At 38.4% G+C, this 103,351-nt stretch overlaps 5 protein-coding genes and 2 long non-coding RNA genes across 11 annotated transcripts; 3 read left to right on the top strand and 4 right to left on the bottom strand.

Moving 5' to 3' along the window:
- The first annotated feature begins 39,219 nt into the window (after positions 1–39,219).
- Positions 39,220–54,446, top strand: LOC105397515. The gene is made up of 10 exons (XM_048633206.1): positions 39,220–40,726; positions 41,940–41,961; positions 42,746–42,893; positions 49,971–50,129; positions 50,401–51,084; positions 51,469–51,711; positions 51,979–52,210; positions 52,625–52,845; positions 53,113–53,387; positions 53,972–54,446. Exons 1-10 carry the CDS (start codon positions 40,104–40,106, stop codon positions 54,158–54,160), a joined length of 2,796 nt encoding a protein of 931 aa, XP_048489163.1. The 5' UTR covers positions 39,220–40,103; the 3' UTR covers positions 54,161–54,446.
- A 1,878-nt stretch (positions 54,447–56,324) lies between these two features.
- LOC125491333 lies at positions 56,325–58,786 on the bottom strand. Its single transcript, XR_007268239.1, has 2 exons — positions 58,664–58,786; positions 56,325–56,580 (listed from the first exon to the last, which is right to left on the bottom strand). It is a non-coding gene; the product is annotated as an uncharacterized LOC125491333 (long non-coding RNA).
- A 5-nt stretch (positions 58,787–58,791) lies between these two features.
- LOC105396836 (tyrosine-protein kinase HTK16) lies at positions 58,792–75,402 on the top strand. 2 transcript variants are annotated; one of them, XM_048632975.1, is made up of 16 exons: positions 58,792–59,032; positions 59,541–59,637; positions 59,728–59,804; positions 59,963–60,171; positions 62,616–62,817; positions 63,179–63,319; positions 63,443–63,548; positions 63,827–64,056; positions 70,619–70,624; positions 71,148–71,282; positions 72,025–72,328; positions 72,573–72,679; positions 73,121–73,243; positions 73,637–73,827; positions 74,438–74,663; positions 75,107–75,402. In XM_048632975.1, the coding sequence occupies exons 1-16, from the start codon at positions 58,997–58,999 to the stop codon at positions 75,308–75,310; spliced, it is 2,394 nt and encodes a 797-aa protein (XP_048488932.1). In that variant the 5' UTR covers positions 58,792–58,996; the 3' UTR covers positions 75,311–75,402. The 2 variants fall into 2 exon arrangements, with proteins under 2 accessions (XP_048488932.1, XP_048488942.1); XM_048632985.1 differs by lacking the exon at positions 71,148–71,282 and having other exon boundaries at positions 70,619–70,759.
- On the bottom strand, positions 68,921–70,436 carry LOC125491330. Of its 3 annotated transcripts, none has more exons than XR_007268238.1 (3): positions 69,985–70,436; positions 69,709–69,873; positions 68,921–69,529 (listed from the first exon to the last, which is right to left on the bottom strand). It is a non-coding gene; the product is annotated as an uncharacterized LOC125491330 (long non-coding RNA). The 3 variants fall into 3 exon arrangements; XR_007268237.1 differs by having other exon boundaries at positions 68,921–69,405; XR_007268235.1 differs by having other exon boundaries at positions 68,921–69,873.
- A 575-nt stretch (positions 75,403–75,977) lies between the features above and the next one.
- On the bottom strand, positions 75,978–78,299 carry LOC105396846 (leucine-rich repeat transmembrane neuronal protein 2). Its single transcript, XM_011568856.3, has 3 exons — positions 77,909–78,299; positions 77,580–77,819; positions 75,978–77,161 (listed from the first exon to the last, which is right to left on the bottom strand). Exons 1-3 carry the CDS (start codon positions 78,134–78,136, stop codon positions 76,373–76,375), a joined length of 1,257 nt encoding a protein of 418 aa, XP_011567158.3. The 5' UTR covers positions 78,137–78,299; the 3' UTR covers positions 75,978–76,372.
- A 102-nt stretch (positions 78,300–78,401) lies between these two features.
- LOC105396857 lies at positions 78,402–81,507 on the bottom strand. Of its 2 annotated transcripts, none has more exons than XM_011568875.3 (6): positions 81,210–81,507; positions 80,850–81,035; positions 80,498–80,633; positions 80,100–80,257; positions 79,665–79,769; positions 78,402–79,393 (listed from the first exon to the last, which is right to left on the bottom strand). In XM_011568875.3, the coding sequence occupies exons 1-6, from the start codon at positions 81,252–81,254 to the stop codon at positions 79,268–79,270; spliced, it is 756 nt and encodes a 251-aa protein (XP_011567177.3). In that variant the 5' UTR covers positions 81,255–81,507; the 3' UTR covers positions 78,402–79,267. The 2 variants fall into 2 exon arrangements, with proteins under 2 accessions (XP_011567177.3, XP_011567168.3); XM_011568866.3 differs by having other exon boundaries at positions 81,201–81,505.
- Positions 81,508–82,170: 663 nt separating this feature from the next.
- LOC105397526 (ubiquitin-protein ligase E3C) lies at positions 82,171–98,206 on the top strand. Its single transcript, XM_048632956.1, has 21 exons — positions 82,171–82,369; positions 82,461–82,588; positions 82,691–82,894; positions 83,201–83,320; positions 83,557–83,683; positions 84,124–84,277; positions 85,260–85,483; positions 85,714–86,098; positions 86,296–86,570; positions 86,735–86,916; positions 87,844–88,072; positions 88,506–88,620; positions 88,815–88,933; positions 89,271–89,382; positions 89,706–89,838; positions 90,287–90,499; positions 94,459–94,553; positions 94,837–94,997; positions 95,481–95,611; positions 95,983–96,151; positions 96,970–98,206. The coding sequence occupies exons 2-20, from the start codon at positions 82,463–82,465 to the stop codon at positions 96,148–96,150; spliced, it is 3,273 nt and encodes a 1,090-aa protein (XP_048488913.1). The 5' UTR covers positions 82,171–82,369; positions 82,461–82,462; the 3' UTR covers position 96,151; positions 96,970–98,206.
- The last annotated feature ends 5,145 nt before the right edge of the window (positions 98,207–103,351 follow it).

Genomic DNA, 103,351 nt, shown 5'->3' with positions numbered 1-103,351 from the left:
ATCAAGTTCTACTCCATAGTGATAGCTACATAATGCTGCTACGGTCTAATTCAAATAAATAAAGGGTTGGAACCACGTGTCGGTTTGTGTAGTGAGTAGTAGTGACCTATATGGGAGGTCCTGTCCTAACGTAGTAGAAGTATGTCTTTGGAGATGGATAGATATATAAATTATTTATTTACTTAACACAATACATATGTACCTGCTCAGGTTACATATATATATTGGCCGTTTCGAAAATAAATTGGGTAAAGACAATAAAACACAATGCATGCCTTCTTACATAAAATCAAACAACAACCCTTTGTCCACTAATTGTTACAATTTGGACATGGCACTAATACAGCTGTAGGGGCTTTGAGACTGTTATTAATGAATAATGACACACAATAGTGACTGGTTTATTTATCCACGGGGGTCCTCGTTTGCGCGGCCAGACACAGACCTCCTATTCTAGACATCAAAGCGTTTCCGACGCAATCTAGTAATTACCGGCCCTCCGGATTAGGATTAGGATAAGACTCACTTTCGAAATCCATCTTGAGTGAACATCCAATAATATAAACATGAATGTGCATTTTAGAGGTTTACAATATATCTACTATGTCTACTATTGCTGGCGGATATTTGAAAAAAATATAATAGATAGATAATGCGTTTTTATTATTTTTTAGGTAGGTGCTTACTATAACTGCTAACAATCTCTTAGACTTGTTACTTGAATTGGATTTAATTATTATTATAACAGAAAATTGAGCAAAACACATATAGGTATGTAATGGACGTAGTGATGTTAAAATATAAAACTTGATCGCACTACCCCGTGTATATAGATCGTGTGTATATACAGCCTATATATAGATCGGCATCTGCAGACCGGCGCGCGGCGCCGGACATTGCGACACGGCATTATTGTAACATCTTCTCTGCATCACGTAACGTTGGTAATCCTAATACTACCGATCTGTGATGTACTGAGTTACTTCGCTATTTGTGATTACCGGGGATTTCGTTGCTTGAGAGAATGTGAAATGAGGGTTATTATTAATATGAACCTAGCGTGGAACGCTCTCATGCGCCCCTCAGCAGACTATGACTGGACGCTATTCGATAAATATTTCTATGAAAACGAAAAAAATATATTTTGACAATAAGATAAGCAGGTATTTCATGAAAATTAGGCTCCTAACTATTCATATTAAAATTTTATTCAGATATCAAATAGAATAACACAAACTTTAACTCGATATAATCTGTCTATTGATTACGTTGAAAACTCACTTTTTTTGTTCAATTCATGCAATATAGCTTTTGCATATTAATTAGTATTTTCAATTGGGAAATCATGAATCGATACTCCTGTGGTACTTATACCGTGGGAGTCACAATGGGTACTTCGCTACACATGCTGTCACAGTGAATGTGCAACGTAATTAGACTGAAATAATCGAGAACTTAATCACTACGTTTAGTAATCGCAAATGATTAGTTGGTTCTTGATCAGATAATTGCATACGATTGCGCTTGTTGTGTTTATAAAGTTGCTTGTATGTGTATAGAGTTATCTAGTCAAATTTATGAGGTAAACAATATAGGCTCCCATTTTGTTTAAATCGATGCCCGCAAAAGATTTTCTTCCCACTAATATTTCTGTGTTAATTACTGTTGACACGTCTATTAATTTCTTGTCTATAATAGACACAGTTTTTTTTAGATTAAGTAGTTAACACGTAGTTATACCTACTAAGTTATTGCGTACGGGGACACCCAAATTCTGAAATTAATCGGAAGATTCGGCAGCCCAACGATTCGTTTAGTCATCGTGTGACAGGCTGACAGCACACACGGTCAGTCCGATAATAATCGTCTGCCGACCTCGGCCCCTGCGGCGGCTGTCAACCGACTCAATAAACCACAAAAACGAACCGACCTTCAATAACAATACATACTGTATATATGCATTATGTATCGATGTTATCAAATTTATCAACTGTAGCGTGGAAATCGTAAATGTAGTTTATAAACAAATCTATAGAGAATATTAGGGTTTTTATTCACACAAAATTTAATAGTGGATGAAAAAAAAAACGTACTGGTTGTACCTAACCTACTATATTTTGTCGTATTTGTGGGATTTATAAGTAAATTAAAAGATACATGTGTAATGTAGTTAGGTACCTAACTAAGCTAGACCTTTGAAAAGGCACTCGTAGAGTTCTCATATCTTTTAGCGGGTACCCTTTTTACAAATAGCGCGTAGTAGATATTGTACCTAAAAATAATAATCATGGTACATATCCGCATTTATATTTAAATAATAAGATGGGTTTTATTATTTACAGAATCAACTGTCTACAAGATGGAGAAGACGAAAAATTTAGAAACGGAGAAGATAGTCTTTAAGGTAAGTAAAATGATACGATATTGATTATTTCATATTTGAGTTTTGTGACGCACACGCGAGTACCTGCGCCTTATCAGGGTTGTCAACCTAGAGTTACACATACTTTTAACAAGGTATGGGATATTGTATGACGTAATAGCAGTCCTTGTCCTCACAAACCAGATCATTATGAATAACTACTGCATCAGTTTATCTACCTATTTAATTTAATTTAATTTATTTTATTCAACAGACAACTAAATGTCTAGGTATATTAGTTACAATGTACTTAACCTATGTTAGTATCTATATTCTATAAAAACTAAAAATAGTGTATAAATGCGTACGGGAAAATGCGCAATTGTTTTTTTTTTACTTAAGTTCTGGCACTGTATTTTGTTCGTAACATAATGTTGTCTATATTTGTACAAAACAATAAGGAATCAGTCTTCTAGACTGGGTACCGATCCAACATATTGTATTTGCAATTCAATTGATTTCGTATGTGTCGGGTGTGGTGGATGCCGTAATGTCTAAGTAAGTTAGTAAGTACTGTAGTACTATCCACGTTAATAAATGTATGTACATAGATATAAGTTTGTAATTCATTAACTTTATAGGGTCATTCGTGAGTGTGTCGCATTCTTCTCATGCTTAAGCCAAGGTTTTTCAGCTATTGTCTTGTAGGTTTTATTTATCTAAATAGTCACCTTCGACTCTTATCGAATTCATTAATTTAAAACCAACTCTTTCTTTTGACTTATCAAGAACTTGGCCTAGGTAAGTTGGATCACCTAACAAGCCTATCACCAGCTACTTTCTCATAAATGGCAAATAGTGTTTTATTTTAATCAACCTACAGAAGCTAATAAAATAGGCCTAGGGTGGGTACTAACGAACACCGTCAGTGTTGAATACGTTTGGTACGATTCCAAATGGAATAATTTATCTGCAGCACTTTTATTTTTTTTAATACTTAAAATATTAAGAAATCAATATATATTTACTTTAATTGATTAATTAGCAATTATAAAATCTAAGTGCTAAGTAAAAACTTTTGTATCTAACTACTTGAATAAGTAATTTGAAATGTAATTATGTCATATTTATGCACTAGGAACAGATATTATGTAATTGAAAATTTATGTAACTACGACCATTTTAAATCTAAAGTACTTAAAATAAGACAGACCCTGTGCGTTGAGTGATTGAGTCTTTATTTAACATAATTACATGTAAATAATGCATGACTTGTACCAATTCAATGATGGGCAATTAATCATTTCATCAGTTTTGTAATGTAATGACCACCTTCCTACTACTTATTGATTTTCCGATACTCCATAAATGGGTAAGTATCAGTATCATAAATCATACAATCATCAATTAACGTTACTTAAGTTAGTTACAATTCTTTATAATAATATTAACGTTTTAAAAAATGCTTAGGGATTATGAGATGCTACACCTGTTGCCCGAGCACAGGATTCGAAACCTCCGTTTACGTTGCGTATCGTCAAATGTCACTGTCAAAAATGTAAGGCAAATTTGTTAGTTCCAAAAGTGGCACTTGTTTTTTCCATGTAAGGTGGAATTTCACCAAACGCTAAATGTATTTAGTAGACTGTCATAAGTCTGTCAGTTAGTACAAAATGTATTTAAAATTTGACTTAAATACGTTTAGCGTTTGGATAAAGCGCCCCTTCGTGTAGATTTGAAAATAGTATCGAATCCTATGCTCGCGCCTCTGTACGCGGGAAGAGCTCATAACCGCTACCAGCGGTGCAGTATCAATGGCCCAGTTCTGAGCATGTATTATTTAGCGACTTGAGGATGGTGATTTCTAATTCTATATATTACAACCTGTTTTCTTTATGCTTCGTTAACCTAACCGACTGTATTACCGTATACGTATTTCCGTTTATGAACTCTAAATTGGCACAAATTCTTATGAAAAGGGTACAGGTCATCAATATCTAGGCTAGGCTAGGTCTGCCTCTCCGTTGGAGTTCAAATTTGAGTCTGAATCCGGTCGACCTAAAAGCGGCTCATGTCCAAACTGTATCGGCCCGCGCATCAGAAAATGCGACTCACAACCACAACTCACAAAATTACGCTCGTTTGGCTTCACCCTTAGCGAGTCCCGCACATTACAACAATTTTAACTGCGTCTCGACATGAGAATAACACGTCTGTTTGTCCAAACTAATGCAGTCGTGACCAATAAAGTATATTTATGCCGGATGATGTTTTAATTTAAATGCTAAATCTGATAGTACGAAACTTCGAATAGTCACGCCTCACTGGTCACCGATCCTTCCTCAATATTGTACTAGAGTTATGTAGGATAGTTGAGGAAATATATATTATGTAGAGGTACATATGCTTATAGGTAGGTATTGCTGAAAAACTTACGATAACTAGGTACTAACTCTTACAGTCACGGAATCTAAAATTTATTACCGATGCACTAGAAAAGTGTTTACTTAGGGTAAATTCGTATTCTTAGCGATTCGGTGACAAAAATCGAATTCAATCAATCCAGACTATGGTGTCACTGACAAAAAAATCCGAGTACATTAGTTTATTATAAAAATCCCATTAATATAATTTCTATCATTGAATAGCTGGTTGAGCCAGGAAATTAAAACCGACATATTCAGGCACTGGAATGTCGGTTAAACGCTTTAATAAATTAATATATGCTACACATGAGTATATAGACATATGTATGATCCAAGTTACGCATATTAATTGTCAAGTGTTTTGGTCTATTGTATTCCAATTCGCTGATGTCAGTAAGATATACGAAGGCTGGGCTTGTCACGACATCCATTTCTTACATAGCTATGTGCCTACTAACATATTTCCTTTGAGTAACATATAAATATACACGTATGTATTTATAGATTACCTAATATTATAACTAACATTAGGAATATACGAAAAACTGTAAAACAAAATCGGAGTTCTTTATTTAGAAGCATACCATTTTTTGTGTCAAAATGCGCTTTCTTTTTCGAGGCACCCCGTTGATGTCTTTTGTATGAAGCATCTATACGTATTTTTTTTCACTCATAGCCGCTTAATAAACGTGGATGTTATAACTTTGTCAACTGCATGTCTTTCTGTGTCCACATAGTTTTTGTTAAACGATACTACACGTAAGAAATATGTAGGTACATAAATTATAAATAACTGAAATATTCGTAGTAGATCTAACCGATTATGCATAATACGAGTAATGTAAACAATATCATAATACTTATAGGTAAATACGTTTTTAACCTGTGTCAACAAAGACCTGGTTGACCCTGCTACTAGTAGTCATCACGATTGGATTATTAATTCCAGCTGTTTACACTGCTACTACATTATTTTTGCCCATGAAACAGGCAGTTTATGTTCCTTTTTTTTATCATAACAAGGCATCAAGAATACAAGTAAACATTAAAGCCTGCACTATGCTTAGGTACACTAATTTAAGGGGACGGGGTAGGCAGAAATGCTGTATTGTATCTATGTAACCTATGAGCCATCCAGTCGTGGTGATTATGAGACTCTTGAGTATTTGTTATAAGTATAAACTTTCGAACTAACATATATCATACTTCCTATATTTTTTTCTACTATGGGTGAATTTGTTGTAAGTAAGTAGACAACGCGTCTGTCGGATTTTCTACCAGGTGTATGCTTATTCATTTGCCCGTGACATTTTTATGAACTTTGCGCATTTTGGACAAAACATTGGCCTTTGCGAGCATTTGTTACAATTTCAAATTAACATTTGGATGCGATAGTGTTGTAATGCGCATTGTTCTTGTCTTATTGTTGATGACATTTGTTTACGCAATGAAGTTAGTTATTTATAGCTTCTGTTTTAAAAAGCGTAGCAAGTAGTTGTGTGGCGGTGTGAGCAGATGAATACATCTTCCATATTTAATTAAGGGCAGATTTTTCAATGGTCAGATAAAAGTTATATAGGGAATAATTTTGATGCTGTCGCATCAGAATGTTTATATGACAGTGACAGCAACAAATTTTATTCCTCAGATAGCCTTTCACATTGAAAAATTGGCCCTAAGATGTATACTTTGGAACGGCAGGACTAATATGACATAGATTAAATACTCCAGATTACATCCACTGTAAAATATTTAGCTAAAAACAGTTTATCTATTTTGAATGCGCATGCACGTCAGACTTCCAAGACCCATATTTTTTTTTATGTAGCCTGGGTAGTGTCCCACTGTTGGGCAAAGGCCTCCTTATAAATTGACCACCTTCTTTTTCTTCTTGTCGTGTCGATGGCAACTGTCACACCGTTCCCGACCACCGTTCCCGATCCTGTGCTTCTTTCGGCCATTATGGAAAAAACCTGTCGAGGTCGTCCTGCCATCTCCGCCTGGGTCTTCCGCGACGCCAATATATATATTTTTAATATTTAACATTCCAATTTATGCCGCTTTGCTTTGTAGATCTGTCATTTTACATAAAAGCCGCATTTAAGATTTATAAGGTCGCCGACTGTTACTGTTGAAGGGAGATAGCGGAATAGTTGTTGTAATTTATAAACTTCCTCATTCTGCATTTGAAGCATCATTGCCACGATATGCTGTATGTTATACCTAGAGAAGGTAAACGCTTTGTGAGTTCCTGTTTAGTTTGTATAAGATTGATAATTAAATTCCTCGTAGTGGACCTAGCTCATTGATAAATGCCTTGTATTTTCTATTCAAATTCAAAGTCAAGAGATTCTAGATCAAGGCTGTAGATGTAGATGCTAGAGTATTTTTATTGAATCCCGGTATGTAAAAATTTTCTACTATTAAATTATTCTTACCTACTTACATACTTACTGTTTAGTCACAGAATCTTGATAAGACTTTACTTCGTAGAAGAACATTCTATTTAACCAATGCATGGCTGGTATCGGAAAATTTGAGATTTTTCGTTTAAATACATAATTTTAAACACAAATATTGGCAAAGGTCATAGCAAGTAGCAAGGTGACCGTCGTAGATGATAGCAGAATTAGCAAGTTGCTGAGTGCCAACAGACAGGTTCCACTTCTCAACGGAATCTATTTAGTTTATTTGTGGAGACATTTTTATTTATATGTTGCATAATACTGAGCATTGCAGGCCGGTGACAAGCAACTGAGATCGCCTTTGGGTATAATTCTTACTAATAAATCGATACACAGTTAGAATACCTAAAAGTCATTGAATCATTAAAAATATTTGGTTTAGGTATACTTACTTAGATATAGCTACTACTATTTGTGATCTCAGGAGGGTTACTCTATAATCACGAAAAACGAACCATAGACAGTTTGTCGTGCAATTGCCACGTTACAACAAGATACAAGAACAGTCGTGGCTCGCGCGGCAGAGCTCCAAAGCATAGTTTTCATAATATACCTCTAGAGTGACCCCTCTGATCACTAACAAAGACATTTTTGTTGCGTTTATGCTTTCCTAATAAGTAATTGTGCCGATACTCCAGTGTCCGGGTCACACGCGTAATTCGCTTGTTCCCGCGTATCTCAGTCACGCGGCCTACTTTCCTTCAGCCAGACGTACTTATCATCTTTTGTTTTCATGATACTTCGTTTATTTGTTCATGTCTGTTTTGAGACTTTGTTGTAATTTGAGTTATCACTAGGCGCGCTGTAAGACGATAACTAGGTATACTTACCTAAATTATTATAAATCTAGAGTAAATATTTTTGACACGTAGGTACCTAGAACTTATATCCTGTTTTGTCTGCTACAAATTTGCAATTAGTTACAACGTTTTTTTAAAATGCATAATTAATTAATGTTTTTTTTTAACTTGTATCTTACTTACATATTATACCACATGTAAAATATATGTAGGTACAATAGGTACATATTAGGGAATGTTGGGTGTGACAGAGCCAGACACAGCCGTGACAAAACGAAAATTCAAGCCACGATTTAGCAGCAGATTTATTTGTCACAGTTGACTACACCACTGTCATTTTGTTCATTATTTGTAGTATTTTGTTTAACTGCATTCAAAATGACACAAACTCACGATTGAGGTATAGCTGAACACAAAAGAGTAGGGATTAATGTTTTTGGAACTAAACAGATTTAAACCTGGCAATAAAAAAAAACTTGTGATTTGTGGTCTGTTTCTATGGTTTGAATGTCAAGCTCGCCCTGTTCCTGTATAAACAAATCGAATTTTGCTTAATTTTGGAGTTTTGTGGATTGTTGAGTTTGTTCACGAAGTGAAAATGAATAAAACCATTCGCAGCGAAGCTAGACAGATGATTTACAGCGTTTACCTACGATGTTTGGCGGCGAATGAGGCTGGAGAAGTATTAGTCAATATATACGATGTTTATGAAAGAGCAGCGTTTAATACTGGTGAGTAGGTACTTAATTTCTAACCATTAACATACATTGCTTATATTTCTTGTAAAAAAGTGCTATTTTGATGTAATAGAATGCCTTTCAATGTGTACAAGGCGGGCGAAATAAGTTAAGTTTAATGACATTTGTCTTTAGTACTGAGTGCAAAAAAGGTAATATCGATATTACCAAAAATATTTCTTTTCTTCCTCTTTGCTATCGATATTTTACCCGACTGCCGAAGGAGGAGGGTAATGTTTTTCGATTGCATGTTTGTATGTATGTATGATATGTATGTATGTTTGTCTGTTTCTTTGTTCCCTCCTGTAGCCTAAACGGCTTGATAGATTTTAATGTATGAGATATCAAATGTACATAGCACCCTCTAGAGGACAATAAAGTGATGATCGAAAAAATAATATTTTTCCAACTATGCCGTGTGGGGTATCAAATGAAAGGGCTTGATTAGCACATTACAAAAATATGCATATTGTAGGTAAGTATTTAAATCACAATACCAAAATTATTGAAATAAAAAATGTTCATAAACTATAACTACTGACATAAAATTTCATAATTTTTTTATTTAAAATTGTTGCGGGAACGTAAACATAACGGCCCACTCTACGTCTGCGGATGCATCTTCAGACGTACGCGAATGCATCTGCAGACAAATCTCTACAAGCGACCACACGTCTGTTGATCGGTCAGTCTGAGTTCAATATCGGCAGACACTACTCACAAAAAATGGACATCGAAACCGCTGCCGTCGCAGCTATTTATGTGTTTAGTACTGTTAACTACTACTTGAGTTTGCATCGCAGTCGAGTTATCAAGAAGAAGTGGAAAAGAAACGATGCTGGACTCTCCGCGTCCGCGGACGTGTGGTGGCTATGCCGGACGCTCGCGCTTGAACCCTTTGATCTGTGCCACAAAAACCGACAACAAACGGATCGGTGGCAGATGTATCTGCGGACGTCAAATACCTACCACAGATGCCCAAATAACCCCCTCTACAGTCTCTACACGTCTGCAGATGTCATCTCCGGATGCATCTGCGGACGCATCCGCGGACGTGTAGTGGCGCCATAATATACATGTCGGTCCGATAATTGAAATTATTCTGGTTATCTAAAAACCCGCCTGCGAAAAACATACTTACCTGACTTTTGTTATATTGTAATAAAATGTATAAATATTTGTTTATATAAGTATTCAAGTTGATACCTACTTGTTAAAGTAGTAACAAAAAAGTATACTTACGATAAACAATATTTATTTTTTATCGTCTGATAATTCTTCGATAAAATTGCGACGGACTTATGCTAACGCTACAAAAGACGAGAGCGGGGCCTCGCGCGGGGAAGCGGGGGAGGGGTAGATTTTTGAGCCAGGTGTCTAGAAACTTTGCGCGGGTTGTATTTGTTATTCTTATAGAGGTTAGAAAATACTAGTGTCAAACGTTACATGACATCAGGGTCTGGATGCTAATGTTGTTTAAACATCAGGTCTAGATACTTTTTTACTAACCCCCGACTCAAAAAGGGTATCGATAAGTTTTACAGCTGTAGGTGTCTATGTGTGTCGGTCTCTCCGTGTTAGAGTACCTATTGTAAAAATATGTGTAAGAATATGTAATGCCGAGTTGCAGAAAGGGACTTTAAGCTAATGTGGACATTAAATCTATGTCTGTCTCTTTCTGTCCGTATACTGTCAAAGCAAGGCAACAATACATGTAATGCCGACATTAACTTAAAGATCCTTTTTGCAACTCAGTGTAAAAGTCGGTATAAATTCCCCAGACATAATAATTTGCAAGTCACTGCTTTTCTGACCAATTAAATAATTTGTTGCAGGAAAATCGGTAAACACAGTTTTAGAAGAATTGCCGGGGCACATTTGAACTTTTTCCTGAGCAAGAAAAAACTGTAATAAAGTATCGATGTGTGATACTATCACTTTTCTCCTATAGTAATTACATAATGGGATAACCAACACGTGTTTCAGTGCAAAGAAACATTATGAAATACACAATTAAATAAAAGTTACAGTTGATTTGATTTAATGAAATTCATTCAAGACTGCCCCCCTCTCCCCTACTAATTTCTTCTCTTAACATAAACCTCCCCAAAAAGTGGCATTTTATAATTAGTAACTATTTGAAACATTTCTCGTTTTAATTTTTTCTGCTAAAGTATCGTGATACTTTTGTCCGTTTTCTATACTATAATAGTGTGGCCACTTTCTTAGATTGCCACGCCCTCAATTATTCTCTACTCTTTTATGTTCAGCTATAAGAAGAACAGTAAAACTATATGAGTAATATAATATAAATATCCCATTATGTCCTTGCTTAAGTAATTATTACATACATGCTGTAAATCGTATAGTTAAACGGATGCCATTGTTCATACGAGATATTGTCATACAAGCTGATATAGCATAAACTTATGGTTATGTCAATTAAAAGGTAGTAAGTATTACCTTTAATCTTAACAACTTTCTATTATTATAAAACGGTCGTAAACAATATTGCGTGTGCGTACAGACCGAGCAGTACCTGGGTTGCGCCACGGGCACAAGGGCCCTACTCCGACTTTGCGACATCGACTATTACGATCAACCATAGAGTCCGTAAGGTTTTAAGGGCCACTTGCAGAAACATATTAAATCTAGATTTAGTGTTAAATCTCGATTTAGTGTTAAATCTCGATTTAGTGTCAAATTTTATATGGACTGACATTTCTTAAATCGAGATTTGACACTAAATCTAGATTTAATATGTTTCTGCAAGTGGCCCTTATTCACTTAATTGCTTAATTGAATCCTAAGTTAAGCAACATCACTCCCAACATTAGAGAATCTGGACTAGCTATAAACATTCAAGGCATTAAAGTTTGTAAAAATATTTAAATTAGTTGCATGCATCTTTCAATTTCAAGGTAATACCTACTTCGATTCTGCGTCAGTTGGTGATATGATATCCTTAATGTAGCATTTCGTCGTATTCGTAAAAAATTACGGCGGAAAATGGTGTAGTGGTAAGTGTCGCTGACTGCTAACCCCAAACTCCCGGGTTCGATTCCTAGTGTTTTGACATTCGTATAGCCAGAGTACCCTCCGACCGGGCAGGGCGCGAGAGACACGCAGCATGTGGAGAAATGGTCCGAGATATGACTCGACATCGGCTATTAGTAATCTTTTATCTCCATCGAATAAGGGCTGGTACGTGGTACTTAATTTTATTCATGTTTTGTTTAGAGCGTATTGAAAAAGAGATAGATAGTTATGGTAAACGAAAAGCCCATCATTCTAAACAATGTTATACTTCCAAATTATCCATAGTCACGTAGGACCAACGAAAACACAACGACATAAGTCCAAATTGTCACTTCGCCCTCACAAAATGATTTCAAAATCAGCTGTGGGTCCAATTCCCACGTCCCCCATCGCATTTCATATGGAAACTGAGAATTGGAACCGTGATTTGTAAGAGGTACTTGTCACAGAATGGTTGGAACTATTAGGAGACAGATTGTGGCCCTTTAGTCGCCTCACCGGTGACAGGCAAACCAGTTAGTCGACTGCACTTTCTTCTAACTAATCCCATCGTAATCGTACACTTTAGTAAACTTTGGCAGCTGACACTGTCGTGTCGAGATCCTGTCACGGTATTTAAATTTTAATTGGATCGTCTTTAAGGTGCCCATTGGCTGCTGACGGCATGAGGTTGCAGACACGGAGTGTCGTAATGTCACTACTGGATGCGTTTCTATGAGTGTGTCGCTTAGCGTTATGTCGTGTCGCCTGTAGTCAAATGAAACCTTTATTCTTAATCTTAAGATTCTGAAGGCAAATCGAAACGATTACTTAATTGACTTCGTTTTAGAATAGATGTGTTATTTATGTATTCACAGTGTTTGTATTAAAGTAGCTTAATAAACTTTTACGTAAATTCTTGCTACTTACATTATTACTTATGTAAAACGGCTATCAAAATTGTTATTCTACTTAAAGTTAAAATAAGTCCAATTGATTAAATTATCATTATTTTTTTATTTAAGTACAATTAAATACAGCGAAAATGCTACTGTTTACAATAGTATGGCCTTAAAATTAATCGCTATGCCAACTTAAATAAGGCTGAAAGGTCATCAACAATATAAACAATAAAGAAATATTATTTAAATCCTCAGGAATCCTTGGTATGTTGCCCGGCATATCAACTGTTATCTTTATTTAAAGTAGGTGAGGCAAAATTTTCCTTCTGCATCATGACATGAGATTTGTGTAGTCGTAGGACAATCACTGCTAAAATAGGTATAACAATGACCAAATTCCGGTATTAAGTTTTTTTTTTAATTTGTAATAAATTGTAGGTTCGTACTTTCTAAGTTAATTATTATCACGTTACTATGATAGTGAATCTTCTTTCCTTCAGAGCATCAGCAAGCAAAACAGTGGCAGGCCATTTTTACTAGTTTATACAAAAATACCTATATCAAATACTATACAACTTACTTTATATACCAATAATGCCCGGGAGGCCACCTCCCGAAAGGGTTATCGCGACTAAGTTGGAGTTCAGTCTTATCACTCGCAGAGATAAAGACACGCCGCACTAACACTTGTACCAACACTGGGGGCACTGCGTCCACATTCAGTACCTACTGGATGGATACGTCAGTTCAGCTGGAGATTATGGTTACTTCATGCAGCATCAACGTGATATGAATCCATACAGTTGGAGATAACTCCAACAATACAAGCATAGGTCACTGCTGCGTTTAGCGGATTAATTTTTATTGTAGAACGGGCAAGGGCGGTTTCAAAATAATAAGTGAGAATATTTCCGCGACGGACATCTCCTCTGGGTATCCGCTTATCGTCGCGGGTATCTTAAGACTCCTTTGACATCAAGTAAAACTACCTTTTGAACAGGAACCATTATTACAAAAACTTAGATTTTATGGAAACAATTCACTCGGGAATAAAATATCAATATTAATAAATTACTTAAGTTGTACTTACGGTCGTCGGACGGTCATACAGGTTTATAGACCATACGATATTACGATGCGAAATCTCTGCAATACTATTGAATGTAATTTAATAGGTAGTAAAGGAAAATGGTAAAAGTGATATCCATACATATTTACGTATAAATATTGTTTCTACCTACCAAACAGGTAAAAACTGCAATAAAGCCGCAATTTGTATTCATCGTTTGTGCAATTTGTTTTTATGTTCACACTACTTTTATTGTTTTAAATGTTAATGGAGTGTTGGTAGAATCTTCGTATAGTAAATCAGATTGTTGCACCATCTTGGCTCAATATGCTCGGATTGTTGCCTCCGGCCATTTCTTAGCGATACAAAGATGTGAACGTGCTCTATGGTTTTCGATTCTGTATCAGTTACCTTTAAAGTTGAGCCACAGGCATCTATGCTAATATAAGGGTTTTAGTTATTTCGTATTTCAACACAGAATTCCTTTTAAGAATACCTTGATTATGATTATATTCCATTTTAAGTTTATACCTGTACTATTCAGTGCGTATATAATGTTTCGCTAGTTCGAAAACTTTAATTTGAATTCTCCTAAGTAATTTATTATTAGTAAATAGTAGTAGCAAGTGATATATCACAATCATCAATTGACCCATGAACATATTATGAATTTCCATGCTTACTTACCTAACGGCAAGCTGTCACACCGTCGTCATCATCAGTCTTTAGTTTTCATAACCACAGTCGCGACGTCTCCGGAGTAACATGATGATTATCGCAATTACACGGCAGACGCAACTTAGTATTCAAAAAATGCTAAAAATGATTGATGATCTCCTGGGGTCGTCTAACCCGTAAATTTGTTGCTAAAGAATCAAGAAATCGATTTCAGAACTTAAAATGCACAAATTAAAAAAAAAATATGTGTTGGTATGATGACTAAAAGGTTACTAGAACGTCTACAGACGTTGCAGAAATAAAGTTTTCTTATAAGAGCTTATGACTTTAGTTTATGCAAATTGTATGGTTTGTCTTCTGGCATCCCATCTATTTATTTATGCTTTTAGAGCATAATTGACAAAATATTTATTTAACAGTTTGCTTCTAGTTAGTACATAGGTACCTTGGCTACTTACTTAGACTGATAGGTCAGACTCATTTAATTAAGATCTTGCAATAATTAAAGATGGATGAAGATTATTTGATATAAGTATATTTAATATTAAATAAAGATCATTTAAATAAGTCCATAAGTGCTTATAGGTAAGGGCATAGATCCGATATTCCATTTCAAAATTAAAATAATGAAATATGCCAGTCATCTAAGTCACGTTGTTCTGGATTGAGCAATTGCTACTTATCCTAAGTCTACAGGGCTATGCCATCTTTTTTAGGTTAGGTACTCTAAAATCTCCAAATTGTTTTGTGTGCACTACCGTATAGCTTATAAAATGAATGTATGTCCAACATTTCTATTGTATGTACACATTTGAAATATTTTTTTTTACCTGTATATTTGTGTCACGATAAAAACTTCAAAAACAATATTTCAGTGACTATTAGGTATCTATAAAAATTTAGATTTTTTAAATGTTTAATTTGTAAGGTGGTAGGTACTACCCAAGTATGCTATAAATATTTATAATAGGTTGATACAGAGTTTCTAATTAAATGCTTAGTGACATTCGTTGTTATTTCTTATTTTACAACGATTATAATTTCAAACAAGTATGTGTGTCAGATGACATAAATAAGCGAAATGTCATCGACACTGAAAGTTATGAATAATTATGACTACCTAGTTACCAAGCCGTTGTTATCGGTCAACAACCATTGTTCTCTAAATAACTATTTAATCTCACAACTACGATAGACGGGTTATAATTAAGTTTAATAATAACAAACAAACGTCTCTAGGTACCTACTATGTGGAAACCACACACATTCCAGATCCTTCCGATCGAAATAAAGTTGAGTACTTAAAGTTTTATTCAAACTGGTACAATGTTGATCTGAAAATGATCCATCACATGGTGGACTCTCCCTCTACACTCTATGTACATCTACAGTATTTTCTGTCCTAAATTTATTTCATGAAATAACTAACATTAGTATGTAAACCGTCATACCATAATTTCAGTGTAGTTATACTATTGGCTGTGTGACTGTGAACACTAGATGTCGCAAGAAGTCATCAGCTCGCACGGAGCAGGAACTTACTCTAAATTAACAAAAAACATACGAACGAGAGCTATAATGCAATCGGTACGTTTAATGAAACGAGATAGAGTCGTGGTTTACTGCACTTTGCTCCGAAACTTCCTTTTTGTAAGCTAGAGCGACCCCGCAGTGACCTTCTTTGAACTTTGTCTAACCTGCGCGCGCACCGCTATTGAATCATGTCACTATTCATTAGGATCTTCAGTTTCCATAATATCTATTGTGCTAGTATTGAGATTGTTTTCTTAAAGATTTTTATACAAATGCTCATTATAGGCATTAATCTAGTTGGCATTGTAAACCCTAGGTTCACCTGTCAGAAATGACTATTTGCTCAGTAACAAGCGTTAAATAGGTAGTCTATAAACTAGAACTTGTAACTATACTAAGCAGTTAGGCACTATTGTCTGAGATTTAGTGCTGCCATTGGTTTTAATAGCCTAATTACTTAGCTAAAGATAATGTGATGATCTGAATTATGTAACTGGTGCTTGTTATTAGCATTGTTGTTTTGTTTGTTCTGTTCAACTTTTCGCAAGATCAAATTAGTCAAATTAGTCCTGTTATTCAGATTGACGATATTGTTGAACAATTATCTTTTCGCCCTCATAGTATCAATGTGATTACATATTTTTGCCACTGCAGAAAGCTCACATTTTTAAGTTGTTACCAGCATGAGTCGTGTATTTATGCTCGCAAAACCATTTTAACAAACACCTTTTTTATACTTATAAGAGGGCAGAATTTTGCATTGAAGTGTCGTCCTAAGTACTAGCAGAAACCCGTTCGTAGTATTTAGGCCGCAGTGGATGAGGCTGCAGAAGTGACAATAAATCCTTGGAAGGTGACAATGATTTTCGCAAGCCGCAGGTATTTAAAGGTCTTAATGAGGTGTCGCCACGAGCGTGACCAGATCTGCGCCGGGCCTGATTCGTCATGGGGATTATCAACAATGTTAATGCCCCAAGAGTCCCAAAAGAAACTTTACACCGAGAACAAAAGTCGCTGTCACTATTATATCGGAGAATAACTCTATCTTCTTAATTATTAACACTAGAGCTGGTCATGGTAGTGAAAAGATTAGCCAGTAACATGACTTTCAGTCGCTGATAGGCCAGTGGGCCCAGGATGCGCCGGACTATATGAGACTATATTACTCAACTGATTTTTATGCGTTTACGTAATACGTTTATAATCAAGAAGTTTTATATAGGTACTTTTTTCCCCGGGATTCCCACACTTTTTAGGGCTAAGCGAAGATCGCGGGAATTGAAAAAAAAAATTTGAAAATTGAATATATCAGTCTTCACATACTACCATCTAAACTACACTACCTATCAATACACTGTTAGCAGTAGGTATACTTACATAAGATAAGATGGCCTGACATGGTACAAACTTGCTGGTGAATTGCTGATAAAGTGTTCACGGTTCATTAGCCAGGGCAGCGGGGAAATGTCTGATGCCAGATAGAATTTTCCACGCTTACCCTTTCAGGCTGTTATCTCGTTACTAGCAGCTCGTTACTGACGCAGTTACATTGAGCACGCGCACATTGTATGGATCATAAATTTAAATTTACCTACCTATATATATATATATATATATACATTTTATTTTGATAAGCTATTGATCACACATTATAAGCTACTACAATTAATTGGCAGGTATGGTAAAGAATATGTATAATTTCCTTACTGGATGTGTTTTTACTACCTATTTCGTCATCCTTTTGAAGTTACATGTACCATGTACTTGCCATATAATTTTCCGTGGATGTACCGACAATTTCAGAAAGGCTTGGATCATAAGTAAATATCGGTAGTTAGTATGTAGAACATTGATACTGAACTAATACTTCGTGTAACCTTTCTTCTTATGGCTCCTATGGCATATTATTATTTTGGTTTTATCTGGATATATTTCTACCTTAGATATAGGAACCTAATGTAAAGAAACATACTAAAGATAACGTTGAATATGTTCCAGATAAAATAATTGTTGGTAACACAAGAATATTCCTACAAATTGTCTTACGCATCCCATAGTACTCCGTGGCTTTATCTCTACAATCTCAGTATTAAACAAGCACCTAGCCTGACATTTATAGCTTCGGCTTATCTGCACACATATCGAAAGTCCCATTGTCTTCCGTATTATTGTCATTAGAGCTTAAATTTTGACTTAGTTACAGTGTTAATCAGAACATAAGTTTAGCATAACGTTCACTGGACACCCTAAATGCAACGATGAAACAAATAATTATTCGACGCTTGGCTTAAAATAATAAGAAGAAAATTATTTTGTTTTTTTTGGTCTGCTCTCCAAAGTTTTAAGTACCTACGACGAAGTTCGTCGTTTTGTCTCAACGGAATACAAAAAGTACATTTCCAAGTTTGAGCTTCTTGTGGAAAGTTATCAGTGTGACTGGATCAACATGATATTTTTTTAAAGTACTCAAGTATATTAGGGTATTTACAATATTTCGTATAAATAAAAAAAAACAGTTTTCCGTCATTAAAACTTCTATCGTCACTGACACCTCTGCACTGTAACGCAAAGCATCCGAGAAAGCGCTCGAAGAACAATAGATACAGGTTAGTTTGATCCTCTACCAAATGAATTATTGCGTGTCACAGAGACAAAGAAGATCGCCGATCTAGCCTCTATCCGGGGATATTAATGCTCCTATTATTATTCTACTTAATAGCTACCATTTAAAGCGCCTGCGCAATTTTTAAATCAGGTTTTTTCATGTCTGATCTAAAAAATGAATACTTTTTTAAATTGCATAAGTAAATATGTAGATATTACATTAGATAAATAGATTAGCAGGGAATTTAATTTTGACGAGAGTTAAAATTTTGTATGTAATGGCGGGTCTGTAATGTTAAAGTTAATACATCAGTACAGTACCTACCTAATTATTTTAACTGACCATCAGCCGCCAAGCATGAAGCCGAAACAACAAATCGCTTTTATAGAAGCTCTTAGCACTAAAAGCCTGGCAGACGCCCTTGCAAGCAATGCGAACGTCATGACATTTAGCACGAAAACCTGCGACCTCCTTCAGAGAGCTTCGTGATATGTCTACCACCGAGACCGATGTCGAATCAAAAATCATGTTATTGAACAATTGGGTTAAAGTTAAATGATTCACAAAATTATAACTTGTGAAAGACTGTTTGGTGTTTGAATGCACTTAAGAACATAGCTTCTACATACTTACAGTATGTATTAACCTCGCGTCTTTAATACAAATTAGATAAACGTTTTACTCGCTATTAATATAAGTTTATATTATTCTACTGCAAGAAAACCTGCGGGTTTCTCATGTTTGTTTTTGTTACAAAATGTTTACGAAAAACTGGCTTAGTCAGTAAGTTAATAAAAAAATAAAGTAATTTTCTTCTTTAGTTGCGAGATATCAACCGTTCATTTATATGATAGTGGCCAAAGTCTAGGCAAATACGCAAATGAAATAGCTATTTCTGTGTATTCTTAGACGGAAAGTTACACAGGGGTCACTCTATATGACGAAAAAAGAAGTTTCGGAGCGCTACTGCGCGAGCCACAACTCTATCTCGTGCATTAAACGGGCCGATTGCACGACAGCATTCGTTCGTTCGTTTTTCGTCAGTGTAGAGTAACCCTCCAGATCAGTGAGTACTTCGGTGAGATAGTACGAGTGCACTGCGCAATAACTGCACGCGTCATTTATATACTGGCTTTCTGGTGCTGTTTAAGGGTGAGGCCACACGAGCGTAATTTTGTGAGTTGTGCGCGGCAGAAAAGTGTGCGCGGGGCGAGGGGGGCGGGGAAGTTACTCGCACAACTCACAAAAAACGCTCGTGACGCCTCACCCTCACTCGCAGCTTAAACGTAATCATCATTATCATCAGTGCGTAATCGTCCATAGCAGGCTCTTCGATGACTTCTTCATCCTGCTACTACCGTCTACGTCTAGGGCGATCGGTGGTAGCGGGCCGGAGGGCGTCCCACAACTCGCTTGCGTGTTCGAAGCCACCCCTTAATTTTTACAGTAGTTAGTTGGGAATATTAGAAACTACTCTCTAGTCTAGTATGTACGAAGCTACAAACTGATAAATCATAGTCATTGTTAGGTATTTAATTATATACTAAAGATAAGAAACATTGTATCTAAATACCTACCTACATTGGAACAAAATGCCACACACACTCCGAATGGTATCACGTTGTAGTGGTTCAATATTTGCGTTATAGTGACTTCAATGATTTTGTTTAGATTTAAATTGCTTTGTTTTGCTATCAGTTGTTTCTACGAGGATGTTGCTTTTATTAATAACTAGCTGATCCCGCGCGCTTCGCTTCGCCTTAAAAAGTTTTCCCGTGGGAATTCCGGGATAAAAAGTAGCCTATGTTCTTTCCCAGGGTCTAGACCGTATGTATACCAAATTTCATTGAAATCCGTTCAGTAGTTTTGGCGTGAAAGAGTAACAGACAGACAGACAGACAGACACAGTTACTTTCGCATTTATAATATTAGTTAGGATTATTAAGTTTAACAGAACATTACACTTAGTACCTAATCTTATCTGTGCTAGAGCATTAACGTGTTGAAACTGAGAAGTCATTATCAGCCGGTTCGATCGTCCAGTGCAGTGGTGGTCGTTCCTTTCGGCTCGTTAGAAACTTATTTCAAATTATTAAAATATCACAAAAGCAGCCTCCCTGAGTGACGTATGAATCCTTCAAATACACACGAGTCCACGTTGTCCTATGCCTTTAAATTAATTTTATTATTTGACACGTTTGGTACTCAAGTGTCCAGTTTAGTGTCATACCACTGGATAAAGCTTGGTTCAGCTCTAGTATGTTGTCATCGACACGCTAAGAAAGAAAAGATAATACTACTACTACTAATCTTGCATATCTACAACCTTTTAGTTACTTTGTAACGAAACTTAAAATCCTCACGAAAAAGAGACACGATCGTCATTTGTCAAGATGAAGTTTAATTATTTTTAATTACAACCTCACCATGTTTTCTGGGGAAACTACGAAAGTTTTGCAACGTTTTACACTAAGCAACTTTTCTGCAATTTACCTAAATTTATCATGAAGACTTACTTATACTAAGTACTATCACCACGTAGGTACTTTTATTGGCCCTACACCAATACCAAATTATAATTATCTTTTCCCCATCCAGCTTATCCACATACTTTCACATCCTCAAGCAACCGCTGCCTGCTTTGTAGTTATTGAAGCAATCGCTATATTTTAAACCAATTGATTTGTTCCAGCGTTACTCAAAACAATACGAAATAGAAATAGCTTTCAAAGTTTCGTAACAACAAAAATTAGTAAAAATGAAATTACAATATAACTTATAACGTTATTCTTTTTATTGGATTGTTACCGATAAAACAAACTATAATCGTTATCATTTATTACTAACGTTTTAAAAACAAATAAAATATTACTTTGGAGAAAGCATAACAAAAATCATTGATTTGAAATTGAGAATTAGAAGTTTATGCAATACAAATATTGTATTGAATCTCGGGAAGTATATTTAAGTTACTTATTACGGGATTAAAATATAACTCATATATCTCATGTATGTAAAATTACCCATTTGTACACACCTTCATGATATTAAATTATGATTATTTCAAAGCACCTAGTTATCCATGTCAATTGCGTCATAGGTATTCGGCTGACATGACCTGACCTGCGGATGGCGCACTTGCAAGGTTTTCAGAGAAGCTTAAAGTCTATCTAATAGACCATGACCTTACATGTGATAAGTAATTATACTAATATGATGAGTATATGCAACTTACCAGTGCAGTCTATACTGATTCCTTTGCATTTGGTAGTCATCACAACTTTAATGATAGAGTTATTCCAATATTTTCTCTACGAGGAGCGTAGGGCTTCACAGTTCTTCTCCAGACGTTCCTGTCCCTTTCCTTGGCTTCGTCTGAGGAGATTCCAACGGAATTGAGGTCGCTGAAAATGGATCTCCTGCAACTTATTGCAGGTCACACTTTGTTCCTCCACCCTGCGGCGTTTACCAATCTAACGCTCCTTTGTCGATATTCCCCTATATTTTTGACGTGCTCAAAATATACGTCTATTTACAGAGATCATTCACGCTTCATTAAGGATGATAGATTCACAATGTGACCTCTCGAGGGTCCATCGACTGTCTAATAACTCAACCTTGAACGATCTCACGTCATTAGCTCCAACTATTATACAATTATTGTATAATCTTCACGTCTTGTATGTCGAGGATAACATCGTGGAGGTTATGTATTTTATATGCCTAATTTTGCGACCAAAATACCTGCGTTTATACCGCTGTAGGTGATATGTGCATACATATATCTACGGTCTGCACATTTATATTATACTATTCTCAGTTATTGCTAGGTTAAAATGGGTATACTGTTATTATCGCATTAAAAACATTTATTATCAGTCCAACCGCCCATAGTAAATAGGTACAAAGTTTCATATTTTACTCTTCACTACCTATACCTACTATCATTAATCATTTTTATGTCGGTATTTATTTGTATTTATCACTTGTGTCCAAAATATTATGGTTAATTACGATGATTACCGTTGTTTTTATTTAAATTGACATTGAAATTTAATTAAGTTGACGTAAGTACTTGCGATAGTTAACGTTAGTTTTCTATTTACTTATATTTTAAGAAGTGATTATTAATTAGTGTCACAAAGTTTCCACATTGTCAAAGTGGAAAACTTTCATATATGTATTAGGGTCCGATTATTGTTGTTAAAATATAGTTTTGCGATACTTACCAGTCCTGTATTTAATAATGAGATCGTGATAGCTAGGGCGAGAGCCTGAGGGGAAAATCAATCAAGACTCCTCACTTGGGATTCCAGCCACTCAACATAACTAGTTAGTATAACGTAGATCTAGGTGCATATAATATAGATCCCAGTAGGGTCACTTTAGCTTACGAAATGTTACCATGTTTTGGAGATCTGTTTACTAAACATGACTAAAACTTACCGATTGTATGAAAGATCTTGTTCGCTTATTGTAAGCTAGAGTAAACCTCCAGAAATAATATGCGCGTACGCATGAGAAATGCGTGCCCGCGGTACAGTCGCCTACACTTTGGCTTTGAGCGAACTTAATCCCCAGAGCTGCCAACACGGAGCCATTAGTATAATGAGCCAGATAATAAACAATTAACATAAAATAATGGAGCGGATAATACTCTCTGTTTAGGCGTTTTACATATCTGGTCATAGATTATAGTGCCAGTTATTCTAAATCTCTCCCAATATAGCATCGAAACACATTCGATGATAAAATAACGTTTTTGGAGGCATGTTGCACATTGTTTTAAGAGTCTAATTTATCACTTGTGTCGGGTTCTAAGCTGACTAACGTTTTATGTGTTTATATTTTATAAAAAATGTGGGTTTTGATTGGTCAGAAGTAGAAAATACAGTGGCAATATTATTATAATATAACTACGACTCAGTAAAAACTGTAATATGAAAAGCAGGCCCTCAGAACAATAACAAATTGTTATTCGATAACAGCTCACCGCTTTACATTCGCATTACGACACCCCATTGTGTCAGCGAGGTGGCGGCCGCGGGTGACGACTCCGCCCCAAATATGTTCTCAATTCTGATCCTATTCTAAACGCCACCAACCTTGACATATACACCCTTAGGAATGCATAACAAACCTCTAACAAGTCTAACACAATGGAATACGATTAGTTTTCGCTTGGATCACGCGCGATCTTTGGTACAGGGTTGACCTAGCTGACTGTTTAGATGACTTGCTGAATGCCACAGTGATGGCTGGTGGCTGACAGATGCACAGGTCCTTGGCATTCACAGCTGCTGATCTAGTTTTTATTGAAATGTGATTTAGATTGACGCGCGGCATTGAAGATGTTTTTATTGAATATTAACATTTAATTTAACCCTGCATTCTGGTCTTATCCTAACTAATCCTAATTAATATTATAAATGCGATAGTAACATGTGTCTGTCAGTCTGTCTGTTACTCTTTCACGCCAAAACTACTGAACGGATTTGAATGAAATTTGGTATACTTACATATGGTCTAGACTTCTAGACCCTGAGAAAGAACATAGGCTATCTTTTATCCCGGAATACCCACGGGAAAACATTTTAAGGCGAAGCGAAGCTTGCGGGAACAGCTAGTTCTGGTAGGTACATTTAATTGATGATCGCCCTTTACAATAACTTCACATTCGATCTGAAATTGTTATTGAAACTTCATTACGACACCTAGGTATAGTTTTACAACACGCACTAACTTTTTTCACCAATAGCAATTGCGTGTATTTAATTGGTAACTTACCGTACAAATAGTCGTTTAGTTTCTATAGAGTAGAGTATCATACCCATATTGTGTTTAGATGAAAAGCATACAATATAGACCGGCTGTGAAATTATAATGATACTGCTTGTTCTTGTTCACATGAAGGGAACTTTGTTGCGTAACTATATACAGACGTGTGTACTAGAGTTAGATACGCATACCAAGAAAATTTTATACATTCGCTAATGCTTGAAAATAAATATGTAAGATATAATAGACTTTATACTCATAAATATTTTCTACAGCTATTTAAAGTAATCACGATTGGCTATCGTGCTGAACTCGTATTTAAGTTGTACATACATAGTTCAGTTTTCTTATCACGCTACTCTCACGCATAAAAACATTCTAGAGTAAATAGGTAGATAAAAATAACAGTTTTGGCGAGGAAAGTTTGCGTACATTTGCACTGGACTTAAAATAATATATTTTGTAGGTAGGTAGTTCTTATCTGTGTATATTAATCCCGAGCTTGACTTCAGAATTTAAAAATAGCAGACAATTGTCCTAATTAAGATAAAAGTATTTACGCGAGCGCGCTGAGTGTCGAGATAAAAATTGTTGTCATACCGACTCCGCTGGGGACTATATTAAATTGATCTTTGATCTTCTCTTTGCAAATAAATAGGAAAATTCCGTTGTAATTGTATAACATTACTTCAATTAATTCCCGTATGTATGCGTATATGGTACATAAATTGACTGAAAACATGAACTGGTAACTATGTTTAAGATAAAGAGAGTGCAATAGAGGAAATTTACATTGTGACGTTGGTTTTGATGTAACTATGTGGGTAGATAGATCACGCCAGCAGAGATGTACGGAGTGACAAATGTTACAGTTTTTGCGGCTGTCTCGTTACATTGTAACTGTTATGCATGCGCATGCAACGCGCCTGCAGGGCTGCGGTCGTCCGAAGTCGATCAGTATTCAATAGCTATTAGGCATTTGTGCCGACACAGATTTCTAGATATATTGCAATAGGGCTCAAGATGGTAATTCCTAGCGTTGCCCGCAGAATGGGCGTCACTAACGCACTGCGATGCATTCACTCGCAAACAATGAGTATTGCACAATCTCTATAATAGTTGGATGATCAAAAATTTTAATTGTTATGTTACCTCTATCGATCTAAACAAAGCATGATATAACATGAGATCAGCCGAGTTGTTTAGTTTAGTAACACACCTCGCCTCGATCCAACAACATCTCCTTTTTACTTAACAGTTATTTTAGGACAATTATTTAATATTTTGCATGTGCAATTAGTCATAACACCAACACTTTAGTAGATGGTGCCAAGGTGAAGTGTGAAGCTGTTCATTTGTTTAGTGAATCATCAGTACCCGCCGATTGTTGGGTTGACGAAGGAGCATCAAGCTTCTATTGATAATTAATAACGGTGTCAAATCATAATGGGAAAGCAGGTGTTGTGCCACAATCCTATGACAGGATTTCTGAACAGCAAAATATGTGTAAGTACAATATTTCAGACATTTCAAACATTTGTATTATAACTTGGGAATCTTAACCTTAGCATTTAGAAGCTAGGAGCAGCATCTCGTGAGCATCTGATATTTACGAACATTCCACGTGAAGAATATTGAACAAGAGATCTCGGGCCCTATATGGATATTAAGTGAAGCCTAAGTGCCTGTACTAGTAACTCTCAGGGTCCTGAGCTACACCTTAAAGTTGAAACGAGTTTCAGTACAGTATATTCCTCTAGAATCTAATTAAGCATAAATATATATATTTAAAATACCTGCCTAAAACATAGATTAGTTTAGTTTTAATAAACCGATGAACTTTTTTACTATCTACGTACAATGGCGATGGAAAACAAATTCACCGGTACTTTTCAATCAAAGCAAAATAAAGCCCAAATTATGATAGCTTTATTTTAGATTTTATGTTGCTTTAAACACAAATGTATCAGTACCAAAATTGCAAATCTTAACAGGCTCAGTCGCCGGCGCGACAACCTATAGTAGCATGTGCGTTTAGTACATCAACACTTTCATGACATAATTGAATTTTACTACTACTGACTACGCCCGCCTCTTCCACGTACTTACACTTCAATTAGTACAGTAGCGAGTTAACTTATCTCATAGTTAAATTAACAAGTTGCCATGCTCCTTGCTATTCTAACAGTCACACAACTAAACTCGCTACTGTACTTATTGAAGCTTCGATTAACAATATAATTACAAACAAGATGGAGTGTCAGTGCAAAAGAAACATCTCGTCAAATAACGCCCAACTTCTACCGCTGCGGTTTGACAGTAAACAAAATGCGGATATTTTTTTCGGCTGATATTCCAGCTTTCGTGCTTCGGACGGCACGTTAAGCCGTGGGTGACTAGGGTTTCTGATTTCTCGACCTGTTTTCGATCTCGAGCTTCGAGAATTCTCGAGGCCAAATTCTCGAGTCTTCTCGAGTCTCGAGCCTTTCTATGAAAACCTTTAGAAAAAAGCCTTAATTTAAAAAAAATACACTAAATCTCCTTTTTTTACTTTGTCAACTTAATCACAAAGAAAATACTTTACTAATACCTACTCATAATTAGCTGTCTAGCTAGCTACTAATTACTAGTAGGTACAAGGTGGCCAAAAGTAATCACCCTATTGGAAGTTGCTCTCATTTGTGCCGCCAATTTCAAATCACTTTTGATATTGGTGGACTAGACAAATGCAGAATACAAGTTCAGAAGCCGTGGAGTGATATACTCCCCAAGAACGCGGAATAATTGTGTTTATTCAGTTTTGGAGGCGTCTTTTTTTCGTTTTATCTGTAATTTTTCCCTGCAATATCGCCCGATTTAACCGTTTCAGACAGTTTTTGTGTGGTTTTTTGAAGTCCCGTGTTTATGTGAATAAACCCGTGTCTCTGGAAGCCCTTAAGGACAAAATTCGACACGAGTGCGAGAATCTCTCGCCCGAAGTTTTCGCTGAAGTGATGAGAAATGTCATAAAACGAGCCCGTATGGCAATCAATTGTGACGGTGGCGCCCATTTAGCCGCTATCATCTTCTCGACATTACCAATAAAATTCTAAAAGTTCAAATAAACATAATATTAAAAAACAGAATCAAAGTTTTTCATTTAGAAAAAAAATGAGAGCCAAACAACATCGGATGACTTCTTTTGGTCCACCTGAACTAAGAAACAGTACGTAACTAACTATTACTACGTTATCTTTTAATCATTCATTGGTATTATCAGTTCAGCACTTGCTTAAATGGAGATGAAACATAATAAATCATAATACACGCGCATCGTATGCGTGTGTGTTGTTAAGCGGCGCAGGAAAATTCGAATTGAATATTTTTAATTTTTATCTCAAGGCTCGAGAAATTCTCGAGTCTTCAGATTTTTTTCTCGTCTCGAACCAAGCCAAATTTCTCGAATCTTCTCGAGCTCGAGAATTCTCGAGCAGAAACCCTACGTGGGTCCCAGTTGCTGCTTCGGCAGCTGTCGTTAAGCCTTGTCAGAGGCCTTCGGGCAGCTTGAAAACTTCTGACAGTCGGGTTGCCTCAGCACAAGATTGCTTGTGTTGGGGTCCACCAACCCGCACTAGGCCAGCGTGGTGGACTAGGCCTAAACCCTTCCTTCATTGGAAGGAGACCCGTGTCCTAGCAGTGGGGACGTGATGAGTCGTGATGATGACTCCATCTTATTCGTACACATATTGTTAATCTCAGTATTTAATAGTAAATACGGCTTCAGTGTCGAGTTAGGAAGAGCCCCGCGAGCGTGCTCGCCGAGCAAGGCGCGACACCTGACCCGGGGTCACGACGCAGCCACGCTCATTTTATAACTATTGTATAAATACGAGCCCCAAATAATTGTGCTATTCAACGGAACATACCTTCACGTATGTCGCTGAGGATATATTGCCTATGTCAATCTTTGCTTAGAATTCACGAGTTTACAATTTAGCCCATGTTCATAGTCATTCTCAACTCAATAGATAAAGTAATTCATAAGGTTAAATATAGAAAATATAATAATGCAAAATCTGTACATAAGTATTTTCTGTGTTCATATTTTTCCGACGATTACACCTTCATCTTAGCGACTGTCTTTTTCATCTTCTTATTAGACTAGGGTAAAAGGATTGTCCAGTCGGGTAGGGAAGAATAAGGAAATATGCTTTATGTTAGAGGTATAAGCCGAATCCACACGAGAAGATTCGATCGCGCGTAGAAGATTTTTTATTTGGTAAAAGTTCTTTGGTAGAGATTGCTATACGCAATAAGGCAGTCTTTATGTTATGTTTTACTTTTAATAGGGGAATTTTAGTTTATTTTCCTTACTTTCTACTGGAATACTCTACGTATACCTACTTCCATAAAGGAAAATTTAACATACAAATAAATTTTCTATTATTGCTCTCTATGGTATATGTGTACATAAAACCTGGTCCTGTAATAATAATGTACGTATATGGACATGTACAAATATATATATCATCCTTTGCACGCTTATAAATCACGCAAGTACATTTTCATGAATTATTCGCATTTCAACTGCAATTTATATGCAAACTTCACCATATATTTCATTGCAGAAAGATTTAAATATTTGTCATTACGTTATTTATGTAATTGTTTGTTATTTCTTGAAACTTGTAAGACAGTTGATTAGTAATTGTATAATACGGCCAATTTGACTTTAAATAATTACTTTAACCATCACTTAGTTATTATTTTCCAAATAGTCCTTGTATTTTATTGGTAACTAAACCCACGGTGTGTCTCGTTAAAGACAACGGATAAATGAAGAATTTACTCTTGAACTTTGCTTTGTCTATATATTATTTGCTGGGTAATTGATTTATTACCAAGGCGCAGTAACATACGTTTAGTCTAATAGCCAAGATAATATGGAGTAGGCTTAATTATCTAATCTGTCTTATCCATTGTTCTGTTGTTCTAATGCGGTCTATTGACGGTCAAGGTTTGCTTAATTAATTAGTATATTTGAATAAATAGAATGTTACAGATTAGGTATTTACACTCGCGAGCAATGAAAAATTTCCAGTGACATAAGGAACGACAATGGTTTGTGGAACTTTTTCATTGCTCGTCTATTTTGCTTTAGTTACCGTTTACCAAATAGGTAACAATTTATATAAACTGATCGTAAAATTAAAATTATTTAATTTTATATTTAGAAGTAATAATATAGCTCTTAAAAATTATTCAACGCGTAAAATTATTTATATTTTTTATATATGCATGTATCTGTAGTGGCTCTAACCGGATTCATACCCACCAGTTGACCTCAAGAACCATCGGTCGATCTCATTTAGATCTGCGATGCAAATACATCGGCCAGTCGTGACCCGACCGACTGTATCAATGAAATCGATTCTTTGATCGATATCTGCAAGCGCTAGTAGGTAGGCAAAGAAGTTATGTAGCTAGATTTCTGTGTAATAAATAAGGACTTGTGCTTAGTAGATTAATTAAACTAGTACAATGGCCAGTTTAATTACTAATTACAGAAATAACTTGAACTATGTTACATTTTGTTTTATAGTGCATTTTACAGATAGCAATGTAATTAAGATACAGGCACATTATGTATAATCGTAAATTGTATTAAATATATCATGAACTTAACGTTGTTTTTAGAACAAACTAACTCGTCCTGGATGTGATACAAAAAGGTAAAATAGGTACTATATTCTCAGATATACTCCCCGAGCAAACAGAAAATACTTATAAGAGTCTGCTAAACGAATATCAGATTTAATAAGGTATCTGCTTTGAAAATAATATGAAATAAAATACTTGAACATGATAATTTTATATATACTTAACTACTTGTCAAATAAGAACTACGTTATGTAATATTCAATATATACTTGTCTATAGTCACAGTAGCATCATTCTAACTTCAATACTTACCTACTATAGTTTAGATGCCTCAAAGTTCAACCTTAAAGTATTTCGTTTCGTGTGTTATATTACAGAGTGCTGAAATGTCAGACAAAGGTCACCGATGGCGGGATGCCTAGGATGCTTTTGTTGTAACATATTATTATTTATATTTTAAACTTTACCTTTATTAGCAAAGTCGTGACTTTTGATTTCATCGAGACCAGTCATCTCTTTAAATTATAGTTGTTAGTGTCATAGTCATGAGTTCATAATGTGTAGAAAAAAAAAGTAGTTGAAATTATTGTTTCTCAAGTGCTGCATTTCCTACATTGATATTTTTTATGAAATAAATTATATGCTTATTTTTTTTTGCTTAAAAATATGTATTTCGCTATAAATTCAAGCACCTAAGATACAAAAGCTTCTAATCCTAACCTAACTTCGGTGTGGCTCAGGCTCTCCAAAGAGACTCCTCGTACTAACATCGCCGCGCGTCTTATTACACTTTTACAAAAATCAAATACACTAGTAAACAAGTAAACATTTGTATCTCAAGCTGGCAAAGTAGCACAAGTCAGTAGAACAACAAAACACCTGCATTTGTAATTTAGCGTGCGAATATTTGAAGCATTTCGTACTTCTCACGTGAACATCGCGTTAAATGTAGTTTCCTGGTTGAAAGCGATGACAAATTCACCTAATCGTCCGTGCAATCCACAAATATAACCACATTCGCAACCACTTAGTCTCTCACACCTCAGTAATAAATGTAATTTTGGCTTGCGCTCGGCGTAATTAGTTTGCACGTAAACGGAAGCCGGTGTCACCAGAGATAAGATAAACTCGTTGAAGTAGGCTCGGGCGCCTTCATTACATAATATTTTTAATTCTAGGGAAATTGCTCGTTAAGGTGTAAGTGCTAACATCAATCAGGATTTTGTCATTAAAAACTAGAAATAAGGCGATCTGCAAGTAAATTATGTTTTCGTAATGATTACAAAGTACCCAAAGATACTGAGGCAAACAGTGGCGGATGTTATTATACACAAAACCAAAATTAGGGTCAGATATAAGTTTCTGTTGTAAGATATCTCATATTAAGATAATGTAGGTAAACCCACCGATTACTTGTCCGTTTACCAAATAATATGAGAATTTTCTGTTTTGTGAGTAAAATATGTCTCATGGTTTGGTTTGGTTTCATAACATACTTAAGTTACAGATTTTGTATTCATAAATTATCTACAGCTACTTTGATTTATTCAGTAGTTATACAATTTAACGCTAGTAAAATGTCAAGTTAGGTTAATAAATATACTTAATCAAGTTTAATGGTGAGTATCTTATATTTTTAGGGGTTACCGTCATCGGAAACACCACTTGCAAATCTATAATAAAAAGATTTAATCATATTTCACATTAAAATGGTGTTCACAACGCACTTGACACATTTGTAAGTCGTTTGACAGCTATTTGACAGCGTTTTGCCATTATCTACGTTTTTATGGTAAGGTAAGCCCCGATATTTTGGGCCCTTCAGAAAAGTTTCAGTGATGTAATGGCACAGGCATCACTATAATTACTCTACAAATCTAAAATAACATTGTTCACAAGTTACTTAAAACATAGATAAAATCTTAATTTTTTTTCTCCCAGAAATTTTTGCAATATTACTTATTAAAGATTTCAAGACGCTCTCACTCTGCTACTTTATATAAAAATATATATTAAAATTATAAAAGCGAGTAATAATAGTAATATAAGTGATAGACCGGATCAAATAAAACTCTAAGGCCCTGTTTCACAATGTCTGGTTAGTTGCTACCTGTGAGATAAAATACATGCTGTCACTCTCTGTAATTATTTTTTAGACAGTGACAGCATGTATTTTATCTCACAGGTAGCCACTAACCATACATTGTGAAACAAGCCCTATGTATAAGTATGTACGATTAATCATTTTGTATTAGAAAACAATAATATATTCATACAATAATAATAATACATACAACTTATAACTGACACTCCGAAACCAATCAATTACTTAAATGATATGAATTTTGTGTTATCGTTTTTTTTCGTTCAGGAGTAATGTAAAACTTTTTAAATGCTTGTGAGTGTATTTGATAAATTATTGTGTAATAAAATGAAGTATGACGTTTTATATTTCAATATTGTACATAAGCAATCACCATACAACCTGCCTACATAACAATCAAAATAAATATAAAAAAGACAAAATGTTATCTTCGCTAATTCTAACTACCAATATACGTGACCAATAAAGAGTATAAATATTTGTTTAGTTAGTTCAATAGGAATTTAAAGATAACTTCCGTGATGAGTGATCCTCAAGATACAATACAAAGGTGCTACGAGCGCGGAGCTACGCCTGTCTCCGCCGCGCCATACAAAAGACATCAACGCGCGCACGAATTATGTAAGTTCTGCCGCCTGTATGTGTCCATCATACATAGCGTCTCTAATTTAAAGCTTTTTTAGTGGGCTCATCGATTCAAGTGGTATTTCATCTGTCTCTTATATTATGATGTTAATTCAATATACACACTAATATGCATATGCCTGACAATGTAGTGGTTCAATTAGTATTTCACAATAACTCGTTATTTTCTATTATTATATAATTCGTTTGAGGATTTTGATGTTGATACCGACGGCGTAATGAATAACAAGATGTTTTAAATGAAAAAGTATATAATTTTTGCACACATATTAATTCTAAATCACTATATACAAAATTTATTCCAGGATAAAATTTAGAACCTTTGTACATATGCCTTAAGCTTGGCCCATTTCCAACTGCACTGCCACACTGTGGTTTGAGAAGCGGGCGCTTAATGACCGAGCCACCACTACTCGGCTTGCTAAATATTATTTTATAAGACTTAAATATTGTTATGTGATAACAATTAACCTTGCTCTTCAAAATATGGCAATGGGTCAGTTGGTTTACAATTTAATAACTATAATTATGAGCAGACATATTTATTGTTAACGATTTTGAAGTTTAATTAAACGCTAGGCAATAGTGTTAGCATTATTTCATAATAACTAGTAAGAGAAGATCAAACTAACTGACATTAAAATGAAATCAAATGGTGTGGTCGTAAATATACGTATACTATCGTCACAAAACAGACAAACATAAATGATAATTAAGTGTAACTGTTCGAATTATAATGATTTACGAATAATTTAGTATCAAAAAGATAATAAAACCCCAAATGAGGTCACAACGACGCCGCCGGTGCTATAGTAAAGTTACAAAAAACATTGTATTTCATAAGTTTTCTGTCGAGTGTTACCTTAATTAAAACGGATGAGAAAATGTACACAACACTGAATTTAGAAAACAATGAGGCTTGAACTTCAGTGGGTTGCGTATACTTGAAAAATGTAGTTAAGAGTGAACTCAGTTAAGTATTCTGCGTTTTTAACATTGCTATCGTAAACACAGTTAGAATTTTAAAAGCGATTGATTTGGCAATTTATGAGATATATTTAAAAAAAACTGTAAAAACATGTGTCTGTCAAGCAAGTAGAATTATTTAAAAAAAGTGCATATCACATAACTTTACTGTATATAATGAAAATATTGAGCGCTTTGCAATGTGGGTTAAACATTTCTATGTTTTATTTACCAGTACAAAAAAACTGTGGAGCAGAACCCTAAAATCTAAAACTAAATCTAAATGGAAGTTCAAAAATAAAGATCTGAGCAAAATAAAACAACAGTTGCATTGCGTAAAAAAAATATGTAAAGTTTCCACGGTGCAGGCTGACAATGGGTCTAGTGGTGCAAGAGTGGTGCTGTTCACAGGTGTACACCAGCCGGGGAGTGACGCTAGTCGCACGCGTGATCTGAGCCTGTCAAGTGCTTCTGCAATTGTTCATGCATTATTTGCGGTATTGCGGAGTGCATCGAACCATTATTCGCGAGTCGTGATCGGAAAACGCGCGGTTGTTCCCGAACGCTAGTTCCGCGCGTCTGTGAACGTGTTGGTTTTACTCTGTGATCGTGGCCTGTTTGTTGGATTGTTGCAGATAGTATTGCAGTTTGGGTATTTTGAGATAGATTTAAATTTTACGTATGTCATTAACGTACAGTCTGGCGCAAAGAAAACTGTTCCCTCCCAGAGTGACAATGCTATCTGAGAGGGGTCAGGTTTCTTCAACTACAGAACAGGATATTTACACAACAACATATTGTTATTAAACTCTCCGTTTATGCTACTCGTAAAGGATACGAACATAAAGCGTAATTTATCAGCTTTCCAAATCTTTTCGCATCCACTATCTTAGCATCTTATTGTTTGTATCCGGTGAGGCCGTGGGCGGCCCGTGGGCGGACAAGGATGTCTGTGCGGACAGGAATGTAAAGATTACACCCAGACTATTAACTTCACAGTAGGAATAAGCACTTATTGCGTAAAGAAATCTTGCCAAAATAAAGATTGCGCGTAATATTTTAGTATTATTCTGAAAACCTTGATTATATTATGTACTTAAAATATATTGGATGAGCTGAATCCATATGCCATCAATAAAAAAAACAAGTAAAATATCACATTTCTCAATATAAAAATACTGAAATGTTAAAATGACTAAGCTATGTACCTTTTAACGTTGAATCTGAATGCAAGTGTAACATTTATCTTGTAGTATACAATTATTTGAAAATAATTAACACCAGTTATCAGGTATATGTACTCTAGGTTATTTTACGACTTCTTCAATCAAACAAGTGCCTAGCGTGCCACCTCTCCTACTCACATCGATTTTTGTACCCCTGTAACATCGTCCGTACCTTAACACAATGTCCTTAATTTCATTGTAAACGTTGCATTTATAATAACTGTTTACTAATTAGCATATAACATATTGTTCATAACAGTGATCTGCAGTAAACGGTAATTAGTTCCTATCGCACCAGGATGCGGTCACACTCGGGGGAGTAAATAAAACAACGAAGCATTGACCTGTGGTTTCTCCACCAATCAGCTTTTAGAAACAGTTAGTATGCTAATTGTCGTGTGTCACAGTTCACTGCTTCAGTGCTCCTTCATCAGCAATCATATTCAAATTGGCACATTTGGTCATTCATTGCGTTTCCATTCAATTGTAACTGGTGCACTGTTATAACTACATACTTATAACGGTCTTAGAAATTAATGCGCGGTTGTTGGAATTTGTTAAATGCATCGTCGTTGCTTCCTCATGTTTTCGAAAGATTTTCTGCAAATAATTATTGTTGTTATGATACCCATTACATTATATTATGTTTCTATAGATTAAAGCAGATTATGTTTAGTTTTTACTACAATCTCGGTGATTAGATTTGATGTATTTTATCAAACATACGAGTTACTTGTAGTATCTTTAAGCTTATTTTTTATGTATTAATTCATACCTATAATTCAATAAATAAATAAAATAAAATACTAGGTATTATCATCCCACAACAAACCAACATTTAGAAACACATACAGAAATGGGTTAGCATATTACTATTTTATTTAAATGAAGTCGTTGCGAATGAAACTGAAAGCTATTCTATAACAGTCACACATATCCCGTCAGTAACCTTGCCGCTTTGCTCGACTGGTCTCGAGCAATCCCGTTCAATGAGCGAACTAGACCTCGTGAGTGAATGAAGGAGCTAACTTTATGAAAACGATAAACAGTGCTCCACTGTTGCGGAAACCACGGATTTGTACTAATGCATTAACTGTACCATCATGGCAAGTCAGCTGTACGATAGAAAATTTTCTTGAAGCTAGAGCTAGAGAAGCTAGAGTGACCCTACCACCTCCCCTATCATAAAACAAATGATTAGAAAAATAATCAATTATTGGTATTCAGAAAGCTGCATACGAACTATCAATAAAATCGTGAAGTTCGGGGTACCCTATATCCCAACCTCTTTGTCATCGTTTAAATTAAAAGCCCTTTGATTTTTAAAGTACGTAAGTAATAATATCATTAAGCAGAGGCCTAAAACTTTACAAAGATTAAGCACATGTTAACGAGTATAATCCTCCGCTATTGATAAGATTGAAGAGCAGTCGGTACTTGGCACACCACGGAGTACATACTTTTATTGTAATACAAACACTTCGATGATCATGTGTGCTGTGCGCAATGCATGTCCACCGTTGAATGGGGAAGACATGGTACAGCAAATCCCAGGGTTTTCCCATAGTTGTTTTTATTTTTCTACCAGAAAAAGGGAATTTCATTAATTATAAATATTTTTGTCCGCTATTGTCAATGTACCTTTCAAAAAGTAGATAAGTACCTAATATACTGTAAAAAAATAAAAAACCAAATAAGATATCAGCAAAAGAAGAGGCAGAGAAATGTGTTATTTCTAAAGCAAAAGAGATAATTTTTATTCAGAAATCATTTACCACGTTCCGTTTTAAGTAAAAGCAGAATACTTGATTATTTCTCAGTGAGTCGGTTACTGACAATCGAACCTATGTAGTATATAGCTATTGGTTATTATAGTTTTTATCTATAAAGAACAATACATTAGCCCATTGTTAAAGGCAGTAAGTCAAACCTTTACTTGAATTCAACTAGAAGCAAAAAGTCTAAGATCGAACTTTATGTGGAATCACAATAGAATACATATCAATTGTACGATACCAGATATGGTACTGACAACTTTTTTATCCCATCTCGTTCATTCTGAGAAACGGTGATATAATGAACCTATGTATAACATGATAACAATATGATGTTAATAGTTTTTTTTTAATAAAATATAAAATTGCAGGTCTATGCACCTAGCTACCTACATCATATACTTAACCTATACCTTGAGTATGTACGGTGGCCTGCGCCTAAAAGTATACAGGCGGAGATTTTAAAATAGCGATCTCAAGCTCACATGCTGCTCAAGCACATCCACATAAACACCACTGCTACACACATCACTCACAACACGTCCCCGGATTTATAACAGATGTAGCAGGTCCCTTCATCATCAGGGATCGCTATTTTAAAAACTCCGCCTGTATACTTTTAGGCGCAGGCCACCGTACATGTTGGAGATTATTGAGGTACTTATATTTTATTAAGTAGAGGCATCTACCTAAATAGATTTCGTGCAGCAAAATTAAGTATAGGACAAGATTATTATTCGTTAAATTGTAGGTTCTCAACACATGATGGGTGCTTATGTAAACTGTTCGGGCATCTAGTTAACTTAACCACAAATTAAGATTAAACAGCTATGGTATCATGATTAACCGTTATTTAGAAGTAGTTCTGCATCTTTATCGAGGTAATAATTTAAATTCACACTAATATTACATTTTGTTATACTATATTTTTAAAGTGTATACATTTCTCATGAATAGGTACTTTGGAGACCCATCGAAACTCCAAATATAGTGGGAGTGTCTTGTGATCTGTAGGTTACCCAAAAAAATATATAAATATATGTACATTGTGTAGGTATGTACTACGTGCACCTATGTGTAAAACAGATTATCACCATCTTCATACATTATTTATTTATAGTTAATAGTTCCATTACAATCCATAGTTACCTACTGTTCCTTCGATTTAGGGCATTCATAAATGTATTAAACATCTATATGGCATAGCTAATTTCCTCCAAAATCAGGTCAAACATTCCGTGATCTTTATCAAGATGATCCATTGAACTTTAACTCTAACACAGTGAGGCAGAAGGTGCATTATAAATAATAACAAGTTGCGAAATACTTGACTGCGTACTCATAGATCAAGGACGAGATGTGATGGTACAATGGTGGCTGTAATTAGGGGAATAGGTGGTTTTATGTTTCAAAATGTTGGCAAGATTATTCAAAATTGAACTTAATTGTGCATCCGGCTATGCGACAGAAATAATGTTCAATGGCAGTTATTTTCCTGCCTGTAAGTATCATAAATGGTTAACTGAGTAGTAAATATTTTATGATGATGCCAAGATGATCTACTGTAGAATAATACCTAATAGATTACACGCGATACGATACTGTCTAGAAGAAAAGAGGCTCTAATTTTCAAGAGCAACATTCTGTTCTACCATGTTTCTCACCAGCTAACATCGCTCCACCGAATTTATTATTGAAAATTATTTTATGAATAATTATACTCCTTGTCCTAAATAACACCTGAATATTGCTGTCAGGTATTATACAGTGTAATATACCAATTGAAATAGTTCCCAATTTACAAGTCCGTAAATTACAGATGCTCACGGCGCTATGTTTGTAGGAATTCGCTGCGGCACGACATTTTCGCAATAAATTAGTATTTAAACCTTGTACAATGCTAAATGGACACAAAGGCTGTACAGAGATTGGACATTTTGGACCGAGTTCAAGTGTCGTAATCTCCCTTATGCGACTAGTGCGTCGTTTGACGGACGCCGCGCCGCTCTACTTCGATCCGTGGGAAAGATGCGCGGCGCGATTAAATAAAAAATCCTCGCAAAAGTCTTTTATGTCGCCAAAATATAAATTTAGTATTATTGCTGAGTAGCTACTGGGGTTTTAATGAACTCATATCCGCAGAAGAAGGTTTAGATAATGCAAGCAGCAGCTGTAGTTGGCAGCACAATTCTCTCATGTGTATATCTGAAAATGTATGCAAGTATGTTCAGATAAAAATAATATTTACGTGATTAAACTAATTCAATTAGGTTCTTAAACATGCAGTCGTTAGGAGGTTCAATAATTGATATACTAAAGTTGTTGTATAATATAAATCTAACCGTAATTACTTTTACACTATCAACGCATGTTATTTAACATGGCAACATGGCGTCTTTATGTGTATTAGATAAGATGTAGAACGCAGATAGCCTCACATGTAGGAAGACCCTATTTACAAATTGACCTGAGATATCGGTGCATCAGCGCTGCATTAGGCGCAGCGCACACCGAACTGCAAAATGCTCGCGCATGGTCGAGCAAACTTTTAGCGCATGTAGAACGCATACTCGAACATTTACTAGAAAGCTCGAGCATGGTCGAGCATCAAGTTGGGACGTGTATTCAATTTTGAAATGTATGGAATTATCATAAGATTAATTTTTCAATGATTTCACAATATGCTCTGCTCTGCTCTGCTCTTGGTGTGCGCTGAGCCTTAACGGTGCATCAGTTGCATAATGCTGCGAGCGCGTTGCACAATCCAACAATTCACTCTCTTTGCGGCGCCGAGGCATTGTCGCGCGCGCGTGCGCTGGGAACTTTCCCGCGTAGGCCGGGCAAAAAGCGCGGGAACTGCACCCAAACAATAATGGCCGACATAACGATCCCAATGTTATCTGTCGCCTACTTACCGTTTACAACATTGCGAATGTTCTCATTGCTTGTCTCAACACGGCCCTCTGTCCGCGCCCGCTCCTGTGATCCAAACCAACATTGCTTATAATTATTCCATTCAAAATACTACAGAGGTCAGTCCGTATTACCCACTGCTGCTGGCGGTTGCGACACTTCCTTTGTTTTAAAAACAAAGTCAAGTAATGCTGGTGTGATTCACACATTCCCGCGCCGAATCCGATTAATCGCTCCAAATGTTACTGGAAAGGAATTTCGTTGTATATTAAAACCGAATCGTAAACAAGACAACAAACAAACCACGTTCACTAACATCTGTCATCGCCTCATTGCGCCGACAGCCGGCTGTAACAACGCATCAACGTCCAATTATTATGCGATCAAGTGTGTTTTCAACATAACGGAGATCTAAACCAGTGCCGCAATGCCTTAGAGCTGCGATATAAACTTGAAACAAGATGGTGAACGGAAACTACATCCTGTACGGGGACCGGCCGTCGTCGGAGACGGCGTTCGTGGAGGATCACGTGCGCGCGTGCACGGCGGAGCGCCGGCCGCGCCGCGCCGCCCGCGGGGCCGACCGCGGCGCCGACCGCCTGCAGCCCAGCCTGGCCGCCAGCCGCCTGCAGCTGCACAACGAGACAGACTCCATCAAATTCGAGAAGAAAACAAAAGAGCCGAAGCTCCTCCGCTACGTGCCGACGACGGAGGTGGAGGAGAACTACGTGGACTATGAGACTCACGACCTGAGGAACGAGGAGTACCCGAAGAGGTATTCGTTCAAGAAGAAGCCCCGGAACCCGGCGGACGGGTCGGTGCACTACGCGCACTCGCGCAGCTCCAGCAGCTCGCCGGCCGCCAGCCTGCCGCCCATCGCCGAGCACGCCGAGTGCGCCCCGCGCCGCGCGCCGCCCAGCCCCCCGCGCCCGCACGCCCCGCGCTTCACCCCCGCCGACTCCTCCAAGAGCTACGAAGCCAACAAGCTCGACAAGTACTTCGTGAACCCCACACGGTTTAAGCAGTTCGCGGCCAAGGTAAGTGGCCGTAATGAGCATCTTTATCAACCTGATGGTGGTAATTTGCTTTCACTACATTATTGAACTGATGATACGAGTCGCTTCCGTCCGTGTAAGTGAACGATGCCGAATTAATTTAGCACTCGCACGATCGATAATTCACCTGTCCAACTTTCACAGTTTTGTTTAGTGGTGAAATAATAAGTATACTTATTGGAATCACGTTTTAATTTCTTAATAGAGCAGAATTTATGATTTCATTACAATATTACATACTGTCGATTAGCCAACTCATAATGATATTGAGATACCTTTAAAGATAAACTGTTCACCCAGATTTAGGTATTAAATTTCAGATTTAATTTAGCTTGCAAAGCAATCATAGTAGAGCTTTCACATGTCTCAGTTAGCAACTTTATAATTGCCATACGATATGAGTCGCCTGAAACTGGTACCGTCAACATCTCGCTTTACTATAATTTTACCCATATAAGCCCGTATTTTATAGAAATTCATCGAAATAATACTATAAAATTGATTAAGTATATCATGCAATACTCACGTATGTATTTACTTACACATTACAGAATTAACTGAAACTAACTTATGATAGAAGTTTAAACTTACATTTGTGTACTTGAAAACTCCTGAAAATTCAATTAGGTACTCGTATAGACTCACGAAGAGAATTCACCGAGTTTATACGGACAAATTTGTTTTGTTGACCGTACTCGCAAAGGAACAAGTACAACATAACAGGATAAAATGGCTTCCGTGTGTCGTAACTCATGCGTATGAAACATATCCAGTCGGCTATCTGGAGTATTTAGTGCTTATGATACGAGCATGTCGAGGGACTGGGGGCCACTCTATATGACGAAAAACGAAGTTTCGTAGCGCTGCTGCGCGAGACACGTCTCTACCTCGTTGTATTAAACCTGTCGACTGCACGACAGCTCTCGTTCGTTCGTTTTTCGTCAGTATAGAGTAACCCTCGAGGCCGGGCACGTGGCCAATGGCTTAACTACATGGCTTTACCACTTGCGACACATGTGAAGCGAATTCTGAAATAAATTAAATATAGATAAGATTTAAGAAACCTTAGTAACTAAGTAGGCTTACGGATTCTAGAATGCTACCAATGCAATGGATTATAATTTACTTGGAGATTATCGAAGATTCTTGTCATAAGTGCCTATGATTATACCTATAAAAATGTGATATTATTATAGAAACGAAAAAACCTGGTTTATTTAACCACACTCAACTCAATTTTAGGTACGAGACGTGTTTTAAATTGGTGTATTTTTCTAATGTTGTTTTCTAAACATGTTGCCCATCCCACGTTTACCATTAATCACTGAAGAAGAAGTGGCATTACTTTAGTTTTATTTTATTGGGACATGTTACGAAATTACAAATGATGGCACCTGCAGTCCTACATGCTTCTGTCATAATAATATGGTAATGGTAATACGGTAAACTTTATATGAAAATACTGGCCGAAATGGAGTCCCTTAATCTATACTTAACCCAAATCTTTTAATATTTAACCGAGATTTAACCGTACCCACCGTAAGATTATTAGGTACGTTGCAGTGGCGTTTTATTTTTATTTATGTACAATTTCATTTACAGAGTTAAGTAATCTTATAGTGGTAAAAAAAGCTTTTGTCATAGCATAAGTACCTCTTTTGCACAACACACAACACGTCTATCAATATATAGGAGTCTTAAAACTCATTGGAGTAGTAGTCATCCAAATTCGACATAATAATTCACACTATACGGTTATTTTATCCACCCAATCGACGTAGTATAGCGCGCTCATTCATAGGTTTAGTTTAGTCATTATTTGTTTATTAAGTTGGCCTTCCACTGTCGACTGTAGACAAGTGGAGTGGTAGTGTCACTAACAAAAGTAGCATATCGCTACGTGATAGTACACGAACGGTCATGTGCAGAGATACTTGACCCCCGCTCATAGTAAAAATGCTTCTGACAGGGGTCAGATTTCTCTGCCTTATACTTGTACCATTCATAGAGCTTATATATAATACTTATAATGTCATGTATTGTTCCAGGGCTCGCACCCCGACAGCCTGTACCGCGTGGCGCCGGGCGCGGGGCGCGGGGGGCGGCTGCTCCGCCTCGCGCGGGTGCTCCGCTGGCCCGTGGCGCTGGTCACCGTGTGCGTCGCGCTCGCCGTCTTCGTCTACTTCTTGATGCCAGGTCAGTGAGGTTACATGTTATCTATCTCGTGTTGGAAAATCCCAACACCTGCACCCGGGACGACCTCCTCAAGTCCAACCAGAAGGGTATTGAAGTAGCGGTCCGGTGGACCACACAAGTCTAAGACAGTTGCCATCGACAACACAACAAGAAGAAGTTCTCTCTCGTCTCATTTTACAGACACGCTAAGGCTAGGCGCAAGACAACTGCCACTGGTGGCCAGCGACCGCTACTTCTCATGTACATGTCCAATGCACATCTATACAAAATGTATGAAAAAGTATGTTATTTCGCTGTCGCTGGCCACCAGTAGCTGTGGTTGGTGATCCGTTTGCGTCGAGTCTGTTGATGTCTGTTGGCAATCTTTCTATTTACTTTTTCTTTCGGCGTGTCGTTTAGAAACACTAGAGCTGCTGCCTTATTCATGTTATCATGATAAAATGGTCACATTAGTTGTCTGACCACGCAGGGTCCTATAAAATCTTGTGAAATTTCAGTAAGTATCATATTTTTGACAGGCATAAAAACTAGATAGCGATCAATAGCAGCGATACAATCTTCATAACGTAAGTGGTCACATAAAGCATTTTTATGACACAGCGGGGTTTATTTTCTAAGCATCCGAGCCTCACCTTTCTACACCTTTCACCACTTTTCCTGCTAAGAAATATGTCTTCCTTTTACTTGTTTGTTTGCCTTATCTCTATACCATCGGTATTCGTTACAAAGTAATAATAGATGAAGGATCACCTTCTATTATGATTGCAGACGTAATATAGATCGCAGATTATTAAATGGAATTGTCCGGTCACGATTTAGCAATATGAGAAGAAAACACGGAAACAAATTAAATTTCATGAATCGGACTTTGCCATTATCTGAATTCATACTTAGAGCTTTTGAATTTGCTCTAATATACTCGTAGAAGCATTGGCCCCTCTCCTGACCATACAACACCTCTTCACACAAGGCGTGTTCAAGTTTTTACTACATCAAGAATATGTAACAATCAGATCACACCATCGCATTTCATCCATCACCCTACTCGGAAGACACTCGGGACTCGGGTACTTGACTATTGTTTGAGCAACCTGCGTAAGTGCCGTACACAAATACGCTCGCGATTCTCACGGATTGTTTCAAAACCCTGTACAAATTGTAACACAGTTGCTCACTGTTGACATGATTGGAGGTTAGCAACTAAACCATGGCCTGTCATCATTCAGACATGGACCCAACTCGAACTACCTATTTTACATAATAGCTGCTGGAGCTTTAGGTACTAGTTTGGACTACTGATGGATCTTTTGATGGTGACACAAAAACAGAATCTTCAACATATTTTATGAAAATACGCGGATGGAAAACGTACCCTAAATCAGATTACCTGTACCTACATTGCTTATTTTTTTGTGAAACATCCAACCCAACGACGACAAAGATACCCTTTATATGTACAATCATAAAATCATAGTCATTTAATAAATCGATGAAACGTTTAGATTCAATATAAAGTTACAAAATACACGATTCATCGATCATGCTACACACTTAATCAATTGGTTAGGTACGTAACTACTTACAATCTTAAAAGTTTAAATGCATTACTATACCGTTTTAAATGGCTGCGCCATACGGCAGCTCTATTTCGTTAAACAAAGCTGACAAGCAGACTCGATCCGATTGCCTAATTCGAGACTTTATAATTGGAACAGTGATATAATACATAATGGATGGATGTTACCACAACCATGTAGGAATCGAGATTAAAACTACGGACAAAGTCAAAGGTGAACTCTGCGCAACGTCTCGATCTTACATCAAATGGTCTCCAGTCTTGGTGATAATTCGATTTGACGTTTACAGCCTACTCGTAACGGCTCGGCTTTGCTAAATGGTTTTTATAGCTTTGCTTTTTAATTAGTTTTCTTGTTGCTATATGAGAGGACTTGATCATGAGATTAGAATTAGATATAGTTTCTTTATGATTTATGTATTTTTTACTTCTAATGCGACTAAGACAAAAGGGATTTGTCATAATCTGACCACCCTTGAACTAATACTTAATCAATCTCTGTCCGGGAAAAGTTTTCAACCTGGGACATTCTGCACAACAGTCAGAGCTGTAACATCCTGCAGCCATTATTTATGAGATGAGTATAAGGTTAAATGCTACATAAAGTAATTGACATAAATAAGGTTTTGTACGATTACTTATTTTAAAGTAAGTGATATTGCCAAACATTTTTAATTGCCAATCGAAGATTAAAACAATAAATGTTTTTACTCCTTGGCCATAACAATATTTTCTGAATGTTAAGTACCGGATCTCTGAAGGGTTAAAGCGTTTTATGTGCAAATCGTGCCTTTGATAAAAGTATAATGCCATCTCATCATAAATATGTAACCACTTTCTCATCGATTTAAAGTCCTTTATAAGATTGTTAAAGAAACGAATCAGTAAAAAATAATTTAAAATCAGAAGTTAAGGGTCTGTCAAATTGTCATTGGATCTGATGTGTTCAAAGGCTGCTTGGCTTTATTCATTTAAGAATAGCAATCCCAACCACTCGTATTATCGATAACGTGAAGTGAGACGCTGTTAATAATGAAGACTTCATAATGGGCGACAAGTCTTTCACAACCCACAACTCAATACACAGGAGATGTTAACTCATTCCATGCATATGAAAGTTGACACTTTGACAACTATTGTATTGTACCTACCTATCCAATAATATAATTGAATTCTATTTCGTAATATTTGCTTACATTATATTATGTGAGTACTTGCGGACTTGAGATTATGATGCATGAAGTAAAAATTTGATACATAGAAGATCGTACTGTTAATGAAAATAAAGTATTATTTAAAACCTATACCCGTAAATAAGTTTATCATCACATTATTATTGTAATACTAATTACTTACTTACTCAAACATGAATATTGCAAGAAAGACCGCATTAATTACAGTCGAATATGTAATCGAATAAACGTATATTTAACAAAGTTAATTGCATGCCCGCCATTGCCGACGTACAAATTAAATTCATCATAATCAAGCTGTCCTGTCCATGTCATATGAAACGACTCGACTTTCGACCTGGCTTTCTTTTATGTTATTCTTCAATTAACACCTGCAAGTACTCCCCATTATGGTGCTCAATTGATTATAGGTGTTGTTTAAGATAATGTATGATTACAATGTATGTGTATGGTGCGGTATTAATCATCTTTTTCACGCCTCCGGCTGAAGTAGGCGTGGTAAATATGCAACCTTGTCATATGATCCAGTGTTTTTCATGCGAGTCAGTACATTCAATAGAAGATGCATGTACCTATGCATAATATGTATGTAGTAATGCGTCGGTTGCTATACATATAGGTATATATGTATAGCAACCGACGCATTACTAAGATAACGAAAGGTAAATTCCCTATTTGAATTTAAAACTTTTAATTGATGTCTTTCTTAAAGCTGATGTTGACATTCTAAAGAACCTTAAAAGGATATCTCCTAATCCTTACAAGTCACAAAACGCATAACTTTCACTTCTTATTTTTTGAGAACTTTTCCTATATACATATTTGGTGGTTGTTTGATTACGGCGATATGTTCAAGCGTTCAACCACGCATTCACACAAGATGCATCATGATGCTGGGCAGACTGAGAATATTGCCATACGCTTATAATCGTATTTTATCTAAAGCAATCCTATCTAATATAGCGTTAATGTCAGGTAACCATCAGATTAGTTAACATGATATTGCTTGCATTGCACACATTCATTAAGTTATTGATCAGCAAAATGCTTAGTCATACCTACAGCATAATATAATGAGAGCACTCGTATTATAATATTTCGATACGATATTTACGGCGTCGAATAGAATCCGTCCCGCTACCTTTGCCGCTGAAACAAGAGCCAACGCCGTATACAATAAGTTTATTAGGCCAACAATGATACTTTGCAATAGTACCTACCTACTGAGTCTACTGACTAGTAAAAAGATGAGCGAAATCAACACTGTATAATTTCGTGTAAGTTGACTAAGATTCCTATACAGTAAACAATTCATCAAAATAAATTCATTTATTCATGTAGTTATAATTTTATTAGCAGATAACGACTATAATCTGCATAGTTAAGCGTTAAAAGCTCTCATATAAACATACGCAAAGCAGCCTATTAATCTATATTAAGGCATTGTATTCAGTGATTTACTGCCCAAACATTATGTATCTTGACCATGTGTTTCAAAATGATCCACACAAGGATTAATACACACACACACACACTAAGACACAAGTAGTTATATGGATTTGCCCCTATGACTTCTGAACTCTGCTTTCACCGATTTTGCTTCTAGAGGTCTTCCTCGCTTACGTCATCGCATATAGGTAGCGGGTGGCGATCGATATATTACGATAGACAACTCAGCCTAGAAACGTCGGTGTAAGCTATAATTTACTGCAAAATTTAGTTAATGCTGGAATATACTTCCAGGTTTTTGCAAAGTGGTATAATAAGCCGTAAGTGGGTGACTCATGGGGTCATTCTGAACAACGCTTTGTTCTACAACTTTTGGAAATTCGCAAAATTTAAGATTTTGACTTCTGTTGTTTTAAATGAAATTCGGAGTTGATCACGTCATTTTTGTGGTGTCCCCCAGTACATAATTTAAAAGTTATTTATTAATATTTATTTGTACGTGAAGCAAAACCCGCCTTTACAATAAAGTACCATATTCGATGTATCTATGCCATAGGTAAGTACTAACATATTAAAACAATGTGCAATTAACTGTTGACATACAAATGTTATGAGTAGTTATGTCCTACCAAAATAATCAAAGGAAGATGTTCTCACCTCATAGTTCGTACTCGTTAAAGTTCAAAGTGCAAACCTATTCGTGAGAATTCAAAGTCATAATATTTGTTGTTTATTATGATGGCAACAAACAGATTACATTATGTAACACCTCCATATTTTATTCAGGCGGGGTGAAGATGTCAAGTAACGTAAATTGCACACGTTCGTTGATTTTAATGTGACAATTCCTAAACATTTATACAAAGTATTTAGAGATGTATAGTAGAAAAACGTGTCTGTATAGTAATAAGTATGTGGCAGACAGACAGGTGCTATATATATGAAGAGATAAACAAGCTAACTTTGCAACGGGTTATAGATAGGGTTTTTTTAGTAGGCATCTTTTATAGGCTTAGTCATACTATAAGTGAAGTGATAAAGTAGCATACTGTAAGTGATAAAGATTTTTATTTTTCTCTCACACAGATGTTTACAGAAAATGTATAGGTTGTTATGCTAAGATTAGATTGTACATTAGTTTTGATCTATGTGAGAGACTGGTGTCCGTACTAGGAGACCTGTATGACGGATTACCAGCCTCTCCTACTCTGAACCATGTGGACAATGGATACAATGCGTCTTAACTGATAACAATGAACATTAAACAATTCGTTTTACATAAAGTAGGGTGTGAGGGTATATGTATGCGTATATATATATGTGTGTGTGTGTGTGTGTGTGTGTGTGTGTGTGTGTGTGTGTGTGTGTGTGTGTGTGTGTGTGTGTGTGTGTGTGTGTGTGTGTGTGTGTGTGTGTGTGTATGTGTGTGTGAGAGTGAAAGAAATAAATACTTTTGTGGCGACGAATAAGTATAGTTGACATATTTAGGTAATAATATGAAATAATAGGTATTATGAGACGATGTGTAAAAGATTTTCGGTTTCTTCATAAGTGATCTAAGCCATTCCGATACAACTTTTTTGACGTTTGCTTTAGTTAACGAGTATATTTCAAGCATTTTATTTGCCTTATTATAAAGGTAACCTCCCAAGAATTCAAAGAATCTATTCGAGAACACTGTATTCATAACTGTATTTGAGCGGCAGATCATATGTTTCACGCGTCTATTTTGCATAATAGATGGGTCATATTTGAGGCTAGAGTGTTACTATGTTTATGTATCACTATACTACAAAAAACTAGTCAAAATTTTGTAGAAAAAATAAAAGTTAAGTAGATAGTTGCTATCTTGAAAATTATTCAAATACTTCAGATTTTGTCAGCTACTGAATACCAAATGTACCTAATTGAATATTTATTTGGTTTAGTGGGTAAAACGCTTCATATGGTTTTATAGTATTTTAAATACAGTTTTATACGTTTATTTTGAAATTGATTTTAAATATTACCATGTGACGGTTTAGATTAGGTATTTATAACTGCAGATAGGTTTATCGTGCGATTCAGGAATACAACTTTAAGTAAGTAAAGTCGATGGTATGGATAATCTATAATAATAGGGACATAGACCTAACACCTACAGTATTGTGCAAATTAATGTGAATTAATGTGTAATTTGTTTAGACCAGTAAATATCAGAATTTTTTTAAAATCATGTCGATTCTATGCCAAAACGTGTTGAAGAAGTTATAAAAGGCAGGGAGGACACATTTTCTATTAAAATAACTTAAATTGTATATATATATATATCTCTGTTTTTTTATTTTAGAACTAAGAAATGTATTTTTTTCAAATTTTCACTTGTGTTCACATTAATTTGCACAATACTGTACTTACTACTCTGACCATGGTGTATTTAAAATTTACCGGGTGTAGCTGCGACCTAGGGCGGGAGAAGGAATACGAGTGGCGGCAAATCGTATCATATCATATCCTATCATAATTAAGTCAATAAATATGTATATGGTGAATAAAGCTTTACGATAAGTTTATAAATTTCCTAACATACCTACATCGTATTCTTAGCTAATGAGGTAATATCAGTATTATTCAGTATGCACAATAACACGATATAACGCCTTTAAAATAAAATCAAGCAAAGTCGCAGTATCGCATCTCGTTATGAAGATAAAGTCAGAGGCATACGCATATCATTTATCATATTCTTTGTTATTTTTGTAATGTACGCAACTCTTTTTCTAACTGTGGCTAACCAAACGTTTACCTACTTAAGTATTATCGTTATTCATTTATACCATTTACGTAGTAACTAAAAGGTGTGTTTACACTTGGTTCCAGATGCGGCGGACTTCGAAGGTGAGACCGTGAACGGTACATTCTGGGAGGCGAGTATAGCGGGGGCTCCCTCCGCGCGCAACACCGTCGGCCCTCGCCTGGAGAAGAAACCAGCGACCCCCGCCAGAAACAAACCCACCGAGATACCTAGAACCTCGCATGGTAAGAACATGCCCTTAGCATGGGGTTTTGCTTGCAGCCCTTATGAGTAAATTAAATGTGGTGCCTATTTGAACTAAAATAATCAGCCTCCAAAATACCTACCATTCTTGGTGTGCTGGACACAATAGCTCTGATAAACGAGTGATTGCTTTTTATTGTTTTAGATACGATTCCCACACAAATATATTACCCATTATCTAAACTCTATGGGCGCGTTTTATGAATTCCTTATTGTGTTTTAACAATGACGATTCTAAACTAATAATTCCAGGTACAAAAACACCCGAAGTAGACTTCTACGATATGGATAGTAATAGCAATGTAGACATTAACTCCCTGTTGGAAAAACTGAGGAGTATGAAGACCAGCCCCAACAGAGAGCTGCCCGTCCAGCCCGTGTTCCCCACTCACATCACGCCTGAAGTACAATACGGGAACGAGAGAGCTGACACGGAAAAAATAAGGACTCCGAAACAAATGACTGAAGATAACACGGTTCTTCCCCTAGACTCGACTCTCAAGCCACACATCACGCAACACCCCGAAAAACCACTAGCCATTTATTTGAACGAAGATGTGACAACGAGTATCGAGAATTTAACACATGACGAATCTAGCGTGTACACCAGACCCAAGGTCACGGAGTCGAGAGAAGAAGAAGCAGAAATACAAACTGTTAATTACGAAGTTACTCAATCTAATAAAATAAAGCAAGTGGCTACCGAATCCGCACCGGTACGAAGGAAGGAACACTACAACCAACTGTACAGTACAAATGTGAATATGAACTTTACTTCAGGACACTCGAAAGTGTTCGGGATCGGGATGGAAGACGCCGCCAGCCTGAAGCCTACGACCCAAAGCACAGTGTACAACACTAAGGTGTCTCCAACACTCCCAGTGTGGCGAGACGGCGACTCCACTACCCTGAAGTACCCTGTAAACGTTCCCGATGGTATGTTCTGCGTATTTTTTCTTATGCCTGATGAGGTTAAATGTTCTAAAAGACGAACACAAAGTTTTGATTGCACTGTACATTAACCAAATACACCTCATTGACCCACTGCGCTTTGACCAACCACACGCACCTAGCCATATTTACCTTATACACACATGGTGTTGCAAAAAGAGTAGGAATACTAAGCAGAATGGTTTCATTTTTCTGAGTTTTCAGTATGACCCCCTGATTCATCCCCTTTCGGTTTAATATACCCTTTTGGCCACATCCTGTATATAACGTGGTGTTTAATACAAGAGGCAAATAATTAAAAGCCTGTATATAACGTGGTGTTTAATACAAGAGGCAAATAATTAAAAGCCAATCACTTTTTATCCACAGCAATTCCGCAATGTCGATCGACAAGGCTCGGTCTGTGCCGCGGGGTTCTCCCATACGACCTGGCAATGATGTCGGCCAGCTCGCCCGGAGGCGTCGACATCAACTCGCTCTTCCCTCAGATAGAGTTCATGGTGGCCACCAACTGCAGTCAGAGGATCAGTCATTTCTTCTGCGCTTTGTTAGAGCCTGAGTGCAGCTCGCCTTCGAGCCGACCCAGGCTGCCGTGCCAGAATCTTTGCAAAGGTATGGTCACGTGAAGACGCGTCACATAGTAAAATTCAGAAATAGAATGAAGGCTTTGAAATGTACACGTTGGTATTGAATCAGCAAACTTACAGAAGGCAGTTCAATGTATGTAAATGTAAAGAGGATGTGGTTATAATTTAGTTCCTTCATTGGAATGAGACCCGTGCCCCAGCAGTGGGGACGTGATGGGTCGTGATAATAATGACTTAATCCCAACTGTATAGTTAGCAAACTCATACCAATCCCCCCCCCCCCCCCCCCCAGCCGTAGCGGACAGCTGCGAAGGCGCGATCCCTCGCGAGCTGGCCACAACGCTGGACTGCTCACGGTACCCTGCCCACGGCTGCGCGCCGATGACGTCACCGTGCCGACCAGGGGAGGCGCAGTGCGGGGACGGGACCTGCGTGCTGCAGGACTGGGTGTGCGACGGGAAGCCCGACTGTCCAGCAGGGGATGACGAAGCGCAGTGCGTCAGCTGTGAACGGAATGAGTTCAGGTACGATGGCATTAAGGGTTATAGTCAAGGGTGCGGAGTTGGAGTCTGATGTTGCTTTCTTCAAACCTTAAACTGAAATTGTATTCTATAACGTTAAATATATACTCACGGGCAATGAAAGAGTTCCACAGCTCCAAAATTCCGACGCCAACCGACCCCTATATTTCAAACATTTGGTAAATAAAAAAAATTACAAAATATTACCGTTTTTAGTTGGTAATCATGCTCTGTCAAATGTACTCCAATGTTGCAGAAGGCGTCATTAAGCTAGCCTTTTCCGTGAAGTAGGTAATTTAGTGTTTTTCTCAGTGCAACCTTTTCAGTGCCCTACCCAACCCTACCGATGCTCTATTTCTACGGTAATTATACCTATCAGAATGATTTTCAAACACCTGCCCTGTCCTATTCTTCCAGATGCGGCGACGACACGTGCATCCAGCAGCGCTGGGTGTGCGACGGCTACGCGGACTGCGCGGCGGGCGAGGACGAGTCTGATGACGTGTGTTCCCGAGTCACGGGCGGAGTCTCGGGCGGGGGCGCGGGCGGAGCGGGCGAGCCGGGCGAGGAGCCGGCCGGGTCCGCGCCGGAGCCAGCAGTTCATAGGATCAATGCCGTGCATGAGGGGCTGAGGAATGGTAAGAGAAGTTGATTTACTTTTCAAAGTAATTATTTAAGAATTTAACTTCGCAAACTTAACTAAATGATTACGCGATTATTGGTTCGGATTTTCTGCACTACCACCAGCTGAAAGCGTCGGGTCGGGAGTTTTTGAATGGCAAAGAATGAAGTATTTTTTGTATTTCTGGTTCACAGTACATGTGCACTGCACTACAGTGCATTTATATCGTATCTGACTCATTTATTTATTATCTTTACTAAACCTAAACTTGTCCATTTTCCAGTGGAGAGCGAGAGCAGCAAGGAGCTCCTAATGACCAGCGATAGCACCAACGCTCTCCGTCGCAACTACACGCGCCGCCCCTCCCCCTCCCGCCTCTCTCCCTACACCCGCTCCTACCCCGTGAAGACCCCGCACGTCGACCAATCCGACAACTCGACCGATGCCCAGAAACAAACGACGAAAGCGGAGAAAGAAAACAAAAGACCGTCATCGACTCGGCTGAGTCCCTACATTCGCAACAAGACGAAAGTTGATGAATCAACAGAGGAAGCAAAGGTAAATGAACCACAATATGAAATGGTTTTATATGACGACGAGTATATTGAAGACAGTGATGATGATGATATAGCGTTTCTCGAAGCATACCAGAGAGCAAAATATAGTCAAGTAATATACTCGTTACCGATGGATATGCCTGAAGGCATACCGATAATTCTGAAAAGCCAAGTTTCAGATTCCAAGAGGACTTTAACTCATTTGGACGAGACTATTGATCATTTAGCGCAGATTCTTGGAGGATCAGAATTAACTAAGGTTAGCGATCCCAACTGGGATTTGTCATGTGATAGCTATGTGTTAAAGCACTCCTATTTGATAGCACAAATTGCTTGACCTTATTTAATTCTCTTCCTCATCTGAACCTGTCGCCTTCTGTAACTGTTAAGTTCTTTGGTGTTAAACACATGTAATTATTTAATCAAATCCTCTTCTGGCCATTTCTGGCCAGAAGAGGATTTGATTAAATACTCTGGCATATCTTTGTTAATTAACACCGTGTATTAACTTAAATTATTACTCAAACGCTCCAAATAGAAGCGGCCAACAAGCCAACTCTTCACCAATTTCCTTTTAATATCCAGGTAAAGCAGCTAGAGACAACCACAAAAGCCAAGCCTGTCATCGAGGAGCAGTTCTACAGCTCCCATTCTTCGCCCTGCCCGGCCGGCGAGCTGCGCTGTGTGGACGGCCGCTGTATCGCCGTCTCACAGCTCTGTGACGGAGTCGTCGACTGTCTCGACCATGCTGATGAAGAGAACTGCTTCACGTGAAGAAAGAAGTTGAGCTCGTTACCGTTAAGTCTTGTGTCGGGATTTTTTATCGCGTGTCGTAATGGGAGAGCATTTTATATGAAGCGCTGTGAGCACTTATCCGACACCGATTTACTAATGCACATCCGATAAAAAATCGGCCCGACAGACGACATAGTGGGAACGGGGGGTTAATGTTGCCATGTCATTCGGTGTGTTGTCTTGTTGTGTTGAAGTACTTAAATACTTACTCCTTTTGTAAGTTGTTGTAACTTTTCAGCTTCGTTAGAAATGTTAGTCGAAATGTTATGTGTGCTGAAAGCCTATATATCTGATAAAGTCGTATATTTTCACTATCCATTAAATCATTTACTTACTTTTAGGTCATTATTAGCATTTCTTTCATGAACCATAAAGTGACTTATACATATGTGAAATTTCTGTAAGCTGCATCACTTCATTAAAATCATTTTTTGCGTGTAAAAACTGTGATAAGATCATTCATGATTTTCAGTAATTTTCAGCAAGTTAAGTTAGAAGGATTCCGTCCGTCATTAAATATTTTCATAAAGATAGTCTAGTGTAGGAAAAGAAATCATCAAGCTAATGTATTTTTTATATTTTTATAAATCTAGTAAGTACCTATACTTAAGTACCTACATATAGCTAATAACTTTTACTTAGATATTACAGTTTCTTACTCATTGTTAGATAACTACTCACCTACTTATGTTTATTTTAGTGTTGTTAATGTTAATTGTTTACGAGTTAGTGGTTAGTTGATCTGTAAATAGATGTTTATTTATCATAAATGATTACAATTTAAATTAAAAATCAGGATAAGGAGATTCCTGATATATGTATGAACCTAGAGTAGAGTTGGTAGGATGAATGTAAATTCCAAAGTAATGACATAATACAAATTAAACGTAATGTTTTTAAAATTGATCAATTAATTTTTCGAATTACATTTAAGTCTTAAAAATTACTCAATCTCGTTTAATATATCTTTAATAATTAAGCATAGTACCTACCTACTTCTTCCTCTTCAAATAAAAGTAGGTATTACCTATTATTGTAGCTGACGCAACCCTTCAGGTTTTAAATGATTATTAATGAGATTATAAAATTAAATGTAGTCACAACTACAAAGTGGTGTGTTCCATTTAAAAGTACCTACACGTAATTTACGTTAGTGTCTTATATTAAGGTAAAAATATCATCACGACCCATTACGTCCCCACTGCTGGGGCACGGGTCTCCTTCCAATGAAGGAAGGGTTTAGGCCTAGTCCACCACGCTGGCCAAGTGCGGGTCGGTGGACCCCAACACAAGCAAGCTTGCGCTGAGAGAGTTGTCGGGTAAGTGGGCAACCCGACTGTCAGATGTTTTCAAGCCGCCCGAAGGCCTCTGACTAGGCTTAACGACTGCTGCCGAAGCAGCAACCGGGACCCACGGCTTAACGTGCCGTCCGAAGCACGGAAGCGTCCAGAAAAGCACCACTTGAAATTGGTCACCCATCCAATGGCTGACCGTGTCAGTTGTTGCTTAACCTCAGCGATCAGTTACGATCACTGAGGCCCGCTCGACTACGGACGCTTCAGTAAAAATCTTCGGTAAAAATATATTTTAAGAAAATAAATACTATGCCATGTTTTAATTGCTGTTTTAATCTGTCTAATAAAAGGTCTGAAATGTGCAGCAATAAGTAATATATGTATGTAATTATACAGATTTAATCATCATCATCATCACCAGCCAGTAGTTAGCCACTGATATAGGCCTGTTCTAATAATCTGTAGAGTAACAACACTCTGCGCTCGGCCTACCTCATAGAGCCACTACCGGGTACCCTTCTAAAGTGGTCACCGAATGGGTCCAGTAGGCCGGAGGGCGTCACATATACTAGTTACTCTTGCCAGTTTGTGGTCTTAACTTAACTAGATAACTCGTATATCTCAGCAGACTTATCGGTTCTTCGGCATATGGCCTTTGTCTTCAGATTTGAGGACCGATATGAATATGTTTCCAGCCCGACCCAGCTCTGCCGTTTTGGAAATAACGCTATGGCTGGAAATACGTAGTAAGTACCTATACAGGCGCCTTGGCAATTCTTAAAGAGCTTTCTTCACACTTCCGTCCGTCTTGTCTGTCTGATTGATTTTCAAGTAAGAAAAACACGACATAAGAAATAAGTATTACCTCTGTTCTTAGTTATTTGGACTTTGGTAAGTACTTACCACATAATACTTAATACAAAAGCGCAAACGTCAAGTCAAACTAACCAATACCAATACACCAATAAAAGTTTCTAGGTGTAGTAAATCATCAAACTGGCTAGCCTAGCCAGGCTGCCGGCTCGCGATGCTTCATTGTTTTGTTGGGCAACAGATCAGCGGGATAGCGGGGTCAACGCCCGGCCGCGGCCTCCCCGCATCGCCCTGTCATTGGTAGAAAGTGGTGACTCACACAAACTAAGTTGTAAGTACGGGTGAGGATTTGTGTGATCATCATGGATCCCCTGAACTCAAAATAGCTAAATCTATTCTCAGTAGTAGCCTAGATAGAAATCCTAGCTTTGGGTTGCTGATTATATTCTTACTCTAGGTAAGTAGCTTCTAGGATAAATCCTCAATGGGAATAACCTACCATCACACCATGCACCCTTAACTTTGATTCGATTAAGTAAATAAGTATATTTATTTGCCGTAGTAATATCAAGCCTCAGTAAGGACGGTGAACATTATTGTACTTATTACCTTTTAAGTTACGGCGACGCAACGCAACTGAAGCGCTACCTATAATGCGGCAAGTTACTTGGCGACCCTCCTTGCGGGGTGAAAGAAGTGGCGGGGGCGAGGTAGCACGACATGCTACACACGTAGAAAAGTGTGCCCGGATCAATCTCGCTATAGCTTGTTATTATTTCTGACGTAAGTAAAATTTTATTCTATGACTGTTCCCGTAAATGTCATATTTAGCTTAAAATTTATAGTTTGACAGCATTAAAATTTGGATGTTTACCTTCAGAATATCTACCAATTTGAATTTATTTATGTAAAAGTGTTTTATTTTATATATCAATTTCCATGTCACTTTCATGTTCACTCTCTGTTTGAACTTGTTCATCGTCGTCGTCATCCTCATCTTCATCATCGTTTTCATCAACTTCAATTATAAATCTAAGACAAAAACCAATTTATGTTTAATTTACAATAAATTATAAATAAACAATAACATACCTGTCCAATACATCGTCAAATACTCTATCAGATTTATAATATTCGTCTTAATTTTTTATGACATGTTCGTCACAATTTCTCCACTTTTTAGGCGAATAATTAGAGAAAAGCAACTCTAAGTCTTTTATCTCTTTATCTAAGTTAGAGTCAATCGACGTTCTTGCGAGCTCGCCTTTCACGTACCGCCACACAAGTTCAATAGGATTTAATTCCGGGTGGTATGGGGGTAGGCGAAGCACGATATGACCATTTTCTTTCAAAATTTCATCAATTTTGTAATTTTTCTCTGTGTTTTGCTCATTAATTACTTTCATTAAATCACATAAATTTTGATTGCTTTCCTAGTTACAAGAACTGACAACTGACGCACTGTCATATGGACTCTTCGTCTTTGTTGTTTACTTTTTCGTATCTGACTGCGCAGTACCAACCTTTAGCCGCGTAGCATGACTGATCCGGTACGCTGTTCTACAAGAAGCCCCTATATTGAGACATTATACGATTTGTTGTTTTTAACGTTATTTTGTTGACGAATTATAGATACCTAATAATAATATAATGATAATATTAAAAAGGCCTCAACACTCATCCTAAGACTAATGGTCTCAGGATCAATGATCTCATGTGGGTCGCACTCAAATTATGACAGACTATATAAGACATGTGGCCGCCTCGGCTGCGCGGCCGAGACTGCCGTAACAATGACATGCAGTGCACGCGTTGCCCTTCCCCGCTACCCTCCCGCTACCCGCTGTCGTCTTGGGTACCTCGTCCCCTCCGCGTCTTTCACCCCGCAAGGAGGGTCGCCAAGCAACTTGCCAATCTATAGCTATAGTATCATAAGGCTTACCCCGGAAGTAGTCTCACAAGCATCATAGTTTAAAACCGAGAAAACTAGGTGTACTATGTACTTATTAAATAAATTGTTGTGATATTTAGCTAAGTAATAATAAATTTTTATTCAAATTATTTGAATGATTAAAAAACATTGGTCTGTATAGAATAGGTACTATAGAAAGAAACAAACGTTTATAACTTAAGTCATAAAATCCATTTCCAGGAAATCCGGAAGTAGGGAAAGTGTTGTTCCGTTGAAACCGGAAGCCAGCGAAAAATAAACATAAAAGAAACGTATAAAAACATTCTGTACTATGGAGTAAAAAATAAGTGATGTTGGAAAGAAGTAAAGACCAGTAGGACCATGGAATAAATAAACTAAGTATAATTTATAATAAGTGATCTACGTTCAGTAACTATGATAGAGTAAGAACTACGATATTACCTATTAGTGTTTGTATTCATGAGTGGTATGCTGCGCACTAGCGGCGTTTACGGCGTTGTTGAATTCAATACATAGCTGGTGATTCACTTCTCGGAATTGACCTTGCTATGAGTCATTCTGTAGAAGGCATAGTCGGGGATACCGCGCCTGTCTGCCGGTTGCTTGCGCGGATACCCTGCAAGACCGCTCACTTTTATCACAACGCGTAAAATACGTTCTAAAAAATAAATGATCAACAGAAAGTGCTAAGCTATCAAAACGATGTTGATTTCTAATTGTGATGTACCTGTAAACAGTTTATAAACATTTTCGCGAGTTACGAAGTTTGAGATAATGATAACAACCATGACGTCATTCATATTGTTGAAGGTATGTTTTAGAAGATTATTAAATTATTTATAATGTTTTTAAGGATCTTAAATCAAAGTTAGAAGAGGTATTTATGATAAAATTAATTTTATTAAAATAAAAAGTATCTCAATTGTTCGCTACAATCTGCTTGACGTTTCAATATAAAGTAAACAATTTAAAAACATTCTAAGAAATTCTTTTTCTCTTTCCTACTATTGACATGCGTCTAAGTTAGACAAGGATAGAACATTGTTATCGTTGTTGACAAATGACGTCTTAATATATTCGGCTAATCTAGAACAAGTTTTGTGACGAGAAAGAAAATAAAAATAATATTTTTTTACAAATCTGTAAATAGTCTGATTTAGAAGTGCATTTAAAATTATGTGATTTAATATACTATTAAATAAATCGTTGACAAACAACAAATGTACAACTTTCTTCAAGTTTCAGTGTGTAAAAGAACGCTTTAAAGTTTTATTGAAATTGAGCACTTGTTGAACAAGTTTTCTAATTAACTTTACAGACAAACTCTTTTTTGTTGAGTATGAACAAAGAAGATAACGTGAACTGGTTTCATGGGAAGATTTCTCGAGAAACTGCTGAGAGGCTGCTAAAAGAAGGTAAAGTAACAAAGAACTTCTAGTCTGTTCTTCTAATACGATGTTTACATTCCAGTTAGAACATTGTTAAATGCTGCCTATCTATTTCAGAGGGTGAAGATGGTGTTTTCTTGGTACGTGAAAGTAACACATCGCCAGGGGACTACGTCCTTTCGGTCTTACATCAAGTAAGTTCATGTAAATATAACCTAACTTTATTTGAAACAAAAAGTTTGTGCATTACTTATGTACTATCAAGTTTCAGTGTAAGTACGTACGGAGTCTCAAAACTACCCGGCTATCTTGTGAATACTTGTACATTTCTTAATGTTGATGCTTGTTGCAGGGTGAGGTAGTGCATTACCAGATACGGAGGCACGGTGAAGATGCATTCTTCTCAATAGAGGAACACACAACAGTGCACGGACTAGACACCCTGATCCAGCACTACCGCACAGACTCCAATGGCCTGGTGACACCGTTGTCAGGAGTGTGCAAAGGACAGCCACCCCCGCACGAGTCTCGCACACAGGGGACTACTAACTTATTACACAGGTGAGTTGTTGATGTTATCTCTTGAATACAGTATATTAATGGTACTGTGTACATTATATTATAATATTCCACTAAAATAAATGGTATTGGCATTAGTAACTCTGATGGCTGTGACGAGATTTCTCGTTTGTCCACGGCTAGGGCAGGTATTAAAATTTGCTTGGGTCACAGATTTTAAGTATTTGTGTTATTTCCAACCACAGATTATGGCAATAACCTTCCTGCCTTGAAGGAAGCCCATGTCCTACAGTTTATTGACTGTGTTTTTAAAGAAAATTTAACATTCTTAATTTCTTATCAATATTCAATCATGTGAATAATTTCAATCATGTGAAAATATTCACATGATTGAAATTAAATTATAGAATATAACATTGGAATGTGGTTGTTACAATCATATTTTTTAATTAAATTATAGATGGGTAAACAAACAGACCACATTAACATCTTAACCACTCATGGCCCAAAGATACACACCAGGCAATAGATTTGTGTGACTGGTAGAACAGTTGTCAAATAAACTAATAACTTATGGCCTGATAATGCCACATTCTTTTTATCTAATCATCTGTAAATAAATTCTTGAAGTGGACAGAACTCTAGAGACATAAACCTATTGCACTACTGCCCTAATTTTCATCAAATTGCAAAATCGCTTTATTTAGTATCTACCTACTTGATGTAAAACTAGCTTATTGGTCTTTGTTTTGATCATAAGCTGATAGTGAGACATATAAAATTTAATTAATATTACTGGTTTTCTCACAGTGTACTTGTTGTACTAGTTGACCATCATCATGCACTAGTTATAATTATTATTAATGGATTTAATAATAATGTTAGGACGCAACAACATTGAAAATTTATACTATCAACCTAGTGCCAAATATTTAACACAAACAATAAAAAAGGTTGCTTGCTCAGTTCTTGAGTTCCAAGATTTTATGCTCACTGTAGAACTATTTAATTAAATGGATTGAAGTAGGAAGTTCTATTAAGACAAGTGTAGGCTAAATTGCCCTTAATTTTCTGGTCATGTTTGTTTATTGTTTAATGATGCCCTGAAACAGAGGGTTTTGAATTGGACATACATATACTATTGTTGATATTATGAGAAGTATTTTTAAAATACATTTGTTTATTAGTAAACATGAAAAGTGTTATGAGATTCGTGTGTTAGGTAGAAAGAATATCATAATGTTTTCACTTGATTTATCTCCAACTTTACAAGACAATGCTTCACACATTTTATTGTTGATATCAACCAATGATCATACACTTGGCTTGTATTGATGATTTCCTGCAGTAAGCAGGGATGCATTGTTCAATCTGTTTATTCAATAAACACTGAGAGGGATTGGGGCATTCATCATAAATATTGTATTGTGTTCTTAGTTGCTAAGGCAGAGGAGTTTGTATATAATCAAAGTTTATACATTACATAATAAATAATATAATTAAGTGTGTGTATGATATAATATAATTATGTTTGGGTGAAGTAAAAGTAATGTTCAAAATATATAGGTAGGCCTAGATTGCTTATCCTCACCGGAATCAAAAACTAAACATTATTACGGTTTATGGCTGATTGTTTATTATTGATAGACAGTAAATCAAATCAGCTTAATATCCAAAGTAATTACGACAGACTTCAGTTGTAGAAATTTCTTATAGTATGAAGAACTAATTTTTTTTTACTTACTATTGCTATTTGTGCAATAAACGAAGAAATAAATACGAAGAATGTATGTCGCCTCATAGTACAATTCTTGCCTTGTGTAATTAAAATATTTGTAGTATTCTTATTGGTATTTTAATTAGACATAATAAGTAAACTTAATAAAGCCACCTGTGTCTACCATTACTCACGCTCATGATATATGTTTTGTCGAGATGTTAACATTATTGTATCTCAGTTAAGTTTCCTCTGAGTCATTGTTGACTTCTGTATATTATCTTAATGAATCACTCATTCATTGTTACCACATCTGTAGAACCTCTGGCCACTATTTATATTTTGATTAGGATCCCAGGCACACGAAAAACATCTGTAAAAGAACTATTAAAATAATAACCTTGAGTTACCCTACTTGGTCGTGTGAGTCATTTTGTCAGGTCGCACTTAGCATTTTAAATAGAAGTTTAGCTTATTAGCATACTCTTAATCATTTCTGGTGTCTTGCAGGGTTTTAAACTAATTATTTTTTTGCAATATTGGACCTCACTTAATTAGATATTGTAAATAAACTGATATATTTTATGAAATCATATTATTTAACATTAAAAATAACTAATCTTATGATTTCTATCCGTTATGTTATATCATCCCTAGTTCTAAAGCCATAATCTGTGAACATCATTAAGTCCACAAGTCCACGCTTTCTACTTAAATTTTATAGCTAATATTTGTGCAATAAAGAGTTAAACAAATCACTGTCCCACAGAGCAACCCACGCCGGCGAGCTCAACATAGTCTCCCACATCCTGGCGCGCGGGCACTACCAGGGTCGCGACGCTAAGAACCAGGACGGGCAGACGGCGGTCCACATCGCGGCCAAGGCGGGACACGACAAGATCTTGGAGAAGCTCATCGACAGTGGCGCCACTGTTAATGTGCGGGACTCGTTTGGGTATACGCCTTTGCATGTGAGTATTTTGGCTTATCTTATAATAGATACCATCATCATGAAAATTAAATGATAGAGCGAGACATGGGTTCGATTCCCGGGGCTACTTCAAGGGTTGTACTCAGCTGTAACCATACATCATGGACTAGTGCTGAGTTTCTCTGCAGAACCTTATAGAACCTTAGACCTAAAGTAACGAAATAGTTTAATCTTGATTACGCAAAGTATAAGGCTGCTCCAACACCATGATGCTGAAACACTGGAATCACTGGATGCAAATAACTTTTAACCACATCGAGAGGTTCAAGACCAATTTACTGATAAAGTCTACCAGAGAACCCCTTTTCCTTCCTGACTTCAAGCCACATGTTACCTTCCAGTACACATGTCAGAACAATCTCCCGAGTACCACAGAATTGCTGGTCACTAGAGGGCACGCCAACTACCAGATGCGGCACGCGCCCACTGGACAAGTGCCGCTGCACGACGCCGCCATGAGGGGACATATTGACTGTATTAAGGTAAGTTAGATTCTAGGTATTTGTAGTATTTCCGTTTTTTGAACTGCTGTATACAATACATATAGGACTCTTATCAATCTTCGAGTGAGACACGATTGATTGATCTTAAATTATTGTTTTCAGGTTTTATTAAAGTTACGAGCACCCTCACACCCCCGGACCCTGGCTAAAGACACTCCGGCCGACCTCGCCAAGCATTATGGACACATGGACTGCTATCAGTTGCTGAGTGAGTTCAAATTTTCTGTTTCATGCTGGTACAGTGACTTGTACCAGCTCCGACCCGGAATCAAACTCTGGACCTCCGCTTCGGCGTTTCAGTCTGTGCAGTGTACTCACCGATGCACTATTCGATTTTTGAAAACAAGGAAAATAGTTTTTCATTACTAAGTTACTGGTGCGATATATGTAATTATGTATTCCCGGATGTCCGTGTTTCTTACTAGACTTACATTCCATTCGTTAAACTTCTCACAACTATACTAAAACCTCCACTTACACCTGCAGAGAACTACAAACCCGACCAGCCAACCACAACCAAATCCCAATGGTACCACGGCACACTGAACCGCGACGAAGCTCTCAAAACTCTAGAAGAGTACTGCCGACAACACAACATCACCGACAGAGCTACTGACGGGGTGTTTCTGGTGCGGTACAGTGAACGACATCGGCACCCTTATGTGCTGACCATGCTGAGTGCCAATACGCCGTATAACTTTATTATTAGGAGTGAGGTAAGTGAAGTTGTTTTTTTTATTATTTATCAAGTCCAGCTTTATGCTCTTTTTAATTGCAACCAATGTGTAAATTGATCACCATCATTAGCCAATAGTCGTCTATAACTAGACAAAGGCTTCTTCAGAGTGGTGCACGAAAGGAGCTGAGTGACGTATCACCAGGAGGGTGATTCGTGTCACAAAAAACAACTTCGTTTTCATCTCGTTTTCAGATTTTTACGAACGAGCTATGAAATTGCGATTCACATGGCACTAAAAACAAGCTACCTACATAGTAAGATCGTTTCGAGATCGCAAAATGAATGAACGGAATGGAGAATGACGCGATTCATGTCATTTTTGTTGAACTTTTTGATATCGCTTATCTGTCATATTTTGACGTTTTAGCGATTTTAAACTTTCGAAGAAAATGGTGAAATTGTTAGATCGTTTTCAGAAAATACTGCTAAAAGTGAAATTGACCTTGTACGCATCTCTCCAAGATCTTCAAGCCATTTTTCAGCCGGACAGCCGTCCCTACGAGATACGTTTCCATCTTTACCGAATTCGTAATTTTCCTTTATAGTAAGCTTGTATTAGTGATATTTATTTGATTGGTGTGGGTTTTGGCCTGAGGCCCTCGCAGAATGAGGAAGAATATTTTAACCGAAAGCATACACATTCCCTCAGTGTGCAAATTGTAAGTTAATGAATTAAGGGGATCCCTAAAGCTAAAATGCTAAAGTCGGCTTGATATACTTGATTAGATTGGAAAAACGGTGGCTTCTATCACATTGATAAAAATATATTTTGTAGCAGAGGGTATACTGAACATGTTAGTTGCTTATAAATTGGTGCAGGATTATAATAAGTATGTTAAAAAAAATTGCAAACACACCATGTCTTTTGCCATTTTTTGACTTATTATGAAAAAACCCTCGAAATCAGAGGGCCCATTTTCATGGAATCTTATATGTATGTGTAGGTAATTAAATTCTTAACAAAGTTACCTTAAAGAGTTGGATTTAATGGACCAGAAGTCAACTTTTTTTGCAAAAAACTAATAAATTCCGGTTTAAAAATGATGACACCGTGACAGATTTCAGATTTCTTCAGTCTTCGCCCTGGTGGCGGCCTGTTAGGAGCGATACCCACGCCATTTTATTTTTTATCAAATATTTCACAAAAACTGATTAAATCAACAAATTATGACTACAAGTATTATAATACATATGCATTTGCTATGGAAAGTTAATTTTCTAATCATTTTAGATGCAGAAAAGCCGAAAATTCTTAGAAAACATTTCGCCTTTTCGATTTGTTTACATTTTTTACTATAGAGTTACAGATGCATAGATAAAGGTAAACATTGCACATAATGACACTTATTAGATTCTCCGAATAAGAACTATACGGTCAATGCAGTATGCCAAAGCGCGAGCCTGTTTATATTCTGAGGGGTAATTTATTTTATTTTAACGGTTGTGTATGGTAGGTAAGCTACACAATATACAGGGTGTTGAAAAGTAAGTTCATAATTTGTTTTATTTGAAACCAAAAACCGTAGTTAATTAAAAAAATATATATTTTAAGATGTGGTAGTCTGTACACTACAGGTTGTTAAAAATAAGTAAGTATTTTTAAAAATTGAAGATCTAAAATTTACATAATTTTTTAAATCTATTTAACAAGCTTTGCAAAAAAGCGGTTAAGTGCGACTGTATCTCGCCATGAAAAAAATGAAATGTTTACTGTAGCTATGAATTTTATGCGTTACAAGTGGAATAAAATACCGCATAATATTATGTACAACTATGTAAGAGCCTAGTTTTTTAAAAAAAACTCATAAGAAAATATTAAATACACAGGTTTTTTAACCCCTGAAGGAAATAGAGGGGTGTTATAAGTTTAAAGTAAGGGCTGAATTTTTTTTTTAAATTAGGGTGATAGGTAATGTATATTTTTAATGATTTTTTCAAATAGATAAATGTTATACCATTTTTAAATTGCCATAAAATTACCTATAGTTATAGTTATAGAAAAGGGCAGGGCTACCAGTGCCCATTCGCCACTGCAACCTAAAAGATCTATAAATTATGACTCCCCATGCCGAGTCTCACTCTACAGGCCCAGGTCTTTTATAAACCTGATATTACCTATACAGGATGTTGCAAAAAGGGTATACTGTGCCGAAAGGGTTTGACTCAGGGGTTATTCTGAACAACTTTTGTTCTCCAAGGTTTGGAAATTCTCGAAAAATAAATTCGGTCTCTATAGTAAAAAGTCACGTGATCGAATAAGTTTCTATGTAAAAGGTTTTGTTACGTGAATTTTCAAAATTGTAGAAGAAAAGTGGATCAGAATGGCACCTAAATCCACTTTTGGCTAAGCTTTATACCCTTTTTTCAATACCTTGTATAAAATATCGTCAGCGTCACCTTAGATCGTAATCATCGTAACTCCTCGTGACCAAATTTTAGAGGAGACAAAAATACTGTTTTATTTGTAGTTCTAGTTGGCATACTACCCACCTAAAGTTTTTTTAACTAGCCTAAAAATGATTTGTTTAGACAGTCTATCTTCCTGTTCAACCGCAGCCTGAGTGCCAGTGACTCAATGACTGAAAGGAGGCCATTAGTGCTCCTAAATAAATAAAGCAGGCCTGTAGATTATCTTTCAGTGTACCGACACATCTGATTGCTGTAAGAGCCTGATAAGCTCTTCGAACGAGTCATACCTCTGTGGTGGTACGGTTTCGACCTTTCGGACAGTCAGTTTGGCATCCGAAATGCGGATTCGAATAGTGGGTACAATACTTTGCGTTCGTTCACTGTCGGAGCAGGATAAGAACCACGGGCGAGTTGTTGCGCTGGCTGTTTGCTTAAAAATAGTAACCGCGTTCAACTCTATCCCCTAGAGGGCGAACCTTTAGGGCGGCTCTTGTATACCATCACTTGTCTTCTTATCTGCAGAAAATTGACAGAGGTCATACGTGTCTAACAAGTACATTAAGGATGCGAAAAGAGAGGGTTTGTTTTCACTGAAGAAGTTCAGTTGCGGAGTTCCACAGCGGTAGGTCTTGGACCCCTCTGCTGTGGAACTTGGCATACAACGCGGTCCTGCAAATCAAGCTCGCAAACGGCGTTAGCACAGTGCATTTTTCTAATGTCACACAGGTCGTGAGGTAGGCTGAGAGCCTCCTTCGGGGATGACATCCCAATGATTCATTACGAAAAAATTGCTGCAGCTGTGCTCGCCATGCAGTGCATGGGCTACTTCCGAATCTGGGGGGCTGTTGCAAAGGAGTCCGTTGCCTCTATACGGTACGGGTTCCGTGCGATCTATGATCCTTCCGGGAGCACCTGTCTTGTCAAGTCGAAGAGAATGGCTCGTATTCGACGCAACCTGCAGTACTGGTGGGATTGGTTGGAGGACAGGACAGCAGGAAGCTGCAGCAGCCGTCATGCTGTGATTCGACGCATAGATGCAAAAAAAAGTTGAAAGTAACTTCATGTTAATAAAATATTAGATCTTAATTTAACAACATAACATTGCAAAAAAAAATTAACACTGTTGAGTATGTTATTGTAATTTACTAAAGTAGTAATAAAAACAAAGGCTTATTGCATAGTTTTCGTTCACGTTCGCCTACATCGCACGTTGTATATGAGAATAAAGGGTATAATTACTAAGTTTTCTTGTTTAAAAATCACGGTTTGGGGTTTAGAGGAAAACAAATGGTAAAATGCGGAATACAGTTTTTTTTTTCGAATAAAGAGGAAAACATGTGAATTCAAAAAACGTTTCTATTGACACCAAAGAGTACTTTTCGCCGAGAAAAGTGGAGTTACAATGTTTGCGATCTAAAGTGATGATAGAACTAGAACTTATTTTTTCAGTTCACCTGCTGTTGAGTGAAATCGTAATTAGGTAAATGACTCCTTGACATGAAATTAACTTTTTTTTTATAATCGTTATAACAAAACCGTTTTTTTAATACAGCAATATTTGTAGGTGTACTTACAGTGAGCAAAAGAGCGCAGCAAGGTGTAAATTTTTTGGTTTTTAAGAAACAAAAATATTATTTCTATCATATCCCAAATACACATAAGTACTTAAAAAAAAAATACACACTCTCGCCTTGTACTAATGTACTCCCTTGCGGGGGTACTTACATGTTATTATTTTTCTGGTGACCTCCCCATATCCCTTTGCCAGCTACGTAACCTTTTGTGACACCCTGTATATGCAGAGTTCTGCAAACTACTGTTCTGCTTTTGAAACACCAAAAAAAAACAGGTCGTCTAACTAAAAGGTCACGTGACCAAAAAAAAATTATATGAAGAAGCGTTTTTTTCATGAATATAAAAAATTACGTAGGATAAAAGTTTTTCAGAGTGACGCCTGAGTAACGCCCTTTCGGCTAACTATACTTTTTTTATTACACGGGGGCAGAGTTTAATACAACACCCTGAACTATTAAACTCTGATAATATTTTCGCGATTTTTTTACATTCTGATTTCATTTCCTGGCTTAGAAATAACATCAATAACATGCTGCACACGTAGGTTTCGGCATAGTATTAAACCCTTTTTGCAACAACCTGTATAAATATCGGCACGGGTACGACTTTATATATAATTAATTATTAAATATTAAAAATACTTTCAAATAAAAATAAATATTTTCGTATCACAAAACAATATTACTTACTTAGTATATTTTTAACAAAGTGGCATGTCTTCACTTTTATGTTTTCGAGTACTATGTTAAAATTTCATGTCATTGTCCGTAGAACGCCCCGCATACCTCAACCCCCCCTCACTAGATTTGACAGATTCTGATTTTCTTCCAGCTTTAGTGACAGCCTTAAACACATTGTAATGCATGTATATTTTATTTATTGATAGAACTAATAAATTCTATGAATTATCACAAATACTAAAAAAATATAGGTAGTAATTAGGTCCCTTTACCACTTAATAAAGCTACAGATAATGGCAATCAAAGATTAAAGTCTTATTATTTTTCTCATATTCTCTCCTATAGGTTGGCTGGTACAAAATGCTTTTAGCCTTTTGTATAAGTAATTATTAATACTTATATATACAATATTTTGTTAACAATTATTAAACTATTATTGTATATAGGAACTTAGGTAATCAGTAATCACAGGTGCTCCTCTGTTTGAATTGACGCATGAAGAAGAGGAAGAAGAGAGGCGTGAGGTCATTGAAGGCCAGGCGCATGCGCGGGGACTGGATCCTCCCGCGCAGCAGCCGCAGCAGCGCCGCGTGGACCGCGCGCTCCACGCCGGTCGCGGAGCCAGAGCTTCACTGGTCGCGCAACTGCGTCGCCGCTAAAATCTGTGGATTTTCAATTTATAGTTAAAACATATACCTACAAAAATATTTTGTACTTATTCCGATATAAATTATGTATACGTATTATTTTACTTTAAGTCTGGTCTTGATTGTTCCTTTCATTAGCCTAGAAAAGACAAAATGAAAAGTTCAGTATGATATTCTTCTAAAAAATTACAGACAGATACTAAACAAAACTACGCTGTAACATAAATATTCAACACCAGTTTTCCTAAGACATTATTGGGGTAACAATGAAGTTAAATTCTATTCTATTATTTAGCCAAACATTTAGGAATAACCTACGATTTCCATATGAGGAACACCTCCTCAAGAAGCCTCTCATTGACTGCAGCCTGTCTGTTCATTACTTCAGCTAATCAGCTATCATTGTGAGGGCTGAAGCCGTGGCCCTCTCACAACGCAGTTGCTCCTTCTGCTACTCAAGCACATCGGCTGCTGCTTGTGTTTCTAAAACAATTCAAAACAGAAATTGGATACATCGTAAATTACAATACCTTCTTGACTACAACCGGTAACATTTATATTTCAAAAAAAGTAGGTTAATACATTGATACTTACATGTCTCAGTCGTATTTCTCTAAGTAAGTTAAACTTCCTTTCTTCTTATTTTCCAAAAAAACTAAGTTGACACGAAAATGAGCAAAGAAAATCAATGTTTTTATGGAGAAAACATGGCGGCTGTCAAAAGTGCCACAGGTTATGAATTTCTTCAACGTTGAATTAAAAAGCTGTTTCTTGATACTTGCTATCGACACTAATTCCAACAAAATATATTGTAGGAACAAAATTATTTAAAACAATTAGTGGTAGTATTTATAATTTTTGCATGGCAATTAAAAAATATATAGTTTCATTCATTTCACTCAAGCCATCCAAATACGAACTAGCGATATGAAAACGAGATCAAAGTATGTGTGCTATGAATCGCGTTTTTAAACATTGCGGATTTCATCTCGTAACTCGTTCGTATCGCTTTACAAATATTTCGGTTGAGATGTGAATCGCGCCCCAGTTCCTTACATACTTCTGGCGCTCCCGTGGCATTCAGCGACCGACACTAATCTGACTGGCCAATCCTTTAACACGATGGCAAACTTCAGTCTAACGCTAGTGATTGAGCGCCATGCTCCATCTTTTATTTGTTACTCAACCACTGCTTAGTTATTCTCACGTATTAAATCTCCACTTCCAGAACGAATGCCTGTTCATAGACGACGGTCCGCTGTTGGAGTCATTAGAGCGGCTGATAGAGCACTACAGCGCGGTGCCGGACGGGCTGCCCACGCGCCTCGCCACGCCCGTGCCGCCCAAGACCAAGCCTCCTCTACCCGACGTGAGTATTTATTTTCTCTATGAGTTTGGGAACTCCTTGAGTATTGAGTTATGCGACCTCTTTCATTCAATACCAAACCTCCTTTATCTGAAGTGAGTATTATTATGTGATGCGAACTCCTTGGATATTTGAGCTATTTGGCCTCTTTCGCCCCAGACCAAACCTCCTTTACCTGACGTGAGTATTTATTTTGTCTAAGATTTGTCAACCAACCCGTACAAGGCCAGCGTGGTGGACAAGACCTAAAACCCTTCCTTGGAAGGAAACCCGTGCCCCAGCAGTGGGGGCGTGGTGATGAAGAGTATTTGTGTTTGGATACTCCTTGGTAATTGAGCTATGCGACCTCTTTCGTTCAAGACCAAGCCTCCTCTACCCGACGTGAGTATAGTGGCTATTCATAGACGACGGTCCTCTGCTGGAGTCATTAGAACGTCTGATAGAGCACTACAGCGCGGTGCCGGACGGGCTGCCCACGCGCCTCGCCACGCCCGTGCCGCCCAAGACCAAGCCGCCTCTACCCGACGTGAGTATTTATTTACTCTATGAGTATTTGTGTTGGGAACTCCTTGGTGATTGAGATATGCGACCTCATCGAGACCAAACCTCCTTTATCTGAAGTGAGTATATGTGATGCGAACTCCTTGGATATTTGAGCTATTTGGCCTATTTCGCCCCAGACCAAACCACCTTAACCCGACGTGAGTGAACTACTTAATGACCTAGAAATTACGCCGTCGGGACCGCCTTGGAGCACTACCACAAACTTCTGCCTCGTCCTAACTAAGTATTGGTGTGGTTATAACATAGCAAAGATATATAAGATAGTACTATAGTACCGCCTCACCACGCCCGTGCCGCTCAAGACCAAGCCTCCTTTACCTGACGTGAGTGATGTATTTTTATCTATGTGTATTTGCATTGGAAACTCTTTGGTTATTGAGTTATGCGACCTCTTTCGTTCAATAATAAATCTCCTTTACCTGACGAGAGTATATGTGATGCGAACTCCTTGTTGATTCTTTTGGTATGCAGGCTCTTTTGTGGCTGAAGGTGAAATAAGTTTGTGGTCATAAAACCTCCTTTAACTGACTTACCTAAGACGCCTTCGAGGTCTCAGTAAGTGTAGGTAGGGTGTAGATAAATATAAAATGTGTAAACCAAATGGCTCTTCTCTTAATCGCGACCACTTCCAGACAACATTTGTTAGGTGTGTACTAAAACAAGTTCGCATGCTCTGCTAATAACTGTTATTCCACTTGTTTCAGTTCTCAACAATGCCGCGAAACAAGAAAAAGAAGCTAAAACTGACCAAAGCCGACACTCCCGACTCGCAGCTAACGTCACCCTCCTCAGTGACCAATAACAACGCGTTTGACCTCTTGACTCGCAACCTCTCATTCTCGTCTGACTTCAGTATGAATGACACTCTGAACAATAATGACGGCGTATCGGGATTGGACGACGGAGAGACGTATAAAGTTCCTATGAAGAATACCGCTGTTGTGTCATTGGCGGAGAATTATAATGAAATCTCGATTAACTCGGACGGACAGCTTTCTACGCTGCAAGGTATGTGCCATTGTTATTTATTTGTTAAGTCTTATAAAAACTCATAGTTAGTCATAATTAATTTATAGTACTGTTACCTTACCTTGTTAAGGATGTAAGGAGACTTCCAGGTTACATTTTTATTTGCATAGCATTTTAGAAATAAATATACCACCAAAGTACATACTGCAAATGTATAACAAAATTGGGTCAATTAACCATACTGGCGCATTATCAACAACTCATCCATGTAATTCCGTTCCAGAATTCATCCCAATGAGCGAGCTAACGTTAGGCCCTCTCCTCGGCGAGGGTGAATTCGGTTCAGTGCTCCGCGCCACCTACACGCCGCCCAACCAGACGCCGGTGCAGGTAGAAAATAAACTTCAATAATAAACGTGTTGTAACGGCTACGGTTACCGTACAATAGCTACTTATACATAGATGTTATTATGCATATTGTTGTAAGGTTGAAATCGGATTGATACTTACACACACATACATTGCTGGTTTATTAAGCAGAAATATTTTATAATGGAAATGAACCTTATGTTTACTTACTCAGTTTCAATACATTTTTCCTCATGGTAAAAAACGAATAAGTTAGTGTATTCTGACATACAATGCATCGCCTCTAATGGTCACTATGATGAAACAAATGATAATAGATTTACACCTACGCTCATACCAAAATTAGTGAGTAACATATTCAACTAAAACCCCCGTAAAGCAAGATTTATGTTATTCAAGATTCGTAATGTTCACATCTTTCTTGGTTACAAGACGTGCAATTCATAAGCATTTTCTATTCAGGTGGCAGTAAAAACGTTGCACGTACAACACATGGACACGAACAAGCGCGAGTTCCTGTCGGAGGCCAAGCTGATGATGTCGCTGCGGCACCGCTGCATAGTGAGGCTCATTGGCGTTTCATTGGTGAGTCTTACTTTTTTGTATAAACACTAAACGAAAAAATGCGTTTTCAGGGATGACTTGCAAAGCATCACTTACTGTTTTGTGTAAATCACAGCTAGAATGTCGATGTGCAGATGCCGTCTAGATATTTTCGTTCACCATAACAGCACATGGTTTGGGTATGGTACAGTATGGGAAATAAAACAACAGAGAAACCTGACCCCCTCAAAAGCATTCTTACTATGAGAGCAGGGTCAGGTTTCTCTGCACGTGTCCGTACCTACTGGAATACCTTGGTGCATGCAAATAAGATTTCAACCTAAGACCTCTCCAATCAGTGGAAGATTCTTTATGCGCCACCACAGCTGACTTTGCTTCTACTTTACTTACTAACATAAACATTTCCACCCACAGGGTCCACCATTAGCCATGGTGCAAGAGCTAGTCGGCCTAGGCTCTTTGCTCTCCCAGCTAGTCTCAGGAACTTGCACCCAGAGCGAGGTGCGGCTGTGGGCGCGCCAGGTGGCTGAAGGCATGGACTACCTGGAGCGTTGCCGCTTCGTGCACAGAGACCTCGCCGCCAGGAACATACTGCTGCACACCAGGTGAGCGACGTTGCCATATGTACACAGCTAGTGTGAGGTGCGGCTGTGGGCGCGCCAGGTGGCTGAAGGCATGGACTACCTGTAGCGTTGCCGCTTCGTGCACAGAGACCTCGCCGCCAGGAACATACTGCTGCACACCAGGTGAGCGACGTTGCCATATGTACACAGCTAGTGTGAGGTGCGGCTGTGGGCGCGCCAGGTGGCTGAAGGCATGGACTACCTGGAGCGTTGCCGCTTCGTGCACAGAGACCTCGCCGCCAGGAACATACTGCTGCACACCAGGTGAGCGACGTTGCCATATTTACACAGTAACCCCCAAATTATTCTTTGACAGATAGGGACAAAACAGTTCAATAGCTAAAACGTCCTATAACTTACTATGAATAAGGGGGCTTGTGTATAAATAATCCTTTCGCCACGACGACCAACTTTAGCCGGGGACGCGGCCTTAGAGTCGCTCTAGTTTATCAGCCTTTAATCGCCCACTCTCGGCTATGTATAGGCCTCATTATAAGTTCGTAAATTCTGTTCCTGTGTTGCTAAACTAAACTACTGCCATCCCGCAACCTTTATGATACCTCTTACCATAATTTCAACATCAAACCCACAGGAGCCAAGCCAAAATCAGCGACTTCGGCCTCTCCCGCGCCGTCTCCACCGACAGTTCGTACTACAAGGCGAGCCGCGGCGGCAAGTGGCCCATCAAGTGGTACGCGCCGGAGTCCTACAACTACGGCACCTTCTCGCACGCGAGTGACGTTTGGAGCTACGGGGTCACGCTGTGGGAGATGTGGAGCGGCGGGAAACAGCCGTACGGGGAGATTAGAGGTGTTGAGGTGAGATAGACGCATGTTACCTACAATTGTTAGGTATTTACAGTATTAAAATTTGCACTGTAACATAATATATTTGATTGGATATTCTAACTGACCGATATTAGGTACTCTTTCCATTCTACAGCGCAGATAGTGTAGGGAATTGGCATCATTATGTCCCCTTCAAATCTGTGCGATTTGAAGAGGACATTTTGGATACGGTACGATTAAGATACTTCGATTACAAAGATAAGAAAGTATTCTAGTCATGATAAAAAAGTTGTGACGTTATCAACGTCTGAATCTCTTTCTAAACCCACTAATTCTGATTTATCAATTGATTGACCGATTATGAAGTTCGGTAGTAACGAACTCGCCAAATACTTACCCTGGATGCCATATCAATTTCAAAAACTAAATAACTCCAATGCATCAGCACTCAATATACCCTTTCACAATTCCAGGCGATACAGCTAGTAGAGAACGGGCAACGCCTAGAGAAGCCCGACGACTGTCCGGAAGAGATCTACGACATAATGCTCGAGTGCTGGGCGTACAGCCCCGAGGCTCGACCCACGTTCGCGCGCCTCGTGGCCGCGTTCACGCAACACGCGGATTATGAGAATATCAGCCAGCTGGTGCACGAGTGTGATGATGTGCATGTGTAGCTGTTTGGTTAAGGTTGGCTATAGTATGTTGCATGTATTCACGATTTGCATGTATTTTATATAAGAATGCCGGCCCACGGCGGGCACATTTGACATTTGGGAGGAATTATGCAGCTGCACACATTACATGTGCAATTAATGCTGTAAATGATAGTTTTGGTATATTTATAATAGTTTTGGTATATTTTTGTGTGCGTGAATTTGATTTATGTAATGAATTAACTATTTTTATTGACAAGAAACCTTTTATAAGTTTCAGCAAACGTGAATAGGTAGCGACAATAACCAGTATTTAAAAATAACCACGAACCAAAAAGGTTTAATTATAAATAAGTCGGTGTGCGTAAAGTGTGTATTATTAGATTTGCCGAATGGTCGCTAATCTAGTTAGTATAATTTTGTACCGTTGTACAAACTGTATGGGATTTAGTAATATCGGGTATTCGATATCTACGTAACAAACAAACAAAGCATGTTCAAACATTACGTGATATTTATATCAATACAAACATTTTTATTTATAGCAAAGTTTTGTAAATATTCATACAATAGATGAAATTACGTATTCGTACAAAAATATTTTATAGTTCAAAACAGATATAACCACTTTAAAAATGGGCTAAACATTCCTCTAGATTTTTACTTGTACAGAAATAATATATCAATGTTTAGATTTAATAAATTTATTTATAAAACAAATTGCCATATCGAATATCTATTTGCCATGGGGTTGTGTTATTACTTTATACAAATTATATATTATTTAGTTACCCATCTACGAACTTAGTCATAAGAGAATTTTATACTGCTACATGAGTCTGATTAAGTATATATTTTTATATAATTGACGTCGTACTATATCAGTAAATAAGATCCAATGTGATAAATGAATGTATTTATGAAAACAGTAACTAATAAACGAGTTCTGTAATACCAAATTATTGTTTAAAATTCTTCATCAAATCACTTCATGAACCCCGCCAATCACCACAGTTATCAGCGGCACGCCCAAAATATTCATTTTAAATTCATAAATTATCACAAGATACTTTCCTACCCCCTTCATACATTGATCCTGCAGTCAGTATAAGCCGGGGGCGGGGTCTCGGCCCTATCATCCTCGTGGTACGCCATGACGGGTCCCAGGTGCCGCGCGAGCCCCGGCAGGCCGTACGCGGGGAACGGTGGAGCCCTATCAGGGAGGGAGAGCTCCCGTCGTAGCGTCGGCGGAGTGTCAGTGTTGAGGACGGTGGTCCACAGTAGACTGGTGCTCATGTCGCTATCTGCCAGCCGCGCCGCGCGCCGCCGCTCCCGCCGAGACGGAGTAGACCAGCATACCAGTCTCCTGCACTTACATAAAGAACGAAGCCAGATGTAAGTCCCCACTATACCTATCGCTAAACCCAACTCCAGCCCGATTATAAGCGCTTGCAAAGCTGGAAAATCCTGGTCGAATTTCTGTAGTGGCGTCAGCTTCTTCGTTGGTAGTTTTGCGGTGGTTACGTCGTCTATCTCAGTCACGTTCCACACTGTATCGATATCGACCTCTTTCCGTGGCATCGGCGCCATTACAATCATTTTCTCCGACATTTTACCCTGCCTCTTCTTACATATTTTGTCGTAAGTGATGCCGTGATTAGAGATCCAATCTTCAACTGCAATAAAGTCCTTATTGCATTGCCAGTACTCACTCTCTAATTCGAGTCTGTTGAGTTTAGGCATTGGCTTCAAAACATCGGTGTTTAGGGTTATCATGTAATTTTCACTCAAATCTAATTTCCTAAGATTAGGAAGATTATTGAAGAGCCTGGGTGGCAAGGATTTTATGCGGCAGTTGTTGAGATTTAAGACCTGTAATAAAATTGTACGATTAAATTTATGCATAGATTATGTTCACAATAAGTGTACGATTATAATAATATAATAATAATATGTGGGGACATCTCACACACGGCCATCCGACCCCAAGCTAGGCAGAGCCTGTGTTATGGGTATCGGACAGCTGATATATCTACACAAATACATACATAGATAGATAGATATTAAATATAAATATCAACACCCAAGACCCGAGTACAAATATTTGTCTTTAAACAAATATCTGCCCCAGCCGGGAATCGAACCCGGGACCTTCGGCATAGCAGTCAGGGCCACTAACCACTACGCCATTCGACCGTCAATACGCGGTACGCTGACCGTATGTATGAAAAATACGCTGAAAGGACTAACAAAGAAGAAAAATAATAAGACAGTGTCGAATGAATCTTACCTGCAAATGCATGTGATATATAAATGGCTCATTTTTCAGTGACTCAAACACATTTCCAGACAAGTCCAGTGACTCCAGCCGTGGTGTGTCCCAGAAGAGGTCAGAAGGCAAGAACCTCAGTCTATTGTTGCTCAGGTTTAGGTGGGTTAAACTTGTCAACCCAGAAAAAGCATGTATTCCGACCCAAAATATTAAATTATAAGATAGGTTTAAAATTATTATTGATGTGTAGCCGGATTCCTGGAAAAAGAAAATGCAAGTTTACTTATAATTGTTTAATCATTCATCAATATAAATAGATATGAATCATCAATTAGTAGGTACTTTACCTTAAAGCAGAAGTTATCCAGTTCAGTTATGCCGTTATTGTTCAGACTATAAACTTGCACCTGTTTAGGCACTCCTATATCCACAGTCACTATGTTTTGATCAACACACACAGCTCTGTTCAATCCCTTGTCCGTATCACAGTCACATTGCTTCGGGCACACGTCGCTACAAAAACTAAACTCAAAACACGAAGAAAACAGAAGAACACCTATGAAAACTAAATTCATTTTGCAATATCCGCGAATTTAAACTTGCAAACAAGGAATCCGCGAGCATTATGATATTTATCCTCTATTATTTCAATAAATGACGCATTTAATGTTTTCTTGTGGAAATGGGAGCAAAGATAGTGTTTGATAATGCTGCTGTAGTTATCAGTGTATCAGGGAAATTGATAAGATAAGGCACTGTAGTGTTCTGTATTAGTGAAGTGTGAAAGTAAAACTAGTTATAACTTCAACAAGAGAGGACCGTTTGTAATGAAACACGATGCATGTTTAAATAAATTCATGTATTCATGACATAAATAATTCAAAGTACAAAAGTCTTATTGTAATGTTAAGTTATAGTCATTCTTATTATTTGCCTACTTTGATCAGGTATTTAAAACAAATTCTTGGATAAGATTTTATACAATAGATCAATTATAATCAATTATTACTTTTGTTGTAAAAACTTACTGTACTAAACTGTAAACATATTCAGGTATTTTCTTTCAAAATTATAAATCCAAAACAGATCTATTCAATCCCTAAAGGCTAATAACTGTATCACACATTATAATATTATTCTTTGACTACATTACACTGTAGTGAATCGTTGTATCTTCCCACCCTTGTCAGACTTGTAAGGTTAATTACCTATGTAGGTATTATGCGAGATAAATTATAAGAAGGTATAGGTTTTATTTAGGAAGGTAGGATTACATGTACATGACTTTCAAATTCGTTGAACTAGCTATCCGATAATCTCTTTGAGGGTGTTAGTGCCTGCACCTGGCCCTCTCGAATATAATTTACGGTCTAAACTGCTTCTTGATCTTACACCACATTCCCACCACGCCAGTCCAACGAGAAAATTTCAACGTTGATTTGGATGGAAACAAGGTTAGCTCTCTCCGCGTCCCTTTATTGTTATCTTGTCTCCACGCACTCATAATTCTACACTCCTTTCTCTATTTCACATTTAAATAAGACCTTATTCCTTAAATATAAATTACACCGCCGTGGCGCCCTCTAACCGTAAAAATTGGAAGTAGAAATATCAATTAATTGGGCGGACACCGTCATTCTTTACAAACTATAGTCCCATAGCATTATAACCATATACATAGAAACCGTTGGTTACTAGAAAGCGTGCTAGGTCTGGTTGATGGTGTAGCATCTCTTCATGGTGTAGTCGATGTTGATGATGGCGTTCCTGACGTCGTGCGCCGCCGCGCTGATGCCTTCGAACGACGTGGCCAGCCGGTCCACCGCCTGCGCCTGCGCAATAAAGAACAAATATGTTTAGGTTAATATGTATGTAAGGAGACGGAATCTGGTCAAAATTATTTACAAATTCGAGATGTAGACAAGAAAATAGCCATTAGGCACATAAAAATTATAAAAGCGGAGAGACATAATTTTTTCCCCTTTGAGACATAATTATATTTTCCATCTTATGCAAGGTATAATTAACATTATCTGTAAGAAACTGCCACTTCTTTAGCTCAAGGGAGATGTTAGTGACATGACAAATAATTCGTAAACATACCTGTTGCTGAGAGGCTTCAGCCAGCCTCTCCATGGCTTGCGCGTTCACAACCGACGACTGCGCCAGCTGCGACAGCGCCGACGCCTGGCGGTCCATCACATCCACCTACAAACATCCAAGGTATCAATTAAAATATTGCTAAATTAGAACAACTTTATTTGAAAATGCAGTAATTGATTATAGCATCATGTGCACCATCTTCGAGCTGTACCACATATCTAATGGAAAGCCACCATTAGTCTGCATGTCCACTGGAGCTGGGTGGCAATATATGGTATGCAGCAAAGCAAATATTTTGTATCTATCTGTTGTTGATATAATCTATTGAAATATTTTTATGATGGTTGTGTATACTCCATTCATGTGCTCCAGTGGGCAGGCAACCTTAGGCTTGTCCTTAGAAGAAGTGTGGTGTTTAAAAAAGAATACACATACCAACTTCTCCATAATAGCCATTTGTCTCTCATCAACTTCACTCATGGTCTGCTTGGTGTCCATTGTGAAAGCAAATGCTTCCGATTTCTTCCTCTTCAAGGGCTGTTCCTCACTGGAATCTTCATCAGACATTTCAGTCTTTACTGATTTTCTTCTCTCTGCAAAGGAGGCATAATAAACGATATATAATTTGAGAAACATCTTGGAATATGTCAGGCAATACTACAAATCCAAAAATAAAATTGAAATTTGAATAATGAGGCATTGATTAAGTACATAATTACTACTAGAAACCATTTATTTAATTATGCATTATCTATCAATGACTTAAAAAACATGGAAACTATTCAGTGATTAAGCTGTAAGTATCTCAAAGAAAAAATATATCTCAAACTTACTAGGAGAGCTGCTAGTGCCATTCTGAAAACACAAAGTCCAAATTTGCTCTTCAATAGGAGTGAGAATGTTTGAGTGACTTCCATTGTCCACTTGCTTCTTCTTTGTTTTTATCATACACTTCTTGTCAGCCCAAAACTGAAAATTTACATAACTTTACCATTATTACTTTTACTAGGATGTCATTATGCACAAAGGACCCAACCTATTTCTGATTCATAAATGAGACATAGATTAAGGCACACATATTGAATAAGCCAGAATAACCTGCACTAAGGATGGATTCCTCTAATTGATTTCTTGGTATATAGGCTAGTTAATTTGCTCAATAGCAATTAATGGAAATGAACATACCCGCATCCACTCCTGTGTAGTTTTGTTCATGCCAGGGAGAGCATTGGCAATATTGGACAGTTCAGCCCACAGTTTCTTGATCTTGGGGCGGCTCAACTTGTTGCTGATATTCTTAGGGTTAGCAAGATCTGGGTGCTTCTGCATGAAATCAACAACTGCTTTGAATTGTTCCAAAGATGGTCTTTTCTGTGAAACAAATTAAAAGGTTGTAATTTTTTTCAATGTCTGGCTGGTTTTATTTGTGTTTGTAAAACCATTTTCTAAATGTAAAAGTTGTATTGCGATAGTTATTAGTAAAAATTATGCTGTTTATAAAAATCAAATTAATAGGTTATAGCTGTTATCACTCACCTTACTCACATGTGTAATAGTGTCCTCTTCTATAAGAACTTCTTCCATTTCCATTATTGTACTTTTCTCTGTATTTGTTTCTGATAAACCTGAGTAATCGAATGCCGCCAGGCTTACCTAGACAAATGTCTAAAAGTAAATAGTATAATAAGTAATATATATAAGAACTAATGAAGCATAAACTTGAAGAAACGGGACGCCTTAACAGGTTTTTACGTTTTATTCCAAGTTTAAATAGGAAAATGCTTTTAAAATCTAAAATAAAGCCAATCAATCTACACAACAACCAACCAAACAAATAATTTCTGACATTTTAATTGTCAAAATTATTTTTATCTGTGTGTCACACAGACACTGACACAGAACAGAATGCTGTGGTCTGTGGTAAAATTTGCCGCGGTCGCAGTGTATAAATAATTTAAAATGTTTTTTTTTTATGTAAAAATGAGCGAAATGGGAACCCCCAAGGGACGAGTAACCTCGCCGAGGCACTCATCGCGGAACACCAACCTAAAGGAAAACTATTAAGACGACGACACATTAGCGGACGCGGCTTACGGACGCTCTTGGACGTCCCTTATTTTGTAACTTTTTGAGAGTTTAGCAACCGGTGATAATTGGTATCAACTTAGAGACTTATTAACCGAAAACACCAAAAATCTTAGTGAAAGAAATATGCAAGAAGCCTACCAATATATCCTTACATTCAACATAAACGTTTGTGAAATCAGATAAGTCAGTAAAAAGTTATTAATTAATAATGCTCTAAGTTGTCAGACATTTTGTACCAACCAACCCCACTCGGAGTTACATAATACGGGGGCTGAAAGCTGAACGACAAAGACATAGCATAGTAAGCCGCGTCCGCTAATGTGTCGGTGCCTTTATTATTCTGAGGCCTTGCTATAGGCGGAAATATTCTGTGATGATTAGGTAGTTATAGCAGAATAACAATTTTTTAATCTGTGATTCAATCGATGACATGAAAAAATGAGTGATGGATTGGATTCTAGCTTGCAAAATATTTTTTACTATTTGTATTTGTAAATTACAAGTAAAACAGTGCTTTGTTTAACAAGTAAGGCAAAATTGTTGTATTCATTCGTAATACAGGAATACAATAGAATATTTTATTATTGATGTTAAACGAAAATTCGTAATATCCATTGGTATGATAAATATTTTCAGCTGATTGTTGTTTACAATTTAACCAGTACCAAAATATAATTTTCAATTGTTATTGATTGTATTTGTTTACAGTTATGTATTCGTTTGAGGGAGACTTTCGTCGAAAACCACAGCAGAACCTGGCTGGGGCTAGTGCTCAGAGAAGCACTGACAGAAATGCTCTGATCCTGCAAACTCAACAGCAAAGACAAAAGAGAGAGGTTAGTTATTCAATAATTTTCTATGTTTTTCGAAATCTAAATTGTGTTTTTGTATGTGAGTGAAATATTATACCCAGAACTTCAACATTGCATTGGTTTCAGGAACATCGAAGAAGATTAAATAGTACAATAAAAATTCAAGCTTATGTCCGAAGTTACATGACTAGGAAGTATTACAAACAGATAGAACGTGAGAAATTTGATTCAGAATTTCCTCAAGAGGACACTGATGATGATGTTTTTGTTTCAAATTTAGTGGCTAGGATTTTGTACTTTTATGATGATGGCCAAGATGTTCCTAGACTGGTATGTATTATTTTTATTATATTTCAAATATTAAAGAGCAATCAGTATTTCTAAATGTACACATTCTTTCACCATTTTTTTCCTCCTTAATGATGGGGCCTTTGTGAAATGGTGGTAGATTATGACTTTTGACAAGTAATTCTAATATTCTACATTGAAAAAATAAACGATTTCATTTCATATATTTGCATTATTTTCTTTCTAGGATAATGGTTGCAATCTTATGTGTTGCAAATAAAATACTATAATTGAGCAAGTCACCATGATAAATACCTACAATAAAACAATTACTTCTACTTTTTCCAGATATCCATTTCGCAGTTGTTGCTGAAGAGATGGAAGCGAGTGTTCCACAGCGGTGGGTCCGCCGTGCAGATACGGAGGCTGCTGGCCTTGCATCTGCGGCTGCTCAGGGAAACTAGTGATGTAAGACATGGATTTTGTTTATTCCGGGATACCAATCAGTCAATCAGGGCCATTAGGTGAGAAAGTTAAGAACTATGCACAATTGCACATTCCCAATTGGCTTTAGGAGAAAAGTCAAGTTCCAGTTTAATCAAGTAGGCTACCCCTAGCTATACATAGAGCAGTATAATGAAAGAAATATTTATTTGACTCAATGACAACAACAACATAATATATTTGTTTGATTTTTCTTACAGTTGCCATTAGCAGTCCCACTGCGGATGTTTGAGGTGTTCACCTCCACAGTCTCACTGGAGACGGCTCTCAGCCCTGAGGATGCCAGCACCACCATTGGGCACACATTACACTATCTTGTCAAAAGAGGTGAGAGTTTTGTATGCACACATCACACCACACTACCACCCACTGTTACAACAGGCAGACCAGTCCATCCCTTCCATCCAACCCACATACAAAACAAAACAACTATAATCAGCGACAACTTCGGCATACATTTAACATGCACAAACCATGTCATTTAAACATGCCAAACACAATACAGCTCTAATCCATCCGTAACCTGATGTGCCGGCGCACGCCGCCGTTGTTTGCCCTCTCAGCCAACCCCCCACCCATCATATTCTACCAGCCCCAGTCCCACAGAAACCTACACACTATGCCACACCCCACCTTAAACAGTATACTTTACTTACTTATTCCCAATCTCCGCTGGGGAGCAAAGGGCCGAAGTGAAGCGCCGCCATTCTTTACGATCTTGGGTCAGCAGTATAACAAGTACAAATTACAAATCCCCCAATTCGCAGGCTACTTCTCCGACCTCCGCAACCTGATGTGCCGGCGCACGCCGCCGCTGCTGGGCCCGTCCGCCAACCCGCCCACGCCGCTGTGCGCCGCGCTGCTCGAGCTCATAATGAGGCCTGTGCATCTCGTGGGCAAAGTGCCTATACCGGGATATGAGTAAGTGTTACGTTAAGTGGAGTCAAACCCCACTGCATCCTAACTAATATAATAAATGCGAAAGTAACTGTGTCTGTCTGTCTGTTACTCTTTCACGCCAAAACTACTGAACGGATTTGAATGAAATTTGGTATACATATCTCTTTCAATAAAGTAATATTCTATAAAAATGATAATGGCATTCATAGTTTTTTTGTTGATAATAGAAATGAGTCCCTTTGAAAAATTACTGCTCAATTACAGTATAGTGCGACAAACTTATCTGTTCCGGTGACAGCGAACTAAACTAATCCATATCTCATTATTTACTAATGAATTATATATTAATATTGATTAGATGGGTTTATTAAAACTGCACGCGCGAATTAACACTACAGGCAAACGTAAAATTTTATAAAATGAAGAAATATTAGACATTTACGTGAGCTCTCACCGGAACAGATACATAAGTTTGTGGCACTGTACCTATGTATGACTGTCATCGTATCTGTGAAAGGGTTGGACCGTTTTACATGCACTTTGCCGTTTAATTATTGACTGTTGTAGTATAAATTTCTTAAATTTATAAAAAACTAGCTGTTCCCGCGCGCTTCGCTTCGCCTTAAAAAGTTTTCCCGTGGGAATTCCGGGATAAAAAGTAGCCTATGTTCTTTCCCAGGGTCTAGACCGTATGTATACCAAATTTCATTCAAATCCGTTCAGTCGTTTTGGCGTGAAAGAGTAACAGACAGACAGACAGACAGACACAGTTACTTTCGCATTTATAATATTAGTAAAAAATAATATTTATTTATATACACTTTATTGCACACAAAAAAACAATTTTTACAAAGAAGCATTTTAAAAACATTGCTAATAATTTACGCATAAAGGCGGACTTATTGCTAAAAAGCAATTTCTACCAGCCAACCTTTGATTGGTGGTTATCGGTTCTTATTTTTGGTTCCCAAGAAATTAACTATACCATCATTTCCACCAACAGCGACACAGTAATGACGGAATTCACCGCCTCATTCCTCTGCACGGCGTACCCAGAGCCTGTTGAGATGTTCGTGATCCCCTCCATAGTGCAGGACGCCAACCACCGGTTCCCGTTCCTAGCGCTGGTGCAGTGCCTGCAAGATGATACGAAGTTTGCGCAGAGGCGGCTGATTAACGACTCGTGGTTGCTCCACTCGGTGTTGACGCTTGAGCCGCAGCAGTTTGGTGAGTGGGACTTGTTTAAACAGTGTTATGTTTAGTAGTGTGAAAACTGACGATGATTTTTGTAGCGACTGTTAAAGTGAATTTCTGATTTAATTATTATGGGTTGAGCAATAGTAAAGTCAGTAAAATTATGAATTTAACATTAAAGTAAAAGAGATATAGCCGATAACTACTCTCCCACTACTGAGTGAATTTTCATAATTTATAATTTCTGTCTCATTTATTTCCAGTAAACGAAATCCGAAGCCTAAACAGCACGAAGCTTCCAAACAACCCGTACGTTTTGGACTACCTGAAGGTTGTCGTCAAATTGACAGTCAACGTCTGCAACAAACAGATCAACTACGAATTTGAAGACTCTTTATACACCCAAGATACTTCCGCGGACAAGGATGATGATGATAGCGATACCGATTCTGAACCGGATCTGATATCTTTGAAGGAACAGATGCTGCTGACGCGCAGTATAGAGATGTTGAATGAGCCTGAGCGCTGTATAATGAGTGCGTGCTCGCAGATCACTGATACGGACTTGAGCGATGAATTTCTGGATTCCATGTCGGAGATCTGCCATAATCTGCTATTGAGTCACCGGTTTGCGCTGCATAAGTATAGGTAAATACCTAAATATATTTTTGTTTGCTATGGACAGTCGCCTTTAATGATGATCGCTCTACTGATAACGTTTCAATTTACCTACAGACTCCAACTTCTTTTCTGATAACCATAATTATGAATAATATTTTTTAGGCAGATGGCATTATGCAGATTTTTGTCTCACTAACACAATAACACTACCAAAATGATTACAGGCTCCTGTACACGCTAGCCTTCAAGCCGGTCTTCCTGCGCGGCCTATGGCGGTTCCTCAGCAACATGAGTCACGAGTCATCATTCGGAGGAACGGCCACGCCGCTGCTCTCAGCCCTCTCCCGGGGCATGGGCAGTGACTACTCTGTGATCGGGGTGCACAGACTGCTGGCGCCACTGGCGGTGTTCTGTGCTCTGTTCTCGCTGCTGATTGGTACGCTGCACGATACTGAGTTTGTGCGGGATACGGACTTTGAAGGGGATGAGAAGATGAGCGGTGAGTTCAGGATATTTGTTATAGTTTAGCGTATTTTTGCGATTTAGTTGCAATCAACTGAAATCTAGAAAGATAGATACCAATTATGAATGTAAATACGTTTCCTAATAACAATTAACTTCACAGCTTTCCCAAGTCATTAAAAAACAAATGCCTACCCACAGTGCCCCAATCACCGAGCGCGACGCACGCCTTCTCTCTCTCGGCGCTCGGCGGTCTCTGTCGCACGCTGCGGCAGGTGTGCCTGGGGCTGGTGGAGCTGGCGTGTCCCGAGCGCGGCGCCAGCGACTCGCGCGCGACTCACGCGCAGCCCAACAAGAAGCCTGCCTGGCCGCACCTCTTCAAGGTGACTGTAGTGACTACGTAGCTTGAACAAAATGGCGGCAACCTACGCTTTTGACGTTTATTGGACTAATGATAGAGATGATAGATGAGAGATAGAGCATTCTTGCCGCAATACGACGAATTGCGTTCAATTATACTAATGGCGTCGCGAACTTTGGTCACATTTTACCCTGGTCTTACCTCGGTACCTTCTACAATTATACAATTATAATCCTCTTTATTTGCACCAAAAACAGAAACAGTACAAAATAAAACTTAAATATAAAAACAGTATAAAAATGCGACCTTATTGCATATAGCAATCTCTACCAGACAACCTTATAGTGGATATAAAAAGCGTCACTATATTGGTCAAGTTACGTGCGCACTTATAGGACGTTGCATAAGTGGTATTAAAAATCACGTGACCAATAAAAGTTAGTTTGTGGTACATAACATTTGAAAAGGCGTAGAACAAAAGCACTCGTTCTCCCTCTCGACGCTCGGCGGTCTCTGTCGCACGCTGCGGCAGGTGTGCCTGCGGCTGGTGGAGCTGGCGTGTCCCGAGCGCGGCGCCAGCGACTCGCGCGCGACTCACGCGCAGCCCAACAAGAAGCCCGCCTGGCCGCACCTCTTCAAGGTGACTGTAGTTACCAACGCAAAACTGACGTGGTCTAGGGCAAAATAGCCGCCATATTGAATGTATAATTAATTCGTTTAAAAGAAAAAAATCAGAGTGCTGCCGCATTGTTTGACACACCACCCGGCCTCACTGCATTTCCAAGTGAAAGTCATCCTGAAGAGTGCTTAAGCATTGGTAAAATTACGCCTGTACATTGAGCAAATCAAATCTTAATTTATTGACACCATTTACACACGAGTTTACAATGCAGGCATAAATGTAAATAAATTCGAACACATATAAAATCATAACCTTTTATTCCACCAGGTCTGCACCCACCTCCTCCGAGCCCTCTACGTGCGCGACTCCCGTCTCCAATTCTGCTCGCAGCGAGGTTCCCCCGCGAACTGCGGGGGCTGCGGGGGCGCGGGGGCGGCGTGGACGGTCCCCGGGGCGGTCCCCGACGGGCCGCAAGCTGTGCTGATACTGGCCGGCACGCACGCCCGGCCTAATCCACGGCTGTTGCGGCAGGATCAGTATAGGAGCTCGCAGTTGGGTATGTGTGATTGTAATGATAACAATTTGTTCATATGCAATATGGAAGAAAATAAGAAAAAACAGTAATAATTAAAAAAAAAACTGAGCAATAAGGCCGTTAACTGTACCTTGTTCTCTGTGCATTTCCTGTTTGTGTCCCATAAACAATATTATCTATCCATCTCCCTATAGTATAAGGCCAGTGTTCGCTGTTATTTTTAAATGTCATAGGGAACGCTAAGGATCATGGATGATGTCTCACTACTAGCTACAAGGTAGTAGAAAATAGAGACAAGCTTGCCAGGAAACTAGAGGGCTAAAGTAGTGATTAGCACAGCAACACTCTGGAACTTTGTTTTTCGCAAAGTTATATTGACCCTCCTAACCTAGACACCATGATTCATTTATGAACCAAAACCAACTAATAATTTTAAATAACTAATTTGTTATAGAAGACGGCCCACCGCTAACAGTGAAGGAGCTCCGGACAGTCACAATATTACGGGAGATACCTTTTGTCGTGCCATTCGCAACACGAGTTCAAATTCTACAGGGACTTTTGAACAGGTAATTTAGATAAAGGCGTTAAAAACACAAATAGTAAACCATTATCTATAGGTATACAAAAGCTAGCTAACAAAACTTGTTACAAATATTGATAACTGAGATTGTACTTGGTTGAAAGATCTGTATTTACCAACCCCTAAATTTGCAACAGTTTAGCCATTTAAAACTTTACTTAATGAAACTATAATTTGCAGGGAAAAGCAAGAGTCGTGGTATGAGATGAGCAACTTCAACGAGGGTCCCATGATCAACATCAGCGTGCGCCGCTCCCATCTCTATGAAGACGCCTTCGACAAACTCAGCCCAGATAATGGTAAGAGACTGATGTAGGGGTGTAGCAAAAGTAGAGTAAACCGAAAGAAGGTATCACAGAGAGTCATCCTAAAGAATTTTTGCTCTACGACTTTTGGAAATTGGTGTAAATTTTAATCCTACTAATATTATGAGCCGCGTAAGTTTGTAAGAATGTAAGAATGAATGGATGTGGGTCACTCTTTCACGTATGACTACTGAATGGATTTTCATAAAATTTAGTTTGCAGTATTTTGGCAGATTATTATGATTTCCCACCGAAAAACTTTTTTAATGTGACGCTAAGCTCGTCGGAACAGCTAGTTCTTAATAATATTTTTACTACAATGTTGTTCCAGAACCCAACATGAAGTTGAAGCTACGCGTGCAGCTAGTGAACCAAGCGGGTGCCGACGAGGCGGGCGTGGACGGCGGAGGACTGTTCCGGGAGTTCCTGTCCGAGCTACTCAAGTTAGTACTACTTCATAGTTACTACCATGTTGTAGTTCACAGTTTAAACAGGTGGAATTATACTCTAAAAGATAGGTAATCCATACTGCAACAAAATGCACAAAACCGTTTATTTATACTAATGTCCTTCTAGCCGAATTTGGACCATGGTGCCCAATATCTTTGACCAGCTATCTGCTGCGGGAGCAGATTATAATGCCAAAGTGTGAAATAATTAATATTAATAATAATTTCCTGAGCCCCATTGTTCCAGCTCAGACATGAACCTTCTAGAAAAAAGTATAACCATAAATTCCATAATAAATAAAAACTTAAATTTCCAGGTCTGCCTTCGACCCGAATCGCGGTTTGTTCCGGCTAACGCGAGACAACATGTTATACCCCAACCCCGGGGTCCACCTCCTGTATGATGACTTCCCAATGCATTACTTCTTCGTCGGACGGATGTTGGGCAAGGTAGGTGGTGCTATTGATACCTATGGTGCCTGGCTATATTCACATCGTCACTCATTGATATTTATTTGATGCCAAAATAGTAACATGATGGCTTTAGGTTTATTTATTTATTTAATATGGCACATCAACAGTACATGTTATAATACTTATTATATTTATTAGGTTAGATGGGTACTTTTCTGTAACATGTACCAATTACAGATATGCTCAGCACTTATTAACAAAATATAAAAACAATCACAAATTAACAGAGTTTTGCTTTGCGCCCGCTCTCGAATCCGAGTGATTTGAGCTACCGCGACTCGAAATATTTATCGTTTATTATGCCCCGTGCCAGCTATCTATACATATTCTATAAATACAAATTCTGAGGCTTTCTAAATGCAAAAAGGTTTAGCTTGTATAGCGGACTAATAAAAAATCCTAACGCCCCTTATTCACCACACAGGCGATCTACGAAAACCTTCTCGTGGAGCTTCCTCTGGCAGAATTCTTCCTGGCCAAGCTGTGTTGCCGGCGCGAGCCCGACGTGCACGCGCTGGCGTCGCTGGACCCGGGCCTGTACCGCGGCCTGCTGCTGCTGAAGACGCACCGCCGCGACGACGTGCCCGACCTCGGCCTCGACTTCACCATCGTCAGCGACGAGCTGGGCGAGCAGCGGGTGAGACACCCGAGCACGACTATGTGCAACATATGTTATAGTGGTGTGGGACACCCGAGCACGACTATGTGCAGCATACCTACATAGAGCGTGGGACACCCCCGCACTCATATGCTTCGCATACCTACATAGAGCGTGGGACACCCCCTTGTGGGACAGACGCTTGTCTCTAGCTTGTCAAGCTGTGCTGCCGACGTGCACGCGCTGGCGTCGCTGGACCCGGGCCTGTACCGCGGCCTGCTGCTGCTGAAGACGCACCGCCGCGACGACGTGCCCGACCTCGGCCTCGACTTCACCATCGTCAGCGACGAGCTGGGCGAGCAGCGGGTGAGACACCCGAGCACGACTATGTGCAACATATGTTATAGTGGTGTGGGACACCCGAGCACGACTATGTGCAGCATACCTACATAGAGCGTGGGACACCCCCGCACTCATATGCTTCGCATACCTACATAGAGCGTGGGACACCCCCTTGTGGGACAGACGCTTGTCTCTAGCTTGTCAAGCTGTGCTGCCGACGTGCACGCGCTGGCGTCGCTGGACCCGGGCCTGTACCGCGGCCTGCTGCTGCTGAAGACGCACCGCCGCGACGACGTGCCCGACCTCGGCCTCGACTTCACCATCGTCAGCGACGAGCTGGGCGAGCAGCGGGTGAGACACCCGAGCACGACTATGTGCAACATATGTTATAGTGGTGTGGGACACCCGAGCACGACTATGTGCAGCATACCTACATAGAGCGTGGGACACCCCCGCACTCATATGCTTCGCATACCTACATAGAGCGTGGGACACCCCCTTGTGGGACAGACGCTTGTCTCTAGCTTGTCAAGCTGTGCTGCCGACGTGCACGCGCTGGCGTCGCTGGACCCGGGCCTGTACCGCGGCCTGCTGCTGCTGAAGACGCACCGCCGCGACGACGTGCCCGACCTCGGCCTCGACTTCACCATCGTCAGCGACGAGCTCGGCGAGCAGCGGGTGAGGCACCCGAGCACGACTATGTGCAACATATGTTATAGTGGTGTGGGACACCCGAGCACGACTATGTGCAGCATACCTATATAGAGCGTGGGACACTCCCTTCCTCATATTCATCGCATGTATAATGTTCCTGTGGAACAGACGCTTGTCTCTATAGAGACTATAGCTATAACACTATAGCTGACTATAGTCAGCGACTAGCTGGGCGAGCAGCGGGTGAGGGGTTAACAGTTGACGGTCGTCGAGAGATGGTGGATTCTAATTCTGACGTTCTCAAATTTATTTGATTGCCTTTAGGGTTTCTTCTTCACAGAGTGTCAGTGACAAAAACTAAAATTCATGTGCTCAACCAATGAAAACAATTTGATTTTACAAATATACAGGGCATTGCAAATGCAAATGCAAGCATGTTATATCTTAGCACGAAATTGAAATCAGAATTTCAAAATTCGCTAAAATAATTAATTACATGCTAAAAAGTCACGTGACCAACAAAGTTTCTATGTTTTTTTTTTTTTTTTTTTTTTAAAGATTTTATTATCACTCCACAGACTTTATGTCCGTGCCTTTTTGAGAGATCAATATATTGTGAGAGTTTGGTTGTTTTTTGTCTTCATCTTTTAACTACTCACTACTCAATGTGGAAGCTTATAAATCTTATAATATATATATTTTATCTTTTATATATATATACCTATATATTATTAATAAAAAAAAATTTTTTTTTTTTTTGCACTCCTGGAGGAAAATCTACACAGACACCTGGGAAGGGGACCCAGGTAGTGTCGGCCTTTAACCGACTAAAAACCCCCAGTTGTGCATTTCTTGTTTTTTTTTTTTTTTTTTTTTTTTTTTTCCTTTGTTTCACACAGTCACACTTACAATTATAATGGCAACAAACATTTGAAGGGTAGGGCCAGTGTCAGCTGTCTTCAGAGAACTTAACAGACGCCTGTCCGTGGCCACACACTCCTTTTGTCATCGCTGTTGTTTTGCCTGGTGTTAATGTGTGACAGTGTTCTTAAAACTATCTTAATTTTATTGGTTAGTTCTTATACAGATAATATTAATTCATGATATACTATACAATACCTACATATCAAAACTATACAATACATGCTATATACTATACATAACAAAACTATAAAATACATGCAATACGGTTTGGCCGTCAATATAAAATTAAAATCAAAATTCTCCTATTCCGCTCCATTTTGCGTTGCCAAAAGCCTTGATTGCTGGGCAACGACCTCTTTGTCCCGATTTTTTATTGCCATCTTTAGGTTGTACTCGAGGATCCGTTTCTTCGGTGCTGTTATTGCCGTTCTAGCGAGGTTGCCGATAGCGTCCTCGGTGTCATCCGCATAGTAGGTGCAGGCGGAGGTGTGCCTCGACAGCGCCACTACTGCGTGAGGTATGCTATCGTGCAACTTTATTTTATCTTTTGTTTTTATGATAATGACGGATTCGTACGTCAATCCCTGTGCTTCGTGTATGGTTAAGACGCGTGATCCCGTTCCTTCTCCAAACCCTTGGCTGGTCAGGGTCTCTTTTTCTTCCTGTGTATGCGTCAGGAATAGAGTGTTGGTTTGGGATTTTGGAATTGCTGCGTCTGTAAACCTTTTCAGCTGCAGGGATTGGATACGCGTTGTGGCTGCGTATATGCCTGAGTATACTTCTCTTAGGGCGTATGCAACATCCATGGGGTTTCTGTATGAGCACAACAGCTCCTGGGTGATGTTTACTACCAGTGTTTGGCGACTGTACCTTAGTTCGAATAGGTTCTCTCTGTCTATGTACGGTAGCTGGTTGATGTCTCCGATTAGAGCAATATCACTGGCACGGGACAGGCGGGCGGCAATTACGATTGCCCCGAAATGGTTCATCAGGGCCTCGTCAATTATCAGGCGTTGGCATCCGACATGTTCTCTAAAGCCGTTTACTAGGACTGATGCCATCGTACGTACCCTAGTTCTAACCATGTCCCCGATCCTATGCGCTAGCCTGTTTCGTATATCGACGGCCGCCTCAGTTGTCGTGGTGATAATGGTGTCTTTGCTCACATCGAAGTTATTTACCACCCAGGTTGTCTTCCCACATCCAGGTACCCCGTTCACCCAAGCGATGGTGGGCATCGTCCAGCTATTCCAGGTAGCGTTAATGGTTTCCGCTTTTGCTAGGATTTTGTCCTCTAGCATAATCCTGGTACACTGAGCTACGACCACCATTTGGTTGTTGTGTGGGAGAGTGAGTTTCGGGATGTTGCGTTCCCAGGGCACGAATCCGCATTCCTCGCTATAAGCCGCCATATACACTCCAGTCATTTTGCCTCTGAGGACTTGGCAACTACTGTTATCGTATATGCAGGCTTCGGCCTCCTCGAGTAAAACTTTTAGCCGGCTTTCGTTCTCTTGCCTGTAGGTCTGCATGATCGTTTTGCAGGACAAGAGATTTACCTGCTTTGTGGCGGTTGTAATTGCCATAAATTCGATGGCGGCATTCTCTAGATGGTCGTTTGAGGTGGTAGCTGTTTTCAGCTTCGGTGGGACCACCTGGCCCATATCCGCTCGAGTAATTTTCCTCTGGGCAAGCCTTTTTCCAGTTTTAGGTTCTCTGGAGATTTGGCGCCTCTCGGGTGTCCTCTGTGGTTTTCCTATAAGGCTTGAGGCAGCTGCTTTAAAAGCCTGGAGGAACCCTTGGACACGCCCTTGCGATGTTAAATTGTGCATCCTCCTTTCCATGTTCTGTTGTTCTGAAGCGGCGACAGCCCCAGCGGTCATCCTCTCCTGTAGGCGTTCAGATCCGGTGACCAAGTATTCGGCTTGTTGGTGGCAGTTGTCAATGCCCCTCGCAAGTATATGACCTTTGAGAAAGCTTAGATCTTCGCCTCTGTCCTCGAAGTTTCTATGTTAAATTATATTAGTATTACCCTTTTTGCAACACCCTGTATAACGTTTGCTCTTTTTTGTTTGCAGATAGACGAATTGAAACCGGGTGGAGCTAACATCCCCGTGACGGCTGAAAACAGAATAGAATACATACACTTAGTTGCTGATTACAAATTGAATAGGTAAGTCTGTTACCACTACAACTAACTTAGGGATTGAAATTCATGAAAATAATACCTATCGTATTCCGATTATTAATCACGTGATCAACAAACATAGATGAGCCCCTGTTGGCTTGGTTACCAACCCGTTTGTCCACTGCTTGACATAGTCCTCTCTCAAGCTGAGGTAATCTGTCCTCATCCAGACGCTACCGACTACTTCTCCAAGACCATAGGTCCAGTAGGCCGGAGGACATCCCATCTTTCATTTACCCCTATTCTAAATCAAACATTTCACCCACAGAGCGATCCGCGCGCAATGCCACGCGTTCAAGCGCGGTCTGACATCCGTGGTGTCCGCTGATTGGCTGCGCATGTTTTCGTGCCGCGAGCTGCAGCTGCTCATCGCCGGCGCGGAGACCGCAGTCGATATAAACGACCTGCGCGCGCACACTATGTACACAGGTAACGTCCCATACGTCGATACGGTCACTTATTTAGATGCCCAGAGAAACATGTGAAGGTTATGAGGTCATATGTCGGAATCACCGATATGATTATTCTTTGAATAGGAAGGATCATCTAAACTGGGTGAATATAGCTTGGCGGACCGCAACCTAATAGTTCTTGTATATTATGTGTATCACCGCTATCTGTTGTTAGTATTTGAAACGCCGTTGCTAGTATAAGAGTCATACATACTATGTACATAGGTAACTTATAGGGATGGCCTATGTAGATTCGCAAATAAAAATCAGAGGGATGCGTGTCATATCACATCGGGTTCACTAATATGGGTCTTTATTTTTACCCGACTGCCGAAGGAGGAGGGTAATGTTTTTAAGGTTTAATCCTCTAGGAAATCTATGGTTCAATACAAAAACAATATTCTGTGCGGAACTCTTCTTCATAGTCTGTGACACAAGCTGACGTTCCCTCACTTCGCAGGTGGTTTCTCGGACGAGCACCCGACGGTGAAGGCGTTCTGGAAGGTGGTGGAGAGCTTCACGGACGACCAGCGCCGGCAGCTGCTCAAGTTCGTCACTAGTTGCTCCCGCCCGCCGCTACTTGGGTTCAAGGTACGACCGAGCTACTATTTACTTGGGTTTAATGTACCGGATATTCGTGGAGAATCATAGAAACCAATGAGGAACGAAAATGAGGGCCTAGCTCTAGGTATCTGTCAGAACACACAAGCTTGGAGTATGTATTTAACAAAGGTCTATTGGTATTTAAACTATACAGAATTGAGGCCTTTATTCATTAGAGCATCCACGACCGAGAAAATGGTAGCGATTTTCATGAAAATTATGATGTGTTTCTATACACTGTCCCTGTGATTTTATCGTGACAATACGTCGAATCGTCGTAGAATACGGTGTTATTTCCGCTCATCCCGTCAAGTCTTCCTATTCGCCATATTCACTTACCCAACCTCTAACCCCCACAGGACCTCCAACCGCCATTCTGCATACAGAACGCGGGTCCGTCCGACCGGCTGCCCACCTCGTCCACGTGCATGAACCTGCTGAAGCTGCCCGACTTCCAGTCCGAGGCGGCGCTGGCCGAGCGCCTGCTGTACGCCGTGCAGGCCGGCGCCGGCTTCGAACTCAGCTAAGGTAGGATGGACGACAAAAAGATGTAATTGAAAAGGTATAGGTAACTTTGGAACGGCTTGGCGGATATCCATGAAATATGGATGGGTAAACACTCGATGAAATTACCTTTCTATCAACAATGAAACCCGCATGCCAATCGGTCCACCCGTTTCGGAGATATTCAGCGCCAAACTTGTAACACTCCTTGGGTCCGTCCGACCGGCTGCCCACCTCGTCCACGTGCATGAACCTGCTGAAGCTGCCCGACTTCCAGTCCGAGGCGGCGCTGGCCGAGCGCCTGCTCTACGCCGTGCAGGCCGGCGCCGGCTTCGAACTCAGCTAAGGTAAATGGACGACAAAAAAGATGTAATTGAAAAGGTATAGATAACTTTTAAACGGTTGGGCGGATTGACATGGAACTTGGATGAGCATACTCTCGATGAAATTGCCTTTCTAACAATAAAACCCACATGCCAATCGGTCCACCTGTTTCGGAGATATTAAGCGTCAAACTTATAATCGTCTTCGAGCTCAGCTAAAGTAAGGAGACTACGAGAAAATTGTGGAATTAAAAAGGTGTGAGTAACTTTTGAAACATGGATAGGAATAACTCTATTAAATTATCTTTCTATCAATGAAACCCACATGCCAATCGGTCCACCCGTTTCGGAGATATACAGCCTCAAACTTTTAAGACCGGCTCCCCATTAACACGTCAGCACCGCTTCTCGGTCCACACGTATACGAGATACCCAGAAACCCCCAAATTGCCGAGTTACGTAACGTCTGCAAGTTAATATTTTCAGGGTGAAGTACATAAAGTCTAATTATGTTTACAGGTTCATCATGCTGAAAAATATGGTTGGTTGCTGCGAGGGGGCACTTTCATTGACGTGCACATAATTTATTTATTGCATGATGAGATTGATGAGTAATGACCAGAAATGTTGATGTGATAATGTATACTTACAGTCTAGGTAAAGTCTTTTAATTTGTAAATATGTAATGATATTACCATTTTTGTAGTGTTTAATTTGTTATCGGTGATGAGGACGAGTTGTGATGATCAGGATTTGATTTAATTTATAGTTAGTTGTATGTTTACTGAGGGTAGTTGGTGAATTTATATAAGTATGGAATATTTATAAAGATTTGATATGTAGTCAAAATTATGTGTTTATTCCCTGTTTCTGTATTGCAGAATCAAATACAGACGGATAACAGATCAGTCTTTGTTAGAATGAAATAAATTATATATAGTCCGAACCATGAACAAAGTAAAATCTTCCAAATTTAATACATAATGTTGGGTATTTTGTCGGACTGATTTCAAAGATCTGTGATCTCAAGATCTTTATTAAGCTATTCGTACTGCCCTTGTTCCTTACTTCTTTTAATTTAATTCTTACTTTTCATATTGAAAAATATTCATTTAGAGTTTGAATGATGAAATACCCATTTAATGCAATACTTATACAAATATCAGGAGTTTTATAGAAATAAAATAGTTACTGCTGTAATCATAGCGTCTAGTATAATATAATTATTAGTGCAATTTATAATGTTTGACTACCAAGTTCTATGTAAATAAACACAAGTTAATATTGTATGATGTGTACTTTGCAGTATATTTATATAATATCCCCGTATTCATAAAACTAACAAAGGATTTGATTTAAAAGCTTCAAAAATCGGTCAGAAACACACTTTTCGACTCTTTGTGTGAGTCAAAAAGTTTAAATTGCTGTAGGTACACATCGACGCCTTGCGAGCCTCTTGGTCAGTGTCAGTTAGTTCTATTAATACGAGGGTATGTAATGTAGGTACATACTACTATTTACAATTATTTATAGCTAATATATGGGAAGTTCAGTCAAAATACGGATATAGTTTAGTTGTTGATGTAGTTTACGGAGTAAAAAAATCGAAAATGATTCTTCTCTATGTGTATTAGATCAGTAAATACTTCCAGTTATATTTATTATACATCGACTGTGTCAAATTTCATGTTTAGATTCACATTATTATATTTACCTACTGCTTATTTTAGTTGATAATAAATCTGTCGAACAAAAATCCTTTTTTTAAATTAATACGTTCAAATTCAAAAGCCCTGATTAATAAAGGTCTGCCATTTGGATTGATATGAAACTGAATAATAATAATACCTGCTATAGTAACATTTATAAAGGTTTTGATAGAGACAAACTGCAGATCTCACCTCCATCCGTCAAACAGATGAATCGCAGCCGTTTCAATTAAAGATTGATCGCCCATCATTCCTACTTCATACACTAACGAGGTGTAATCGTTTATTTACCCCGCTCTAAAAACGGCCATAATGTTTAATAATTTTAATAAATTACACGTCTAATATGTAACCGTGAAGTCGGCGGGCTCATCAATAATGCGTATTAATATTGGCTTAGCATTCGTCGGGATTTCAAGATGGCGGACAGTCGCCGCCATTGCGGTTTTGACAGTTGCAATCCATCACCGGTGATGAATGAGGCGAGGGACGCGTGTGCGCCGCTTCTAGTGAACTGCTGATTCAGCGACAGACTAACTAAGACGGTTACTAATCGGTTCCGTAGCTTCGTAGAAACAATCACTGTTCGGGGGAAAATCGAAAAAAAAAACTTTACCATGGTAAATGAAGCAGATTTGGCGAGAGGCCTACGTCCAGCAGTAGGCTAGTATAAGCTCTTCTAAAGTCCTAGAATTTATTAATTGTTTTGCAATTACCTACATACAATACAAATCTATAAGTCCTACCTCAATTAGCAATTTCCAAATAAATATACCTGCCATCGTAACTACCATAATCTCAAAAAAGGTAGATACGTAAGTACCTAACTAAGTGCCTAAGTAAGCTTCTACCTAGACCTACCTTCTATCTACCCATCAAAAAACATCTTCACACAGCACCTACAAAGCCAATAGAGGAAAAATATTAAGTTACTCTTCTATGTGCCGGTACGCGTGATTGTACAAAATGAGGAATGGACCTGACAGAGCACTGAGTCATACGGGCCACTGCGGGCGGCGGCGGCGGCGGCGGCGGTGACCGACACACCGTAATGTGAATCAAATGACTGCCTCGCGAGAAGTATAGGGTAAGTCATTTTACGTATGCTGTAAAGCTATGTATCTATGATAAGTAAGTAAGTACTTTCGTACATTGCGGGGCCATATGTATTGGATCTGAGTGCCTTTATAGTCTACGACAACACATTTAAGTACATCAGTAAGGGCTAATTTTTCATTAGTCAGATACTTAATTCATATCTAACGAATAAAATTGTTGCTGTCACTGTCTAATACAATCATTCAGATGCGACAGCGTCATAATTATTCCCCAGATAAGTTAATTTTATCTTGCTATTAAAAACTCAACCTTATTACTCTCTAAATCTATTGTCCCGTTACTGGTAAATCTATTAAAATCTATTTGAACTATAGTAACAGGTTGGAAAATTCTGATAAGTAAAATATCTGGTTCCTTTGGGTTTTATTAGTGACGAAACAGACAGTTTCCTCTTGCACACAAGGACATGCCATAGATAACCTACTATATTCGTCGGTTTCTCATTAGAGTAAATCTACCTAAGCACGGACTTAAGTACCTACTGCTCAACGACAATACATCCAGGGAGACCATTATTTTTAATAAAGGTGGACAAAACAGCAAAAACCATTCACCGGAATCGAAACACATGAAAAGTAAAAGGCTTGCGGTTTCTACGTGCGTTACATTGTTGCATTCCCTTTCAAATTTAGCACGGTCGCCTTTTGAAGACGGATTGCCGTCATAAACCATTGACGCATGTGTTTAGCATTTGCCTCACGCTCTCGCGGATTGCCCGACGACATCGACTGCTAATGCTTCCACGCTTCTCATTTGCATAAAAGTCAAACGCGCTTGCATTTTATTAGGTAACGCATGTTTAGTGCAACTTGACGCATGTTTTATCTACAGTTAACATAAGACCCATGTATTATTTTCATACATAAAATTGAGCTTTTAGCAGATATATTTGCTATAACAATAGAATTCAGCATAGCAAATGCAGAGATCGATCGATAGCCTCAACATTCAATAGGTTTGTGAGGTAGGTACTGAAATAATATCCAAGTTTAGAAAGCGCTATTCCCGCAGCCCACGAGGCAAACAACTGTCAAGATTAGGAGTCGCCAGGCGGATGCCATATCTCAAGGTAGGTGCGACTGCGAACCGCTCCGTATCTCATCGCCCGCCACAACTACCTACTAACTTACACGATTTGTTACTGACACAACTAATAGAAGTGGGTGCAGCGACTATCAGCGGCGGATAAATCGCAATTACCACGGCTGCAACGGCCGCCTATAAAGTGCAATCAAGGACCACAGACACTGGTTTCTAAGGAACCTATAAAAGGCTTGAAACCTCATTTCGAACAGTAAACAATTAGAACTTAAGCCGTCTCATTTCGTGACAATTAATGGTCGCGTCGAGTGGCCGCGGCGTCGCCGGTGGTCGCGACATTGTAGCGACAGATCTCCACACTTCTCGGAAGGTCAGCTCCATGTCGGTAAACCTGCGTCTAGGCGCTTAGACATTATTTCTAGAGTCCGTAATTATAGGGATCATCGACTGCCGCTTTTAAGGAAATCGGTACGCAATCATAGGAATTCCCGGCTAATTATAGGCTTAACTTGAACCGAAATCGTAAAAGAGAACTTATTTCATAAATGTTATTGCAGGTAATTACTTATTTATTTTAGTATTAAAATGTAAATTATGGGAGAAATATGATAAATTATCTCCGTTAGTAAGTAAGTATTATACTCGTACATACTTACATAGTGCCACAATAGCACCATTGTAACATACCATTAGATAGCTGACGACCCTGACAGTTCTGGGTCTATCGGTGTTACTCGACCGAGTCGAGATAAGTCAGCAATCGCGTCTATTTCAGTATTACACCAACGGACAGCCGGCATCTCGGGATCTCGTCTTGAACTGTCTACTAGAGCGCGAACGAGCCCGGACCACCCAACGCGATTCCTCCACTCCTAAATACAAACGTCCGCTCAACTATTTATATTGGTATTATCTACCCACGGAACAAATATAAATACAAGAATAATAAAAACTTAACAGTTTTATTAACACTGATATCCATATCGTCATCGTAATAAAACTTGATTCATGTTTTACCTATTACAATGACCGATAAAAATTTGTGCTGCAATAAATTAAGTGGGATTTTTATACTTTAGTGCTTGAACACCGACGGATTTTATTCCCTTATTTCGAATGACGTGATTATCTGCCTTGCGCTTAATTATATGGACGAAACATGGATAATAATAAACCAGGTGACTTTTTCTTATTTGCCGGGAGACCGTCATATTTCAAAATCGTTGGATCAAATGGAAAGGTCAATGGTCATGGTCCCCGCATTACTGGAACCGCTGGAATTTGATGAAGAGCTTCGCCAAATGCTCTACATTTTTATGATCAATATATTTTACTGATTTATTCGAAGCTAAATTGGAATGGTGATGTTGCGAGCGAGAATTAAGATGTGGCCATCCCGCTGCGTCTGCGGCGACATAAAGATGACTGTTGAGCGATGACAGTCTGGTTTAATGTTGGATAAATGGCGAGTGCGAGTAGGAACATGGATGATTATTGCCGCGTTTAACAAAGTATTTAACTGCGAACATGCGTTTATGTGGCAGTTGAATAATATCTGGGGCGTCCATCTGCGCAGTTGACAGGACTCGAGCCTCGGCGGCCGCGCTTCAATGGATAATCACCATCAAAACGTTTTTCTTCATAGGCCGCATTTAAAAATAGTTTAACTTGGTTTAATATACAATAAGTGGACGTGAATTGACTTCAATGGTAATTGCTGAGACGCCCGGATTATATTTCCAATAAACGGCCGGCTAATCGATCATCAACCTTATACTTAATTTACAGATTTACTAGATATGGGGCATAAAATCATAAAGTTGTGTGTGTTTTGCTTACATGAAAACATGGAATAAGCTTTTTCATTTGCTAAGTATACTGAGCTTCGTCTTGTCGCTTACCTCAATAGTAAATAAAATCTTTTATTTTGTATTTGCTAGGAAAATCACATTAATTAATTTACACAAATAGGTTAATTAACATGAGCTAAATAAACTAGTGACCATTAATGCTCATTATCCACGACCGTTTATGAAGAGACTTATTAATAATAATAATAATAATAATATGTGGGGACATCTCACACACGGCCATCCGACCCCAAGCTAGGCAGAACCTGTGTTATGGGTGTCGGACAGCTGATATATCTACACAAATACATAGATATATAGATACTAAATATAAATATCAACATCCAAGACCCGAGTACAAATATCTGTGTTAAAACAAATATCTGCCCCAGCCGGGAATCGAACCCGGGACCTTCGGCTCAGTAGTCAGGGTCACTAACCACTACGCCATTCGGTTATTAATGTGAAGGAAGCCTATCAGGATCGTGGCACGTGAAGATCTAGTCTCTGCCTACCCCTCTGGGAGACATGCGTAAGTAAGTTCATTTAAAAAGTACTTTTGTGTTCACCTGTACAGTTACAGTACTTAGGTTGGTAGGTAGGTACATCGGCATTTTGTTCCGTAAAGCAATGATATCTTCTGAAGTGTCGTTGGTACATTGAACAACAACAGCTTGAATGCTAATGCTTTTATTCGATGCAGCTCGTGGCTCGGCGTCGTGGGTGGCATCCCACTCTTGTTTTGTTTGAAAATGAACACAAAAAAACTCCTAAAGGAAATTAGTCCCTCTAAAACATGGCCCAGACATGTGTTACTTTTTTCGCTTTAAACATGTCTCGCAGTGAAGATTTATAGAGTGGCTTTTTGGAGTAAAATTGAAGGATTAAATCACTAAAATAGCATTGGGCGCCCGGGGAGTTTGTTTGGGGGGGTGGTGTGTTGACTATGCGCGCGTTGTTTATCTGGTGCGCAGTTTGTGGAATGATAAGAGCTGTAGGCGCTGCGCCGGCGCAGGTAGCGTGTAGCACAGGTAGCCTGCTGCTACTGTTGGCTCCTGAGTACACAACTTGCGTAAACAATACACCAGGGTGCGGTAGGGTGACTACGAGTTATTTTTGTTTTAAAATTGTATAATTCTAAATGGTATTCGGATACTAAATGATACTAAAACAATACCAACT

This window comes from Plutella xylostella, chromosome 5 (genome assembly GCF_932276165.1).
Source record: "Plutella xylostella chromosome 5, ilPluXylo3.1, whole genome shotgun sequence".
NCBI lineage: Eukaryota > Metazoa > Arthropoda > Insecta > Lepidoptera > Plutellidae > Plutella > Plutella xylostella.
This window is presented reverse-complemented; position numbering and strand designations above follow the sequence as displayed.

Coding starts and splice junctions, on each gene's coding strand:
- LOC105397515 (XM_048633206.1), top strand. CDS start 40,104: ATGGTGAACGGAAACTACATCCTGTACGGGGACCGGCCGTCGTCGGAG. Junction 40,727..41,939: donor CAACCTGATGGTGGTAATTT/GCTTTCACTACA, acceptor ACTCAATTTTAG/GTACGAGACGTGTTTTAAAT. Junction 52,846..53,112: donor GCATGAGGGGCTGAGGAATG/GTAAGAGAAGTT, acceptor TCCATTTTCCAG/TGGAGAGCGAGAGCAGCAAG.
- LOC105396836 (XM_048632975.1), top strand. CDS start 58,997: ATGATAACAACCATGACGTCATTCATATTGTTGAAG. Junction 59,805..59,962: donor TCCTTTCGGTCTTACATCAA/GTAAGTTCATGT, acceptor TGCTTGTTGCAG/GGTGAGGTAGTGCATTACCA. Junction 73,828..74,437: donor AACATACTGCTGCACACCAG/GTGAGCGACGTT, acceptor TCAAACCCACAG/GAGCCAAGCCAAAATCAGCG.
- LOC105396846 (XM_011568856.3), bottom strand. CDS start 78,136: ATGAATTTAGTTTTCATAGGTGTTCTTCTGTTTTCTTCGTGTTTTGAG. Junction 77,820..77,908: donor TGGATAACTTCTGCTTTAAG/GTAAAGTACCTA, acceptor TTCTTTTTCCAG/GAATCCGGCTACACATCAAT. Junction 77,162..77,579: donor TATATCACATGCATTTGCAG/GTAAGATTCATT, acceptor ATTTTATTACAG/GTCTTAAATCTCAACAACTG.
- LOC105396857 (XM_011568866.3), bottom strand. CDS start 81,254: ATGGAAATGGAAGAAGTTCTTATAGAAGAGGACACTATTACACATGTG. Junction 80,634..80,849: donor CTACACAGGAGTGGATGCGG/GTATGTTCATTT, acceptor GTAAATTTTCAG/TTTTGGGCTGACAAGAAGTG. Junction 79,394..79,664: donor CTGAAGCCTCTCAGCAACAG/GTATGTTTACGA, acceptor TTTATTGCGCAG/GCGCAGGCGGTGGACCGGCT.
- LOC105397526 (XM_048632956.1), top strand. CDS start 82,463: ATGTATTCGTTTGAGGGAGACTTTCGTCGAAAACCACAGCAGAACCTG. Junction 88,073..88,505: donor GTATAGGAGCTCGCAGTTGG/GTATGTGTGATT, acceptor AATTTGTTATAG/AAGACGGCCCACCGCTAACA. Junction 89,839..90,286: donor TCGGACGGATGTTGGGCAAG/GTAGGTGGTGCT, acceptor TTCACCACACAG/GCGATCTACGAAAACCTTCT.